Here is a 118,229-nt window from a genome sequence, read left to right on the forward strand (position 1 = left end):
TCATGTTCTACTATGTAGTCGGTGTCATCCCACAATGAAGAGTCATTGAGTGGGGTGAACCAGAGGGAAGCAGCTCAACCATCCAATGTGGCTGGACAGGGACAGGACATCAGCATTGCAGGGGAGGGGTGGGTGTGGCAGTGACATCACAAGGGCCTTTGGCAGGACCTCAGCCTATTGGACAAAGGTGGTGGGGAGGCGATGATCTCACAGAGAGATCTTGACATTTGCCAGGCAGGACAGGGGCAACCTTGGAGATCCCTGTGGCTTTGCTTCAGCACGTCTCCTTCTCGAGGTCTCTCCTTGAGGACAGAGAGAATTCACTTTCACATATGTGAGCACAAGGAGAAGCCTCTTTGGAGTTTTCTCCTTTTCTTTTCTTAATTTTGCTAGAAAACAGATGTCCCTGTATAGAAGGTAAGAGCCTCTGAGAGGTTTGGAACCCGTTCAGTCTGATCCATCAGGTACTGGCTGATTTTTAGGAAAAGAAAACACTAGATTGTGCGGGCAACATTTTATTTCTGACCTAGGATTTTTTCCCTGAGAATGACTGGGGACATTGGGGTTTCTCCTTTTTGTTTTCCCTTTTCCTCTGTCCCTCCTACCTTTCTCTTCTTGCTTCCTTTGTCCTTTTCCTCTGCTCTCCTCCCACCACCATGAGCTCTGTGTGTGCAGCGGGGACCAGGGGGGTTGTGGGAGGCCCTCACAGAGAGGTGAGACTGGAATAGTGCTCTGAGACTGATCCCCTCAGTGGTGACCTGTGCCATTCTTTGGGCTATTTGATGAGAACCCTTAGCCTCCCACCCCTCAAAGTCTCAACCTTGATTGGCTGAGGAGGGGGCTATTGTCAGGGAGGAAACGCTGGTCTTTGTCGCTCTCTTTTATGACCAAGCAAATAAGTCACAACCAGTGATATGTTTGACCAATCTTGATGCTGCTCTCCATTCATTGTCTCAGAGCAGTTCATGAGCCTCTCTAACATTCCAGTTCTTCCAAAATACTTGCTGGACCATTACTATGAACAATTGTTGGTCTGTAGCTCATTTGAGAGCAACTCTGCTACTGACTGGCTGCATCAGCTAAGACAAGTCACTGCTCCTTTCTCAGCCTTAGTTTCTCCTTCTGTCAAGTACGAATAACAATCCTCTCCCACCTACCTCGCGCTGGGTGGGTGATGGGGATCCATTGAAGAGTGTCACTAGTAGCAGTGCAGAATAGGAGGTGTCCTATCACATTGAGCCATATCAGATTATGACATAATATTCTATTTGATTGGTATTTTATTCTTTTGAGATTGTTAAGAGCAGCAACTACTTAGCTCAGACTGAAGCATCTCATCTAACTTTCTAGATCACAGTGTCTCCTCTTTATGTACGACGAGACAGTTTAATGAACTGTGACAAACAGGAAATGCTCTTGTTTTGCAAACAAATATTTGTTTGCAAAACATTTTCATCCTACATGTTATGATTTCAAGAAACAAAGTGGTTTAGTCTCAATGGATTTTCTGACAGAAAAGGGTTTCCATGAAAATTTTCACCCCTTATTTCCTGGGCTCTATCCCTGCCTCCATGGGGGTTGTTGTCTGTTAGTTAGAACAGGAGTCAGGATTGTTGGCTTCTCTTTCTAGCTCTGTCACTGCTTTGCTGTGTGACACCTTGGGTAGGTGCAATGGGAATAGGGTCAATTCTCTAACTCCAGGCAGCAGAGAGCCTGGGTGAGGAGGGAGGCTCAAGCTGTCTGCAAAGGGGAAAGGGATGTTTCCAGGTGTTGAACGTCAAGAATTCTAAACTTTGCTAAAATGGCTGGTGGAGAGAAACAAGAAAGAGTTGGGGCCAAACTTGAACCATTGTCTTTTTTAAAGCCCATTCGGGGATGTGAGTCCCAGAGAGCCATAGAGAGGGGGAGCAACTTGCCCAGTCCCACAGATCAATAGGCAGCAATGGACAGGGGGAATGGACATTAGGGCCTAGTTGCAATTGCCAGCTGTGGGAGGGAGTGTGCAGCAGTGGTTAGTGAAGGGATCCATCCATGGCTCTGACACTCGGCGTGAGCCGGTAGCTGAGGCCCGTTTCCCATTAGTAGGGTTGGGGTCCCATCGCTACAGCCCAGGGGGGCTGGGAGGCTCCAGGAAGGTGTATAAAGTGCTGGGATGTCAGGATCCTGGAGGCGCTGTCACCTCCGCACTAGGGCAGTGTTCTGCACCCTGCTGCTGCTGGCTGACTTTCTCCATCCCCTGGCAATAAGACAGACTCTTGTTTTCACAGCCAGTCGATCGCCCTAGTGTCATCACCCTGCCTGCTGGCTGGGCAGGGTAATTTGTCAGGTCACCACCCTCTCCAGCCTGCCTTGGGCTTGGGGAGTGAGGAGGAGGGCGAGGGACATCTGCTGACCCTGAACATACACCATCCATCATACCATCACCTACAGCAAGTGAGTGGCATTAGGGTTCCTCGGTGGCTTCCCCTGTCTGTCTGGAGAGAGGCAGAAAGAGGGGGAGAGAACATCTCCAAAGGGGGGATTTCATTTGCAAACAGCCCCCAAGAGACCCTCACTCTCAGACTGGGCAGCAGCTTCTCCAGAGCCGTCTCCAGTGTGTTTGGAAAGGTCCCAGCAATGAGTCTCCCAGCCCTTCCCTTGTGGGACACTGTTCCCCAGGCTGAGTCTCTCTGACCTGAGCCAGACCCTGTGAGCTGCTGAGCATGGAAATAAATGGGTAACGAGGAGGGCCCTGGTGTTCCTGTGCCTAGGGTCTTTGTGACTTTGATGTGGGGAATGGTTTCATAGGCGAAGTCCAGACACCTGGGTTCTGTTCCTTCTCTAGCCTGGGCGGGGGAGTGTGGCCTGGGATGGCAGGAGGGGGCTGCTTGTCCAGAGTAACCGATGGTCTTTGGGACTGACCCCATTGCTCTAAAAGGATGAGACTTCCTGGCTATTGCAGCAGCAGCAGGGATTAGGAGGGGGAACATTGGAAGCAGATCATGCAATGAACTCCTGGCAGTGTGTGTAGCTTGCACTCCCTGCACTCCTGTGGGGGGGGGTGGGGAGAAGGGGCTGCTCTGGTTGGAGCAGGGATGAGGAGGGACCGAAAAGGCCCATGAGTGAAAGGCTGCCTTGAGCCCAGACTCACACCTGCTCCCCGCTCGGTTCCAGGCTGGCCAGGCTCCTGAGGATGTTCAGGAAGAAGGCTCTGCAGGTGGCCCCAGAGCCTGAGGGAAGCAGCTGCCATCTTCCCAAGGAGCAGAGCCACCTCTCAGTCTCCGCTGGTGGGGAAGCAGCTCCCATCCAGGCCAGAAGGCGGAAGTGCCCAGCCTTCTGGTGAACAAACCCAGCTCCCGGCGCAGGCTCCGAGCTGGGAGAGGCCCCGGCCAGGCCCAGATGGAGCTGGCTCAGGATGCAGTGTTGCAGACAGGACCCAGCCCAGGAGGGGCGCCGGGCAGGGAGGCTCTGGGGCTTGTTGTGTGGGCAGCAGCAGCCCCAGGAGCCCAGCCCTTATTCCCAGCAGGAGGCATCACCCTGCCCGGTCACTGAGGACCTTCCAGCCCCCTCAGGCCAGGAGGTGGAAGATCCCTGTCCCAGCACCAGCAGCTCAGCCTGGGACAGCAGCATCGCCTGGGACTCTGGCAGCAGCGATGCTGATGGACGCTGCTGCTTTGTTCCAGGTGAGGAGCCAGGCTGGGCTCAGGGAGGGGTGAGGACGGGGATGTGAACACCCTGGGCCCAGACACTCTCCCAATGATATGGTGTGGGGGGGGGGTCCCCAGCCCAGGTGTCTGGCCTGAGCCACGTGAACCCCACTGACACCAGCAGCAGTCACACAGCTGCCCCTGCAGCAAGGGGAACTGGGGGTGGGGGCATCAAGAGCTGCTGCCACTTTGGTCCTTGATGCTCTGGGGCTTTGGGAGTGGGCACCTCCCATGGAGTCCTGCACAGTGGAGTTGTGGGGGGGGCTCTCTGCTATGGGCTTCCGAAGCTGTTGGGGGCTGAAGGCATCCCTGAGAGGGAGGTGTGGGGCCCGATCTGCCCTGGGTGCCTGCGGTGAGAAGGGGGGTCTTTAATCCTGCTCTCCCCACCATGCCCCTGTCCTTCCCCCAAGTGGCAGCAGGCATCACCCTGTTCCCTTCTCTCCCTGGTGCAGGGACCCCCAGGGATTCAGAGGAGGAGGAATGGGTGGACATGGCCACAGATGAAGCTGCTCTCAAGGTCATCAGAGAGCAGCTCCAGTGCAGAGAAAAGGTACAAATGTTCCCCACCTGGGCTGGAACCAAGATTGTCCTGTCCTTTCCAGGGCCAGCTCCAGACCCCAGCGCACCAAGCGCGCGCCTGGGGCGGCATTTTAACGGGAGGGCGGCAGGCGGGTCCGGCGGACCTTCCGCAGTCATGCCTGCGGGAGGTCCAACGGAGCCGCGGGACAACCGGACCTCCCGCAGGCATGACTGCGGCAGGTGCGCTGGTCCCGTGGCTCATGTGGACCTCCCGCAGGTATGCCTGCAGAAGCTCCACCGTAGGCGCGGGACCAGCGGCATGTCTGCGGGTGGTCCCGCGGAGGTGCGGGACCGGTGCCCGGCAGTGCGAGCGGCGTGGCGCGGCGCCCTGCTTGGGGCGGCGGAATTCGTAGAGCCGCCCCTGGTCCCTTCCCAGCATCCCAACCCCCTGCCGAGTGGCTTGTCCCTGATGATCCACCACCCCTAATGGGGCCCTTTTACATCCATGATGTGGGACCCCCCAGATGGGGGTGTTTGTCCCACAACAGCCAAGGTCTCCTACCCCCACAAGCACTGTCCCAGTTCCTGATCCTGCTTGTGTAGGAGTTGTGGGGGGTTTGGACAATAGGTGGGTCCCCACAATCCCCCACTGAGGCCTGAGCCCTGGAGCTGGTGTGGTTGGGGCAGGAAGGTCCCTAGCTAACTGGTTCTCTCTCGCTATCCCCCACTCCTGGTGGGGACAGGATGAGGGGCAGCAGCTCAGGTTCCTGCAGGCCATCTACCCTGCGTGTCTTGCTGCACAGGACAGAGGGCAGGACACTCTGGAGCCGCGCTGCTGCAAGGCGGCTGTGGTGGAGAGGATTGTGGTGAGTGAGACACCTCCTACGGCAGCTGGAGGGAGGAGAGAGACATGGGATTGGCAGGGGTATCACCGGGCTAATGGGTGGGGGCTGGGTGATGTTGGAGGGGGCAGCAGAGGGCAGGGATTGCTGGGGCTGAAGGCTGGAGAGAAGAGAAGGGAGAAATTGTAAGACTTGGCAGTGGGGGAATTGTGGGGCTGGAGGGCAGCTGAGACTGGGGGACGAGGAAGCACATGGTCCCAGCTCAGTAGTCAGGATGGTGCTGAACGGGGGCAGTTTTGACAGGGAGGAGGGAAGAAGGGGATTGGGACTGAGCTGGGCAGGAATCCTGGAAGAAGACAAGTTTGATGGGCAGGAAGAAATGGGAGGAACAGGAGGTAGTGGGGGATCCTGCTGGCCATGTGGGGCACTGGCTGTGTAATCTCCTCTTTGAGAGGGGTCAGTAGGGCACGAATCTCTCACGCTTCTTTGTCTCCTTCGCATCTCACAGGAGCTCATTGAGGAGCTTCCTAAAGACTCTCCACCCAGCGCCATCCTCACCAACTGCCTGGCTGCAGTGGGCAACCTCAGGTACCGAGACCCACCCACCCCCGCTGGCTCCCCTAGCCCCAGTGCTGCTCAGGCCCAAGGCTGGGAGTCACTGTCCCTCCCACTCCCAGGTCACCTCCCAGGAGTGGCTCCTCTGGCAGAGCTGGTGGGGTGGGAAGGTTCACTCTCTCCTGGCTGGGCTGTTCTTTTCACTCCACTAACATTCCAGGGGCCTTGGGGAGGGGCTCACTCCTGGGCTCAGATACAGGAGGGGGCTGTGGTTGGGGCAAGAAGCCTGGGCTGATTGGGGAAAGTAGGCTCAGCTGTGGCCATGCCCCAATCAGGCCCAGCTGGCCCCTATAACAGGCTGTCAGCCAGAATCTCAAACAGTCTCCTTCTGCTTGTAGAGGGAGAAGGGCCTGGCTGCTTAGAAGCTAGGGACAAGGTACCTAGAGTGGAGCAGGGCTGGGGAAAGGCTGGGGAGCTCCTGCCTGGAAAGCCCCAGGCTGCAGCCTAGCATTAGGCTAAAAGGTACTGGGGATTGCAGGGGGCAGCCCAGGGGTAGGCAAAGGCAGCGGGTCCAAACCCCTCCGCCTATGATGAGTGGCAGATACTGCAGTCTGCCCCAGTGAATAGGGGCAAGATGGAGACTGGGCAGTAGCCAATTCTGAGGCAAAGTGGGGATAGTGGGGGGGGAGGGTTCCCCTGGGAGGGGGAGACCCAGTTGAAGGGGCACCAGGGTCCTGGGAGGGACACGGGAGGCCAGTAGCAGACAGGTGGATCACCAGCCTGCAGAGGGCGCTCTGGGTAGTGGACTGAGCTAATTCCTGAGGCGGGACCAGTAGGAGGCACCGCAGGGGTGAGTCACCCCGTCTACAGTCCCCCACATCCCGCTCTGCAGGGAGCAGCTGCTGCAGACTTATCAGATGACATAGGCCACTTGGCAGCTGCATCAAATTTACTTGACCCTGTTCTCCTGTGCACCCCTGTGTGAACCAGGAATAACAGGTTTAATTTCACGTCCTTGTTCCCATGAAAGTGCTGCCCTAACAGCAGCCGGCCATTTCCCTTCTGCCAGCTGCCTCCTGCTGTGGGCTGAGTTGGGAATAGTCATTAGGGACAAAGAGACACGTCACATCCTCATGTCAGCCAGTTCCTGCAGCTTGGACTCTCCTCGGCTCCAGCCAGTCGCTCCATCTTCTCTTGGTGAGGACGCTGTACAGGGAACCATGGTGATATGTGAGCACTGTACATTGCTCTCCCTCAGACTGTGTCTACATTACAGTCTATGCCGGCACAACCCTGTTATGTAGATGCAGCCTGCAGCAACAGGGGTTTTTCCATTGGTGTAGAAACAGCACCTCTCTGAATGGTATTAGCCATGCCTCCAAAAGCCTTCCTCCAGCCTTTACCCTCTAATATCGCCACAGAACTGGGGGGCTGTGGCCCAGATCCACAAAGGGACTTAGATGTTGCAATGCCTAATTTTTAGGTGCTTGGAACAGCAATGGAACAGCCTTGTGGTCCACAAAGCCGGTGTTAGGTGCCTGGGCTCCTTATACAGTGCATGGGGAGAGAGATAGACACCTGAGAAGGGGATCCACAAAAGCCAGCATGTTGGGCCAGGAGCCTCCTGTGACTAAGTGGGAATTTTCTGTAATACTTTTATGAATCCGATGTGTGCCACAGTTTCCCCTATATGCTGCACTGTTACTCAGTGGGTGAGAAAGGACTGTTTGCTCTCAGGACAGGCTAAGAGGCATAGATGTGAATGTGATCTACATGTCTTGAGACTGAATGGGTCATTGGAAAAGGATTGACTGAGAGGCCAACCTCATATTAATGGAGAATCCTAGAAGACCATAGGAAACCATTACCTGGTGTGACAGGGTCCCTGGGGTGCAACCTGGACTGTGGGACCCCTGAGCCCTCCAAACCCACCAACTGGAGCTGCATCTCACACCGTGATACTGATGTGACGCTCCAAGCCTCTAGCAGGCACTGCACTTACACAGCCATGCACAGGCAGGAACACACCCAGCAGTGCTACATGAATGATCTCCCTGCCACTCATGAACCATCAATAGGGAGGCTCCAACCAATTCCCCCCAGGTCTGCAGTCTTGCACACCAGAACTGTACTATCTTGCGCTGGTCAGAAGCCTGGTCACTGCAAATTCATTACCTAGTTCGCCACTTTATCAAAGGAAAGTGGACATGCACCAGCCTTTGTAACCTGAGCAGTTTCCCAAGCACTTTAGACAAACTTACTCAGGGCCGGCTCCAGGCACCAGCCTACCAAGTACGTGCTTGGGGCGGCACCTTGCAAGGGGGAGGCAATCGGGATTTGTTTTTGTTGTTTTTGGTTTGGCCAGGTGGCGCTGGGGAGGGACTTGTACGCGATGCTGGGGCGGGGACTTGGGCGGTGACGCGATGCTCAGGGAGGCGGGAGGCAAAAATGTTAGAGCAGGTGTGGCACGTTGCTCGGAGGGGGAGCGGGGGCTTAGAGCAGCGCATCACTCGGAAGGGGGCGGGGGCTTGGCGCGTCACTCAGAGGGGTGGCGAGGGCTTAGAGCAGCACGACGCTCGGAGGGGGGCGGGGGCTTGGTGCGGCGCTCGGGGGCTTGACACATCACTCGGGGGGGGAGGGGGCTTGGCACGGTGCCCAGGGGTGGGGGCTTAGAGCAGCGCGGCGCTCTGAAAGGGCGGGGGCTTGGCGTGGCGCAGTGCTCTGAGGGGGCGGGGCTTCGGGCGGCGTGATGCTCGGGGGGTGGGGTTTTGGCGGTGCGGTGCTGGCCGGGGGGTACGGCGCGGCAGCGCTCTTCTTTTTTGCTTGGGGTGGCAAAAAAGTTAGAGCCAGCCCTGGTGTCAGTGATGTGGCTCTCGGGCCAATGCACTCGTCTTAATGCGACCCTCGTGGTCATTTGAGTTTGCGACCCCTGTTTTAGAAGGTCTGTAGTCACCTAAAGATGTAGTTAGACTTAGACATCTAGTGGGATTTTCAAAAGCACCTAGGTGCCTAACTCCCATTGGAAGCGAGGTGCCCAGGCCAGCAGAATGACTCGGCCAGCAGAATGACTTTGAAAATTCCAGCAGAATGACTCGGCCAGCTCACCACCGGCTGCTTCCCTCCCACCCCACCCCACCCCACCCCCAACAGGGTCCCACATGGGCACTTACAATTTTTGGCCTCAACTTTTTTAATTATTGTGTCAAATTCAGAAAATTGCAGCAGGATTTCAGAATGTTCTAGGGGAGGAGACCTAGGTCCCCTCATTTTAAAGCCTCCCCCACAGCCCCCCAGAGAGCCCCAGTGGGGTCAGCTCCAGGCCTGGCTTGGGGGGATTCCCAGGATTGTCCCCTCAGGGACAATAACTGCAGGGTCTGACTCCCAAAGAAGAGCCAAGCCCAGGACCCCAGTGAGTGCGATGGGGCCAGTGAGCAAGAGGGAATGTCCCGGCATTTACTTCCCTAGGGACTCATTGCTCATGGCGAGGAATGAAACAGCCACACGGGTTAAGAGTGAGAGTGTCAGGCCCTGCTGTATAAGCTGCTTTGTGCTGCCTACTCAGCTGTGTCAGGGAAACTGGTCCCAGTGTGATGGAGGGAGGGGTGGGGATGGGGAGTGGGGAGAGCTGGGGAAGGGCAGACGGTAGCTGGGCCATGGGAAGGGGAGGGAGAGCCCAGCCCCAAGGCTGTGTGAACGAGGGGTCCAGGATGGGTGAATGGGACCTGGGAGCCCAGGAAGCTCTTCACCCCTCTCCCCATGTGTTAGCTCCACCTCAGCCTCTTGCCTAGCCCACCCCCGTCCCATATCCTTGTATCTTTGCACCTGCCTCCATGCCTGGGACACCCACCCTGACCTACTGCCCAGGGCTTGCAGACTTTTCCTCCCATACTGTTGCAAATAACGAAGCCAAGTCAGTCAATCTGTTCCAGTGGAGCACCCCCACGGGAGTTTTCCACGTCCTTTTATTGTAAATGGTTACATAAATCATCCTATTATGCGCATGTGCAACTTCAGTCCAACTACTTGCTCTTTCTGGTAATTGGTGCTTTGTGCATAGCGTGTTCCAAAGGTTAACATCTGGTCGGTGCTTAATCAGTGTGTCTCCTGACCGAGTGTGGGGGGGTGGGAACCACTTCAGCCGCTCTAAATTCGGGGGCGGTCTTCCTACCCCCTTAGTGCTTAAGAAGTGTAAAGTTCCTACATCCCCTCCTTTTCTGTTTTGTCGACCCGTGCCTGGTCCGCATGCATACATGACGGCTGGGGTGTAGGCAGGGGTTTGCGCCGACAGGGTGTAAAACACATCCTAATTATATTAGGAATACACTGAGCAAAGCAACAAAAACCAATCAAGCAGGCGATAACAATCAAAGCATATTGCAGAACAGTTCGGACCCATCCCATGGATGGCAGCCACGCCCAAAGGTCATCCCACCATGATGGGTTCCTGTCCTGCTGAATGTGTTGTGCTAATTCTTGGAGGTTATCTATGTGTGCTTGAATCCGTTTAGAATTGTCTGTCAGATTAAAACAACACATGCCATATACCTCTTCACAACCCAAATGGCTAAGCAATAGCAAATAATCAATTGCCGCTCGATTATCTAATATGGCATTGCGAAGCTCCTCCTATTCTTGATTCAGCAAGGCCAAGGCAGCAGACGTATAATTGATATTTTTCGCTAGGGCACATGCCAATCGACTAAGCTGTTAATAATCGGCTAGAACCGCAAGTCGAGCCCATATATTATAACGCATGCGGCTATACAATTCGGGTTCGGCCCCAACCGGTAACACACAAAAACAACACAACAATATGGTAAAAGAATTAGCGGTCAAACAAGCAAAAATAGCAGCAGTAAAATTTTCGGGGGTAGGCTCGGCCTTGTTATTCTCCAACGTTTGCTGAGCCTGCTGCGCCAGCCGCTTCACCTGCCCCCAGGTAACCTTTGGTGCCATCTTTGTGGCTCGGCACGCTGGAAAGGTCTCGGTTAGGTTCAGATTGAAGTTGGGTATCGGGTTCTTGAGGCTTTGATGCCACATCATCGTGCCACGGTCGCACGTTTTTGGCAGGGACCCACAACGGACCTGTGGGAGTAAGCACAGCGGCATGCCCCCGTCCCCAGGTTATCAATGGAACGGGGCCATACCAATTAGGGTCCGGGCTCTGCCTATATTTGACAGATGGGCGTGGGAGCGGGGTTTCCGTCTTAAAATGTCATTCAGTGGCTGTAAAATTCTGAAAGACATTTAAAGTATTTAGGGTAAACGATACTATCGCTAATTGGTTTTGCTTGGCGCCCAGGGTTGGCCCATCATCCCCCACTGTTTTGTTTTGCTTTTTCAGGTACTCTTTAAGTGTACGATTGGTTCGTTCCACAATGGCTTGACCAGTGGAATTGTACGGAATACCAAAGACGTGGTTAATTTGCCGCTGCGTGCAAAAATCCGCAAACCTGTGAGAAATGTAGGCGGGGCCATTATCGGTTTTTATCTGTCGGGGGCGGCCCATAACGGCCACCGCAGCAAGAACATGATTAATTACATGTTTGGCTTGTTCGCCCCGTTGGGGGGTGGCCCAAATATAATGAGAGTAGGTATCAATGGTAACATGTAAATATTTCCAAGGAGATAAAGGGGGATAAAGCGTGACATCCATTTGCCAAATTTGGTTGGATTGAAGACCGCGTGGATTAACACCCAGTTCGGGATAATGATGAAGACTTGCACAATGATTACAAGTTTGAACAATACGTTGGGCTTGAATTAGGGGGATCATAAAATGCTTCGCCAAGGATTTAGCATTTTGATGAAAAAATGCATGACTATCAATGGGATCCGAAAAGAACAGAATGAGTTAACTGAAGAAAGCTAAAAATAACACACTGGCCACAGTCAAGGACACCGCGCACAGCTAAGACTTGGCGGACAGCCAAGAAAAAGGGGGGCTTGGTGGACAGCCAAGAAAAAGGGGGCTTGGAAGCGGCAGAACTTGGCCAGGCACTAACAAAATGTGTTAGCTAAAAGGGGAAGGGCAGTAAACTCAGTCATGAATGGTAAGATGTGATCCAAATTTGCTTAACAAGTCTCTTCCCCATAGGGATACAGCAATGTCCATGATATAGGGTTTAAAGAGAATCTCCTTTCCCCCTTGTCGCGGAGTTATAGCAATCCATCGGGTGCTTTGTTGAGCAGCCTGCAATCCGCCCACTCCCCAAATAGCTGGCACTTCGGATTTGTCCCAGGTGGACAGCCACTGCCAGGCGGAGATGACTGTAACGTCAGCTCCAGTATCCACCAGCCCTTCAAGGGGGATACCTTTGCAGTAATAGGTATGCTTAAATTTTGCTTGTCCTATTGCTTGAGTGATCGCCGCCACCTGAGGATGGGCCTTCGCTAAGGTGGACCCGAAACCCCCAGCGTCCCGGGTCACATTTGTTCCCCCTGCGGGCAAACAGAAGGGAAGGATCACCATCTGGGCCCATGAGTCCCCTTGGTGCAGCTGTTTTGGCATATGAGCCCAAATTTGGACATAAATCTTTCCCACATAATCACTATCTATTACCCCGGGGACTATCTGTATGCCATATTTTCCGGCATGGGAACGAGGGAGAATTAGCCCCATAGTGCCCGGGGGCAGGGGTCCAGAAAGTTGGGTAGGAATCGCCACCACCTCCCCGGGGAAAGTGAGCTCCCTATCTTCCTGCAACAACAAATCAATTCCCTCACTTCCTAGGGTGGCCGCCAGGGTATCATAGGCGGTGCGTCCTCCCACCTTTGGGCCGGGGCTGGGGGATCACCCATGGCCCAGTTTCCCGGAGGTTGGGCATTGAGCGGGGGATTGCTATGGCATTGATTTGCCCAGTGGTAACCCTTCTTACATCGGGGACAAATAGACCTTGGTTTATTGGACTGCTGTTGCGTCCCGGTATTGCCCCCCCCCAGGGTCCCGACACTCCCTCTTAAAATGGCCTGGTTTCCCACAATTAAAACACTTTCCCTGGGGTTTGGACCCCTTCTGCATGGCTGCTGCCAGCAAATTCATCTGATGCACTTGGGTGCCAACATCTGTGCACGCTTTTAGCATTTCTGCCAGAGAGTACTCCGGTTTGGTCACAATGGACTGTAACACCTTGCGGCAGTCCGCATTAGCATTCTCATAAGCAAGTTTCCTCATCAATTCCCACTGGGCATCAGGATTATCTACCTGCCTCTGGATAGCCTCCTGTAGTCTGTTAATAAACTCCACATACGACTCTTGAGGGCCCTGGCGGGTGACGGTAAAGGACCGGGAGGGTTTCCCCGTCACCGGTACTTTAAACAGGGCCTTTAAAACACAACGCCCCACAACTTGGAGCGTTACGAGAGGGATATTCGCAGCCTGCTCTCGTATGCTGGCAAACTGTCCTGCTCCATACAGCTGCTCGGGAGTATAGGCCCCCCCCAATGCCCGCCCCTGTTGTAATGCTTCCTGTTGAAATTCACTATCCCAAATAACATACTGCGCGGGGCTTAAAAGCATCCTACAAAGATCCTTCCAATCTTGGGGGAGCATGATATATCCATTTGCAATCCCTTCTAACATGCCTCGGGTAAAGGTGGATTTCAATCCCGATTCAGTAACCGCCCGTCTCGCCTCTCGGAGAACGGAATAGGGGAGGGCTGTGATCTCCACTTCAGCCTCTCCCTCTGCATTGCCAGGGCGATGTGTCACTGGGAACGCAGCCAATAACTCCCCCATCTCCTCCCCGCTCAATTCTCCCTTCTCCTTTTCCCTCTGTATCATTGCCTGAAAAGGGGACAGCCGAATAATCGGCCGTGAAGAGCCATCCGTACCCGGACATGCATCATGGCATTCGGGTACCGCCTCGGGTGGCTTGGGGGGCAAGATCCGAGGGTAAGGAGGGGGGGCCGAAGGCGCGGGAGCGAGAAGGATAGCCCTGGAGGACGCTCCAATCCCGATTGTCTCCAGAGCCTCCTTACATCGCTGCCAAAGCAGGAGCCACTGCACCGCGGCTCGAGGTTCCGCGTGCAGTGTCGCCCCTATCTTTACCCAATCATCTACCGACAGTGACCCGTGATCCGGGTACCAAGGACATTGGCGATTGATTTCAGCAAGTAGCTGTTCTAACTGACCGAGGGAGACTGGCCTGCCAGCCTGTTTTATGATAGCCTGCAGCTCTTTCGCATGAACTTTCTGCTGAGCTGACAGTTCCTCCCCCATACTCACGGAACGGGGCTTCCCAGCGAGGTTCGGTGCACCGAAGGCTATTCCAGCCGGTGAGCAGGGGGAAATCACGTCGGGGTCACCAGATGTTGCAAATAACAAAGCCAAGTCAGTCAATCTGTTCCAGTGGAGCGCCCCCACGGGAGTTTTCCACGTCCTTTTATTGTAAATGGTTACATAAATCATCCTATTATGCGCATGTGCAACCTCAGTCCAACTACTTGCTCTTTCTGGTAATTGGTGCTTTGTGCATAGCGTGTTCCAAAGGTAAACATCTGGTCGGCGCTTAATCTTAGTGTCTCCTGACCGAGTGTGGGGGGGTGGGAACCACTTCAGCCGCTCTAAATTCGGGGGCGGTCTTCCTACCCCCTTAGTGCTTAAGAAGTGTAAAGTTCCTACACCATACACCCATTAGTGAGCCCCTGAGCCCAGCCCTGCTTGGGAGCTCCCAGGGCAGAGACCACACAACATGCCTAGGGCACTGAGGGGGCTACAGAAATAACATGGAATAATAGTAATTCCAGTAATTCTTCAGGCAGAGCAAAGGCATTAATAAAAGGCAGGAGACCGAGATCCAGGGTTGGGGGGAGGAGATGGCAGAGAGAGGACAGAAGGGCTGAAAGCAGAGCTGGGGGAATAATGTGCAGCATGTGATGTGTCCAGCAAGATCAGCTTCTGTTCTAGTTTGTCTGCTGCCCACAAACTGATCACAATTTTCTCAGATTTATTTGTTGTTCAAAAATATTTGCTAAATACATTTGTCAAATACATTGATCTTTGAGGGGTTAGTTATGATTGGACACCCAGGTCACATGGGATTGTTTCTGTTTCTTGATTGGCTGAATGTAACTCTTGGAAACAGGGTTTTGGTGCAAGTATTTGTGATTAAGACTTTGGTGGGGTTGCTTGCATGCTCCAATCATACACATACTTAAGGACCTTGTTGGGTCAGGGCCTAAATGGTCAGACATTGCTTCCTAGGAATATTTTATAACATTCAGTAGAAATCCCTTGTTCGCATGGACATTCCTGCCAGCAAGCGCCTTCGATGGAACGTACACAGGACGAGTACAGAAGGTGCAGGAGCTAAAGGGAATTCATGGTAATCAGGCACCTAACTCACGCAGGCACTTGATCCTAAATAGCTTTTCAAATCTGGCACAGAGATTAAGGGGCAAATTTGTGAAGGTCTGTAGTCACCTAAAGATGTAGTTAGGCGTCTAGTGGGATTTTCAAAAGCACCTACGTGTCTAACGCCCATTGGCAGCTAAGTGCCCAGGCACCTTTAAAAATTCCACTAGGAGCCTATCTGCATCTTTAGACATCAAAACACCTTGGAAATTCTGGGCCTAAGTGACGTGCCTATGGCCACACACAGAGTCTGTAGCAGAGCAGGGAATTATGCACCTTACCCGGGAACTCCCTTCAGAGCTGCACCTGAAGTGTCTAAGATCCCCTGAGCTCTCTCAGCACAGGCAGCGGAGTGTTTAATTATCATTCCCTATCAGTGTGTTCTGGGGCACACAGGTCAGCATTGCTGTTACTCTGTTACCATCTTTCAGATAATAGTCCAATTGTGTGCAATAAAACAGGAGACTCTGCCCCCAGAGGCTCCCACTGGACACGTCTCCCCTCTGCAGCTCAATAAACTGCTGCTTATTGTTACCCTTTGTATCCCTTGCTCACCTCCTGCACCTTCCTGCTGCTGTTATGCAATGTCGTCATCTCAGCAGGATCATAAACGATGAGGGAGGGGAGGTTTCAGAGTGGTAGCTATGTTAGTCTGTATCAGCAAAAACAACAAGGAGTCCTTGTGGCACCTTAACGACTAACAAATTTATTTGGGCATAAGCTTTTGTGGGCTTGAACCCACTTCATCAGATGCATGGAGTGGAAAATACAGGAGTGGGTATAAATACATGAAAAGATCGGAGTTGCCTTACCGAGTGTGAGGTCAGTCTAACGAGACAATTCAATTAACAGCAGGATACCAAGAGAGGAAAAATAACTTTTGTAGTGGTAATGAGAGTGGCCCATTTCAAATAGTTGACAAAAAAGGTGTGAGTAACAGTAAGGGGAAATTAGTAGGGGGGGAAATTAGGTTTAGGTTTTGTAATGACCCAACCAGCCCTAATTCAGCCTTTATTCAGGCCTAATTTGATGGTGTCCAGTTTGCAAACTAATTCCAGTTCTGCAGTTTCACACTGGAGTCCGTTTTTGAAGTTTTTTTGTTGAAGAATTGCCATTTAGGTCTGTTATCGAGTAACCAGGGAGATTGAAGTGTTCTCCTACTGGTTTTTGAATGTTACAATTCTTGATGTTTGATTTGTGTCCATTTATTCTTTTGAACGAGCCCCTGATGGCGTGGCTGATGTGGTTAGGTCCATGATGGTATCCCTTGAATAGATATGTGGACAGAGTTGGCACTGGGGTTTGTTGTAGGGTTTGCTTCCTGGGTTGGTGTTTTTGTTGTGTGGTGTGTAGTTGCTGGTGAGTATTTGCTTCAGGCTGGGTGGGCTGTCTGTAAGCAAGGACTGGCCTATTTCCCAAGGTCTGTGAGAGTGAGGGATCGTCCTTCAGGATAGGTTGAAGATCCTTGATGATGCACTGGAGAGGTTTTCGTTGGGGGCTGAAGGTGGTGGCTAGTGACATTCTGTTACTTTCTTTGTTGGGCCTGTCTTGTAGTAGGTGACTTCTGGGTACCCTTTTGGCTCTGACAGTCTGTTTCTTCACTTCACCAGGTGGGTATTGTAGTTTTAAGAATGCTTGCTAGAGATCCTGTAGGTATTTGTCTCTGTCTGAAGGATTAGAGCAAATGCGGTTGTATCTTAGAGCTTGGCTGTAGACAATGGATCGTGTGATGTGGTCTGGATGGAAGCTGGAGGCATGTAGGTAAGTATAGTGGTCAGTAGGTTTCCGGTATAGGGTGGTGTATATGTTGACCATCGCTTATGAGCACTGTAGTGTCTAGGAAGTGGATCTCTTGTAAGGACTGGTCCAGGCTGAGGCTGATGGTGGGGTGGAAATTGTTGAAATCCCAATGGAATTCTTCAAGGGCCTCCTTCCCGTGGGTCCAGACGATGAAGATGTCATCAGTGTAGCGCAAGTAGAGGAGGGGCGCTAGGGGACAAGAACTGAGGAAGCGTTGTTCTAAGTCAGCCATAAAAATGTTGGCACACAGTGGGGCCTTGCAGGTACCCATAGCAGTGCCGCTGACTTGAAGGTATAAATCATCCCCAAATCTGAAATGGTTGTGGGTGAGGACACAGTCACAAAGCTCAGCCACCAGGTTTGCCGTGACATTATTGGGGATACTGTTCCTGACGGCTTGTAGTCCATCTTTGTGTGGAATGTTGGTGTAGAGAGCTTCTACATCCAGAGTGGCCAGGATGATGTTTTCAGGAAGATTACCAATGGATTGTAGTTTCCTCGGGAAGTCAGTGGTGTCTCAAAGATAGCTAGGAGTGCTGGTAGCGTAGGGCCTGAGGAGAGAGTCCACATAGCCAGACAATCCTGCTGTCAGGGTTCCAATGCCTGAGATGATGGGTTGTCCAGGATTCCCAGGTTTATAGATCTTGGGAAGCAAATAGAATACCCCTGGTTGGGGTTCTAGGGGTGTGTCAGTGTAGATTTGTTCCTGTGCTTCTTTAAGGAGTTTCTTGAGCACATGGTTTAGTTTCTTTTGGTAATCCTCAGTAGGATCAGAGGGTAATGGCCTGTAGAATGTGGTGTCGGAGTGTTGTCTAGCAGCCTCATGTTCATATTTCAACCTATTCACGATGACTACAGCACCTCCTTTGTCAGCCTTTTTTATTATAATGTCAGAATTGTTTCTGAGGCTGTGGATGGCCTTGCGTTCTGCATGGCTGAGGTTAAGGGGCACGTGACGCTGCTTTTCCACAATTTCAGCCCGTGCACGTCGGCGGAAGCACTCTGTGTACAAGTCCAGTCTGTTGTTTTGACCTTCAGAAGGAGTCCACACAGAGTCCTTTTTGTGGTGTTGGTAGGAAGCTTTCTGTGGGTTAGTGTGTGGTTAAAATGCCCTGGGAATGGTGGGTAGAGCTAGACATTAACTAGGGTGTCTTGATAACTTTTCCCCCTAATTTTGAATTGCTATTTTTCTCCCTCGTCCTCACTGGACTGAGCCTATTTTCTTGGAAAAAAATAATGTGGCCACATAAAAGAACAGCCGATAAAATCACATTGTTAGTTTCCCTCTGCTCCTTCCTCTTCAGTTACCTGGGGTTTGCCACATTCAAACTGAAAGCTGCAGCCTGAGGCTTATCTGGCACTTGGTTTGGGCTGGGGTTGCACTTCAGCCTCTGGAGCAATAGAACTCGCGGTGTCTCTGCAGAGTCACTCAGAGCAGTCCCAGGACTGTTGTCACTTTCTGACATTTTCATTCTCAGGGGCAGAATGGTGGGAACCCGGAGGAGATTTAATAGACAAGACAGAACTCTGTGAGCTCAGCTCAGTGCCCCCTGTAACAATAACCCAGGGGATTGCTAGGCCCTTAACAACGCACAGTGCAACACACAGGTGATGAGATGTGCGCTAAGCCAAGGTCCAACGGCCAATAGGAATCTGACCATTGACTGCAATGAGGACTGGCTCATGCTCCAAGGCCCGGAGAGTCTCAGACAGGCCAGAGGTAACTGACACAGAGGTAACTTATCTTTGAAAACTCATGGTGATTGGGGGAGGTCCGAGATGACTAGAAAAAAGCTATTGTAGTGCCCTTCTTTAAAAAAGGGAAGAAGGAAGTTCCAGGGAACTACAGGTCAGTCAGCCTCACCTCAGTCCTGGAAAAATCATGGAGCAGGTCCTCAAGGAATCAATTCTGAAGCACTTAAAGGAGAGGAAAATGATCAGGAACAGTCAGCATGGATTCACCATTGACAAGTCATGACTAACTAACCTAATTGCCTTCTATGATGAGATAACTGGCTCTGTGGATCAGGGGAAAGCAGTGGACATGTTATTCCTTGACTTTAGCAAAGCTTTTGATACAGTCTCCCACAGTATTCTTGCCAGCAAGTTAAAGAAGTATTGCCTGGATGAATGGCCTATAAGGTGGATAGAAATCTGGCTAGATCGTCAGGCTCAACGGGTAGTGATCAACGGCTCCATGTCTAGTTGGCAGCCGGTATCAAGGGGAGTGCCCCAAGGGTTGGTCCGGGGTCTGGTTTTGTTCAATATCTTCATTAATGATCTGGTGGATGGTGTGGACTGCACTCTCAGCAAGTTTGGAGCTGACACTAAACTGGAAGGAGTGGTAGATATCTGGAGGGAAGGGACAGAATACAGAGGGACCTAGACAAATTAGAGGATTGGGCCAAAAGAAATCTGATGAGGTTCAACAAGGACAAGTGCAGAATCCTGCACTTAGGATGGAAGAATCCCATGCACTGCTACAGACTAGGGACCGAATGGCTAGGCAGCAGTTCTGCAGAAAAGGACAGTGGATTAGAATCTGGATATGAGTCAACAATGTGTCCTTGTTGCCAGGAAGGCTAATGGCATTTTGGGCTGTATAAGTAGGGGCATTGCCAGCAGATTGAGGGACATGATCATTCCCCTCTATTCAACATTGGTGAGGCCTCATCTGGAGCATTGTGTCCAGTTTTGGGCCCCACACTACAAGAAGGATGTGGGTAAATTGGAAAGAGTCCAGCAGAGGGCAACAAAAATGATTAGGGAGCTGGAGCACATAAACACCATGGTCAAGTCACCTCTCACTCTTCCTTTTGATACACTGAACAGATCGAGCTCTTTCATTCTGCCCCTAGAGGGCATTTTCTCCAGCCCTCGAATCACATTTGTGGCTCTTTTCTGCACCCTCTGCTCTCATTTCGAACATCTTTTTCAAAATGTGGCCATTAGAACCGGGCGCACTGTTCCAGGGTCTGTCTCACCAGTGCCAAAAACGGAGCTAAAACCCCTCCCTGCCCCTGCTCACTGGCGAGGGGGTGTCCAGCAGAGCTGCTTTCCCACCCTTTCTAACTGTCATTGCTCCTCCTCTCCCAGTCAGTTCCTCATCCCCTTTTTTCTGTTTCCCTTCTCCTCCTTCCCCTCCAGGCCACTCCCTTCTCTTCACCTCCCCCTGCCACCAAGCAGGGCAGAGGCCAGCAGCAGGCACCTCCCAGCAGTGACAGCAGAACACACCTTGCTGGGGAAGGAGAGACAGACAGACTGAGACCCCAGCAGCCATGGGGACACCTGGTCCACCAGGGAAGAGGAAACGTAAGGCTGAGGGTCAGGAACCTCCGACTCCAACGTCTTTAGCTGGTAGAAAGCTAGATGATACCATTTGTCACATCTGTCGGGATTATTTGACAGACCCAGTGACTATACAGTGTGGGCATGAATTCTGCCGGGTCTGCATCAGCCAACGCTGTGCGGGAGTGGAGACAGCCACCTGTCCTCTGTGTGGAGAAACATTCCAGAAAAGGTCCAACATGCAGGTAGGCAGCATAGTACCATTCATCAAACAACTGGGGTTAAAGCCAGGACAAAGGGGGAGGGAAGGGAATGTCTGTGAGGAACATGGCAAAGAGCTCACATAGTTCTGTAGGGAGAATGTCAAAGCCCTTTGTGAGGATTGCAAAGAATCCCTGGCTCACTGCTCTCACACTGGGATTCCCATAGGAAGGGCTGCCCACGAGTCCCAGGTAGGAGTGTTTTTGTTTGCTAATTAAATCCCTTTAGGGCCCTGTGTCATCCTCTCTCTGGACAGTTACCAGTCTGTTGTGACCGGACCTAATCACAGAATCCCATGCGCTTCTAAGACTTCAGCTCTGGGTCTCTCAGCTGCACTCCCAGTTGTAGACCCCATGTCTGCCCCCATTCATTGGGATGTGGTTCTCTGCACCCCACCTGTCTGAAACCCGAGACCCAGAGACACAGCCCTGCCAAGCTCCCACTTGGTTACACATGCTCCGGCAGATTTCCAGCTCACTGTGGGCCCGCTGAGTTTTCAATTGACCCCTGCAGGGACAATGTGTCAGGTGAGCCAGGAACACTGGCTTAACAAAGGGATTTCCTAACCACTGGGACTTGTATTTTTAAGAAAGCACAGAGAGAGTTACAGATCTACACAAAATAACAAACAGTCCTGAGACAAACTGCCCCCATCCTCTGTGTCTGGTCTCACCCCTTCTGTCACTATGGCTACACTACAGCCTATGTTGGCAAAACTTCTGTTGCTCAGGGGTGTGAATATTCCACCCCCATGAGCAACATAAATTATGCCAACATAGGTACCGCAGCTCCCGGGATTGGGTTTTTTATGCTAACAGGAGAGCTTTCTCCCATCGGCATAAAGCGTCTTCACCACATGTGCTGCAGCAGCGCAGCTGTATCGGGAGAGCTGAATGGCCGCAGCCCTTCTAGTGTAGATGTATGACTCTGAGGTCTTGTGAGCATCTCAGGCAAGGCAAAGACGCTCCTGCTTTCTCGATCTCCATCCTTGTCTTCTGGCATATGGTGGTTGATGGCCCCTCTTGCTCTGACAGCATCCCTCCTTCAATATAGTCTCTGTCCCCTTTTGCCACATGGAATTGTCTGAGCTCCACGGACCAATCTTAATTGTCAAATAAATTCTTCACTAAGCTCCATCCCCATGCCAATAGCAGAGTCAGACTCCTTGGCTTAGTTACTAAAAGATGTTTTTTCTGCCTTTTAATTTTCTTAGCCTTGCAGGGGGAAGTCAGGTCTGGGAGAGGTCTCTTTAATCCAGCAGACAAAGGAAGTGAGATCTAATGGCTGGAAGTTAAAGTTGGACAGATTTAGGCTAGAAGTAAGGTGCCCATATGTTACTATGAGGGGGATTTACCACTGGAACAACTTACCAAGGGTTGTGGTGGGTCCCCATGACTTTTGTCTTTAAATCATTACTGGGCATCTCTCAGAGGCCTGCTCTCATTCTCAGCCACAAGCTGATGCTGCAGGAATCTCTGGGGGAGGTTCTTTAGCCTGTGCTCAAAAACAGGAGGTCAGACCAGATGTTCAGAATGGCCCCTTCAGGCCTTATTGGCTGTGAATCTATCACTTATTCTGATTAATGCTGCTCCATACAGAAGCGTAACCCTTTGTGGTTGACAAAGGTGCATGGCGGTGTGTTTAGCAAACTGTAGCCATAGAGGGCTGAATAAGTTAGCTACATTATTTGCTCAGATGAATGAAATTCATAAATACCTAGGGAAGCAGGGATGGCTGGGAATTTACCCTTCTGAAATGGGATTGCTCTGATCAGGAGAAGGTTTTGTGCCTGAAAGTGTGTGGCACACCCATGGGGAATGGTCCCTGGATGTTTCTTCACCTGGTTTTATTAAATTATAGAATATTATTGACAGTTTCCCCATTTCTCCTTTCAGGTGGAGGCAAGAACTTCGAGCAGGTACTGTACATGCATTTGCCTTTGTTATTTTCCCATGCATTCCTGTTCGATGCACTGCAGCATTACTGCACTGAACAGCTGAGCTGAAAGATGACAGAGAATCTCTTCTCTTTAGGAGTGAAAATGTGAATGGTCAGGAACAGGAAGCCATTTCTACTCAAGAGCAGGAGCTCAGAGGTAAATGAACACCACTCTCATATTCAGCAGTGCCTACCCCAAGCGCTCACAACTCGTCATTCAGGTCCCAATACATGACAAGACTGGATAAAAAAAGTCACAAGATTTTGAACAAAACCAATTGTATCACCTCATTTTTGAACATTTAAGAACATTCCGTGCACCCCATTCCCCACCCCGTACCCCTACAGTCTGCGTGTGCTCTTTCAGGGTGCACAGCCAGTCTCAAGAACACACTTACACATGTGAACATCTCCTGATATTGGGGCATTAGTGCCAATGGTGGAGGTGATGGTGGTGTTACTGAAATGTCGGGTCCGCCTAGCTGAGCGCCAATGACAGCCAGACAGGGATAAGGAAAGGTTGCTTTATTCTGCAGAAGAAAGGAGCGCTTTGTACTAAGAAACAAAAACTCTAACTCCATACAAAAAACAAGAATCTTTATACACACTCACACACAGGCTTCGGTCATGTTAGCATTTGATTGGTGGTTAGCAAACCCTGCACTCCTGCAATCTGCTCAGCAAAAACCAGTTCAGGACTAGCTTCAACTGCCTCTAGACTGATAAGGGAAGACAGTTCAAAAGTTCAGGCTACTGTGTCCCTGAGGTGTCCAATTTCCCCTAATGGTTGCCAGCTATTATAAACTGCTTAACTAGCTATGTGGCGGGGGGGGGGGGAACTCTACTGACTGTCACAGTGGCTCTCCAGGTTTGTGTTCAGACTGCACAGGTGGGGGTTGGTCACATACCGTCATGTGCAAATGCTCAGGCTGAGATCATGAGATTAGAGAGGCAGGATGGTCCAGTGGTTACAGAACTAGTCTGCTGTGCCAAAGATGTGCTGTGGGACCTTGGGTGAGTCCCTTAGGGACTGATTATTAAAGCTCTGTAGGTGCCTAAAAATGCAGATTAGCACCTAGTGGGATTTTTGGACATGCCCACTTGTTGAACTCCCACTGATTTCAATAGGAGTTAGGTACCTAGTTGCTTTTGAAAATCCTTCTAGGCGCCTATCAGAATCTTTGGATGCCTCAATCCAGGGGTGAAAGTACTTAAAGGACTTGCCGGTACTCCAGAGTCCTGCAGAGGGGGAGGGGCTCAACTGGAAGAGGCGTGGCCTCTATCGGAAGAGGTGGGGCATTTAAATCCTCGGGCTTTTAAATCAGGATTTAAAGGGCTCAGGGATTCGGCTGAAGCTAGGAGCCGGGCCCTTTAAATCACCCCCGAAGCTACCAGCTGCAGAGGTGGCTGGGAGCCCTGGGGTTTGGGCAAGGATGAAAGTAATTTAAATTTCTTACCCATATGGTCCAATCACAAGCAACCCACCTCTCCTATGTACTTCATTGATTCCTCCCACTGCATGACATAGATAGAGAAAATAAAGCTACTATTACTACTACCAGTACTGTCTGTAATAAAACTTTACTATTGGAATAAGCCTGAAAAAGTGAAAACTCACTGTCACATTTTTCTCCGTGTCTTCCCTCCTCCTCCAGCCAGGCTGTGGACACTAGGCTCTGTGCTTCCTCCCTGCCTGGCATTGAGCAGCAGCTGCAGGGGCTTCCCTCTAGCTTGCAGCAGGGAGCAGGGAGACTGGCTGAGGGAGGGAGAAGCCTGCCTCCTGCATAAGATCAGTTTAAACTCAGCTGTTCCCTGCATGGTTCAGTAACATTTCAAAGAGGATTTGCAAGCACTTTGGACTTCACAACCATGATCCTATGCTGGGGAGGGAATGGGATAGATTTTAACTTGGAAATGGTTCCTGATTTTGATTGTGTTTTTTGTGTAGAAGAGATCCCCTCATCCCAGGGGCAGAAAAGAACTGCCCCTGCCGTGGTCACACACACCCTCCCCACTCCCCCCAGCTACTGTGAGTGAAATTAACAAGGATGCCAGAAACCACTCCTAACCCGGAGAGCTGAACCACTCAGGGAACAGCTGAGTTTAAACTATTCGTATGCAGGGGGCAGGCTTCTCCCTCCCTCAGGCAGTCTCCTTTTCTTACCGGTCCTCTGTACCGGCCCGTACTGGCTTACTTTCACCTCTGCCTCAATCCCTTGAGGAAACCTGTCCCTCCATGACTCTGGTCCCCATCTGTACCATGGGGATAGTAGTCAGGCTCTACCTCCCAGAGGGGTTGTGCAGATAGATACACTAAAGATTGTGAGGAGCCCAGAGGGGATGGTAATGAGGGCCAGATCGGTACCAAAACAGATTATGGCACCAACACCAGAAGAGTTCAGTCTCCTGTCAGAGTATTCTGCTCAGTACCAGAGATGTGTGTTTAATCCTAAAGAGATGTGGGCGACATTTTCAATACTGTTGTGATCAAGTTACATTGGTTTGGGTGACCCAAAATGTGGTTTGCAATAGTTTAACTTCTGAGTGATTTTAGTTAAAGCTGAATCTTAACTTTTACTTTCCATGGTTTTAAAAGTTCCATTTCTTAAAATCTAAAATTGATTTTAATGCTCTTTTGAAAAAAAATGTATGGCACCTCAGCTCCGCCTTCTCTGACACTGAGAGAAATGGTCTGTGTATAATAATAATAAGTAGCTATGCTGGTGTTAGCACTGGTTCTAAACAGGGAGCTATAGAACTGACAGGCACATGGCCACATTTTCTGTGATGAACTAGATAAACCAAAAGTAGACCGGAGAAGCTCCGTGGGAAATGTACATCCATTTGGAAGGCCGGCATGAGACCTAGACCCAACTGAAATCCTGCTTAAGTCCCATTTTTAGGCTCTAAATGGGATGTAAGTGGCTAGGCCTTGTGCTGGTCCCCATGTGAAGAGGAGAATTTCATCCTTCCTGAATGCTTCTGAAATGAAATATAACTGTAGATCCAGTGGGCACTTAGAAAGTTGTTCTTTCTTCCATGACTAAACTTTTTGTGTCCTGCTCTAAACATTGAGTGCTCACCCGCAGCAAATGTCATATGTAAGGATATGATTCTGTCACAGAGACACGGAGCAGCAGCAGTGGCCCCTGCTGGCAGCCAGTCTCTGACAGTGCTCACAGTGTTAGTCCCCCTCCTCCCAGTAAAAGTCACGGACAAGTTGTGGGCTTGCATGAATTTTTGTTTATTGGCGTGACCTGTCCTTAACTTTTACTAAAAATACTAGGGCTTTGATTAATGGCACTTAACTCACGCAATTAACTCAAAAAAATTAATTGCAATTCAAAAAATCATTGTACTTTTAATCACATTGTTAAATAATAATAGAATACCAATTGAAATGTATTAAATATTTATGGATGTTTTTTCTACATTTTCAAATATATTGATTTCAATTACAACACAGAATATAAAGAGTCCAGTGTTTACTTTATATTATTTCTGATTACAAATATTTTGCACTGTAAACATAAGCAAAAGAAATAGTATTTTTCAATTCACCTCATGCAAGTACCAGAGTGCAATCTCTTTATCGTGAAAGTGCAATTTACAAATGTAGATTATTTTTGTTACATACTGTGCTCAAAAACAAAACAATATAAAACTTTATCGCCTACAAGTCCACTCAGTTCTACTTCTTTGCTAAGACAAACAAGTTTGTTTACATTTATGGGAGATAATGCTGCCCGCTTGTTATTTACAATGTCACCTGAAAGTGAGAGCAGGCATTGCAAGGTATTTATGTGTCAGATATGCTAAACATTCATATGTCTCCCAAGTCCCCGCCCCCTCCCCGAGCGCCACGCCGCCCAAGTCCCCGCCCCCTCCCCGAGCGCCGCGGTGCAGCGCCCAAGTCCAAACAATGTAAAACTTTAGCTCCTACAAGTCCACTCAGTCCTGTTTTTTGTCCAGCCAATCATTCACACAAACAAGTTTGTTTACCTTTGTAGGAGATAATGCTGCCCGCTTCTTTTTCACAATGTCACCAGAAAGTGAGAACAGGTGTTCGCATGGCACTATTGTAGCCGGCAACACAAGATCACAAACATCTAAAAATATTTAAATAAATGGTATTCTATTATTGTTTAATGGTGCAATTAACCATACAATTAATCACAAAGCCTACGAAGAGCTAAAAATCATTGAGAGTTGAAATCATTTGAGCTGGGGCAGTGTTTCTACCTAGCCTGCAAAGAGCTTAAAATGACTAAGAGACGGAAGTGCAGAGGTCACAGCAGAGAGGCAGGTGGTAGCGGAAGGTGACTGATAGTCAGTTGGTGAACAAGCGGCTGGAGAGGTGGAGAGGTGCAATGAGTGGCCAGCAGGGCGGCTGGCGGAGAGGAGAGGCTACAGCTGTGAGCAGGCAGCTGGTGGGAGCAATGACTGGCAAGCAGCCAGCAGGGTGGCTGGCAGAGGGGGACAGTGAGCAAGTGCCCGAGCAGTGGAGAGAATAAGGTGCCTCTTTACACCCCCCTCCACCCAGGGCGGGAGGTGAACTCTGTGGATGCACCTCTGAACTCTGGGTCTGCACTGACCATAGGCGCCAACTCTTTGCGTGCTCAGGGACTGGAGCGCCACAGGGAAAAATTAGTGATTGCTCCCCTCCTCCCCTGCTCCACCTCTTCCTCCCCCCCAGAGCACGCCGCGTCCCAGCTCCTCTGCCTATCTCCCAGTGCTTCCCGTCCAGCCACCGCCAAACAGCTTTTTGGCAGTGTAGCAGGGTGGTCCCCTGCTCCTGCCCTGCAGGGCCGGCTCTAACATTTCTGCCACCCCAAGCAAAAAACAAGAGCACTGCCCTGCCCCCCGCAAGCGCCGCGGCACACCACCCAAGTCCCCGCCCCCCCGAGCATCGCGCCGCACCTCCCAAGTCCCCGCCCCCCCGAGCGCCGTGTCACACCACCGAAGTCCACGCCCCCCAGTGCTGCATCGCCTAAGTCCCCGCCCCTCCCCGAGCGCCGCGGTGCAGCGCCCAAGTTCCTGCCCCCCGAGCGCCGCCTGTCCAAACCAAAAACAACAAAACCAAACCCCGATTGCCGCCCCCTCCCAAGGTGCTGCCCCAAGCACATGCTTGGTAGCCTGGTGCCTAGAGCCAGCCCTGTGCCCTGAAGGGCTTAAAACAGCCTAGAAGAGGGCGGTGGCTGGGGCAAGAAGCCTGGGCTGATTGGGGAAAGCAGGCTCAGCTGTGGCCATGCCCCAATCAGGCCCAGCTGGCCCCTATTAGAGGCAGTGAGCCAGGAGCCCAGGAAGTCTCCCTCTGCCTGTAGAGGAAGAAGGGCCCGGCTGCAGGGGGCTGGATACAGGGTAGCTGAGTGGAGCAGGGCTGGGGAAAGGCTGAGGAACTGGGGAGCTCCAGCCTGGAAAGCCCCAGGCTGCGGCCTAGCACAAGGCCAATAGGTACTGGGGGTTTCAGGGGCCAGCCCAGGGATAGGCAAAGGCAGCAGGTCCAAACCCTCCTTGCCAGTGATGAGTAGGTTGATACTGCAGTCTGCCCCAGGGCATGGGGGCTAGATGATGACTGGCAGTAGCCTGATACTGAGGTGAGGTGGGGATAGTGGGTTGGGGGTTCCCCTGGGAGGGGAGATCCTAAGACTGGGGGAGTTCCTGCCGGGGGCAGCACCCCAGATAAAGGGGCACTGGGGTCCTGGGAGGGACACGGGGGCCAAGAGGCAGTGGATCACTGGCCTGCAGAGGGCGCTCCAGGCTGGAAATTGAGCTAATACCCTGAGAGACCAGCAGGAGGTGCTGCAGGGGTGAGTCTGCTCATCTACAGGCAGCTTAAGCACACTCTGGGGGGGAAGAGGAGCAGGAATGTGGTGTGCTATGGGGAGGTGGTGGGGAATAGGCAGGGCCAGGGTGGGGATTTAGGATAAGGAGTCGGAATAGGGGCAGGGACTTTGGGGAAGGGGTTGTAATGGGGGCAGGGCCTCATGGAAGGGGTGGAGTGGGGGTGGGGCTGGGGGCAGAGGCGGGGTCGAGCACCAAGGGGAAAGAGAAGTCAGTGCATATGGCACTGACCAAGGACAGCAACTGTAAGTGGGGTGCAGAGAAGGGTCGGGTATGTGAAAGAGACTTTTTGGTTGCTGGACTTAAGAACCTGAGGGGAAAAGGACACTGCCCAACCTACTTGCGGGGGGGTCTTTTGCTCATGGTTTATGTTTATGATCTCTGTTTGCAGTCTGTCCCCAAATTAACACTGAGTTACTTCCCTCCTTTTATTAAACGTTTCTTTTCTATACTCAGACTCTATGGGTATGGCTACACTTACAAATCTGCAGCGCTGGTAGTTGCAGCGCTGGTCGTCCAGCTGTGCAGGGCCAGCGCTGCAGTGTGGCCACACTGACAGCTACCAGCGCTGCAGTGTGGCTACATTTGCAGAATTTGCAGCGCTGTACTGAGAGGTGCATTGTGGGCAGCTATCCCACAGAGCACCTCGTCCCGTTTTGGCGCCGTTTTGGTGCTGAGTATTTTGGGAAGGGGAAGGAAGTGTGTGGGTCATTCCGCTTCCTGTTCCAACGCCCCGTGGTGCATCGCTTCACTTCCCAGCAGTCACAGTTTCCCCGTCCACATTTCTTGCCATTGTGAGTGCAGCACGCTTTCGTGAAATGGAGCCTGAGCTGCTCAGGACTGTGCTGATGACTGTCGCCAGCACATCACGTTTGGCAGTTGAGCTATTCCTTCAGCTCCAAAGTGACTGTGAGGAGTCCGACGATGATCAGGATTTGCCTAATGCGGGTGACATGAAAATGCTTGTGGCGGTAACGGAAATGCTCAGCACCGTGGAACGCCGCTTTTGGGCTCGGGAAACAAGCACTGAGTGGTGGGATCACATCATCATGGAAGTCTGGGATGATGAGCAGTGGCTGCAGAACTTTCGTATGAGAAAAGCCACTTTCGTGGGACTGTGTGCTGAGCTCGCCCCCACCCTGCGGCGCAAGGACACAAGATTGAGAGCTGCCCTGACGGTGGAAAAGCGGGTGGCTATTGCAATCTGGAAGTTGGCAACTCCAGACAGCTACCGGTCGGTCGGGAACCAGTTTGGAGTGGGAAAGTCAACCGTTGGAATCGTGTTGATGCAAGTTTGCAGGGCCATTAATCACATCCTGCTAAGGAGAACCATCACTGTGGGGAACGTGCAGGACATTGTGGATGGCTTTGCAGAAATGGGTTTCCCTAACTGTGGAGGGGCAATAGATGGGATGCATATTCCTATTCTGGCACCACCCCACCTAGCCTACGAGTACATTAATCGGAAGAAGCCTGGGCTGATTGGGGAAAGCAGGCTCAGCTGTGGCCATGCCCCAATCAGGCCCAGCTGGCCCCTATTAGAGGCAGTGAGCCAGGAGCCCAGGAAGTCTCCCTCTGCCTGTAGAGGAAGAAGGGCCCGGCTGCAGGGGGCTGGATACAGGGTAGCTGAGTGGAGCAGGGCTGGGGAAAGGCTGAGGAACTGGGGAGCTCTATGGTTCTCCAGGCGCTTGTGGATCACCGTGGGCATTTCATTGACATTTACACAGGCTGGCCTGGAAAGGTGCATGATGCACGCATCTTTCGGAACAGTGGCCTGTTCAGGAAGATGCAGGAAGGGACATTTGTCCCAGACTGAAAGATCACAGTAGGGGATGTTGAAATGCCCATTGTGATCCTTAGGGACCCCGCTTACCCATTAATGCCTTGGCTCATGAAACCCTATACAGGGAAGCTGGACAGGAGCCAGGACCGTTTCAACTACAGGCTGAGCCGGTGCCGAATGACTGTGGAGTGTGCTTTCGGGCGTTTAAAAGGACGCTGACGGGCACTTTATGGGAAGCTAGACTTGGGGGAAAGCAGCATCCCTGCGGTTATATCTGTGTGCTGTACCCGCCATAATATTTGTAAAGGGAAGGGTGAAACATTCAGCCAGGCATGGACCAACGAGGTGCAAGTCCTGGAGGCTGAATTTGCACAGCCAGACAGCAGGGCTACTAGAGACGCCCACCACAGGGCAACAAGGATTAGGGATGCCTTGAGGGAGGAATTTGAGTCTGAAAGCCAACAGTAATGTTTTTTGCCTTGACCAGGAATGACGTGCACTGGTTACAGTGCTTTTAAATGCCTGTGTTTTCCTTGCTATTTGTTATCTTTCACTTTATGCAATAATAAAAACTGTTTCATAATCAAATAAATCATTTATTTAAAAAAAAGGAAGTAAACGGGCAGGGGGGTTGGTTGTTGAACTGTACATTCATAGGTTTGCATATGTACTGCCAGGAGTGCTGTGCACCTCAGGATTGTACTGTTGCATGGTGATGGGGGTTGAGTGCAGAGGGTAAGGGTCGTAGTTCTCTGGGCTCATAGGTGACCGTACAGGTGTCGGGGGCAGCTGGTGATGGTGTAGGTAAGAACCTGGATGCTGGGGAACAGGACTTGGAACTGACATTGGTGCACAGGGGAAAGAGGTTTGGGAGGGTGGGGGTTTGGCACGGTAGTGCTCTGCCTGCATGGCTACCAGTGACTGCATACAGTCTGTTTGGCGCGCCATGAGGTTTATAAGCTGCCTCGTGGTTTTCTTCAGCGACAACTCCTTTCTCCTGCTTTCTGTTTCCTTCCAGTGCTGGATTTTTTCTCTCCATTCCTGCGCTGTTTTATTCTCTGTTGCACACTGGTTCATAACTGCCTTCACCAAATCTTCCTTGCTCTTGTTAGGGTTCCTTCTAAGGTTCAGAAGTTTTCTTTCAGTCACTGATAAGGCTGGCCCAGGACTAGTCAAGGACACTATAAAAATACAGCAAATGATACATTTTAAGAGAGCCTGCATTGTGTATAATCTGAAGTTAGTTTCCAGTCTCACACTGTAGCATTCCTCAGACATTTCAAACACAGCTAGAGAATTCACAGCCTCCCAGAAATGGTAAGTGAGGGTAAAGCAGAAGAGTAAAAATCAATAAATCCTGGGAGGGGGCTTATTGCTTCATGGGTGCACTGCTGTTTGGGGGCTTTGGAAAACGCAGGAAGCTGCTGCTTGGACCTGCATTGAAACACTCCCTCACACAGGAATTAATCCTGGGGTTCCTGCCGTGGTTTGCCTGCGCAGGGGGCTTATTGCTTCATGGGTGCACTGCTGTTTGGGGGCTTTGGAAAACGCAGGAAGCTGCTGCTTGGACCTGCATTGAAACACTGTGCCTCCCTCCATTTCAAACAGGAGTTAATACTTGAAGACATCTCCCTGCTGCGGGTTACCTGGGAAGCAAGGGAGGGTCTCCTACAACAATGCGGATTGCCTGTGTGCAGCTTGCCTGTGTGCAGCAATGGTCCCCCCCACCCCTCGCGGCACAGTGGCGCGGACGCGTTAGCCTGACTGGGACAGGGACCACACTGGCTCTACCTTTAAACTTGCTCAAGCGAATTGCCTGTGCTCTTGCAGAAACTTTTGAAGAGATTACAGAGTCAGATTACCGTGACATGATAGACCACATCAATGGGATATTCCAGATCTAGGCATGCAAGCATGCAGCCATACCACCCCCTCCTCTCTCAAAACATTTGCATTGCAATAAAAGCTGCTTACCTGGGACCTGGACCTGCTCCTGCTCCTGTGATTCTTCTGCACCAAGTTCCAGGTGCTGCGACTGGCTAGCTTCCTCCTGGCTTGAGAAGAGCTCCTGACTGCATGCCTCCTGGGACTCCGGGGTGTCTCCCCCCACCACAGTAGCCTCACTGTCTGTTTGGATCTCCCCCTCCACCTCCCTCTCCTCTACCGGCTCTGAACTGTCCATCGTGGTCCTTGGATTTACAGAGGGGTCACCCCCATAAATCACATCCAGCTCCTTGTAAAAACGGCAGGTCGTGGGGGCAGCGCCGGAGCGGCGGTTTCCCTCGAGTGCTTTGCAATAGGCACTCCGCAGCTCCTTTACTTTAACCCTGCACTGCAGCGCATCACGCTCATGGCCCCTTTCCAGCATGGCTCTTGATACCTGGGCAAAGGTATCATAATTCTTACAGCTAGAGCGCAGCTGTGCCTGCACAGATTCCTCCCACCAAATACTGATGAGGTCCATCAGCTCGCCATTGCTCCATGCTGGGGCTCGTTTGCCACGTGGAGGCATGGTCACCTGTAAAGATTCACTGATTGCACTCCACACCTTGCTGAGCAAACAGGAAGGGGATTTTTAAAATTCCCGGGGCATTTAAAGGGCGGGTCACCTGAGGCCAGGGCAGTAGAGTCTGACCTGATGAGCAGAGTGGCTGAACGGGCATTCTGGGATACATCCTTATACCCTGGAGGCCAATCACAGCGCTGGTGTGTGGCCACACTTGATGACCAGCGCTGCAGCACCAGTGCTGCAATCCTTATTCCCCATGCTGAGCAAGGTGTACGGCCAGCGCTGCAGCCAGGGAGTTGCAGCGCTGGAAGTGCCCTGCAGGTGTGGCCACTTACTAATTGCAGTGCTGGAAAACCTCCACCAGCGCTGCAACTCGCCAGTGTAGCCATACCCTGTGTTTGTGAATGAGGAAGTATTGCCTCTTAGGGTATGTCTACACTACAAGAGTAGTTCGATTTAACTTAGGTCGAATTTGTGGATTCGACCTTATGAATTCGAATTTGTGTATCCACACTAAGGACACTAATTCGACTTTGTGAGTCCACACTAACGGGGCAAGCGTCGACATTGGAAGTGGTGTATTCTGGGCAGCTATCCCACAGTTCCCGCAGTCCCCGCTTCCCATTGGAATGCTGGGTAGAGTCCCCAATGCCTCTTGGGGGAAAAATGTGTCGAGGATGGTTTTGGGTAAATGTTGTAATTCAACCGTCACTCCCGCCCTCTCTCCCTGAAAGCGCCGGCGGGAAATCTCTTATCGCACTTTTCTGGTCAGTGACAGCGTGGACGCCACAGCACTGCGAGCATGGAGCCCGCTGCGACCATCGCTGCACTTATGGCCGTTGTCAACTCCTCATACCTTATCGTCCACCTCTTCCACAGTCAGCTGCTGAGAAATCGGGCGAGGAGGCTCCGGCAGCGCAGTGAGGACATGAAGTGTCAGAGTGGCACAGACCTCTCACAAAGCACGGGATCCCGCGCCGCAGAGATCATGGTGGCAATGGGTCACGTTCATGCTGTGGGATGGCGATTCTGGGCCCGGGAAACAAGCACTGACTGGTGGGACCGCATAGTGCTGCAGGTCTGGGATGAATCACAGTGGCTGCGAAACTTCAGGATGCGTAAGGGCACTTTCCTTGAACTGTGTGACTTGCTGGCCCCTGCCCTGAAGCGCCAGGACACCCGGATGCGAACAGCCCTGAGTGTGCAGAAGCGAGTGGCCATAGCCCTCTGGAAACTTGCCACGCCAGACAGCTACCGGTCAGTAGCGAACCACTTTGGCATGGACAAATCTACCGTGGGGGTTGCTGTGATGCAAGTAGCCCACACAATCGTTGACCTACTGCTCTCAAAGGTAGTGACCCTGGGAAACGTCCAGGTCATCATAGATGGCTTCGCCGTGATGGGATTCCCAAACTGCGGTGGGGCTATAGATGGCACTCACATCCCTATCCTGGGACCGGCCCACCAGGCCAGCCAGTATATTAACCGAAAGGGCTACTTTTCAATGGTGCTGCAATCACTGGTGGACCATAGGGGATGTTTTACCAACATCTACGTTGGGTGGCCGGGCAAGGTTCATGACGCGCGTGTTTTCAGGAACTCTGGTCTGTTTAGACGCCTGCAGGAAGGTAGTTTCTTCCCGGACCACAAAATAAGTGTTGGGGATGTGGAGATGCCTACAGTGATCCTCGGGGACCCAGCCTACCCGCTAATGCCCTGGCTCATGAAGCCCTATACAGGCACCCTGGACAGTGACAAGGAGCTCTTCAACTACCGGCTGAGCAAGTGCAGAATGGTGGTGGAGTGTGCTTTCGGACGTCTCAAGGGGAGATGGAGGAGCTTACTGACTCGCTCGGATCTCAGCGAAACCAATATCCCCATTGTTATTGCAGCTTGCTGTGTGCTCCACAATCTCTGTGAGAGCAAGGGGGAGACCTTTATGGCGGGATGGGAGGTTGAGGCAAATCGCCTGGCTGCCGATTACGCTCAGCCAGACACCCGTGCCATTAGAAGAGCCCAGCGGGAAGCGCTGTGCATCCGGGAGGCTTTGAAAGCTAGGTTCCTCAGAGAGCAGGGTAACCTATGACTTTACAGAGAAGCTGAACCTGCCCCTGTTTCAGTTACTATTCACTTTTTTCAGCAGTTACATACCCCGTTCACCAGGTTTCCCCCCTTCCAACAGACGTTTAAAAATAAAGTTATTGGAACATTTTTAATTCACAAAGTTTTCTTTACTAACGAATTCGCGTTCAAAGGTTCAAACAGGGACGCAGACTGTGGTGGGTACGGTGTGCAGTGATGTACAGACCGCTTCTACACTCGAGGACTGACAGGCTCCTGCTCCTACAGCGGTCTCTGGGGGGAGGACGGTTACAGGAGGGTGTGCAGGAAGGGGTGGGTTTGCAGGAAGGGGTGAGGGGTGTGTGGGAAGGGTGAGTAGGTGTAGGGGGATGAGGGCTCTGGCTGGGGCTCAGGGCATCGGAGAGGTTCATGGCTAGGGTGGAAGGGCATGGTACGGGCAGCCTGCCTTGCCATTTGTGGATGCCAGGCGCTCGGACCCTGGGGCAGCATACACCTCCCAGACTGACCTGGGGCAGCAGACACCTCCCAGAGTGACCCGGGTGCCTAGTGACTGCACTCTGTGTGTGACCTGCTGTTGATCCTGCCCCCATGTCTGTACCCTGTTAATGGTGGCTGTCCTATGCAATTAACAAACCCCTCCCCCCCCTTCACACAAAGTCTTCTGCAAAGAAACATGATGGAAACAGTCATCAACAGCAAACTATTTTTAATATTCAACTACACAGTTGGGGGATGAAACTGGGATTTGGGATCGGGTGAGCCAGGAAGGGAAGCAATTCTCATACTTTAGGGAATGAGAGCTGTTTGGTACATGAGCGCTCTGCTGGGGTGGAGTGACAGTTTTCACGGCCCCTAGTGCCCCTCTTTCTTGTGATTTTGGGTGAGGGGGGGACAGGACATTGTGGCGGGGGAGGGCGGTTGCAGATACAGTTCAGGGGGGCTCTGTGCTCCTGCCTGCGGTCCTGCAGAACATCCACAAGGTGCCGGAGCGTGTCCGTTTGCTCCCTCATTAGTCCAAGCAGCGTTTGAGTCGCCTGCTGGTCTTCCTGCCGCCACCTGTCCTCCCGTTTGCTGTGTGAGCGCTGCTGCTGAGAGAGGGTCTCCCTCCACTGGCTCTGCTGGGCCGCCTCGGCTCTGGAGCAGGCCATCAGTTCAGCGAACATTTCGTCCCGAGTCTTTCTCTTTCGCCGCCTAATGTGCGTCAGCCTCTGTGAGGGGGATGCTGGGGCAGTTCAGGAAAGAGCCGCAGCTGTGTGATGGGAAAAAGGAAGTGATTTCCTTGCAAAGATACATGTTTGCGAACACTGAACACAGTCTACTCAGTTTCTGTGAACAAGACCATACAGGGCACCTAATCTCATGTGCTCTCAGGACAAGTTCGAATTTTCGGCATTCGCTTTCATTGCCTGGGGTCTTGCACTGGAGATCAGACAAGCGGGGCAGGACAGCAGAATCCGTGTAGCAGCCAGGCCTGGTAAGCCGTAAACTTTAGGCTGCTTAACAGTTAATGGATAGCAGTGCCCTCCTGCTGCAGGCAATCTGGAAAGCATAAAGCCTGACCCTGTTCCAGCCCCTCGCGGCTGTCCCCGGGAAAGATCCCTGTATGCTTTTCCTCTGCAGCCTCCACCACGTGGCTGTTAAACGACGGTCATTGTTATGCAAAGGAAAAGTCTAGCATTCACAATAGTAACATTAAAGTAATTCCCCTAATTAGATGCAGCAGTCGCCGAGCGAGATCACCCTGAGGCGGGTCACCAGGAGAAACAGAGAGTGCATGCTGCGTGAATCCCTGCACAGACCAGGGCCCTATGCTGCCATGCTGGTCGAGGCAATGCTCCCACTATACCTCAGGATGGCCTGGCGCGGAAGAGTGTGCTTCCACGGAGCACCCAATAAGGCACCTCTCCCCAGGAACCTCCTGCGGAGGCTTTTCGAGTACCTCTACGAGAGCTTCGTGGAACTGTCCCAAGAGGATTTCTGTTCGATCCCTATATGCATTGACCTTCTTTTCATATAGTTTTTATTCCTGTTTTTTTTAAAAAAAATGTTTACATGTTTATAGCACTTACCGACTGATCCTTCCCCTGATTCAGAGTCCGGGTTAATGGCCGGGGAGGGTTGGTAGGGGATCTCTGTGAGGGTGATGAAGAGATCCTGGCTGTCGGGAAAAGCAGTATTGTAAGCGCTGTCGCCTGCCTCGTCCTCCACAAACCCTTCCTCATCTTCCCCATCAGCGAACATCGCCGTGGAACTGCCCGTCGACACTATCCCATCCTCAGAGTCCACAGTCACTGGTGGGGCAGTGGTGGCAGACCCACCAAGAATGGCATGCAGTGCCTCGTAGAAGCGGCATGTCTGGGGCTGGGCTCCGGAGCGTCCGTTTACCGCTTTGATTTTTTGGTAGCCTTGTCTCAGGTCCTTGATTTTCACGTGGCACTGCGTTGCATCCCGGCTGTATCCTCTGAGTGCCATGGCTTTGGAGACCTTCTCGTAGGTCTTTGCATTCCGTTTTTTGGAGCGCAGCTCCGAAAGCACAGACTCATCGCCCCACACAGCAATGAGATCCAAGACTTCCTGGTCAGTCCATGCTGGGGCCCTCTTTCTACTCTGAGATTGCATGGACTTCTCTGCTGGAGAGCTCTGCATCGCTGCCAGTGCTGCTGAGCTCGCCACGATGTCCAACCAGGAATTGAGATTCAAACTGGCCAGACAGGAAAAGGAATTCAAATTTTCCCGGGGCTTTTCCTGTATGGCTGATCAGAACATCTGAGCTCGGACTGCTGTCCAGAGCGTCAACACAGTGGTGCACTGTGGGATAGCTCCCGGAGCTACTAAGTTCGATTTGCATCCACACCTAGCCTAATTCGACATAGCCATGTCGAATTTAACGCTACTCCCCTCGTCGGGGTGGAGTACCGAATTCGAACTAAAGAGCCCTCTAGGTCGAATTAAATGGCTTCCTGGTGTGGACGGGTGCGCGGTTAATTCGAATTAACGCTGCTAAATTCGAATTAAAGTCCTAGTGTAGACCAGGCCTTAGAGGTGCCCAGGAGTGGTGTGTAAATTTCTCAGGTTACTGATTGGGGGCTCAAGTTGGTTCTGTGTTGTATCAATGGAAAGGAACCCCTAGATATTGAACCCGGCCCTAGCTGCTGCTCGCTCCACCTGGCAGAAGGGTTACTGTAGTATTAGTGCTCAACTGTAGATTTTTTTCTCTGCTCACAAAGGGCAGAAATTGGCCTGCAGTGATCTGTGCGTTTATAGGGAGCTGGGGTTTTCAAAGCTGCCATGGGGTCTGAATACTCAATTTTTATTTAAATTAATGGGCACCAAATGTGCAAACATGCAAAGCACCTGCAATGCTGTAAACTTTATGTAGAAAGTTGCAAGTGTCAGAAGAATTGGGAAGGGGAAATGTCTGTTACAATGATTTCCCAGTGGGGCTGGAAACAGGTAATTCAGAGAAGCAGAAAGGAGCTGAACTTTGTATTTGTGAAAGTTGGAACTAAATTCTGTACCTTTAGAACTGTCAGCTACACACTCTGTCACCACCAGGTGTGAACTGGTTTAGTTTGTGGTTTTAACACGTACATTATGTGCGTTGAGTCCATGTTTAGGTGCCGGGGATTAACTCGTTTTGAGTTGTATGGAAAATTTGTGAATGTGCGCAGGGAGAGCTATGTTGGGCTCATTTCCAACCTCTAAAAAATCAAGAACAATTAACTGTCACTGTCTTGTTCCCAGAGCCTTTCAGAGAATTCGCTGCATCAGCTGCACTGGTGAGCTGTGGCTAGGATGCTGTAATAACACAAACACACTCGGGATTTGCATGGCTGCTCTGAGACACTGCTCACACTGGGCACAAGATGCTCTCGCTCAGGCTGTGCTCAGCAGTGACTGGCAGACATGACACAACCTCCATTTCCTGCGGTGTTGGTAACCAGGGCTGACGCACCAAGGGGACGAGCTCCACGTGGGGAAACAGCTGATCTTAGAGGCGATGCCTGTAGTGGCCCATCCATACACCCCTCTCTGGCCCATGCTGACCTGAGCATCTAGCTAAAGAAAGGCCTCTCCACCCCATTCTTAGCTGTGGCACCCCCCATCTACCCAAGCCCTAGGGGGAACTGTTCCCAGGTATCATTTTCCCAGGGGACAGGCACTACCCACAGGTCAGGAGTTGGCCTAGGATGGGGGTGCAGGGACCTCCACAGACAGACCTTTCTGTGTCTCTCCATTTGTTTCCATATTTTGTAACTACCGCAGAGCTGCATTAAGCTTCACCATAAACATGTAAACCCAGTACTGACCTCACTGATTTTAAAATGAGTAAAGGACGGACTTTTCTATTTGATTCTGAATATAATCAGACGCTTTTCCCCCTTGGAGGCCCATGGGAAGTGATGGTTCAGGCTGTAGCCAGGGAAGTGAGTGCTGCAGTGCCTGAAGTGGGGGCACCACAGAGCAATGGGGAGATGGGTGGGAAATGAGCAGAGCCCCACTTTCAGCAGGGGTTGTGGGGGGAAAGTATTTGCACAGAGACAGTTCTGATGGGGTGGGAGGGGGCTACACGTGTCTGATGGAGAAAGTGTAAAAAACACGTGGGATGGAACAATTACAAATAATGTGCTGGTGTTTGAACGAGTGATGGGGAATGTTGCCGTATCAGCATCAGAGCCCAAGCAGTGAGCTCAGGGCTGCTCGCGCTGACACAGACGGGCTCTGAAGGGGAAGGGGCCATTTGTCCTAAAACCCCATGGAAATTACGGATACAGCGCCCTGAGTAGCCCTAGACCAGTTGGGCCAAAGCCATTGTTGGGGACTGAGACTTGTCCAGTGTTTATCAGCATCCCTCATATGGGATCCCCGCCACTCCAATGTCCTGGCCTTTCCACAGCCATGTAAAGAGGGAAGGGGCAGGATTTCACCCTCAGTGACCATGTGCTCTGTGTGTGTGTGTGTGTGTGTGTGTTCTGGTATCCAGGACCAGGAGGCATTTCGTACTTGGAGGAAGGGAGGGAGAATGTATCTCCCCTCTCCCCTCCCTATTTTAGAAGGCACAGAGCTCACACTGTATTTGGATGGAGCAGGGAGAGGCCTGAATTCACTGTTCCTCACCCCGGCAACCTTTGATGACAGGTAGCTGCCCCACTGCGCTCTGCCCTTGCCCCACTGCCACCCTCCCCAGTACCTGTCCTCATCCAGGTATGATAGAGAAGCACACAAGCTAGATGTTTTTGTTAAAATGATCAGCAGTGAGATAATTGCAAATGGTGACAATTAAATTGTCCTCGATCAGGGCTTAGTGTCAGCATCCCAAATCCATGGTGCGAGTGTGAGCAGCAAACAGCGCTGCCTGCAGACTCAGGCAGATCTCCCTGGGCTGGAGCACTGCTTACACCAAGGTCACTTGCTCAATTATATCTTCATACCCATAAAAGCTGGGCACATTTTAATAAATGGAGGGTGAGATTTTCACCCACACTTCAACCCCTTTATGATCAGTAAAAAGACCAGAGCAGCATAAAAGGGTTCCAGAAGGTCTGGATGCAGCTAGGGGAGGATTTCTTCAGTGCAAGCAGTGCAGAGAACACCTGCAGGCTGCCCCCTGAGGACCCACTCACAAGCCCTATTGTAGGGGTGTGGGAGATGGACCTGGGAAAAAGAGGAGGGTGTCAGGAGAGGGGGCCAGGGCACAGTGCAGCAGAGATCCTGGGCCGTGCTGCTGCCCTTCACCCAGGATTTGGCTACACTTGCAGGTGTGCAGCGCTGGGAGTTACAGCGGTCTTCGTACAGCTATGTAGGGAAAGTGCTGCAGTGTGGCCACACTGACAGCTACCAGCGCTGCAGTGTGGCCACATTTGCAGCATTTGCAGCGGTGTTGGGAATGGTTCATTATGGGCAGCTATCCCACAGAGCACCTCTTCCCATTCTGGCGCCGTGGCTTGTGGGAAGGGGGCGGAGGGTGCGGGTCATTCTGCTTCCTGTCCCAACGACCCTTGATGCGTCACTTCACATCCCAGCAATCCCTGTGTTTCCCTCAACGTTTGGCGCCATCTTGCGTCTTTCAACGGTTTCTGTGCAGTACGATTCTGTGTTCCATTTCGGTCTGCGGGAAATGGAACCCAAACTGCTGAGGAATATGCTGATGAGTCTTGCCAGCACATCACGTTTGGCAGTTGAGCTATTCCTTCAGCTCCAAAGTGACAGTGAGGAGTCCGACGATGATAGTGAGTCGCGTAATGCGTACAACATGAAATTGCTTGTGGCATTCACAGACATGCTCAGCACCGTGGAATGCCACTTTTGGGCTCAGGAAACAAGCACTGAGTGGTGGGATCACATCGTCATGGAAGTCTGGGATGACGAGCAGTGGCTGCAGAACTTTCGTATGAGAAAAGCCACTTTCATGGGACTGTGTGAGGAGCTCGCCCCCACCCTGCGGCGCAAGGACATGAGATTGAGAGCTGCCCTGCCGGTGGAGAAGTGGGTGGCTATTGCAATCTGGAAGCTGGCAACTCCAGACAGCTACCGATCGGTCAGGAACCAGTTTGGAGTGGGAAAGTCGACCATTGGAATCATGTTGATGCAAGTTTGCAGGGCCATTAATCGCATCCTGCTAAGAAGAACCATGACTCTGGGGAATGTGCAGGACATTGTGTCTGGCTTTGCACAAATGGGTTTCCCTAACTGTGGAGGGACAATAGATGGGATGCATATTCCTATTCTGACACCACCCCATCTAGCATCCGAGTACGTTAATCGGAAGGGGTATTTCTCTATGGTTCTCCAGGCGCTTGTGGATCACCGTGGGCGTTTCATTGACATTAACACAGGCTGGCCCGGAAAGGTGCATGACGCACACATCTTTCGGAACAGTGGCCTGTTCAGGAAGATGCAGCCCGGGATTTTTTTCCCAGACCGGAACATCGCAGTAGGGGACATCAAAGTGCCCATTGTGATCCTTGGAGACCCTGCTTACCCGTTAATGCCGTGGCTCATGAAACCGTACACAGGGAACCTTGACAGCAGCAAGGACCGGTTCAACTACAGGCTGAGCTGGTGCCGAATGACCGTGGAGTGTGCTTTTGGCCGTTTAAAGGGGCGCTGGTGATCTCTGTATGGGAAGTTGGACTTGGGGGAAAGCAGCATGCCTGCGGTTATATCCGCATGCTGTACCCTCCATAATATTTGTGAAGGGAAGGGTGAAAGATTTAGTCAGGCATGGATCTTCGAGGTTCAATGTCTGGAGGCTGAATTTGCACAGCCAGAGAGCAGGGCTACTAGAGAGGCCCAGCACAGGGCTGCAAGGATTAGGGATGCCTTGAGGGAGGAATTTGAGGCTGAAAACCAACAGTAATGTTTGGTGCCTTGCATGGGAGTGAAGTGCAGTGGTTACAATGTTAGTAGAAATGTGAGTTTCCTAAGCTGATTTGCAGTGCCTGTTTCTTTCCTGGGCTAAGGTATCTTTGACTTTCTGCAATAATAAAGACTCTTTTCAAAGCCAAGAATTCATTTATTGAAAAGAAAATTACTTTATTGACAGACACACAACTTTTTGGGAACCTAAAAGGGCAGCGGGGTGGGGTGGGGAACTGTACAGTCACAGGCTTGAATATGTCCTGTCTGGAGTGCTGTGCAATGACTACTGCACTTCAGGATGGCTATACTGCATGGTGATGGGCGTTGAGTGCAGAGGGTAAGGGTCGTAGTTCTCAGGGCTGGTTGGTGAACGTACAGGTGTTGGAGGCAGCTGATGGTGGTGAGAACCTGGATGCTGGGGAACGGGTTTTGAGCTGACATGGGGGCACAAGGGAAAGAGCTTTGGGACAAGGGAAGAGGGGGCAGGGGGGCGGTAGTGCTCCACCTGCATGGTTACGAGCACCTGGATAGAGTCTGCTTGGCGCTCTAGGATCCTTATCAGCTGCTTCGTGCTTTTCTTCCTCTGCGCTGCGTTTTTCTGGCAGATCCTGCTTTACCTTTCCCTCCAGTCCTGCGCTGTTTAACAAGAGCAGTTTAAGGACTTGTCTACTCTTAAATTTTATAGTGCTCTACTTTCTGGCTCAGGGGTGTGAAAAATCCCCTCTCCAAATCTGTCTGGCAGGGATCTACGCTGCTCTTGGTGGCTGATGGATCTTTAGTTTGTCAGTTTGTTCCAATATCTCCTCTTCATTCCTAAATCCCTGATATTCATTTCCTGAACAGAGCAGCTCCAGGGCAGGTTACTCCCCAGCAACCTCTGTGGTGAAAACTGATGCAAAGAAACCAGTCAGTCTCTCAGCATTGTCCTTACCCTCCCTAGTTGCTCCCTTTCCCTGCTGCTGATCCAGGGGACCCATTGATTCTCTCACAGGCTTCCTGATTCTGATGGACTGAAATATTTCCCTGGCATTTGTTTTATCTCTCTGGCTGTTCACTCTGCTAATTCTATTTAGTCCCCTAATTCCCATCATGCACTTCACCCGATGTACTGCATGCTCCTTTTTGCTGGCTTCACAGGGTTAATATTTTCCATTTGCAGAGGGATCCCTGTTTGGTTCTAACAACACCTTGCACCTGGCCAGGTGGGGTTACTGTATTTCTCCCCTTGCTGATTCCTTTGTTGCTCGGGGGTTCAGGTAGGGTGACCAGATGTCCCAATTTTATAGGGACAGTCCCAATTTTGGGGCCATTTTCTTATATAGGTTCCTATTACCCCTCACCACCATCCTGATTTTTCACATTTGCTGCCTGGTCAGCCTAGGTTCAGGTGTCTGGCTGCTGCTGTAGCCTCCAGGCTGAGTCTAAGGCTATGGCTACACTTGCAGCGCTGGGAGTTACTGCTTTGTTCGTACAGCTGTGTAGGGAAAGCGCTGCAGTGTGGCCACACTGACAGCTACCAGCGCTGCAGTGTGGCCACATTTGCAGCATTTGCAGCGTTGTTGGGAGTGGTGCATTATGAGCAGCTACCGCAGCATTCAAGTGGCTTCAACGTGCTTTTCAAAAGAGGGGGGTGGGGTGGAGTATGACAGGGAGTGGGGGAGAGAGAGAGTGGATTTTTGGAGCTGACACTGTGTGTCAGCTCCCTGCCTTGCAAAGCCTGCCTTGCAAATTCGGTGTCAGCTCCCTGCCTTGCAAAATCTGACCATTTCCTTGACCCCTCATTCACTCTTAAATGCAAATAGCCTGCAGACCAGATAAGCAGCTGCTCCGACGGACTCCCTTTCCCCCCTCCCCCCTCCGCCGGGCTGTTTCTCTCCTCAAGCAAACACTAGCTGTAGACATTCATCCCCCTGCCTGCCTCATTCACAGCAAACAGGAGCTATGTTTGTTTTTTAGATAAGCAGCTCCGGGAGCCCCGAGTTCACAACAAAACAGAGAGAGGCATCATAACAAAATAAAGAGAGTAATTTAGTTAAAAGCATTATGGGAAAATTCCAGAGGTCAGTTACAGCATAGTAAGATTAATCACTGTTTACACTTGCACTCCAGTCACCAGCGCTGCAATAGTTATACCCGAGGCAGAGCAGGAGTACAGCCAGCGCTGCAGCCAGGGAGATGCAGCGCTGTATGTGCCTTGCAAGTGTGGACGGTGACTAAGTTGCAGCACTGTAAAGCCTCCACCAGCGCTGCAACTTTCCACTGTAGCCAAGCCCCAGGATTGTAACTTCCTTGCTTTAAGGTCTTTTTGACTCGCTTCTCTTTTGCAAGATAATGTGGTATTGCCTCATTTCTCTTTGTTTTATTTTTAGACAAACTCCAGGCTGAGCTCAGTAAGTTCCATTCCCCCCAGTATCACCCTGTGTGTCATTGTCTCCTGCTCAGTGTGTCGGTGTTCAGGGGCGTTCTCACCCCTCTGTCTGTGTTTGGTTGCAGGGTGGAGAAGCGCCCAGCTCTACGCAGGTACTGTACATACCACTGGTGTTTTATCCATGGTGACACCCACCTCCTCCTGGGAGCTCTCTGCTCCTTTCCCTGCACGCTATCCTGGTGCCAACCCTTTCCCTCCCTCCCCCTGGCCCACAACACCTGACCCTCCCCTTGTCTCCTTCCTCCCTGATGCCCATCCCCCTCACCACCCTGTGCCCCACTGACCCTGCTCTCCTCTCACCCCTCTGCCACCATCCCCCATGCCACCTTCTCCTTATTTCTCACCCCTGCCCCTCCCCTCCCCCTCTGGCTCTGTGACACCTGTACCCCTCACCACCCCTCCAGTCCCCTGGTGGCAGCTTCTCCTCTGCCCCAAGTCCCAGCTCTACCCTGGCCCCATCTGCCTCCCTGGTGCCTGCTGTTTCCTTTGCCCCCTCTGCCTGCCTGGTGCAAGTCCCTTTCCTCACCCCCCTGGTATTAGCCCTTCCCCTCCCCTCAGCCCTCCTCACCCCTACCCTCACCCTCTCCTAGCCCCTGCCCCCTTGGTGCCCACATCTCCCTGCACACGCCTCTGCAGGCCTGCCCTTCTCCACACCCCTCTCTGCCCCCTTCTGCTCACCTGCTCCCTCACCCCCCTTTGGGACCCCTGGTCTCAGCCCTTCCCCTCACCTCAGCACTGCCCCACCCTCCCCTCACCCTCTCCTAACCTCTGGGCCCCAGCCTCCCTTCATCCTCCCTCTGCCCCCCTGGTGCCCACATCTCCCTGCACACACCTCTGCCCCCCTAGGGCCTGCCCTTCTCCACACCCCTCTCTCTGCCCCCCTTCTGCTCACCTGCTCCCTCACCCCCCATTCTGCCCCTTTGGCACCAATGCCTGTTCATTCGCTCCCCCCCATGGTTCCACCTCACCCCCTGGCAGCTCACCTGCCCCTTGATTTCCCCTGCCCCATTGGAGCTCCCCCATTCCCTTCACCCCCCTCTGCCACCTGGTGCCTGTCCCTTCCGTTATCACCCCCCATAGCCCTTGTGCCTGCCCCTCTCTCTGCCCCTCCCTCCACCCCCGCTCCTGTCACCTCCCCTCCCCTTTCCTCTCCCAGCATCAACTTCTCTCCTCCCCTGTCATCTTCTCACCCCCTTCTCCGCTCCTCCTGCCCTTTCCCCTCATTGTCTCCTCACAGGCAGATGGGTCCTGACTCCCCTCAGGGAACAACCCCTCCCCTCCCAGTGATTAACCGGGGTGCAGATTAATTTCCCTTTGATCCCAGTGACCAGCCCCTGCCCCCGGCCCTGACTCTGTGATTCTCTCCCCAGTGGACATGACTCTGGATACAGACACGGCTCATCCAAGACTCATCCTGTCTGAGGATCAGAAACATGTGAAATTCGGAGACACTTGGCAGGATCTGCCCGACAAACCTGAGAGATTTGTTCTTTGTGTCAGTGTCCTGGGCGCTGAGCAGTTTACAGGCGGGAGGCATTACTGGGAGGTGGAGGTGGGAGACAAGACTGAGTGGACTCTGGGGGTTTGCAGGGAATCTGTGAACAGGAAGGGGAAGATTATATGGACACCTGAGGATGGATACTGGGCCGTGTGGCTGAAGGATGGGGGATACAAGGCCCTCACCTCCCCCTCGATCTTGCTCCCCGTGAGCGTCAGGCCCAGCCAGGTGGGGATTTTCCTGGACTATGAGGCTGGTGAGGTCTCGTTTTACAATGTGACTGACAGGTCCCATCTCTTCACTTTCACTGGCACCTTCTCTGAAATGCTTCGTCCTTATTTCAATCCTGGTGTCAGTTCTGGGGATACAAACGCAGCTCCCCTGATAATCTGCCCGGTCCCAGCTCAGACCGGAGGGAATCTCGGTCCCTGACAGTGACCCCGCGGCACAGACTGGCCCCTCCCAGCCCTGCTGCTCTTCCCACCCAGTGGTGGTGGCCAGTTACTGCAGCAACTGGACTTTCTGTGCTGACCGGATGCTGCCAGTTTCCCTTTTCAGCTGGAGGTTCCAGTCGAAAACCGGACACCTGGGAACCCCCAGCCCCCACCTCCCCCGTCCCTTGCCCCAGGGGTAGCAGATGGTGGGGGATGGGGTCATTCACTCCGGTCAGAATTTTCTACCCCTGTGAAATCTCAGTGTAAAATATGAAAGAAAAAGATTATTTTAATTTAGAAAATCTTATTGTAACAAGGTGTAAATACAAGAATATTTTACTTTACATTTCAACAGTATATAAAAAACAAGCATATAAATATATTTGTAAGAAATAGAGTTATTTACATATTTTTTTCTTTCCGTCAAACTTAATTGTATTAAAGACGCTGGCACTTAATGACACATAACATGAAATTTGGTAAAGCTTTTTGGCAAACCTTTCTTCTTGGCCATAAATCAGTTGAAAGGGTGATATTTTTGTTGTCATGTGAGGTTTAGAGTACAAAGAAAATAAAGTTTCTCCAGGAAATTCATCTCAATTCCTCTGGGTTCTGTCCACCACCTTCTGTAATGCTCTGTAAAAATAGGGACTGATTGATCTGATTCCTTGAAATTAGCAATTGAACCTAGCTGAGCAGAGCCTGAGGGGAGGCACATCACATGGCATTGCTAGGACTCCTTTTTGTTTTAAACTTGATGCGTTATGAACATTTTCAATGTAATAATTCAGTTTTGAAGATTTATTCACAATATGCCATTCATGGCAGAGTGCTCTAAGCGTACCTTGATTATTTGAAAACAAATACCCTAAAATTATCTTTTAATGGATTCATTTGTGCTTTTTATCCAGTCTACTGGTGTTTAGGTGGCACGGGCTCCTGAAGCTTTGTGTTTTTCCTAATTTTTAACACAGGGAAATATTAATCTGAATTCAAACTAGAACGGGTACAAAGAAGGGCCACTAGAATGATCTGAGGAATGGAAGGCCTTTCGTATGAAAGGAGACTTGAGGAGCTCGGTTTGTTTTCCTTAACCAAAAGAAGGATAAGAGGAGATATGATTACACTCTTTAAATATATCAGAGGGATAAATACCAGGGAAGGAGAAGAATTATTTCAGCTCAGTGCTAATGTGGACACGAGGACAAACGGATATAAACTGTCAGTCAGGAAATTCAGGCTTGAAATTAGACGAAGGTTTCTAACCATCAGGGGAGTGCAATACTGGAACAGCCTACCGAGGGAAACAGTGGGGGCGAAGGACCTCCATGACTTTAAGATTAAGCTAGATAAGTTTATGGAGGGGATGGTATGATAGGATAACGGGCTTAGTCAATAGGTCAATTAAGTGCCACACTGGTAAATAGTACAATGGGTCAATGGTATGATATAACCTTTTACAGAGGGTTTGGCTGGAGAGTCTTGCCCGCATGCTCGGGGTTCAGCTGACCGCCATATTTGGGGTCGGGAAGGAATTTTCCTCCAGGGAAGATTGGCAATGGCCCTGGAGGTTTTTCGCCTTCCTCCGAAGCATGGGGCAGGGGTCGCTTGCTAAGGAGTGGGTGGATCGGCTTATGTGGCCTGCATCTTGCAGGAGGTCAGACTAGATGATCATAATGGTCCCTTCTGATCTTGAATTCTATGATTCTATGATTCTATGATTCTAATCTAAAAATATATAATTTTTTCCATAAAATTTCCTTCAGAAATATCTGTGTTCCTTTCCCTATTTCTCACTGAATTATGTGTAATTACTGTGTTCCCTTATCCAATCTTATTGTGTTATTACATGGGAAAATATGTTGGCAAATAGTAAAAACCATGTTGTATATTAACCTATCTGACAAGACACAAAAATGTGTTGTCACTCACAATTTACAGCATGAAGTGTCATGAAGAGATTGCAGACAATGTTCATTTTTAAATTTCTAACTGTGAATGGGCTCCCCCATCAGTTCCTGCAACCCCTGGCAGGCTGACCTCTGTGTGAATGAAGCAGCCTGCAGTCTTCCAGGGAAGCTCCACCAAGCGTCTTTATGACTTTTTATGGTGCATCACAACATAGCAGCAGTTACAAGGAGCCCCCTTCCTGCTCCCTGATTCAGACTTTTATGCTGTTGCTTTCTTCTCAGCGCTGAGCTAGTGACCACATCAGGCTCCCTACAGGTTCAAGTGATCCCCTCTGCCCTTCCAAACCCAAACTGCTCAGTCCCTCCTCCTCTAACTGCACCCGGTGCCCTGGGTGCTCTCAGTGTCCAGGGAGCTGGCTTCCAAAGGGCTCAGTTTGTAGCTGCTAACAGCCCCTGTCACACAGCCATGATTGTGTAATTGACCATATAGTGAAAATGTAAACTGTTACCTCATTATTCAATTCACAACATAGATCTGCCAGTGTCTGCTCTGCACAGCCATGTGGATATATAATTTTACATGTCTTCTTCTGCACCTCATGTGCTGTCATAGTTCTAAGTGGAAATTCTTCGACCTCTTTTGAAAAATCATCTGTAGCTGTCAGTACACACTGGTATCACTTCTGTGGTACTGGACAGAGCCCGATTAAATTTGCTCTCAGCAGTTCCCAGGGTTTAACAACCCGTGTGCAAGAACACAGGCTGGAGTCATCATTTGGTTCTTTCCTATGACATTTTTATTATAATCCCATACATAGTAAGCAAAGTAAACGTTATAATGTGGTTTCTATAATAGCTGATGTCTCCACACAGTCAGAATCTAACTTTTGGTGGTTTTCAGACATAAATAAATACAGGCCAAACTTCTGCAACTGAAAACTTGCATAAATACGCTGTCACTGTGCCAGCACAGCGGGCAATAGAAGTTGTTGCTGCACTGTGTTACAGCTGATTAGAGGCTTTATTGTGCAGCAATAATAAATACAGATAATGATAAACAATTAGCTTGGCTGATGTTTAAAAACACTTCAGATGTATTTAACATGGGGAAAGATGCAAAGTGTTTGATTTAACGGGAAGCCATCCGCTCAGGTCCACTTCATTGCAGGAGTTGTAAAGTTAAGTCCAATCGAAGCAGGATATTTGCCTGGCATGAGATCCTGTATGAACTCCTGCAAAGCATATGACAGAGACAGCAGGGTGACCAGAACTTCTGTAACTCCCTGGGTTCTCTGCTGTCTTTCCAATGAAACCAGAGAACGTTACTCAGAGCACTCAAAGGTCTCCTTGGAGATCTAAGAGAGACTCAAACCAAGCAGTGGAACCACAAACTGCCTGATGGAACCAGCACAGGATAATTGAAAGGGCCTCAAATGCCACAGCTCTGGACAGTTTCTTGTCCCTGAAGAAGTCAACCCTATTTTAATCTACAGTCTGTGCACTGAGAATTTCTGACTTACCCAGCAAGGGAGAAATAGACCCCAGGTCTCCTGATTCTTAGTCCAGTGCCATAATCATTAGACCCTTCTGACTCCCCTGGAACATGGTTTCTTTACACCCTCTGTGCTGGGCCAAGGGACAGTCCCTCCGGACGTGACCCATCTCCCAGCAGAGGTAGCACCAGGCCTCCCCCGTGGAATAATGCACCCGGTAGTGGGCTCCATGGTAGGGAACGAGGAAGAACCCCTCAGCGCCTCTCCATCACACGCCGGCGGCGGCAGTTCAAGTTGCATCTGCCAGCAGAACGAGAGGATGTGATGGAGGGTGGGATCTTTGCAGCCCAATGGAAGAGGGCTGATAACAGATTGGTCGCCCCAGGGTAGAAAGCGCAGGCAGCAGGGTGGCATTGGGCAGGAAGGGAGGGACGGAGGTCAGGACTAACTGGACACCCAGGTCTTCCAATGGCTCCAGGGAGCCGAACACCCCCCCACCGCCAGGCCCTTCTCCACCGCCTCCTGAGCGGTGGCCTCCAATGCTAGGAAGAAGCTGACCTTTCCATACATTTTGGAGGCCACCTTGATGGCAGTGGGCCCCACTACCCTCTCCAACGCCCACCTGTTGGTCTCCACGTGGGGTGAGGTGGGCACCAGGAGGCAACGGACGCCGTGCTTCCTAGTCAAGGTGGGGAATGGATGCCATTGATGGTAGCGGAGCAGTGGTCAGAGAAGATGATGTAGTAGCAGGTGGGGGGGGGGGGGTCGCCGCCACCTGAGCGTATGCCCTGGCGGTTGGGGGAAGGGCATCTGCAGAGCTGGTAGAAGGAGCAGCAGGGAGGGACGGCGCGGCCCTAGAACGTGTGTATAACACAGGATCTAGAATGTCACCGAGTGCTTCCTCCAGAAAACCTACAACATGACTGAGCCATAGCACATCTTCTGGAAAGACATCTACATGCATTAGAGCCAGCCGGTAAGAAAAAAATCTTTCTTCTGCAGTGACGTGAAGTTAAAGAACATGGAGAAGAGGAAAACCTCTACTCGGGTTGTTACTGGAGCTGAAGCAGAGAGGCCAGGATCAACACGGCTAGGGCCCAGGACTGACTCTCAGCAGATCTGCCATTTTCTATTCCTGGCTTTTTGACCATGAGCGAATCTCTTTGCTTCTGTGTGCCTCAGTTTCCACAACTATAACATGAAGCTAATCAAGGTTCTGGTTTTTCTAGCCCCTATTTTGCAAGGCAGAAAACTTATATACATTTGGGGCCTGTCTACGCTACCGGTCTAGAGTGTCTTTGTAAGCTGATGACCCCCACCTGTTGTTCAGAACCTATGGATAACACAAGCTCCTAAGTGTGTTCTGTGCTTAGCCCCTATGGAACAGCTGGGCTGGGCGGCCTTTTCTCGCTGGGCTCTGCGGAGCAGGTTCTGGGCACTCGGGATATGAAGAGTCTCTCAAGGACTCATTCTTGAAAATAAATATCAATTGTGGCAGAGCTCTGACCTTGCTCCCGTGGGTCCTGCGCTTCTAGGCGGTTTATGTTAGCCTCAGTGGCTCACTGTGACCCTCCACGTAGCCCTTCTCTCTCTAGGGCCAGCGTTACAGTCTACTGAGCCCTGTTCATCTTAGGCTGCAAGGAGGTTGGTGAGAGAACTCCCACAGTCTCTGTTTAGCCTCCTGTCCTGACAGGGGCCTGACTTCCCCTCCCTGGAGTTGTTCCTGTAGTGGTGGCTTGGGGGGAACCTGGGCCCACCCTCTACTCCAGGTTCCAGCCCAGGGACCCTAATGGTAGCAGCTGTTGGCAGCCAACCTTTCACTGCCAGAGTTGCTACATTTCCCTGGGCCACTTCCCCACAGCTCTCCTGCTTCTCCCTTCTTCACCCTTACCTTAGGACTCCTTTAACAATGGCTTGAGGGTGTCTTCAGTAACCAGCCCTTCAGCCGCACTTCCTCTCCTCTGGCTTCCTGGCTCTCCTCTGCCTGACTGGAGTGAGCCCTTTTTATAGTATCAGCAGGGCCTTAATTAGAGTCAGGTGGTCACATTAGCCTGAAGCAGCCCCTGCTCTGGTCAATCAGGAAACAGAAAACTGTTAATCCAGTGGCCAATATATCTGCCTTCTGCTATTCTGCTGTACCCAACTGGCCTGGATCTATCACACAATGAACTGCAACACAATATAAAATCACTGCCACTAACATTGGTGGGTGATAAAATACGAGCAGAGTGGTAATTAATGCTGATGACAGGGCAGTGACACAGAGCAATCGGATCCCTTGATAAGCTGCCCCATCATTCAAAGAAAACAAGTTTGAAAAGAACCAAGTGAAAGGTCCTATACCTAGCAGCAAAGCATGCAGGCCTCACCTACAGAATGGGGAAGTGTATCCAGGAAAGCACTAGCTGTGAAGAGGACTAGGGGCCATGCTGGGCAAGCCATTCAACATGATCACCCAGTGTGATGCTGTGGTGAACAGGGCTAACACCATCATTAGATGTAGGAAAAGAGCAGTGAGTAGCATAGGGAGGTGACTCACCATCAGTAAGACTGATCCTGGAATACTGCCTCCAGTTTTGGCGTCCACCTTTGAAAAAGATTTTGAAATATTGGAGATGGGGCAGCAAAAAGCAAAGAAATGTTTTGAGAGCTGGAGACAAATGCCTGCTAGTGAGCTATTGAAAGAGCTCAGCCTGTTTAGATTATCAAAAACATCGGGAGGTGACATCACTGAAGTGTTTAAGTGACTTAATGGAGAGAAAATATCAGGTATTAAAGGGCTCATTAATCTAGCAGAGAAAAGCATAACAAGACCCAGTGGCTGGAAACTCAAAAGAGACCAATTCATATTAGAAATAGGGCACAAATATTCAACAGTGAGGATGAATCGCCAAAGGAACAAACGAGAAAGGGAAGTGGTGGGAAGTGCCCATTTCTTGATGTCTTCTAATGAAGACTAGATGCCTTTCTGGAACGTGTTTAGTCAAAAACTAGCTACTATTATTCTATACGGAAAGCATGTGATATGCAGGGTGTCAGATTTCATGCTCTAATTGTCTCTTCTGTCCATAAAGTCTGATAATTTATGAACAACTGAGCGTAGCCTGGGGAAGAGCGTCTCTTGTTCTACTGTGTAGTCGGTGTCATCCCACAATAAAGAGTTATTGAGTGGGGTGATCCAGGGGAAGCAGCTCAAACATCCAGTGTGGATGGACAGGGGCAGGACACCAGCACTGCAGGGGAGGGGTGGGTGTGGCAGTGAGATCACAAGGACCTTTGGCAGGACCTCAGCCTATTGGACAAAGGTGGTGGGGAGGTGATGATCTTACAGAGAGATCTTGATATCAGCCAGGCAGGACAGGGGTGCAGGACAGGGGCAACCTTGGAGATCCCTGTGGCTTTGCTTCAGCACGTCTCCTTCTCAAGGTCTCTCCTTGAGGACTGAGAGAGAATTCACTTTCACGTATGTGAGCGCAAGGAGGAGCCTCTTTGTAGTTTTGTTTTCTTTTCTTTTCTTTTCTTTTCTTTTCTTTTCTTTTCTTGATTTTTCATCTTTGTCCTTTCCCCCTGTTCTCCTTTCACCACCAGGACCTGTCTGTGCATGTGCAGTGAGGGGTGTGGTGGGGGTTCCACTCCAACTCTCATTGTGGGAGGCCCTCCCAAAGACATGTGGCTGGAATAGTGCTTGAAGAGTGACTCCCTCCTGGGACATCTGGTGAGAACTCTCAGCTTTCTGATTCTCAGAGTCTCAGTGCTTATTGGGCAAGCATGGGGCTATTGTGAGGGAGGAGACTCAGGTCCTTGTTACTCGCTTTTAAGACCAAGGAAATAAGCCATAACCACACACGTGTTCGATTGCTCTTGCTGCTTTTCTCCATTCATTGTCTTTGAGTAATTCATGATTCTCTCTCTAATGGGCTAGTTCTTCTAAAAGATGTACTGAATAATTAGGTTTTAATAAAGCCATATGCAAACCCATGCTTCCAGTCACAAAGGAGTTAGGCACCACCCTACAGAATGGGGGACAGTCTACAGGAAAGCAGTGACCCTGAAAAGGATTTCGGGGCCATAGTGGACGAGCTGCTCAACATAACCTGTCCATGTGAAATTGTGGTAAAAAAGGTTAAAGCCATTCTTGGATGGATAGAGTAGTGAGTATGGAAAGGGAAGTGATCCAGCACTGGTGAGACTGATATTGGAATGTTGAATCCAGTTCTTGTGTCCACATTTTGAAGATTATGTTAAAAAAATTGGAGAGGGTACAGAAAAGATTCATAATTGAGTGATGGGGATGATGCCTTGTAATGAGACATTGAAAAAACTCAATCTGTTTAGTATGTACAAAAGAAGAAGGAGAGGTGAGTTGCTTGACTTCATGGAGAGAAAGTGTTGAGTATAAAAGGGCTTTTATCTAGCAGAGACAGGCATGATAAAACCCCATGGATGGAAGCAGAAATCATAAAAAGTATAATGACAGTAAGACCCAGATTTGTAAGAGGGTGATTCATCATTGGAAATGATGGCTTCTCCATCTCTTGATTTCTTCTAATAAAGACTAGATGCCTTTCTGGAAAATGTTTGAGTAAAAGAAAAACCCAGCTCTTCTGACATACACGAGGCCTTAGGATACACAGAGGAATCAAATGCTCTAATGGTTCCTTCTGGCCATAAAGTCTACTAACTTATGAAAACCTGATTGTGGCCTGGGGAAGAGCATCTCATGTTCTACTGTGTAGTCGGTGTCATCCCACAGTGAAGAGTCATTGAGTAGGGTGATCCAGGGGAAGCAGCTCAAACATCCAATGTGGCTGGACAGGGGCAGGACATCAGCACTGCAGGGGAGGGGTGGGTGTGGCAGTGACATCACAAGGGCCTTTGGCAGGACCTCAGCCTATTGGACAAAGGTGGTGGGGAGGTGATGATCTCACAGAGAGATCTTGACATCAGCCGTGCAGGACAGGGGTGCAGGACAGGGGCAACCTTGGAGATCTCTGTGACTTTGCTTCAGCACGTCTCCTTCTCGAGGTCTCTCCTTGAGGACTGAGAGAGAATTCACTTTCACGTACGTGAGCGCAAGGAGGACTCTCTTCAGATTTTTCTCCTTTTCTTTTCATGATTTTGCTAGAAAACAGACGTCCTTGTATAGAAGGTAAGAGCGTCTGAGAGATTTGGAACCTGATCAGTCTGATCCAGCAGGTGCCGGCTGAATTCTAGGAATGGAAAACACTAAATTGAGGTGGCAGCATTGTATTCCCAACGTAGGACTTGTCCCTTAGAATCACTGGAGACATTGGGGTTTCTCCTTTTTGTTTTCCCTTTTCCTCTGTCCCTCCTACCTTTCTCTTCTGGCTTCCTTTGTCCTTTTCCTCTGTTCTTCTCCCATCACCAGGAGCTCTGTGTGTGCAGTGGGAGCCAGGGAGGTTGTGGGAGGCCCTCACAGAGAGGTGAGATTGGAATAGTGCTCCGAGAGTGATCTCCTTGGTGGTGACCTGTGCCATTCTCTGGGCTATTTGATGAGAACCCTTAGCCTCCCACCCCTCAAAGTCTCAACCTTGATTGGCTGAGGAGGGGGCTATTGACAGGGAGGAAATTCTGGTCTTTGTTGTTCTCTTTTATGACCAAGCAAATAAGTCACAACCAGTGATATGTTTGACCCATGTTGATGCTGCTCTCCATTCATTGTCTGGGAGCAGTTCATGATCCTCTCTAACATTCCAATTCTTCTAAAATACTTGCTGAATAATTACTATGAACAGTTGTTGGTCTGTAGCTCATTTGAGAGCAACTCTGCTACTGACTGGCTGCATCAGCTAAGACAAGTCACTGCTCCTTTCTCAGCCTTAGTTTCTCCTTCTGTCAAGTACGAATAACAATCCTCTCCCATCTGCCTCGTGATGGGTGGATGATGGGGCTCCATTGAAGAGTGTCACTAGTAGCAGTGCAGAATAGGAGGTGTCCTATCACATTGAGCCATATCAGATTATGACATAATATTCTATTTGATTGGTATTTTATTCTTTTGAAATTGTTAAGAGCAGCAACTACTTAGCTCAGACTGAAGCATCTCATCTAATTTTCTAGATCACAGTGTCTCCTCTTTGTGTACGACAAGACAGTTTAATGCACTGTGACAAACAGGAAATGCTTTTGTTTTGCACCCCCTGCTGCTGGCTGACTTTCTTCATCCCCTGGCAATAAGACGGACTCTTGTTTTCACAGCCAGTCGATCGCCCTAGTGTCATCACCCTGCCTGCTGGCTGGGCAGGGTAACTCCTCAGGTCACCACCCTCTCCAGCCTGCCTTGGGCTTGGAGAGTGAGGAGGAGAGCAAGGCACATCTGCTGACCCTGAACATCTGCCATCCATCATACCATCACCTAGAGCAAGTGAGTGGCATTAGGGTTCCTCTGTGGCTTCCCCTGTCTGTCTGGGGAGAGGCAGAAAGAGGGGGAGAGAACATCTCCAAAGGGGGATTTCATTTGCAAACAGCCCCCAAGAGCCCCTCACTCTCAGACTGGGCAGGGGCTTCTCCAGAGCCATCTCCAGTGTCTTTGGAAAAGTCCCAGCAGTGGGGCTCCCAGCCCTTCCCTTGTGGGACACTGTTCCCCAGGCTGAGAGTCTCTGAGCTGGGCCAGACTCTGTGAGCTGCTGAGCATGGAAATCAATGGGGAATGAGGAGGACCCTGGTCTTCCTGTGCCTCGGGTCTTTGTGACTGCGAGAGAAGAGGGAAAGAAGGTGGCTGGTGGCTGTAGGGAGCCAGGGGAGGAGAAATAAATAGTTAATGATGAATCCTAAGGGCTTTGTCTTTTGTGGTGAAGGGTTTAAAATGGGTCTGCATGTCCATTCTGCGTCAGGGGGCTGGTTCGGGGTCTCTGCAGGGAACTGTGACTCTCCGCCACTGTGAGGCGGGCCGGGCATCTCACTATCCTTTGCTGCCTCGTCCCCTCCCCACTGGGCTGCGAGCCTGGGCTGCCATCGGGCAGAGGGGCACCACCAGTTTAATAATACTGCGCAGGGCCCCATAAATCCTAAGGCCGGGCCTGGGTAAAACCCCTGGCTCAGGCTGCCTCTAGAGACACAGCCCAAAGGCACTGACTTCTAGGCCTGATTAGATGTCAGGGGCCAACCAAAGGAAGCCAATCGGGGGTAGCAGAGCCCCCTGAAAGACCACATCAGGGACTGGTGATCTCACCATTATCACCTGACTCTGCACAGACTGGCCTAGTGCCTGTGGGGAGGGTCAGTGAGATGATTATCAGACAAACTGTGTCTGGGCGTGTCCATCCATCTCCTCATCCTCTTCTCCCAGGTTCTGGCTGCAGAGGGAAAGGTTTGCCCCATAGTTAAGGTGCTACGTTAGCCTGCACAGATCCAGGTTTTGTCCTGTGTGAAGTCAGGTAAGTCATTTATTTTGTCTGGGCCTGAATTTCCCCTCTTCTAAATGGGGGTAACAACCTTCCACATCACACAGCAGCAGAGACATTGTGTGGGGAGGAGGAGGACAGATGAACCTATGTGCCTTCTCCCCACCAACTTGCTGCTTGCCTTGTAGTGAGCATGCTCACACAGACTGAGCACGCCCAGTTACCTCAGATGAAGGCACTTCCCTGACTCTGCCCCCACACTACTGGCAGGTACAGGTGTCTCTGCACAGCAGTATGGTGAGTCTAAGCACATGGAAGTTTGTGAGTTGCTCAGACAGTGCAGGGATGGGGGCCAGGTAAGGACCTGCAATAGTTAGACATGCAGATCTTTCCTGTCCACATTAAATCACAAAAACGTCACATTGTGGATGTTGCAAGATTTCCTAATTTCACACTGACTCCTTCACTAGCTGGTGTTTCTCTTAATGCCACAGCTCTTGGAATCCTGTGATTACGTGACAATCTCAGCTCTCACTTTAACAAAAGTAAGTTTCTTGCTCTCTGGGCTGAGTAGAAAAGGTTGAGTATGTGACCAGAGCGAATCCTGCCTGCTCATGAACAAACAGTCCAGAATATAATTTTTTAGAAGAAAAACCCTCATGTTTTCTTCAGCGGCCTCTTGATTTTTGCTTACATGCTGCTGGCAATACTGCCTTGGCAGTGATCAGTTCAGGTTTTCAGGCCTGGCTTCTCCAGCAAAGGCTCTAAGGACCTAAATATAAAAATGAGCATTCTGAGTGATTCCTTTACTTCACCCTTACTCCAGGGGGGGCTGTGCTCATTTGCTGCTTGAGCCCACAGCCCGGCTCTATGCGCATTCCCACACCTCGCCCTCTCTGTTTCCCTATCTGTTAACTCTGCAGTTTTAGATAAATGATGGCAGTAACTTAGGGGGCTTTCCATGGGGGATGGGGATTTAAGGCCTGAGTTCTCAGTGGCACAGCATTGCCAACTCCAAACTTTTGAAAATCATGAGTCAGGACCCCCAGAATGATGTGATGCCTTTTGTGAGACTAAAAAATAAAAATAATAGTAAATGTTGAGTTATTTCTATTTGCCGTCTGATTCTCACACTTTAGGCTGTACTCAGGTCACATTTTAAGTTTTTCTCTGCAACCAAGACAACTAGACACTTCCTTTGTTTAGGTGTCCCTATCTTCTGTTTGCTAGAAGCTGGGAATGGGCCACAAGGGATGGATCACTCGATGATCACCTGTTCTGTTCATTCCCTCTGGGGCACCTGGCATTGGCCACGGTCGGAAGACAGGATACTGGGCTAGATGGACTATTGGTCTGACCCAGTCTGGCCATTCTTATGTTCATGAAATTCATTATAAAATCATCAATGTTGGCAACACTTTTGACACTGTGTCTCCTTTACACTGAGGCAGAGCTGCCTTAGCGTACGTTAGAATCAGGCTTTTGAAACCTTGATTCCAGCTTAAGCAAGTTTTTGGCCTGTGAATTGTATATCCCTAGACTTGAAAGGATTAGATTTTATCGGTAGATGTCAGCAAATGTTGATTTCACTTTGCGCACACAAAGGGATGAAAAAACATTTCCATTGATCAGAACTGAAATTTACAAATAGCTACAGTAAGAAAAATGCTGCTTGAGAACTTACTAGAGTTTAATTTAAGGAGATTTACTTTGCATGTTTTGACATGAGATGTTGACAGTTTGTGTTTTAACAGTTACACCTTTTAACTTTTTGAATCTCTGCGTCTACTGTCATAAAATAATTGTCTGAATAAAATATTGTCTGAATCCCCCCAATTTCCCACAACTGTGAACAATAATATTGATAAAAACTGAAACTGTGAAAGTTTAAATAGACAATACAAAAAAAGTCTTACAAATAAATATTAATCTTATCTGTCAAAATTACATATTAAATCAAATTAATTCTGCCAAGCCTAAATATCACTCCTTAGACAGGCAGTTCTGTCAGCTTATCAGGACAAGGGGAAGCTGATGTCCGTGTGAACCCCAGTGACCAGGGCCGGCTCTAACATTTTTGCCACCCTAAGCAAGAAAAAAAGAGCGCCGCCCTGCCCCTCCCTGAGCATCGCGTCGTGCTGCCCAAGTCCCCGCCTCCCCAGCGCCGCCTGGCCAAACCAAAAACAACAAAAACAAACCCCGATCGCCGTCCCCTCCCAAGGTGCCGCCCCAAGCACGTGCTTGGTAGGCTGGTGCCTGGAGCCGGCCCTGCTCCCCCCCCACACACAAGCAGAGGGGGCTGATTGTAGGATCAGAGCCTTGTTGGGACATTTCTCACCAAAGCCCCCAGGGCTGGAACGTTACCGGTGATCTGGCTCCAGTCAGCAAACAGCCTGAGTCCGTTCCAGGAAGGGAAACACCCAATTGCTGCTGCTGCAGGTGGGGCGTATTTCTGAGCTCAGGAAAGTGAAACTAACCCTGTGACACTGTCCAGAGGGAGCCATGGCCACAGACAACCCCGTGGAAAGTCTCCAGGAGGAAGCTACATGCCCCATCTGTCTGGAGTATTTTCAGGACCCTGTGACTATATACTGTGGGCACAATTTCTGCCGAGCCTGCATCACCCAGTGCTGGGAGAGACCAGATACAGATGTCTCCTGCCCTCAGTGCAGAGAAACTGTGCAACAGGGAAACCTCAGGCCCAACAGGCAGCTGGCAAATGTTGTGGAAATAGCCAAACGGCTGAGTTTACAGGCAGCAAAGGGAGCAGGACAGGAGAGGGTGTGTGGGGAACACCAGGAGACTCTGAAACTGTTCTGTGAAGAGGATCAAACTTCTGTCTGTGTGGTTTGCCATCTGTCCCGGGCTCACAGAGCTCACAGGGTGGTTCCCATAGAGGAGGCTGCCCAGGAGTACCAGGTAGGGAATTGCTGTCAAGTTTAAGGGGTAATAATGTTGGATTTTAAATTACAGGCGGATTTCACTGAAAGTTGCCTGGCACAGGTGTGACTCATCATTCAGCTCTGTGAAGCCTTCATTGTGTGGGAGATGCCATAACAAAATCAATGATCTGGCCAGTGGCGTAGCCAGGTGGAGGGAATAGGGGGAGCAATTTAAAAAAAAAAAAAGGCTCCACCCGCTGTGGTGCTTTTACTCACGCGGCGGCGCTCTGGGTCTTCGGCGGCACTGAAGGTCCCACCGCCGAAATGCTGCCGAAGACCCGTGGAGCGAGTGAAGGTCCCACCCCTGAAGTGCTGCCGAAGACCCGGAGCACTGCTGGGTGAGTAAAAGTGCCACAGCGGGGGCACCTTTTATTTTTTTGATCGCTCCCCCTGTTCCCTCTGGGTGAGTAAAAATTAAAAAGGTGCCAAGAAATTGACAAGGCGCCACTTGTACTCAGTGACAGAGCGGCCGCTGCCCTGCTCCCAGGGCCAGCTCCAGGGTTTTTGCTGCCTCAAGTGGCGGAAAAAAAGAAAAAAAAGAAAAAGCCGCGATCGCGATCGGTGGCAGCTCCACCATGCCGCTTTCTTCTTCGGCGGCAATTCGGCAGCAGGTCCTTAGACAGGCAGTTCTGTCAGCTCATCAGGACAAGGGGAAGCTGATGTCCGTGTGAACCCCAGTGACCAGGGCCGGCTCTAACATTTTTCCCACCCTAAGCAAAAAAAAAAGAGCGCCGCCCTGCCCCTCCCTGAGCATCGCGTCGTGCTGCCCAAGTCCCCGTCCCCCTGCGCCATGTCGTGCTGCCCAAGTCCCCGCCCCCCCAGTGCCACGTTGCGCCCCCTAAGTCCCCCCCCCAGCGCCGCCTGGCCAAACCAAAAACAACAAAAACAAACCCCGATCGCTGCCCCCTCCCAAGGTGCCGCCCCAAGCACGTGCTTGGTAGGCTGGTGCCTGGAGCCGGCCCTGCTCCCCCCACACACACCAGCAGAGGGGGCTGATTGTAGGATCAGAGCCTTGTTGGGACATTTCTCACCAAAGCCTCCAGGGCTGGAACATTACTGGTGATCTGGCTCCAGTCAGCAAAAAGCCTGAGTCCGTTCCAGGAAGGGAAACACACAATTGCTGCTGCTGCAGGCGGGGCATATTTCTGAGCTCAGGAAAGTGAAACTAACCCTGTGACACTGTCCAGAGGGAGCCATGGCCACAGACAACCCCATGGAAAGTCTCCAGGAGGAAGCTACCTGCCCCATCTGTCTGGAGTATTTTAAGGACCCGATGACTATAGACTGTGGGCACAATTTCTGCCGAGCCTGCATCACCCAGTGCTGGGAGAGACCAGATACAGACGTCTCCTGCCCTCAGTGCAGAGAAACTGTGCAACAGGGAAACCTCAGGCCCAACAGGCGAATTGCCGCCAAAGAACCCGACGTGCCGCCTCATCCCCTTGGCCGCCCCAAGCACCTGCTTGCTGGGCTGGTGTCTGGAGCCAGCCCAGCCTGCTCCTACCCTAGCTACACTACTAGGTCTGGCAGTGTGGCAACAGAATCACAATACCAAGTCTTGAAAGATACCTGATGTGGGAAACTTTTATCTGAGATTCTGAATGTTTTTCACACTCAGCTTCCACTGCTGAAATAAGGGGACTCTTTACACAATAGGCAGTGTTAACAATCAGTGAGGTTTAAATCACATGAGCTACAGGCCAGTCTAGGTGAGTGTGTTACCTTCAGACTGGAGAACCGGTCATTTAAATATCAACACTGTTAATTATTTTGTTCCCTGCGGAGAGGGAGAATTGCAGCTCGGCACCATTTATTGGCAGTGACGCCTCCTTCCGGTGCCACAGGAGAGTGATGTTTGGGAGATGCCACTTCTTATTTTTCCCCGGTAAAGAAGGACCAGGCCCAGAGAGCCCAGCAGAGCCCAGGGGTATATTCTAGCCCAGGGGTTCTCAAACTAGGGGTTGGGACCCCTCAAGGGGTCCCAAAGTTATTATCTGGGGGGGTCACGAGCTGTTAGCCTCTATTGCAAGCCCCGCTTTGCCTCCAGTATGTATAATGGTGTTAAATATATTAAAATTGTTTTTAATTTATTAGAGGGGTCGCACTCAGAGGCTTGCTACGTGAAAGGGGTCACTAGTAAGTTTAAGAACCACTTTTCTAGCCCTATGAGGGGAGTCCGGCTTCAGGAGCCCCTTGGAGCCAATCAGCAACCCATCCTGTTCTGAACAATGCACCATGTACTGTGAATAGATCATGGTGTCTCCTTTTGGTGACTCACATGGGAGGAGCTTATTTTGTGGGTGGAGCTTCAAAGAATCCAGCCACCTTTGCCCCTCCCACATTCTGATCCCTGCTCATTTATGAAGCTGTTTTGCTGGATGCAAAGGCTGCTTTTCCACCTCCTGTCTCTCACTAGCCCCTGCTGACTCCCTCCGTCCCTCACTGCTTCCCTGCAGCAGCACCACAGGGGTGTCACCAAGCAGCTTCCCAGGAGCTCTCAGCAGCAGCCTGGCAGAGCGGAGGACAGAACTCAGGGCTCAGAGTAAAGACAGAGTGAAATGGGGAGATCTCTGGAGGGAGCTCTGGGGGGCTGCCAGGGGTGTTTCACAGAGCGGGGCTGACAGGGCAGGAGCACGTTGCTGTCCTGTGTGAATGAATCACACGCTGTCAAAGGGGAAGAGAGCGCTGGGTTATTCCAGCTCTGGAGCAGTTACAATTATGGGTGGCACATTCCCCCAGACCGAGTGTTCCCTGGTCCTCACTGACCTCCAGCCACATCACAGCTTCACCCTGTGCAGTTAATGGGACTGCGCTGGCTCAGGTGCTCGGCTGCTGCCTGAGGGAGGCCCCATGGGCGCCTGGACAGAGGAGAGCACAGTGGGGTCTTGTTCCTGGCCTGGGTCTGGGTACAGTGCAGCGAGGTGCTGCCCCAACCTCTTCACTGGCACCGGCAGGAGGGATCATTCAGAACCTTCCCAGCTGTTTCCCCTCTGGACTGTGCTCAGTGATGTGAAGCTTTAGCTCAGACACAGGCTCTGAGAAGTCCTGAGTGTCTGCAGGGAGCAGAGCCCCTGCTCTGAGACTGGCATCTCTGCGCCCATGAGGCCTTTGGGGCTGGCAGAGCTGAGTCTGCTGCCTCCTTCCAGGGTATTTTACTGCTGGTGTACAGTACTGTCCACCCATCGGACAGGCAGACTAATGGCTGTTTATCGCACACGATGCCCCTGCAGGAGAAACTCCAGGGAGCCCTGGGCCCTCTGAGGAAGGAGCTGGAAGTGGCCCTGGCTTTGATGTCTAAAGAGGAGAAGAAAACCACAGAGTGGCAGGTGGGTGTCCGGGTTTATTCCTCCCTGAGCCCTTCCCCCTGCAGTGTTCCCAGGAATGATGGGGCCGTAAAGCTCCAGGATGAGGTCATGACCCTGCTCTGGTTGGTTGCTCCATTTCACAGGCTTGGTGCCAGTCATGGACAGCACAAGTCTCCGGCACTTGGGGATGCCGGGCATGAGTGCGGGAATCTCCCCGGTGCCCAGATCATTGCCCTGCCCATTGCTCCACCCCCATTTGTCCTCCTCTCCCCGAGGCCCCGCCCATGCGCCGCTCCTGCTCTGCCCCATGCCCGGCTCCCACTCAGCCCCGTCCCCAGAGGCTCCCTGCTCACCGTTCAGTGTTGCAGCTCACTCCTCTCCCCTCCCCCAAGGCCCCCTCGCCTGCCGCTTGCTCCTTTCTGCCCCCTCCTGACTTAAGGGTGACTGACAGGGGAGGGGCGGAGAGGAGCAATTGGCGGGGGCCCCACACACAGCTGACAGGCAACAAGCGGCAGGTGCTGCGGGCTTCAGGGGAAGAGTTGGGGCGAGGCCTCTAAGCGGAGCGCAGGCAGCACTCCAAAGGCAGCAGCTGCATCCTGTTTGGGGAAGCTCAGCCTCCCCTGGCCTATGGTACCTGCCATCCAGGGTGCTGGCAGCACCAGGCTGTGTCTCTGGTGAGGATCTCAGCTCAGCAGCTCCTATAGTACAGTGATGCAGACCCACCCCTGAGATCTCTGATAGGGGAAAATTCTCAGTATTGGGTGCAGTGTTTTCTCTGTTACATGGGTCCTGTTTCCCTCCTGCAGATGGGGATGGTGTGTTGGCGGCTACAGCCATCGGTTTTCAGTGGCCTCCATGACAAAGCTCTGCAGCTTCTCTGCAGCCTGGAGGAAACAGATTGTTCCTTCTCGCTCTGCACCCCCCATCCCTGCAGTGAATCTGCCCAGTGCTTGGGGAGCTGGGAGGATGATTTGCCGCCCCTCCCATGGGTGAGGTTCAGATTCATTGAACTGGCTGGGCTGGGGCCATGCTGGGAGCTGAGCTCTTCTGAACATCAAACCCAGTTGTGGGTGTGGAGCTGTGTGGAAAATCTTCCCCTAGGGTGCATCTACATGGCCCCAACAGCCAGCTGCAGGCTAGTGACTGAATAATACCCAGGGGTCTGGGTGGGCTTGTACAGCCTGTGCTGCTGCGGCTTCATAGCTATGAGTACCCGAGCTAGCCAGATCAGAACTTGCCTGGGTGTGTCTACACATGGGGCTGTCACACCTTCATTGCAGTGCGGACACCCCCTGAGTGAGCAGAGCCAGGGGCAGGTCAGAGTAAAGCCAGGCAGCGCTCAGCCACTTCGCAGCCTCTATTGCCATCAGGTGGCCACTTCATCCCAGGGCTGGTCTACACTAAGGGGGAAAATCGATATAAGATACGCAACTTCAGCTATGTGAATAACGTAGCTGAAGTCGAAGTATCTTATATCGATCACTTACCCGTCCTCACGGCGCGGGATCGATGTCCGGGGCTCTCCATGTCGACTCTGCCACCGCCGTTCGCAGTGGTGGAGTTCCGGAATCGATAGGAGCGCGTTCGGGGATCGATATATCGCGTCTAGATGAGACGCGATATATCGATCCCTGAAAAATCGATCGCTACCCGCCGATACGGCGGGTAGTGAAGACGTAGTCCCAGTCACCTGCTAGTTATTGTGACTTTACCTGTGCTTGTCTGTAGCCAGGTGATGAACCCAGGGGACAAAATGTCTGTTCAGGTTCACCTGCCTCTTACAGTGAAATCCCTGCAGGGAGAGTGGGGGGTGTGAGGAAGACGCCAGCAGCAGGGATGAGAGGAGAAGTAGGTGCCCCACTATTCAGATAAAAATGGCCATTTAGAAGAGCTGAAGTGCTCAGAGCTGGGTGCCTCTGGTTCTGCATCTGAAGCCGTATTTAGAGCCTGGTGGAAGTGGGCTGATTTCCAGAGGACAGAACCGCAGCAGGTCCCACTGCTGCACCGGGTGCAGTTGGTGCTCAGTTCCTCAGACAATAGGGATTTAGGTGGATAACAATTAACAGCCAGGTTTGAATGTGTCCGGCAAAGTGCCCAGAGAGCAGGAGGGACATAGCTGGCATCAGCCAACCCGCTGCTCTGTGAGCCTAGAGGGCTCCCTACAGGCTGTGATCCCAGGGGCACATGGGCATGGGGCACTCGGCCAGGCTGGGTGAAGCCAAAGCCAGTCCTGATAATGGCCTGGGCACCCAACACCCATGTGAGCCCCAAGATTGCACCCAAAGGACTATTAGCACCAGCCTTAGGTCCTGAACTTTGCAGCCCTGGGAGCAAGTTATCAAACAAGGAGCATCAGCCACATCCTGCTGTGATGGCTCCCCTTGGCGTCTGAGTGCCCAGCACTGGGCACCCAAATGCCCCCATGGACACCCTGTGTGGCCCCCTGTAAATCTCTCCTGCTCCATTGATTTCATCCCACTCCACTGTGTCCATCCCGTGCCAACTGCAATAACATACTGCGTCTTTACAAAGCACCCTAGACAACCCCGCTATGGAACTGGCCGTATTAACTCTGAACTAAAACAAACCCTTTATGTTACGTTTCCCAAAAAAGTCAATATCCTTACAAACCTGACACTGATCTAATCCCCTGCTTCATGGACAGAGGCCCAGTCTGTGTAACTCAACATCTGGCTCACGTTTTCTCTGTGCCTTTCCTATTCTTCTATTTCAAGGGGAAAGTAAAGAATAGGAGAGAGATGATTGCGGGTGAATTTAACAAACTGCACACACTGCTGAGAGAGGAGGAGCAGCTGCTTCTGCAGAGCCTGGAGGAGGAGGAGAGGGAGACTCTGCAGAGATTAAGGGAAAATGTAACCAAACTCTCCCAGCAAAGCTCGTCTCTGCAGCAGCTGATCACAGAGCTAGAGGAGAAGTGTCAGCAACCAGTTGTGGAGCTGCTAAAGGTGAGACGGCATCAAAATTCATCTCCACAATCCAGAATTAGAACTCAGATCTCTGGGTCTGGATTCCAACAATTAGAGTAAATGTGTTCTGTGGTTTACTGATAAACAGAACATCCAGCTAAGGGCTCCATCAGATCCAAAATATCCCAGTTCATGTTAGAGGAGAATTTTCCTCATGGAGACCCAGTGAGGCCATGGGAGATTAAATGGATGATACAAGAATGATACTGAGCTGAACCCATCCCTGCTCTGACTCCAGAATACTGGACCCAGCACAGGTGATAAACACAGATACTGATGGGTTGGGTCCCTAGAAGGGAGAATTCTTTAGCTAAATTCCTGTCTCACCTACATAAATGAAACAAGTGTTAATGCAAAATGGTGTATGAGATTTTACCACAAAACAGTGAAGCCTGGGAGGGTTGATCTATTTTCTAGATGAAAGTTTGATGCCCAGAATGAAACTCTCACAGTTTTATGCACATTGTGTTAATACAGAGCATTGATTCTCTTTTTCCTTTCAGGATGTGAAAAGCACATTGAGCAGGTGTGTTTCCTATGTTCATTGCTCTTATATTCTTGGTGGTGGTTCTGGGATTATGCGTGTACAAAGCAGCTGAGTGATGATGGAACGTTTTCTTCACAGGAGTGAGAATGTGAAACTTTGGGAACCAGAAGCTGTTTTTGTTGGCCTGAGTAACGTGTATAAAATTTCCCTGGACATGAGGGAAGCGCTGCAGAGATTCGGAGGTGAGTGGATTCTACTGGGACATTCAGCTGTGTTGTGCCTGGGGATCTGGACAGAGCCTGGGACCCCAGGACACACTTGCACCCAGCTGACAGGCTTGGAGCTGTGATAGCTGGAGGCTGATGCGCTGAGTGCTGGGCAGTTTGCCTGCTACTTACAGCCACCTGCTGGTACTTGCCCAGGTGTCTGACCAGGTCCCATCACTCTGACATCCTGACCCCTCCATGGCTGAGATACTGGGTGTCCCTGAGCCAGGTGCTGTGAGGCCTGGACTGGGCCCATCGTGCTGGGAGCTGCACAGACGGGTAATGGATGACGTGTCTGTGCCTCTCTCCTGGGACATGTGAGGGCTGCATTGTGTGGGCACCGCTCAGCACTGCCCCAGCCCCCATTAGCCAAGGCTGGCCCAGCTTTCTGAGCTGGAGGAGGGGCCGGTCTGGCTGCTGTGGTCTGACCTGAGCCGTGTGTTACTGGGTAACGAGCTGAATCCTACGGGCCCCTCGTCTGCTCTGAGCACAGCCCAGTGTGAGGTTGGGTCAGTGGTTTGCTGCTCAGTGAGTGAGACTCACTCACAAGAGTGTGACCCTGTCACAATGCCTGAGCGTGAGCTGCCCCCATCCAAACCCCTCCCACAACCCCAGCGCGGAGACTGGGGGCAAAGGCAGAAACCTGACAGCGAAGGGGGACAAAGAAGAAGCCAAGGCAGAGGAGAGGAGGGAGGGAAGGTTCAGTGAGCTCGGTCTGTGATAGTTGAACTGGCTCATTCCTTCTACACCCCGCCCCCCAGCTCCTCTCTTCCCACCCACCCCCAGCAGGGGCAGTCGAAGGGGCCAAGCTGGGTGTGTCTGTCCCGGCCGATGGAGGCTGCACAGTCTGTGCCGGCTGCAGGGCCAGGATCTCAGGGCTCCAGGGAGCAGGAACCCCAGGCTGTGGGGGTAGCAGCTTCCTGTCTGTGACTGGCTGGAGCCAGCACATCCCTGCTCCCCTCCCCGCTCACTGCTCCCAGCCCAGCACAGTCTGTGCCCACTGGGCTCTGAACCCGGCTGGGCTCTGGGCCATTCCACACCCCGGCCCCTGAGCCTGTCGGGATCCTGAGCCAGTCACCTCAGTGCCTTGTTCTAGGGGATCACCAGCCCCTGGGGAGCCTCCTGTCAGCCCCCCAGAAGCCCCTTCCTGGGCAGGGTCCCAGGCCCTGAGTCACTCGCTGGCTGCTCCAGGCTGGCCAGGCCCAGGGTCTCCAGCAGGGCTGTTGGTGCTGGCACCGCGCTCGCTGCCGGAGCTCCCAGCCCCTGACCCAGCCCAGCCTGTTGTCCCAGCGCTGACCCCTCCCCTGCGGGTGGGGACGCTGCTGCTCTCAATGGCTGAGCCCCTCTCTCTGCCGCTGCCTCTGCTGCTGCGCTCGCAGGCTCAGCCCGTGCCAAGGCCAATGCAGCCCTGCTGGGGCTGCTCCTTCCCTCGGCACCTGGGGTCTCTGTGTCTGGGGCAAATGGCGGGTGAGTGGGCACGGACCTGCTCAGAGACACACGCCCTGAGCTGCACCCAGAGGGCGGAGACCAGCCAGGGCCGGGCAGCAAAGTGTCACCGTGCTGGGATTAACCCTTTCCTTCCCCCACCCCAGCAGCCCTGGCCGGTCAGTGCCACTCGACTGCCCATGCTCTGACCCCAGGGACCCGGGTCCGGCAGCTCAGGGGAGTCTCTGGGTAAATGTGTGGGGCAGAGTAACCAGGGCTCTGTCATGCAGTCCTTAGGGGCTAGGCAGTGAGTGTTGTTATTGAACCAGCCTCAGCCATTTCAGGGTATCTTGGCAAGCATCTTGCCTCAGTTTACCCTCTTCAGCACTCCTTAAATTATACCTCACAGTCCAAAAGATCTGAGAGAAAAGTCTCCTCCTGGGGTCCGCTCTGAGTCCAAGTAAACCCCAAAATAAAATCTTTTCCTTCACTCTGCTCCAGCCTCCAGCTCTCACTACAGCTCCTCACTGTCCTCAAGTCAGGAGCCCTCAGTCCTTCCCGGAGCTGGGCTTGGATTAGTTTCCATCCTGGAATCAGATGACTCCAGCCCTCCCTCCTGGAGCTGGGTCATTTCAGACTGTGCCTTTATTTCCTGCATCCACTTTCTCCAGCCGGGGGCAGCTCTCCAGGGCTCTGTCCTGCTACAGCTGCTGCTGTCATTGTCATCTCTGGCCGCTCCTCCCCCTTAGGGGAGCTCCTCTGCCTAGGACAGTGATCCCCAAACTTTTTTGGTCATGTCCTTCCTTACCTGGTTTGCACCCCCACCCTGGGAGCTGCTGTCAGGAGCTGGGCTAGGAACGGGGCTCCAATTGGGGCCAGAAGCTGGGCGCCATGGCTGGGAGTGGACCCGCAGTTGGAGCCGGGAGCTGGGGGCTTCGGCCGGGGACAGAACCATGTTTGGGGCTGGGGCTGCAGCTGGGTTCTCAGCCTGGAGCAGGGCCGGGAGTGGGTGGCTGAAGTCGGGGATGGAGATGCAGCTGGGGCTGAGGGTGGGGCCGGAGTGGAGCTGGGGGCAGAGCAGGGCTGGGTGACGTTCCCTTCCCGCCACCATGGGGGCTGGTCCAGGCCCTGTCAGGCCCCCCAAATGTTCCTCCACACCCTTGAGGGGGGCACGACCCACAGTTTGGGGAGCACTGCTCTAGGAGCCCCTTCCAGGCTCCTTGCTCTGTGAGCTCTCCTGGGAGCTCCTCTCCTCAGCAGCTTCCTGTCCCTAGGATCCCTTCTGCTGAGCCCTGGTTACCCTTTATCAGCCTCATTAGCTGTTTCACTGCCGACTAGCCACCTAGGGATTTAATTACTTCCAGGTTGGTCTGGGTTGTCTCATTCTCCCGTACAGGGGCCTGTCACAGGTGGTCTGGTCCCTGAGTCCCCTAAAAGGACCAGCCCTCTTGATACATTTCCCCCCACCCCCAGAGCCAACCTGTATTCAAAGGGAGGCTTGACCATGGCCCCCGCTGTGCCACTGACCAGACTTTTAATGTCTCAGTCGGTGCTGCCAACCGGAGCTGCCAGGGTCCCTTTTCGACCAGGTGTTCCAATAAAAAGCCAGACACCTGGCAACCCTATGGACAGGTGCCAACCCTAGGTCCTGTCCACATGGCCCAGTAACACCCTGCTGAGTCGGGTACAGGCAGCCACATGCCAACCCAGGCCCCTGGCAGGGACGCTGAGCTGCCAGCTGCCATGGTCACTAACAGTGTTAACTCTGTCACATGCCACTCACCAGGCTTAGAGCCCCTTGGACCCAGCCCCAGAACAGCTGTAACCTGGAACCAGAGCAATGCAGGGCTGGAAGGGACCTTGAGAGGTCACCTAGTCCAGCCCCCCACGCTAGGTCAGGGACTAGACTATCCCTGGCAGGGATTTGTCCAACCTGTTCTTACAAACCTCCAGTGATGGGGATCCCACAGCCTCCCCTGGAGCCGGGTCCAGAGCTTCACGGCCCTGAGAATTAGAAAGTGTTTCCTCCTCTCCAGCCTCAACCTCCCTTGCTGCAGATTGTGCCCATTGCTCCTTGGACAGGCCCTTGCACTGCCCGCTGGGGGCACTGGCTGTGTCACCAAGCCTGAGCATCGCTGTTATTGCACTGGGTGGCTGGCGGTGCTGGGCTGGCTCAGGGGGGCAGTGAGGGCAGCTGGGGCCTTTCACTCCCCAGTCACCGATCTCAGCCCAGGCTCAGAGTCCAGTTCCCAGCGGACAGGAGCTCACATTGTAACTCACTTTAACGGCAGCCTCACCAGCTACCTCCGCAGGGAGGCCAAGGCCTGAATGGGCCGCAGGGACGATTCCTCCCCAGGGAGAGGCTCCAGCAGATGTCAGGGCTGAGCCATGTTGGTAGGACAGTGCGGGGCTGACACGGCCTCTGTCTCCTTATACCCTCAATACACAGAGCTCCAGCAGCCGGGGTGTAAAACCCAATTCGTATCCCCAGGACCGAACTCACTGACACTGCCCCAAGGGTCCTCTCCTGCTGGGGTTGGGGAGTGAGTAAGGGGCACTGGAAGAGGGGGGCCAGGGGGCCATGGACCCATCACTTTTACCAATGGGAGGGCTGTTCCCTCCCACTTTTTACCAGCTGTAAGAGTGAGCGACGATGGGGGAGGGGGCCGAGAGGAGAGACCAGGGGATCAGGGTGTGGGGAAGAGGTGGGGTGAAGGCAGGGGCTCAGGAAGAAGGGGCAGTGTGAGAGCGAGGGTTCAGGGGAGCGGGGACAGGAGCTCAGGGAGAAGGGCTGGCACGAGTGGGTAACCCTGTCAAGGTTCCTCCCCCACTCTGAACTTTAGGGTACAGATGTGGGGACCTGCATGGACCCTTCTAAGCTTAATTCCTAGCTTAGATCTGGTAACGCTGCCACCAGCCAGAATTTCAGTGTCTGGCACACTCCCTGTCCCCCCAAAACTTTCCCCTCCCTGGGCTGCCTTGAGGCTTTTCCACCAAGTCCCTGGTGATACCGATCCAACCCCTTGGATCTTAACACAAGGAGAAATTAACCATTCCCCCCTCCTTTCCCCGCACCAACTCCTGGTGAGTCCAGACCCAATTCCCTGGGATCTTAAAACAAGAAAGAAAAAATCAATCAGGTTCTTAAAAAGAAAACTTTTAATTAAAGAAAGAAAGGTAAAAATTATCTCTGTAAAATCAGGATGGAAAATACTTTACAGGGTACTCAGATTCAGATAGCCCAGAGGTACCCCTCTAGCCATAGGTTCAAAGTTACAGCAAACAGAGGTAAAATCCTCTCAGCAAAAAGGAACATTTACAGGTTGAGAAAACAAACATAAGACTAACACGCCTTGCCTGTGCTACTTATTAGTTTGAAACATGAGAGACTGATTCAGAGAGATTTGGAGAGCCTGGATTGACGTCTGGTCCCTCTTAGTCCCAAGAGCGAACAACCCCCAAAACAAAGAGCACAAAACAAAGACTTCCCTCCACCAAGATTTGAAAGTATCTTGTCCCCTTATTGGTCCTCTGGTCAGGTATCAGCCAGGTTTACTGAGCTTCTTAACCCTTTACAGGTAAAAGAGACATTAACCTTTAACTATCTGTTGATGAGAAACCCCTCTACTTTTAGGGAGCTTCTATCACTCCTGGGGAGAGCACCATCCCGGATGCTGATCCACGGGCACATCTGTGTATTTGCTGGGTGCGCAGAGCTCTCTGTGTGGAGCCTGTCGAAGAAAAACTCAGTTCTCGCTTTTTGTTTGGGTGCAGCAAAATCAAATACTTTATTATTTCTCCAGTAATTACAATGGAGGGAGAGAGTGCCATAGGACACAGGGTCGCCCCAGTCCTGGACAGGTCTCTCAACTGGTAAACAATTACATTAAGCCTTTATACCTTTGTTACAAACAATTTCTAGCAATCATGGAGACAGTAAAAAGCAACAAATACATTTTGTTTATACATAGCAGAAGGGCTTATCTTATTTGTCTCACTCCTAAGAAAAAGCAAGCCTGCATTTTGGTTAGTGATTGCAAGGTCGTAATAACTTTGTACACAGTTCACTCTGTCTTACATTATCTTGCTTCTACAAATCTCACGTCATTAGGGTCACAGTATGGCCTGACTCTTGCTAACTGACTAACATGCATTAAAATCCCCTTCAAATCCTTATTAATTCTTTCCTTGCTTCCACAAGCTACTTTCACGCTCACCCAGGAACCTGTGCTGGGAGGCCCCACTGCCCAGGAGGGCGAGGGCTCTCACTCCCCTGCCCTGGGGGTGAAGGGAGGGGCCCTGGGGCTGCTGTTCCCCATCCCAGGAAGGGGGTAAAGGGGACGTGGACACAGACAATGTCCCCTCTTGCACTGTGAGGGGCAGACCTGGCTCCACCCTGGGCTTCAGAGCCTGAGCTCCGGCCTGAGCCTGAAAGTCTATGTGGCTATTTTTAGTGCCAAAGAGGGAGCCCTGTAAGCCTGAATCTGTCCACCCCGTTCCAAGACTCGCGGCTGCAGGCTGTGTAGAAGGACCCAAAGTGTCCCCAGAGTCTGAGTGTGAAAGTTCCCAGCATGTCTGACCCAGGGCTGGTTAATGGGAGCGAGGGGGGTGGCTGGCACAGTCATTAGATGGAGACACCTGAGCTCCTGGGGCTCTGAGACGGGCTCTGTGACCTTTATCCGCTCTGGGAGATGCCCAGGTGCAGCTGCAGAGGGTCTGTGCCGCTAGCATCATCCATGGGACAAATGGCTCTGGGCAGAGAGTTCAGGCTGGAGCCAAGTCTCCATTTTCAGCCTGATTTGTGGGGGTGAGATCAGGGGCCCAGGGGGCATTTGTCTGCAAAGGGCAAATTAAACAGCAGCCCTGGAGTGTTTCATAGCTGATGTCCTGAGCCTGGCCTGCCTGTAACTGCGTTTCTGGGGATGTTGACAGTCTCTCCTTGCGGGTCACTGGGATTGGGGCTCCTAAGTTGCTCAGACAGGTTTGCAGTGGAGCTGGGTGAAATGTTTTGGACAATAGTTTATTTGCTGCAAAATTATATTTTGGGTCAAGAGAAACTATCCGTGAATCCATGTCGGGTTTGCTGACTAGTTTCAGTTAAGAGAAAAAGGTGCCGCCGCTTCCCTTGTAGCCTTTAGCCCAGTGGCTGGGCCCTCAGCTGGGAGCCCCAGGTTCAATCCCCCCCATGTGATGCCATAAGAGCTTGAACCGCTGGGCTCCAGGTCTCTGATGACGCCCCCTGTGTGTAAACACTGCCATGGGCACTGGGCCAGAGCATGGGGGTGAGAATGACTCTGCAGCCCAGTGGGTCAGGCCCCCACCTGGGAGCCCAGAGTCCAGCTCCTCTGCTCCAGTGACCCTGTAATTATTGATCCATAACCCCAGTGAGGGGAGGGGTTACGACCCCTGGCACAGCAGTGTCTCGGCCATGTCTGCTGGGGTTTCCTTGCACTGATGTAGCTGCACCGGTTCAAACCCCTAGTGCAGACGCACTGTGCAACTGTGAACTGGGACTGGTCCCCAGTGCAGCTTCCCCCAGATGGAGGGGGCAGTAAGTGAGGAAATGCCCCCTCCCCTCCCCACTGCCCTGGCCTCATTAGCAACAGCCCATTAGTGAGCATTTATACCCACCCCCGAATCTTCCACTGTAATGCCCCCCAAGTGAGCCCAATCCAAACCACTGCCCCCATGGGGGTGGGGCTCAGCCTGGTGAGGGGAGGGCCTGGCTGTGGGGTTTTCCTGGTTGGAAGATGGGGCCTGTGGGGCCCGCCAGCATGGAGAGTCCCAGTTGCTCCCCTGGGGCAGGGCTGCACCCCCAGTGTGTGTGGGGACAGCACCGACCTGCTCTGAGCGAGAAACCAACCACACATGGCCCCAAAGCAACAGAGATTCCCTGGGGCCTGCCTCTCCCTCCCCCATCTCTGGCTCCCACCCCTCCCTTACCCTTCCCCCACCCGTGAGGGACCCTGGACCCTGCATCTATTCTGACCCCTCAACAACATCCCTCCCTTTCTTCTCACTCCCTTTCTGCTCCCCTCGGCCCCTGCCCCTCTACTCCCACTTTGCCTCCCTGGCACATGCCCCTGCCCTCCACCCATCTCTGCCCCACTGGAACAGCCCATCCCTTCTCCCCCTGCCCTCCTGGGATCTGCCCCTCTCCCCCAAACATCATCTGCACCCTGGAGCCCTCCCATCACTTCACACCCCTGCTATGTCCTGGCATCCACCTCTCCCCTTTCTCTCCTCTGTGCCGTGTCTCCCACCCCTCCCCTCACCCTCCTCTGCTGTCCTGACATTCACCCTTCTTACTCCCCTCAGCCCTCCTGACACCTGCCCCTCTCCCCCCCTCTCTGACCCCTGGCACCCGCCCCTTCCCTCGTCCCCCTGTGCCCATCCCTCCTCTAGCCCCACTCTGACCCCCTGGCACCTGCCTCTCCCCAATCCCCTCTCCTAACACCTCCCTCTGCCCACCTGCCCTGCCTCTAACCCCTCTCTGCCCCCTGGTGCTTCTCCCTCCCCTCCTCTGCCCTCCCTGTGCCTGCCCTTCTGCTCAACCCCCTCAATCCCCTGGCACCTGCCCTCTCCTCCCCGCACCCTCCTGCTGCCCCCAACACCTGACCCTCCCCTTGTCCCCTTCCTTCCTGGTGCCCATCCCCTCACCACCCTCTGCCCCACTGACCCTGCTCTCCTCTCGCCCCTCTGCCACCATCACCCATGCCACCTTCTCTTTATTTGTCACCCCTGCCCCTCCCCTCGCCCTCTGGCTCCGTGAAACCTGCACTCCTCACCACCCCTCCAGTCCCCTGGTGCCAGCTCCTCCTCTGCCCCAACTCCCAGCTCTGCCCTGGCCCCATCTGCCTCCCTGGTGCAAGTCCCTTCCCTCACCCCCCTTTGGGACCCCTGGTCTCAGCCCTTCCCCTCACCTCAGCACTGCCGCACCCCTCCCCTCCCCCTCTCCTAGCTCCTGGGCCCCTGTTGCCCACATCTCCCTGCACACGCCTCTGCCCCCCTAGGGCCTGCCCTTCTCCACACCCCTCTCTCTGCCCCCCTTCTGCTCACCTCCTCCCTCAACCCCCCATTCAGCCCCATTGGCACCAATGCCTGTTCATTCACTCCCCCCCACATGGTTCCACCTCCCCACTCCTCATCATCTCACCCCCTGGCAGCTCACCCGCCCCTTGATTTGCCCTGTCCCATTGGAGCTCCCCCAGTCCCTCACCCCCCTCTGCCCCCTGGTGCGTGCCCCTTCCCTTGCTTCCCTGTGCCCCTGGGGTCCATCCCCTCTTCTCCCATGGAGCCCACCCTCCCCTCTCCCCTGCAGCCCCTGGAACCTGCCCTTCCCTTTTCACTCCATAGCCCTTGTGCCTGCCCCACCCCTATGTCCCTCCCTCCCCTCCCGCTCCTGTCACCTCCCCTCCCGTTTCCTCTCCCAGCATCAGTCTGTCACCTCCTCCCGCCTCCCTTGACACCATCCCACCCCTCCCCCGCTCCTCCTGCCCCTTCCCCTCAATGTCTCCTCGCAGGCAGAGGGGCCCTGACTCCCCTCAGGCAACAACACCCCCTCCCCGCACAGTGATTAATGGGGACGCAGGTTAATTTCCCTTTGATCCCAGTGACCAGCCCCTGCCCCCGGCCCTGACTCTGTGACTCTCTCCCCAGTGGACGGGTCTCTGGATCCAGACACGGCTCATCCCAACCTCGTCCTGTCTGAGGATCGGAAACGTGTGAGACACGGAGACACTCGCCAGGATCTGCCCGACAACCCTGAGAGATTTGATTATTGTTACTGTGTCCTGGGCGCTGAGGGGTTCGCGGGCGGGAGGCGTTACTGGGAGGTGGAGGTGGGAGACAAGACGAAATGGGCTCTGGGGGTTTGTAGGGAGTCTGTGAGCAGGAAGGGGCAGGTCAGACTCTCACCTGGGAATGGATACTGGGTCGTGTGGCTGTGGGATGGGGGATACAAGGCCTGCACCTCCCCCCTGACCCCCCTCCCCGTGAGCGTCAGGCCCAGCCAGGTGGGGATTTTCCTGGACTATGAGGCGGGCGAGGTCTCGTTTTACAATGTGACTGACAGGTCCCATCTCTTCACTTTCACTGACACCTTCTCCGGGAAGCTCCGCCCTTATTTCAGTCCTGGTCTCAGCGCTGGGGGGACAAACGCGGCTCCCCTGATAATCTGCCCATTCCCAGCTCAGGCCGGAGGGAATCTCGGTCCCTGACAGTGACCCCGCGGCACAGACTGGCCCCTCCCAGCCCTGCTGCTCTTCCCGCCCCCATGGTGGGGGCCAGTTACTGCAGCAACTGGACTTTCTGTGCTGACCGGACGCTGCCAGTTTCCCTTTTCAACTGGAGGTTCCAGTCGAAAATCGGACACCTGGGAACCCCCAGCCCCCACCTTTCCCGTCCCCTGCCCCAGGGGTAGCAGATGGTGGGGGATGGGATCATTCACTCCTGTCAGAATTTTCTGCTCCTGTGATATCTCAATGTAAACTATGAAAGAAAAAAGATTATTTTAATTCAGAAAATATTATTGTAACAAGGTGTAAATACAAGAATATTTTAATTTACATTTCAACAGTATCTCAAAAACAAGCATCTAAATATATTTGTAGAAATGGAATTATTTACATTTTTTTTATCTTTCCCTCAAATCTATAGTGAAGTTTAACTTCTCTAAATAACGTCATTTGTATTTCAATTGTGGAATTTCAAGAAATCCAACATATTTATCTTAACAAAATAAACTATTAAATTGTCAGACTGGGTAGTTCAGTGACAATGTACATGTGTCATAAACATCACAGCTGCACACATGTGCTCTCTCTCCCCCCCCCATTGTCTTGACTGGTTCTCTCTGGAAAGCAGGGCACATATACCCACCTCCATCCTGCACTACACCTTTGAAAATTAATAGTTGAAAAAATGATAGAATTAATTAAGCAATATATTTAAGTTAACTCAAACAAGATTATAAAATAATCTTTGAACTTCTGTCAGCATTAATTTATGTAATTTTTAACTTTCTAGCTACATATAATCAGTAATCAACATATGACCGTTCCTTTCTTTTTCTCACATCAGTTAACAAAACACGGTCCCCAACCTCAAATGCTCTCTTCCTATCGATAGAAATCTCTTCTACAATCTCCAGTTTTTAGTTTATTTTTCTTTAGGCATATTATTTGGAGGCAATGTACTGTCACTGTGCACTGTTGATTTCAGTGTACTGCCAGGCTCTTCGTGTTCTTCGTTATAAGGACACAACAAATGTAGTTTGATAAAAGAAATAGAGAAGGGGTTGTGTTCCTTTACTGAATCATCACAATTTAACTAATTGTATTAAAGACGCCAGCACTTAATAGCACAACATGAAATTTGGTGAAGCTTTTTGGCAAACCTTTCTTCTCAGCCATAAATCAGTCAAAAGGGTGATATTTTTGTTGTCATGTGAGGTTTAGAGTACAAAGAAAAGAAAGTTTCTCCAAGAAATTCATCACAATTCCTCTGGGTTCTGTCCACCACTTTCTCTAATGCTCTGTAAAAATAGTGACTGATTGATCTTATTCCTTGAAATTAGCTATTGAACCTAATTTCTTGAAGATCGAGCTGAGCAGAGTCTGAGGGGAGGCACATCACATGGCATTGCTAGGACTCCTTTTTGTTTTAAACTTGATGTGTTATGAACATTTTCAATGTAATAATTCAGTTTGAACATTTATTCACAATATGCCGTTCATGGCTGTGCCCCCTAAACTGTTACCTCATGATTCAATTCAGAACCTAGATATGTCAGTATCTGCTCTGGACAGCCATGTTGATATATTATTTTACATGTCTTCTTCTCCACCTCATGTGCTGTCAGAGTTCTAAGTGGAAATTCTTCTGCCTCTTTTGAAAAATCACCTGTAGCTGTCAGTACATACTGGTATCTCTTCTGTGGTACTGGATATAGTCCAATTAAATTTGCTCTCAGCAGTTCCCAGGGTTTAACAACCTGTGTGCAATAACACAGGCTAGAGTTATCATTTGGATCTTTCCTATATAGTAAGCATAGTAAACATTATAATGTGGTTTCTATAATAGCTGATGTCTCCACACAGTCAGAATCTAACTTTTGGTGTTTTTCAGACATAAATATATACAGGCCAAACTTCCGCAACTGAAAACTTGCATAAATACGCTGTCACTGTGCCAGCACAACGGGCAATAGAAGTGGTTGCTGCACTGTGTTAGAGCTGATTGGAGGCTTTATTGTGCAGCAATAATAAATACAGATCATGATAAACAATTAGGTTGGCTAATGTTTAAAAACACTTCAGATGTATTTAACATGGGGAAAGATGCAGAGTGTTTGATTTAATGGGAAGCCATCTGCTCAGGTCCGCTTCATTGCAGGAGTTATAAAATTAAGTCCAATCCAAGCAGGACATTTGCCTGGCATGATATTCTGTATGAACTCCTGCAAAGCATATGACAGAGACAGCAGGGCGACCAGAACCTTCTGTAACTCCCTGGATTCTCTGCTGTCTTTCCAATGAAACCAGATAATGTTACCCAGAGCACTCAACGGTCTCCTTGGAGATCTAAGAGGGACCCAAACCAAGCAGTGGAAACACAAACTGCCTGATGGAACCAGCACAGAATAATTGAAAGGGCCTCAAATGTCACAGCTCTGGACAGTTTCTTATCCCTGAAGAAGTCAAACCTATTTTAATCTACAGTCTGTGTTCTAAGAATTGCTGACTTATCCTGCAGGGTGGAAAGAGAACCCAGGTCTCCTGATTCTTAGCCCAGTGCCATAACCATTAGACGAGGGGTAGGCAACCTATGGCACGTGTGCCAAATGCGGCACGTGAGCTGATTTTCAGTGGCACTCATACTGCCCAGGTCCTGGCCACCAGTCCCGGGGGCTCCGCTGCTGGCCTGGGGTACCAGCCGCTGGCACCCTGCCAGCTGGGGTTCCATCCACCAGCCCTGCTCAGCCCACTGCCAGCCCCCGGTCCCGGCCACCCGTCCAGGGGACTCCGCTGCCAGCCTGGGGTCCCAGCCGCCGGCCCGGAACTCTGCAGCCTCCCCCACCTGTGGCCCACTGGCAAGAGGGGACACAGCTCAGCACCCCCACCTTAAAAATTGTTCCAGCACCACTGTGCTGGGATATTTTTAAGTCCTGATTTGCTGCTTACATCACTATCACGCCATGTGGAACAGCCCATTGCGTTGGACGTTCAGATTAGAATGTACAGACAATAACTGGAATCAGTCTTTTCTGACCGATTTCAAGATTTCCAGCGATCTGGCCCAATGCTTTCTTTTCTAATTAAACCTGAAAAGTTCAACTAAAGCAACTTGGATTTGTCTGTATTTCGGTGGGTGGGTGCTGAAGATTTCGAAATGTGGCTCATTCAGTTAAAAAGATCAGAATTGTGAGCATCAAAGTCTGGAGATCTGTGGAGTGCACTTGAAGCTACGGAGAGAGCTCATGGGGCCTCTATTCTAACCTGCTGGATGTCCCTGCCAGTGAAATTTAACTCTTTGAAGAAAATTGCGTTTGCAATGCTTTCAGCATTTGCATCCACATACCTGTGTGAACAGGTATTTTCACACATGAAATCTGTCCTCTGTCCCTCTCGGAGCCAGTTAACAACTGATCACTCAGAAGCCTGTGTGCAGCTTAAAGTATCCAAATACGTGCCAGACATTGGAAAAGTCAGCAACGAAAAGCAAGGGCAAGGATCACACTAAACTGATAAGATCTGCATTTTAATTTAATTTTAAATGAAGCTTCTTAAACATTTTAAAAACCTTATTTACTTTACATGCAACAATAGTTTAGTTATATATTATAGACTTCTAGAAAGAGACCTTCTAAAAATGTTAAAATGTATGACTGGCACGCGAAACCTTAAATGAGAGTGAATAAATGAAGACTCGGCACAGCACTCCTGAAAGGTTGCCGACCCCTGCATTAGACCATTCTTACTCTCATGGAACATGGTTTCTTTAAACCCTCTACCATGTCCTTGATGTGTCTGCTACTCTCACCAGATCCCTCCATGCCCCTGGGGCCATCACCCTTCCCACACCACTATCTCCTGTCTTCATGTCTCCGCATACTTATCATAGGGGATAGTGTTCTTGGGCAAAGAGGCCATCACTGCCATTGCTACATCCCCAGGCACGCAGGTGGCTGACTCCCTGCATGCATTGTATTCATAGCTGAAGGCTGAAGGATCATTGCATGGGAAGTGGAGAGGAGATGCACAGACAAATAACTGCTCTGAAGCTGCCTGGCGGCTGTCTTCACACTCCCCAGCAGGAATGGGGGCTTCCTGCAGTCAGGGAAGGTTTTTGAGGTTCCCCAGCCCCTGGTACTCCCAGGGCCGGCTCCAGGCACCAGCCTACCAAGCACGTGCTTGGGGCGGCACCTTGGGAGGGTGGCGCGCGGCGCTGGGCGGGGACTTGGGCGGCGCGACGCGGCGCTGGGCGGCGGGCGGCGACGCGCGCTGGGGCGAGGACTTGGGCGGCGCGACGCGCGCTCGGGGTAGGACTTGGCGCGACGCGCGCTGGGGCGGGACTTGGCGGCGCGACGCGGCGCTGGGGACGGGACTTGGGCGGCGCGACGCGGCGATCGGGGGAGGGGCAGGGGGGTGCTCTTTTTTTTTTTTTTGCTTGGGGCAGCAAAAATTTTAGAGCCAGCCTTGGGTACTCCTCTGCTCTGCCTTCCAGGACAGACAAGGTCTCTCTGGAGGTGGTTCCCACCCCTCACATTTCACATCACCATTTCATCCAAGGGTTTGGCTACACTTGCAGCTGTACAGCGCTGGGAGTTAAACCTGTCTTCGTACAGCTGAGGCCTTGTCTACACTACAAGACTATTTCGAATCTACTTAAGTCGAATTTGTGGATTCGACCTTATGAAGTCGAATTTGAGTATCCACACTAAATACACTAATTCGAACTTCTGAGTCCACATTAACGGGGCCGGCGTCGACTTTCGAAGCGGTGCACTGTGGGAAGCTATCCCACAGTTCCCGCAGTCCCCGCTGCCCATTGGAATGCTGGGTAGAGCTCCCAATGCCTGCTGGGGCAAAAAATGTGTCGAGGGCGGTTTTGGGATACTGTCGTCATTGAACCGTCAATCACGCCCTCCCTCCCTGAAAGCGCCGGTGGGAAATCTGATTGCGCCCTTCTCTGGTCGGTTACAGCGCGGACACCACAGCACTGCGAGCATGGAGCCCGCTGCGATCATCGCTGCACTTATGGCCGTTGTCAACTCCTCGCACCTTATCGTCCACCTCTTCCACAGTCAGCTGCTGAGAAATTGGGCGAGGAGGCTCCGGCAGCGCGGTGAGGAGAGTGGCGGAGGCCTCTCACAAAGCAGGGTACGCCGCGCCGTGGAGATCATGGTGGCAATGGGTCAAGTTCATGGTGTGGAACGGCGATTCTGGGCCCGGGAAACAAGCACGGACTGGTGGGACCGCATAGTGCTGCAGGTCTGGGATGAAACAGAGTGGCTGCGAAACTTCAGGATGCGTAAGGGCACTTTCCTTGAACTGTGTGACTTGCTGTCCCCTGCCCTGAAGCGCCAGGACACACGGATGCGAGCAGCCCTGAGTGTGCAGAAGTGAGTGGCCATAGCCCTCTGGAAACTTGCCACGCCAGACAGCTACCGGTCAGTAGCGAACCACTTTGGCGTGGGCAAATCTACCGTGGGGGTTGCTGTGATTCAAGTAGCCCACACAATCGTTGAGCAACTGCTCTCAAAGGTAGTGACTCGGAAACGTCCAGGTCGTCATAGATGGCTTCGCGCGATGGGATTCCCAAACTGCGGTGGGGCTATAGATGGGACTCACATCCCTATCCTGGCACCAGCCCACCAGGCCAGCGAGTACATTAACCGAAAGGGCTACTTTTCAATGGTGCTGCAAGCACTGGTGGACCATAGGGGACGTTTTACCAACAGCTACGTCGGGTGGGCGGGCAAGGTTCATGACGCGCGTGTGTTCAGGAACTCTGGTCTCTTCAAACGCCTCCAGGCAGGTACTTTCTTCCCGGACCACAAAATAACGGTTGGGGATGTGCAGATGCCTACAGTGATCCTCGGGGACCCGGCCTACCCGCTAATGCCCTGGCTCATGAAGCCCTATACGGGCGCCTTGGACAGTGAGAAGGAACTCTTCAACTACCGGCTGAGCAAGTGCAGAATGGTCGTGGAGTGTGCTTTCGGACGTCTCAAGGGGAGATGGCGGAGCTTACTGACTCGCTCGGACATCAGCGAAAAGAATATCCCCGTAGTTATTGCTGCTTGCTGTGTGCTCCACAATCTCTGTGAGAGCAAGGGCGAGACCTTTTTGGCCGGATGGGAGGTTGAGGCAAATCGCCTGGCTGCTGTTTACGATCAGCCAGACACCCGTGCCGAGAGAATATCCCAGCGGGAAGCGCTGTGCATCCGGGAGGCTTTGAAAGCTAGTTTCCTCGCAGAGCAAGGTAACCTGTGACTGTCCACTTGATTTTAAGAGAGCCTGATTATGGGCCTGTGTCTGTATGTGTCGAGTTAGATCTGAGCTCACAAACCCGGTTCTCCAAGTTTCCCCCACTTCCAAAGCACATTTTAAAACTAATGAAATGTAACAGTAATTAATAATAAATCTTTCGTTGACTTTGCATTTCTGTTCCTGGGTTGAAACATGGAAGCATACTGTGCTGGGTCTGTGCACTGATGTACAGACCGCTTGTCCAATACAGGACGGACAGCCTCCTGCTCCTACATAGGTCTGTGGGGTGGGGGACGGTTTACAGTGGTTGTGCATGTAGGGGTGGGTTTGCAGGATTGGGTGGGTTTGCAGGAAGGGGCGAGGGGTGCCGTCTTTGGATAGGGGTTTGCATGACGGCTGTGGGCTGTGGGTTTGGGCGTTGGAAGGGGTGAGGGGTGTGGGGGAAGGGTGAGTATCTGTCCCTGGATGAGGGCTCTTTTTGGGGCTCAGGGCAGCGGGGAGGCTTGTGGCTACGGTCAAAGCGCATCGTAAGGGAAGCCTGCCTTTACATTCGGGGATGGTAGGCGCCAGGACCCTGGACAAGCATACACATCAACGAATCACCCGGGGCAGCATACACCACACAGACTGACCCTGGTGCCTAGTGACTGCAGTCTGTGTGTGCCCTGCAGTTGACCCTGCCCCCAAGTCTATACCCTGCTAATGTGGGCTATGCACTGCAATTAAATATCCCCCCCCCCCCCACACACAAAGTCTTCTGACACGAGAAACGTGACGGAAACAGAGAGTAACAGCAAACCGCTTTTAATAATGTTATACACAGTGGGGGGTTGAAACTTGGATTTGGGACTGGGTGATCCTGTAAGGGAAGAACTTCTACAAATTTAGAGCGCGAGAGGTGTCTTGTACATTAGCGCTCTGCTGCGGTGCAGTGACAGTTCTCACGGCCCCTACCGCCCCTCCTTCTTGTAACTTTGGGTGAGGGGGGGACAGGACTTCTTGGCGTTGGAGGGCGGTTGCAGATGCAGTGCAGGGGGGCTCTCTCCTCCTGCCTGCGGTCCTGCAGAACATCTACAAGGCGCCGGAGCGTGTCCGTTTGCTCCCTCATTAGACCAAGCAGCGTTTGAGTCGCCTGCTGGTCTTCCTGCCGCCACCTATCCTCCCGTTCGATGTGTGTGCGATGCTGCTGACACAGGGTCTCCCTCCACTGTCTCTGCTCTGCCGCCTCTGCTCTGGAGCAGGCCATCAGTTCCTGGAATATCTCGTCCATAGTCTTTTTCTTTCACCGTCTAATCTGAGCCAGCCTCTGCGAGGGGGATGCCGGGGCAGTCCGGGAAAGAGCCGAAGCTGTGTGATGCGAAAAAGTAAGTGATTTCCTTGAACAAATACAGGTTTGTGGACAGTGAACACAGTCAAGTCAGTTTAAGAGAACAAGACTATACAGGGCACCAAGTCTCGCAAGATCTCAGAACTAGTTCGAGATTTCGGAGTACGCTCTCATTGGCGGCGCCATTGCACAGGAGAGCGGACAATCGTGGAGAGACAGCTGAATCCGTCTTGCAGACAGTCCTGGTAAGCCTTACAGTAGATAATGCTTATCAGTTAGTGGATAGCTGTGCTCTCCTGCTAAAGGCAATGTGGAAAGCAGAAAGGATGAGCCTTTTGCAGCCCCTCCCGCCAGTGCACGGGAAAGATCAATGTATGCTTGTTCTCTGTGGCCTCTAGCACGTAGCTGTTAGGTGAGGGTCATTGTTATGCAACCTAATTTTAAACCATTAACAATAGTAACAATACACTAATTGCCCTACTTAGATGCAGTATTTCCAGAACGAGATCACCCTGAGGCGGGTCATCCGTGCCCAGAAAGAGAGGATGCTAAGGGAAGCGCTGCACCGACCAGGACCATATGCAGCAATGCTCGTGGAGGCGATGATCCCTCTGTATATTCGGATGTCCTGGCAAGGAAGAGTTTGCTTCAACGGAGCGCCCAACAAGGCACCTCTCCCAAGAAACCTCCTGCGGAGGCTTTTCGAGGAACTGTATGACACCTTCATTGAATTGTCGCTAGAGGATTTTTCTTCAATCCCTCTTTGTGTGGACCTACTTTTCATATAGTTTAATATTTACAATTTTTATATAGTGTTTCTATTTTTTCTATACATATTTTATAAAAAATAAATGTTTACACGTCTATAGCACTTACCGCCTGATCCTTCCCCTGATTCTGAGTCCGGGTTAACGGCAGGGGAGGGTTGGTAGGGGATCTCTGTGAGGGTGATGAAGAGATCCTGGCTGTCAGGGAAAGCGGGAGTGGGTTCGCTGTCGCCTGCGCCGTCCTCCAAAGACCATTCCTCATCTTCCCCATCGGCGAACATCGAGGAGGAACTGTCCCGGTACACTATTCCGTCCTCGGAGTCCACCGTCACTGGTGGGGCACTGGTGGCAGACCCACCTAGAATGGCATGCAGTGCCTCGTAGAAGCGGCATGTCTGGGGCTTGGCTCCGGAGCGTCCGCTTGCCGCTCTGACTTTTGATACCCTTGTCTTAGGTCCTGACTTTCACGCGCACTGCATCGCATCCCGGCTGTATCCTTTGTCTTTCATGGCATTCGAGACCTTCTCGAAGGTCTTTGCATTCCGCTTGCTGGAGCGCAGCTCCGAGAGCACAGACTCCTCGCCCCACACAGCGATCAGATCCATGACTTCCCGGTCAGTCCATGCTGGGGCCCTCTTTCTATTCTGGGATTGCCCGGACTCCTCTGCTGGAGAGCTCTGCATCGTTGCAGGTGCTGCGGAGCTCGCCCCGATGTCCAACCAGGACGTCAGATTCAAAGTGCCCAGACAGGAAAATGAATTCAAATTTTCGCGGGTCATTTCCTGTGTGGCTGGCCAGAGAATCCAAGCTCGGACTGCTGTCCAGAGCGTCAACAGAGTGGTGCACTGTGGGATAGCTCCCGGAGCTACTAAGTTCGATTAGCATCCACACCAAGCCTAATTCGAGCTAGCCATGTCGAATTTAGCGCTACTCCACCTGTCGGGGTGGAGTACCAAATTCGAACTAAAGAGCCCTCTAGTTCGAATTAAATGGCTTCCTGGTGTGGACGGTTGAGCGGTTAGTTCGAAATAATGCTGCTAAATTCGACTTAAAGTCCAAGTGTAGACCAGGCCTGAGTAGGGAAAGTGCTGCAGTCTGTCCACACTGACAGCGCACTGTCGTGGCCACATTTGCAGCATCTGCAGTAGCATTGGGAGCAGTGCATTATGGGCAGCTATCCCAGCGTTCAAGTGGCTGCAACGTGCTTTTCGAAAGGGGTGGGGTGGGGTGGGGTGGAGTGTGACAGGGAGCGTGGGGGAGAGAGAGAGTGGGTTTTTGGTGCCGATACTGTGTCAGCAGCTGCCTTGCAAGTTCCGGCCCCCTCCCCCACCCCTCTCTCACCCGCTGAAAGCAAACAGCAGCTTTTTTTTCCCCCTCACAGGCCAGATAAGCAGCCGCTCTGAAATGGACCACCCCCCGCGTGCGCTGCTTCTCTCCTCACACCCTCTCCCTCCCCCTATCTTCAAGCAAACACTAGCCATGGACGTTCCAAAGGGAGCTCCCTGCCTCTGCTCATTCACAGCAAACAGGAGCTGTGTTTGTTTTTTTGATAAGCAGCTCTGGAGCCCAGAGTTCACAACAAAACAAAGAGCGGGACCTTCACTTAAAAGGATTATGGGAAGCTTCCGGAGGTCACGCACTGCATACTAAGATTATTCCCTGTTTACACTGGCACCCCAGCGCTGCAGCAACAGCGCTATACTCTTTATTCCTCTCGTTGAGGTGGAGTACAAGCAGCGCAGTAGCCAGGGAGATACAGCGCTGTAAGTGCCTTGCCAGTGTGGATGGGGAGCGAGTTACAGCGCTGTAAAGCCACCAACAGCTGCAACTCTCAAGTGTAGCCAAGGCCCAAGTCCTGGATCCTGAGCCCTCTTTGCCAAACCATCACATGGCTCCAAGTTCTCTCTGTATTGTCTTCAGTATCCCAGTAACACTTTCCTCTGTGTGACAGGCAGTCGCTGGGGCAGAGTCTGCACCTGGAGTCCCCTGGATGGGGGGACATAAAGTGACTCCCCATCTGGTTTGTTCAGAAGGGTGTTAGGGCCTCTTTTAACTCAACATCATTAACTGTGAATTAACATGTTAATCACCACAACTGTAAATGCTGGGCCCCTGCTGCATATGCATTCACACCTGTTTAACTAACAGTGTCTTTTTAAACCAATGTGATTAAATGCCCCCCTAATGCAGACGGAGTTAAACCTGTCCAAAGGTGTTTATAGCAGTATAGCTGTTCCCTTATGGGGAGGTGAATAAGTTCTACCAGGAGGAGTCACTTTATACTGATCTCAATGCAGCTGCACTATGGTTTGTAGTGCTAGAACTATTTAGGTAGAAAGCTAAACCAGAGCAAATCCCCTTGTGGATGCTCCTCTTATTTCATTTTAAAAGCAGCTTACTGCAGTTTAGATTAACCCGATTCCTAATTGATTTGAGATGAACTAAAATAAGTCTTGTTCAACCCAAACTAAGAGTGTCCACACAGCCTTTCACGCAAGTTAAACTAAATTGGTTGAAAAAAAAACCTTATTTAAGGCGCATCTCTAGGCAGGCCATTTGTCCAATTTCAAGTCAGACAGTGCTGTTTTTTGAAAGGTTTGTCCCTGTGTAAACATCCAGTACCCGGTTTGTGACTAAAGATCCAAACCTCACTGTGAGAATGGCAAATTTGTAATTAATGAATCGCAGTTGACACAACAAAATCCATAGATTTACACAAGAGACAACTGCTATAAAGATGGGCAGGAGCCAGGAGACTTTGGGTTCATTCTGCACCAACAACGGAGGATCAGGTGCATCCGACGAAGGCCCAGCTCCCACTCCTGTTCAGTCTAGCTGGCCACTAGGCTGACTCGAGCAATGATAAGGACTGGTAACTATACCAGCTGCAGAATCTTTTTGGTGTGTGTGTGTGCACATGTGCATATACTGATTTTAATACTTGTTTAGCATTTTAAATAAACACAGCATATTGCCTTGTCCCCTGAAAAAGATTCTGTTAGTTTTCATAAGCATTACAGGGGCAGGGCAGCACACTCTGCAAAATGGTGTCCTCTGTACAGTATGACTTTGCACAAATGGAGCCTGTGAAATCATGATGGCAGGGGCGGGGTTAAGCCAGCAAGGGTGAACCCATCCCGTTCCAGAAATACTGGAATGTCCAGTACTCTGGGGACGTGTCAGTGGTCACCCTACTTGTCTACATGGGGGGTTTAAACTGGATTAAGCTGAGTTAATTTGATTTAAAAACATGCACACACATATCACAGTCCTTCCCAGCACACTAATTATGCATTTATGGTGAACTCTGGAGTCCTCTTGCACAGTGGATCCCCATGCTGCGAATAGAGTTTGATCCGTCTATTGTTTGTGTGCACACAATCCTGCTGCACCCCACTTTGGCAGTCCTCCAATAGCTATCCCACACTGCTTTGCAGGGAACTGTTAATGACCTATTTAGCTGCATGCCCTCCTCTGCTCTGGTGTCTAGTTCCCAGGTTGACCCATCCCCCATTTAAAAGTTGGGATGGAGCCAAATTTTGCTCATTCACTCCTGGGTTCAAGTGTATCACTGCTGCTGCAATATGACCCCAGGAGCCCCACGACACTCCTTGAGCAGCCTCTGGGAGCTGCACTGAGACCTGGATCTCAGCGACACTGGGGCAGAAGCATTGGTTCAGGAAGTTCCTGTAGCCAGTCACTGCACTGGAGATCTGACTTTGGACGTTGCTAAGCTGGTGTCCGTGAGGAGCTGTGACTGGGCTGCTGACCAGGGCCTGATAAAGGAATTTACATCCCTGTTTCTTGCGCTGATCACTGTGTGTGAGACCTTTATCTGCACTGATAGGGCCCCACTCAGCATTATCTGATGGGGCGGTGTCTGCGCAATAGGGGGAGGGGGTAACTTGGGGAAGGGAGCTTTGGTAATTCCCAGGTCCCCTCAGGGCCATTAACTGTATTATCTGACTCAGAGATGGGAACCTCCCGGCATTTCCTGCCCCAGGGGAGTCTCTGCCCATGGAGGGGCATGAAACAGCCACAGGGGGCAGGAGTGAGAGTGCCAGGGCCCTGCTGTAGGGGCCACTCTGTGCTACAGGCTCAGCGATGTGGGGAGCTGGTCTCAGCGTGATGCAGGGGTGGGGTGAGCTGGGGAAGGGGATTCGGTGGCTGGGCCAGGGGAAGGGGAGTGAGAGCCCAGCCCCAGCCTGCATGAGTGATGGGCCCAGGCTGGCTAAATGGGACCCGCCCACAGGAAGGAGCCTGGGCAGTTTGTCTCCCGTTCTCGCCACGTGTTCACCCAACCACACGGCTCCTCCCCAACTCCACGTCCTTCACCTGGGCACCTTCCACAACCAGACCCCTAACCCCTCCTTGACCTGCTCTGTACCCAGCAGCTCCTGCCCTCAGTGGCAAAGGAGCTGGTGAGCCTGAGCTGGGCGAGTGTCGTGCTCGGGTCAGACAGGGGAGGCTGGAAGCAGTTTGGCTTTGCAGTGTTAAAAGGGCTTCATCGCACACACCTAGTGACGCCGCTGATGTCACAGCCCACACGCACTATGGGAGTCACGAGATCCTCACAGACATTCACTTTCCTTTGTGTTTCTCTCTCTGTATCCCCCCTGCTATAACACAACCAGATACCAGCACAGCTCCCTTGTGTGCTGAGATGATGCTGCTGGGTGTGACCTTAATCCCTGTCATTTCACAGACCCAATAGAGATGTCATTGGGATCCATGGTACTTTATTCTTGTTTTCCTGGCTTTAATTCCTGGCCTGTGTCATAGGTCTCACCCCCACTTAGAGCTGTTGGGTTCCAAAATGGGGACCTGCATTGACTCCCCTAAACTAAAATCCTAGTTTAGATCTGGTAAAAGCTGCCACCACCCAATAATGTACGTGTATTGGGACACAGTCCTTCCCCCAAAATCCTTGGGGATCCCAAAAGCCCCAAATCCATGGAGTTCTTACACCTAGGAGAAATAAACCATTCCCCCCTCCCTTTTCCTAGGAGAGATACCAGGATCCAACTACAGAGGGATGCCTCCCTCCTCCCCTTTCCCTGAGAATTCACCCAAGGAAAGATCAACCAAGTCCTTTACAGAAAAGATTTATTAAAGAATAAAAAGAAAGTAACTGTCTCTGTAACCAAGATGGAACAATACACAGGGTCTAAACTTATCAATCTCTGGAGAGAATTCCCCCTCCTTTCTTTCTCAGTAAAAGCAATAACAGTACAGAATTAAAGAAATTCTATAGCAAAACACAGAATTGCAAATACAGAAATAAAAGTATAAGAATACTAGTTCCTTGCTAATACTCACTAGCTTGAATAGAAGAATTTATTGCAGAAACCTGGGAGGACTTGATTAACATGTCTGGACTCCCTCAACTCCCAAGAGAGACTCTCAAAAAAACACAAAGAACAGGAAAAAAAAAACTTCCCTCCACAGGGATTTGAAAATATCTTGTCCTTCATTGGTCCTCTGGTCAGGTGTCCACAGGTACTGCTTGTTAACCCTTTACAGGTAGAAAAAACCTTAACCCTTAACTAACTGTTTATGACAGCCTGGCTGCCTGACAATGAGCAGAATTGGGAACTGGGACCATGCAGAGACAGAGCTGGTTGTGCTGGCTCCTCCCCTGCCATTTCCCATGGCCCCAGGGGGAGGCCAGCAGCAGAAAGGTCAGTGCAGACCAGGGACATGTGCTGGGAAGGTGCTGCTGAGGGGAAGCCCAGGATGGAGTCAAAGCCATGGAGGGGGCACGGGGTCCCTGCACTCACAGAGCTGCTGATCAGCATCTGCCAGGCTGCTGAGGAGCTGCTCCCAGGCTGTAGGACAAACTCCCACAGGAGATGAGAACCCCCATCCCCCAAACATCCCCACACTGGGTTCCCAGAGCCAGGGGACGTGTCAGACCTGCCTCCAGTCACCAACGCACAGAGCATGGCAGGCACCACATCCACCAACGGAGAAACAGAGTGAAAATCCCTGCACTGGGGAGAGAAGGGAGCAGCAGAGAATCTCAGAGGACGAATGCGAGTCGTGTGGCTGGTGCCCGGCTAGATTGCGCTGGGACCCTGTGGGGATGAGGAGCTGTGAGGACCGAACAGAACATGGGGGAGCAGCATCACCTGGCTGCTAACAGGCCAGTGGGCTGGACCCTTAAACTCCCAGCTACTCATTAAATATTGATGTAATAGCCTCTGCAGACTTTGCCCCATTCCCCCAAATTACTTTGATTAACCAAACCCAGCCCTCAACCGTCAATCACCTCCCCTTCCTCTGCTGCTGCCCCTCACCCCCAAGTGCCATGGGATCTGCCGGCTCCATCCCCCACCCTGCCCCTGTTAATGCAGCATCACCCAAGGCTCCCTGCTGCCCATGTCAGTAGCAGGGCTGGGTGTGTGTGTGGGGGGCGGGGATTAAGTTAGATTTGTGACCACTCTGGGTGCTGCCTGGGGGGAGGAAGGATCCAGTCACACACCAAGTGACCTTTCCGTGACTCCTTGTGGTTTTTCCCCACACTTTTGCAGTGAAATTTACTAAAGATTCCCATGGACTAATCACAGCCTTACTGAGAGTTACAGGGATAGGAGGGAAATCGGAGGGAATTCTAGTATTACTATTGGACTATGGAAAAAAGCATCATAATTCAGGAGATTTAATATGACTATTCAATAATTAAAGGGGAAAACTCAATTCTGAGGGAGCAGCAGCTCAGCCTGGGCTCCTGGGTCACAATGGCAGCTGCAGCAGCATCTGCCCAGGAAAAGGAGCGAGCAGCCTCCCCTCCCTGAGCAATAGCCAGAGCCCTCTGGTGGGGGCAGCTGGGGAAACAAACCAGAGAGAGACCCAGAAAAACATGGCCCCTGCTGCCCTACAACACCCTCCCGGAGGCAAACATCCCATCAGCCCTGGTGGGCTTTTATTTTGGCAATTCCCAAAACAATCCCAGGTCCCTCTAGACACCCCCCTCCTGGGGTGTCCTCATTTCTGTCCCCACCAACTGCATCTGAGGAGGTGGGAGGCCAAGGCTAATGGGGCTGCATCCTCCAGACTTTCCAGAGTGCCCCATCCTAACTGGTGGGAAGGCAGGGGAGGGGCTGCATGAGGGGATTTGCCCATCCCAGCTGTGGAGGGACCCATCCAGCCATACAGGACTGTGGTCAGAGCTATGTCTGAGAAAAGGAGGTCTCATGGGCAGTGTGAGATGTGGATGGAGAACTGGTCCTAGGGCCAGTATTTTCTGTGGCCCTGTGAGGATTCGTGCCACTTATTACAAGGTAGCGCAGCCTAGCGGCCAGAGTCCATAGAATTGCCCCTGGTCACAAGGCAGCATGGCCCAGTGGCTGTAGTCCATAGGATTGCCCCTGGTTACTGTGCCATAGGACCTTGACACTGGCTCAGCGGGGAGATCCTACCGAAACACACTGAAACTTACTGGGGGCAAGGTACCAGTCTGTCACCCCCCAAGTAGCTTCCTACCATCCTGAGAGTCGGAATCTCCCACAAATCTCCAGGTTCTCTGAGTCGATCACCTCCTCAGACTCCTCCCATAGCAGGGCTTCATGCTGGCCAGGGGAAGCTTCAGATCCCAGCAAGTCCAAGGGTGCTGGCTGGGTCCTAAAGGAGCTTATCAGGTAGGTCCTTCCCCTGCAGCCACCAGCCCAGACTGAGCTGAATTACCTCCTTTTATACTCCCAGAGCACTTGGAGCATGCCCAGTATGAACGGGGTGGGACTTCTTCCATCAGAGCTACTGTGCGGGGCGGGGTTGCCCTGCCACAGGCCACCATCTGGAGGGTTCTATTGTTTCTGGTTCTGTTTTGAACATAAAGAATTTAGGGGCAAAAGCATCAGGGGGGATGGGGAGAAATTAACAAAGGGCAAGTGAGGCAGAGTCCCAGGGGAAATACCATCCACCGTCCCGGCAGCGTGTGTGGAGGCCTCCTGCAAAACCCCTGCCCTGTTCACCAGAACCAGAGCGATGCACAAACCAGTGGACGATAAGCTGACAAACTTCTAAGGGTCTGGCTGCACCGCAAAAAAAGACCCGAAGCAAAGCTTGAGTCTACAGACTTGGGCTTGTGCTATGGCACTAAAAATAGCCCTGTCATAGGTTCCACTCAGGCTGGAGCTTGGGCTGTGAGACAAACTCCCTGGCTGGGTTTCAGCACCCAAGTGGGAACATCTACAGCGCTATTTGAGTGCCACAGTGTGAGCCCCGTGTGAGCCTGAGTCTGTAGAGCTGGGCTCTGAGACTCGCTGCTGTGGGGGGTGGGGGGGTTGTTTATTTATTTATGTTGCAGGGCTCACATATCCTAAATGATATGCAGGGCCTGAGTTTATAAGCACGATCAGAGGCTGCCTCCTGGATTGGGTCCCATTAAAAATCCAGGAAGAGGAGCCTAGTGGTTAGAGCACTCAGCTGGATGCGGGAGACCCAGGTTCCAGTCCCCCCTTTCTAGAAGAGGGGGAGGAAGGATTTGAAAAGGGGTCTCTCACCCCTCTCAGAAAGTGAGATTCTGATGTAGGGCTCCCTCAATCTCCCCTCCTGACGCTGCCCCACTGTGGATCAATAGTGCCAGGGGGGTTGAAGCAGGGGGACTGGACCCAGTGTCTCCCATCTGGCTGCAGCATCATTCTCTCCCAATCTCTCTCCTGTGCGCTGGCCCTTTAACTGACAGGGGGAGGGATCGATCTAGAAGGTTCAGTGGCAGCTGGGTGGGGGCAGCAGCTGGGATGGGCACATTGGGGCTGGGCAGTTTATTAATATTTGGTATTTTGGGATAAATGGGGCACAGTCTGCAGAGGATTTTCTATCGATAGTTGATGAGTTATTGAGATAGTAGCCGAGTGGTGCCGCTCTCCCAAGCTCTGTTCTATTCAGTCCTTACAGCCCCTCACCCCCGCAGGGTCCCAGCGCCATCTAGCCGGGCACCAGCCTCACGACTCACATTCGTCCCCTGGGATTCTCCCCCGTCTCTCCTCAGTGGGGAACATGTGTGAGATTTATGTGAGTTGGCAACTGTCCCGTCCCCCCCCCCCCCACACACACACACATCTGGACTAAAAACTTGGGGCACCAGTTTCTCTCTCAAATCCAGAGAAGTTGCTGCAGATTGAAATGGTAGGAAACCCCCCACAATCTGCGATTTTGTATTGACATTTGAATATTAGTAGTGAGAAAATGGGACAAAATCTGAGGGGAAAACAAACATCAATCATTTGAGGGAAAAGGGAAAGTTTTATTTAAATAAAAAAATTAAGAATTCTCTTTTTTTCCCCTTTAGCGATATCAGGACAGTTTAGTCACAGCTCCCTTCTTGTTGCTGGGGGCCTGGTTGGGTGATTCCCATGTGTATTGGGAGCTTTGTCAGCTTCTCATTGAAGATGGTCGGTGACTGAATCTTTAACCAGCAGATATTTTCCTTTAAGTCCTAAAGGGAAAAAACAGATGCACCAATATTATTTCCCTCTCAGTCAAGTCGCAGGGGCCCCACAGTATGAGGTATTGAACAGTTGTAATTCACAGTGACCTCAGCTGCAGAGTGTTGGCACCAGGGTTTAGTCTGCAATTTTACAGAGAAATTACAGACCAGCATTAGGAATCCAGAATTCTGACTGGATACCAAAGAACAGTGCTAGCCTAGAACAGTTGGAAATGGTGATATTCACTAAACCACATCACAGTCATAATACCTACAAATAAAGACCACTCAGAAGTTATAATGTGGGGCTATCTCTGGATATGTAAACAGGCAGGACTCTGTAGGGCCACAATCTGGCCCAATATGAGCAAGACAAATGAGTTAGAAGTGGAGACAGAAAGGAGGAAAAGCTATTAGAGCGGTGGATGCAGCAAACTACATTGGTCCTGAATGGTCCAATTCCCTAAAGAAAAGGGAGGGGAAGGTCTGGTACTGACTAAATACCTAGGTTTAGACCCCTAACCCCTCATAAATTACTTTAGGGTGATCCCAGCCAGAATTTGAGTTCCAACTCATCTCTGCAGGGCAAGGACAACTGAAAAGAGAAAGAAATGGCATTAAATATAGTTCACACACTATGGCCTGGTCTAAACTAGGACTTTAATTCGAATTTAGCAGCGTTAATTCGAATTAACCGTGCACCCGTCCACACCAGGAAGCCATTTAATTCGATCTAGAGGGCTCTTTAGTTCGAATTTGGTACTCCACCCCGACGAGGGGAGTAGCGCTAAATTCGACATGGCTATGTCGAATTAGGCTAGGTGTGGATGCAAATCGAACTTACTAGCTCCGGGAGCTATCCCACACTGCACCACTCTGTTGACGCTCTGGACAGCAGTCCGAGCTTGGATGCTCTGACCAGCCACGCAGGAAAAGTCCCGGAAAAATTTGAATTCCTTTTCCTGTCTGGACAGTTAGAATCTCATTTCGTGGTTGGACATCGGGGCGAGCTCAGCAGCACCGGCAGCGATGCAGAGCTCTCCAGCAGAGGAGTTCATGTAATCTCTGAATAGAAAGAGGGACCCAGCATAGACTGACCGGGAACTCTTGGATCTGATCGGTGTGGGGCGATGAGTTCAGTGCCGGAGCTGCGCTCCAAAAAACGGAATGCAAAGACCTATGAGAAGGTCTCTAAAGCCATGAGAGACAGAGGATACAGCCGGGATGCAACGCAGCGCCGCGTGAAAATCAAGGACCCCAGACAAGGCTACCAAAAAATCAAAGCGGCAAACAGACGCTACGGAGCCTGCCACCACTGCCCCACCAGTGACCATGGACTCTGACGATGGGACAGTGTCGACGGCCAGTTCCTCTGCGATGTTCGCGGACGGGGAAGATGAGGAAGAGTTTGTGGAGGACGAGGCACATGACAGCGCCTACAACGCTGGCTTCCCCGACAGCCAGGATCTCTTCAGCACCCTCATGGAGATCCCCCAACAACCCTCCCCGGCCGTTAACCCGGACCCTGAATCAGGGGAAGGAGCAGTCGGTAAGTGCTTTAACCATGTAAACTTTTATTCTTAATATAACAGGAATCTGAAGTATGTGAAAAGGAGGTCTCTCTATATATGGGGATAGAACAGAAATCCTCCTGGGAGATCTCCACGAAGCTCTCCTGGAGGTAATCGAAAAGCCTCCGCAGGAGGTTCCTGGGGAGAGCTGCCTTATTGGGTGCTCCGTGGTAGCACACTTTTCCGTGCCAGGCTATCATGAGGTACTCAGGGAGCATTGCCTCCCCGAGCACGGCTGCATAGGCCCCTGGTTTGTGCTGGCTTTCACGCAGCATGCGCTCTCTATCTCCTTCAGTGACCGTCCTCAGGGTGATCTCGCTCAGAGACTCCTGCATCTAATTAGGGGAATTACTGTAATGTTACGCCTGGTCCAAAGTATTTTTAAAAAATCTCCGGACAGACAGCGTAGCAGAGACTCAGCACGCTGCTGCGTGACAAGCGTAACGGAAAGCCAAAGAATCAAATGGACGCTCATGGAGGGAGGGGGGACAGAGGACGCAAGGTATCCCACAGTTCCTGCTGTCTCCGAAAAGCATTTGCATTCTTGGCTGAGCTCCAAATGCTTCTAGAGTCAAAAACAGTGTCCGCGGTGGGTCAGGGCATAGCTAGGCAATTTACGCAGCCCCCCACCCACCCCCAGAAGTGAAAGGGAAAACAATCCTCTCTTGACTCTTTTACATGTCACCCTATCTTTACTGAATGCTGCAGATAGACGCGATGGTGCAGCACTCAACACCAACATCCTTGCTCCCCCCACGCTATGGATGGCTGATGGTACAATATGGCTGGTATCCGTCCTCATCATCAGTCTATTGGCACATGGGGCAGTGAAAAAGGACTGGTAACCATGCAGACTAGCATCTGTGAGGTCTATCAAGGGTGCCTGGCCCTAATTTTTCCTGGTAGATGGTGCAGTATGGCTGATAACCATCGTTGTCATAGCAACAGGGGGCTGAGCTCTGTCACCCCCACCCTTCATGTGTAAAAAAAAGATTCAATTGCCCCTGGACTAGCAGAGGGATGCTGGGCTCCTCTCCTCCACACTCCTTACTGTCCTGGCTGGACTATCATAGCAGCTGGAGGTTGCCTTCCACTCATTTCTCACTAACAAGTCAGTGTGTCTTATTCCTGCATTCTTTATTACTTCATCACACAAGTGGGAGGACAATGCTATGGTAGCCCAGGAAGGCTGGGGAAGAATGGAATGAACAGGTGGGGTTGTTGCAGGAGCACCCCCTGTGAATAGCATACAGCTCATAATCTATGCAGGATCTGACACAGAGCAGCTGTGCTCTCTGGTTCTCTGATACAGTGCTTCTCTAGTACACTTGCCCATATTCTAGGCAGGACTGATTCTATTTTTAGATACCAAAAAGGAGGGATTGACTCAGCGAGTCATTCCCAATTTTGGCTTTTGCGCCCCTGGCTAAGAGCAGCCAGGGTCACTTATGACAGCAGCAAATGGTGCAGTGCAAAAGGACTGGTAACCATGCCCATCTTATTACCAATTTATGGTATGGTAGATGGTACAGTATGGCTGGTAACCATCTCTGCTGTCATGCAAAAGCAAGAGCATGCTGCTGTGTAGTGCTGCTGGACCGCCTCTGTCAGCGGCATCTAGTACACATACGGTGACAGGCACAAAAGGCAAAACAGGCTCCATTGTTTCCACGCTGTGGCGTCTGCCAGAGCAATCCAGGGAAAACAGGCTTGAAATGATTGTCTGCTGTAGCTTTCCCGGAGGAAGGGATGACTGACGACATTTACCCAGAACCACCCGCGAAAATGGTTTTTGCCCCATCAGGCACTGGGATCTCAACCCAGAATTCACAGAGACAGACTAGACTGTGTTCATTATTCGCAAAAATGTATCTTTGCAAGGAATTCACTCCCTTTTTCCCATCACACAGCTTCGACTGTCTCCAGACCTGCCACAGCATCCCCCTCACAGAGGCTGGCAAAGATTAGGCGGCGAAAGAAAAAGACACGGGACGAGATGTTCGCTGAACTTATGGGGTGCTCCCGAGACGAGGCAGACCAGCAGAGCCAGTGGAGGGAGACCCTCTCTCTGTACCAGCGCTCACACAGCGAACGGGAGGAGAGGTGGCGTGAGGAAGACAAGCAGGCGACTCAAACGCTGCTTGGACTAATGAGGGAGCAAACGGACATGCTCCTGCGCCTTATGCATGTTCTGCAGGACCTCAGGCAGGAGGACAGAGCTCCCCTGCAGTGTATCTGCAACTGCCCTCCCCCGCCACAAAGTCCCATACCCCCCTCACCCAAAATAACCAGAAGGAGGGGCGCCAGAGGCCGTGTAAACTGTCACTGCACCCCAGCAGAGTGCTCAAGTACCCAAAAGCTCTCATACCCTAAATTTTGAGAAGTCCTTTCCTTCCCGCCTCACCCAAGCCCCCATCCCAGTTTCATCCCCTAACTGTCTAGTTGATAATAAAAAATACTTTTCTGTTAATTACTGTTTCCATCATGTTCTTTTAGAGGAGACTGTGTTTGAAGGGGGGGAAGGAGGTTGGTAATTTGACAGGACACTCACCTTTACCAGGGTACAGACATGGGGGCAGGAGCAGCAGCACGTCACACACACACTGCAGTCAGTACGCACCCTGGTCGGTATGGGAGGTGGTTTGCAGGTTCTGTGTGGGTGGGGGGGTACGTGACTTTGTAGCGGGGGAGGGGGGTTACAGATCTCATGCAACGGTCCCTGTCCTGGACCACAGAGCCACGCAGCAGAGGAATCTGTATCCGTCCTCCCCCGCCAAAAGGCCACATAGCCCCCGCACACAGAGTCCCAAAAAGGAGGGATGGTAGGCTCCATTGAAACATCCAGTCCGGCACTGCAGACCGCTCTGGGAGCAGGAGCCTGTCATTCCTCGAGTTTACAGGCGGTCTTTACATCACTGCACACCCTACCCAGCACAGTCCGTGTCCCAGTTTCAACCCTGTAACGCAAAGTCATCAATAAAGAAACCTTTGTAAAGTTACAGTGGAACATGTATTTTATTTTTAAACGTGTGTTGGAAGTTGGGGAAGCGGGGTGGGTGGGGTATGTAACTGCAGATGCTAGTCAACAGTCACTTGGTAAAGAAACAGGGGCAGGTTCAGCTTCTCTGTAAAGAAACTGAACAGTCACAGGTCACGCTGCTCGCTGGTACTTTAAGAGTTCCTTGTCGCTGTGCAAGGCGCCTGCACAGAGCTTCACGAGCCAGGGCATTAGCGGGTAGGCTGGGTCCCCGACGATCACTATAGGCATCTGCACATCCCCAAGACTTATTTTGTGGTCCGGGAAGAAACTACCTTCCTGCAGGCGTCTAAACAGACCAGAGTTCCTGAAAACATGCACGTCATGAACTTTGCCTGGCCACCCGACGTTGATGTTGGTAAAACGTCCCCCATGGTCCACCAGTGCTCACAGCACCATTGAAAAGTAGCCCTATTTCTCAGCAGCTGACTGTGGAAGAGGTGGACGATAAGGTGCGAGGAGTTGACAACGGCCATAACTGCAGCGGGATCCGTGCTCAAAGTGCTGTGGCGCCCGAGCTGTCACTGAGCAGAAAAGTGCATGAACAGATTGCCCGCTGGCGCTTTCAGGGAGGGAGGGAGGGAGGGCGTGATTGACGGTTCAATGATGACAGTTACCCAAAGCCACCCTCGATACATTTTTCCCCCCAGCATGCATTGGGGGGTAATCCCAGAATTCCAATGGGCAGCGGGGACTGCGGGAACTGTGGGATAGCTTCCCACAGTGCACCGCTTCCAAAGTCGACACTGGCCCCGTTACTGTGGATTCACACAGTCGAACTAGTGTATTTAGTGTGGATACACAACTTCGACTTCATAAGGTCGATTCCACAAATTCGAATTAAGTTGATTCGAAATAGTCTTGTAGTGTAGACGTACCCTATGTTATCACAGGACATTGAGGGAAAACAGCTCAAAATGAAGAAGGAGCTTGAGGAAACTGGCTGACAATATTCTGATGATCTGCTCACATTTAAATGATAAAAAGGTAGATAAAATATAACAGATTTCACCCCCCGGGGAGTCCCCCTCCAGCAGCTGGTGCCCCCTTCCTTGTGCTGTAGTTTCACCCTCAAAGGAGGATCTATAAACAGCCCTTAATTGCTTCTCTGAAGCTTAAGAAAGCCTTGGATTAACTCTGAGCATTGGCAAAACAAGAGTTCTCCACCAGCTAGCTCCCAGTCAGTTATCAGACCCATCAAGGAAGATCTACTTTGACAGACAACTGGAAGATGTAGAGTACTTTGCCTGTCTTGGCAGCCATCTCTGAGAGAGAGCAGATATGGACAACAAGATTCAGCACAGAATCATCTGTGCCAGCTTTGCCTTTAGCAGACTGTCTCGCCAGGAGTTCAACAATCACCACATCAGAACACACAGTAGACTTTTAGTTTATAAAGCACTGGTAATCCCAACTCTCCTCTATGGCTGTGAGGCTTGGGAGACCTGTTGAAAACACCTGAAAAACCTGAAATGCCAGCACCAGCACTTTCTTCCAAAGATCCACAACATAAAGTGGGAGGATCATCACACTAATGTCACTGTCCTCACAGAAGCCAACATCTTCAATGTCGAGGCCCTGATTATCCAGCACCAGCTGAGGTGGAGTGGGCACTGTGTGTGCATGCCTGACGTATGGTTATCAAAACAACTGCTATATGGCCAACTCACCAAAGGAGAAGGGAAACGGGGAGGTCAAAAGAAACAAAGACATCCTCAAGAGAAACATCAAGAGATGTGGCATTGACATCACACACTGGGAGACAGTGGCCCAGGATAGGGATAACTGGTGAAGACTTGTCAGAGAAGGAATGTCCACTTTCGAGGAAAATCACCTTGCCCTGGTCACAGAAAAATACCAGAAAAGAAAGCACAGATGACTGTCACACAGCAATCGTGTCCCACCCCTGACTTCCACCACCACCTGCAATGTCTGCCAATGAGCCTGTGACTCAAAGATCAAACTCCTCAGTCACCAAAGGACCCATAAAAATAAACCTTGTGAAAGAGATCATCCTCGACCTCGAGGGAATGCTGATCAGGAGAGGGGAAGACATGGCATTGGAGAAGAGCTACTCCACTTCAGATAGTGGAACACTGGGGGGTGGGGAGGAGGTGCAGATTTAATTTAAAATTCTGTCTGTCAGGTTTTATAATAACATTTTTTTAAATTTCCCACAGAGAAACAAACAAACATTCTAGTACTTGCCTTCCCTCTGTGCCCTCCAGTCTCACAGCCACTCTCCCTAACACACAGCTGTTAGAGCCCAGCTTTGGGTAACCCTAGAGAAGAACGCAAGTTACTGAGGGAGTCAGTCTATGGGAGAGGCAGAAGCTATGTAAGAAGGTCTCTGATTGTTACCCGGGGTTTTCAGAACCCACAGCAGGGGTTTAGAACATCCCAAATATTCACCTAACAGCTGGCATGGTATTGAGTAATTAACAGCGAGTTCGCAGTGGCCAGGTGCTCACCTGCCAGGGAGAAAAGGTGTCAAGAAAAACCTCTCTCAAGAGGGCTACAGAGGACTGATCCAAATACGTTCTATTCGCTAATTTTTTGTAACTAACTTCTACAAAATACATAGGGCATACTGACCCCAACTAAATCATCACTTTTCCTAACTTTCTATAAACTACTTATCAACAAGCATTCCTAACAATCTTAATCATAACAATATTTCTATATCAAAGGTGCCCAAAGTTGAGGTTTTCATCCACCAAGATTTTCAGTCTCAGTTGTTGACTTTTCTTTCCCCTCCTCCCATTCTGATTAGCAGAAACTGCCCGCTAGTTTTGACCTTGACTCTAAAAGCCTGTTTTTCAAATTAACCCTGAACTGTGCAGTGTTCGATTTTATTAATTCATAAAATGGTTGCATGTAGCATGATCAAAATCTGAAGTACACACACCCCTCAAATCCAGAGTAACATTGTGACCCTATAACTGATCCCGCACTGCTCCACAGCCCAGATCACCTCGGCAGGGTTAGGGTTGTTCTGGTCTTCCTCCTCACAGACTCTCTGGTGACCCCACAGCCCAGGATCCCCATCCCCCACCTCCAACTTCCAGTAATGTCTCCCCGAGTTGAATCCCTCACAGCCCAGCACACAGTGATGTGCATCAAATCTCTCTGGATTGTCAGCCAGGTCTTGCTACACATCTTCTCTTTTCATACCTTTCTTATACTCTAACACAGTGAGGCTGGGATGAGCCGTGTCTGGATCCAGCGTCACATTCATGGCAGCACTGCAGGGAAAGCTTTTCCTCAGCCCATGAAGAAGTGAGCAGCATAAAGGGAAATATCAGAAAAAGCCCAGCCCAAGGGAACAGGGGGATGCTGGAGAAGAACCATGGGGCAGGCTCTGTCATATCACTTGTTCCTCTGAATTTAATATGAAACAGACACGTGAAAGCCTCACAGAACCCCAGGGCAGAGTTAAGTCTGGATGGTGGACAGCGAAAATGTTTCTCTTCCTCGTCAAGACCATGAACTGAGCAATGAGGCTGGTTTCAGGATTGTTTGTGTGGCTTCAGCTTGGAATCTTCTTGGCGTATGATGTATTAGAGGGGTATGTTTGACTTGTTACTTTATCTACATGTTCATTACAATGTGTCCCTTTATCTACATGTTCATTACAATGTTTCCATGGGAATTTTCTCTTCCTATAAAGAAAATGTCCCCCTGGAGTCTCACCATATCTGTGTGATCTGATGGGTTCCTCCTTTTTCTCTTCAGTTCAGATGGCTGGACATCTGGGATGTGAGAGGGAGGAGGAGGAAGATGAGATTTCATGCTGTCATGTTTGTAACGACATCCCCACTTTTAATGGACATATGGTCATGGCAAATCCCAAAGGGACATGGCCTCCTTGCAGACTGAACATCCCCCAAATCAATCTCTAGCTAAGTCCTTAATGTGGCCCAGCTGGATATTCAGTTTGTGTCCATCAGTGGTGATTGTATCCCACTGCCAAAGCTTTTGGCAACCATGTGATCGCTGGCCACGCAGCGGCACTCTGTGGTGAAAGCATGCTTGGAAATTCCTTGGTCTTCCAGCCTAATAATATATCCATACTAATGAAGCCACCAAAGCCGAACCAGTGCTGATAGAGGTGATTATTGGATTCAGCTCTAAATATCCTTGAATATTTTCACTGATGTGATGGTGTTTTATTTATGAGAGAGAAAAAGACAGAGAGAGAGGGACAGACAGACAGAGATCTTTAATAAGAATCTGGGACTCATATGGGCTAAGATAAGATGTTTGGGTCCTGGTCGGTGACAATATTTCTGATTATTTAGTGTCTTTGAGTTTTTGTTCATGTTTCTTTAGTGAAGATGTTTCCATGGGAATTTTCTTTTCATTTAAATATAAACACCCGCTGAAACCTCACCCTTTGTGTGAGATGCCAAAGATCTCCCGCTGTTCTTCTCCACTTCACACGGCAGAGCAGAGGGAATAAAAGGATCAATAAGTTTTCATTCTGTGACATTTACAATGGTATCATCACCATTAACTGTTCTATGTTAATGTTCTAATTATTAGACAGGGATACATGCACTCAGATCTTTCTAAAGAGGCCTGATAAAAATTAATCTGAACTTTGCACTTTTATTTCCTCTTTCGTTTTGGCATCTCAAAGCTGCTGAATCAACAGCCACTAAACCTCACAGCCAACTTAAGAAATAGTATCTGTGGGAAAAATTTTCTGTTACCTCCCCACGCCTTGACTATCCACGCCCCACCCCCCATTTGTTTCTCTCAACCTAGACCCAGATCCTGCCAAGACTCCAGTGCAAAGTAGCTTTACCCACATTGGATCCTTTGACATGACAGAAACTTTGACTCTTGGCAAGATCAGGCCCCTAAACTGTGAGCTTTCTAAAGAGGCCAGATACAAATTAATCTGAGCCCTTGCACTTCTATTTACTCTTTCGTTTAGATACCTCAAAGCTGCTGAATCAACAGCCACTAAACCTCACAGCCATCTTATGAAAAGACTCTCTGTAGAGGAGATTTCCTGTTACCTCGTCCTCCCCTGCCCCTCCACCCCCAGTTTGTTTCTCTGATCCTCCCATTGCAGCTTCTCCTAACCTAGACCCAGATCCTGCCAAGACTCCAGTGCAAAGTAGCTTTACACACATTGGATCCTTTGACATGACTGAAACTTTGACTCCTGGCAGGATCAGGGCCCTGCACTGTGAGCTCTTTGGGGCTATTTACTCAGTGTCTGTGCAGAGCTCAGCACAACGGGGCCTCGTCCTCCATAGACTGTAACAGGAACAAAAATAAATGTATTTTATAGATGTGGAAACTGAGGCAGGAGCTGGTTTGCTCAATGGGCCAGATTCACTCCTGTGCTGGCAAAGGGATAGAGGAGAGGAAGTTTGTGACTTCCCTGCTCAGTGGCTGCAGGGGCTGGTGCAGACCTCGGCACGGGCTGTGGAAGTCCTGAGATTGAGCCAAAGTTGCTCCCTTGTTTCAGTGACCCCTGTGGGGCTTTTCATGAGTCAGCCTCTCCCTCGCCCCAAAAGAAATCATGGAATTTGCCCCAACATCATGGTTTGCTTTGTTTTAAGATTATATCGTGTTTTTTGGTCATTTCATGTCCAAACTCCCCCTGCCACCCTCAATGTGTGTGTGTCCTTCGCCCCCATTCCCCAGGCTGGACCCTGGAGGGTTGCAGTGTGGTCTCCTCTCTCTCTTCCCAGGCTGGGAGTTGCAGGCAGGGGATGGAGCAGAGGTGCTGGGCTGCTGCTCACAGGCAAGTGCACTAGATCAGAATCTGCTTCCCATCAGAATTTGCTACTTCGCTGTTATTGAACATGCTCCAGTGTCCTGAACAGGGAACAGCATTTCTTGAAAGGCTCAAACATTCAAGGCTGAGATCCCTCATGTTATAAACAATCCAAAGGTGACGTCTAAAATCTACATCTGTAAGGAAAACTTCTACTGTCTGTAGGATGATTGTGATCTACAAAAAGCTCAAAGAATTCAACAGGTATAAATGCCCCACCTCTGTGGGAGGGGAATTTTTCCTTAACTCGGGCCACTTTTACAGGTCAGCTAAAGTACCAGCTAAAAAAAATAGTGCTCACCAGTTTGGGGGCTCAAGTAGGGGTTTGGGGGAGGGCAGAGAGCAGCAAGCGATGGATGGGTGGGTGGCAGCCTCAGGGAGGGGGCAGAGCATGGCCAGGAAGAGGCAGAGTGAGGGCAAGGCCTTGTGGGAGGGGTGGAGTGGGGCAGGAAGAGGGGAAGCGAGGGTGGGGTCTCAGGGGAGGGGATGTAGTGGGAACAGGGCCTTGGGGCGGAGCAGGGATGGAGCACCCCTGTGAAAAGTAAAAGTCGGCGTCTATGGATTATACACCGTTTCTACCTCTGAAAATAGGAAATATCTCCTGTGTGATGACTCTGGTCATTTGAGGGGTTCCTGGCCACGCACTGCTCACTTACACCCTGTAGTAAGAAGAGATCCTGAGACATAAGCCCTTGCATTAGACACCTGAGATGCAGGCCCGGCTCTAACATTTTTGCCGCCCCAAGCGAAAACAAAGAACGCCGCCCTGCCCCCCGAGAGTCGCGTCGCCCAAGTCCTGCCCCCTCCGAGCATCGCGTCGCATTGCCCAAGTCCCCGCCCCCCAAGCGTCGCGTCGCCCAAGTCCCCACCCCCAAGCGTCGCACCGCCCAAATCCCGCCCCGAGCGTCGCATCCCCACGTCCCCAGCCCCTCCCAAGCACTGCACTATGCTGCCCAAGTCCCTGCCCACCCGAGTGTCGCGTCATGCCGCCCAAGTCCTCGCCCCGAGCGCCGTGCCGCTGGAGCCCGCCCCAGCCGAGCACCGCGCCGCCCAAGTCCCCGCCACCCAGCACAGTGCCCCACCTCCCAAGCCCTGCCTCCCCCTAGCGCTGCCCGGCAAAACCAAAAAAACCCCCAAAACAAACCCCGAGTGCCACCCAGTCCCAAGGTGCCGCCCCAAGCACATGCTTGGTAGACTGGTGTCTGGAGCCAGCCCTGCTGAGATGAGGTAGAAGCTGTCCACAGAATCTGACTAAGAAGTGCTAGTCACAAAGCACTCACGCAAACACATCCCGACATCAAACAGTACCAAAACATTCTGATATCAAGAATGGTACAAAAACATTCCCCAAGGAAAACAGGAACACACTGAGCTCGCCTAACAGATTAGGTCAAGATAACAATATGAAATAAATGTTTCAATTGAACCAAGGTGCACAAGGTGACATCAGGGGGCCGTACTACCTTGTTTGTATCAGAGTATAAAGATGTGTCTCAGAGGGAGCATCTTTGGCCAGCTCAGGAGGCAGAGGAAAGTCCCGCCACTGAATGAGCTACATCCATTGTCATGGGCATACAAGTCTTAGTATCTTCATAGAGTCTTCCAGGTGCTATTACCGTGCTTCGGCAATAATAAGCCTAGCCTGGTGCCTTCATCCCTTAACTGATCTTGTGGTTATTCGGTGGTTCATGCAAGGTCTGCTGTGCTAGCTGTCTGTGCAGGGCTGGGGTGGTACATGGAGGGAACACACACACACACATCAAAACATCTGTCAACATCTTGTCACAAGGGGTTCCTTGTAAGAATATGAGACCCCAGGATAGTGGGGGGGGGGCGGGGCTTGAACATCAAGGCCCCAGCAGGAGACAGAATCTAGCAGTGCAGATACAGGCTCTATCTCCCTCCCTTGCTGTTTGTGGTCTGTCATTGTCCAGGGAGCAGTCCCCACATCCTATGCAAACCCCGAGAGGAATCCTCTGTTATGACTCCATTACTGTTCAAGAGGCTGAGAAGCACCTATGATCACAACCAGGGGCGGCTCCAGGCCCCAGCATGCCAAGCGCGTGCTTGGGGTGGCAAGCCGCGGGGGGCGCTTTGCCGGTCGCCAGGAGGACGGTAGCCAGGCAGCCTTCAGCGGCGTGCCTGCAGAGGGTCCGCTGGTCCCGCGGCTTCAGTGGAAACTGCAGGAGGTCCACCAGAGCCGCAGGACTGGCGACCGGCAGAGCGCCCCTGCAGCATGATGCCGTGCTTGGGGCAACGAAATGTCTAGAGCCGCCTCTGATCACAACTGAACCTTTAAGAATCCAAAGTCTTTTCAAGATTAATGGAATAAGATTCTTTGAAGAATAATAATAAATCATCCCCTGAAACCACTGCCCTCGTTCTGCCCTCATTTGAGACAACAACTTGCTTCCTGCAATACAAGGGAGCTAACACAGGAAAGTGGGAGGGGCAGAATTTTTGCAGGAGCCAAAAGGTGTCCAGAGGAGAGTGAAACGGGGGTTGGGGAGCACTAGGGAGGGGAAGGAGAGGTACTGATGGGTGAAATTGGGGACAGGGTGCAGGCGCTGGGGTTCAGAAAGGGGGAGATGCGCGTCCTGTTTTCAGGGTACAAGTTCCCTTGGCACCTGTTTCTGCCTCTGGCGGTGTGCCTCTCTGCCCCATGCTAGGAGTGTGAGGTGCCTATCTCCACCTAAGCCCCAAAGTGCGTCATGGACCGGGGGAAAATCGGCATTCAGCTACCGATCTTGCATTTGGGGCCTGATCCTCCCAGCATGCCTCCCAGATTGGGTCCCATTCAAACAGCTGTTCAATGGAAGAGGTGGTGCTGCCCACCTTATAACTTCTAGCCCAGTGATTAAAGCACTGAGCTTAGAAATAGTCCATAGGTTACAGTCCAATGTCCATATTCAGGGTGACTCCAGTCAATGACTGGGGAGCTCAATCCTTATGGCTTAAGGTTTCCCCCTCTTGAAACCCAAAGCAGATCTGAGATGAAGCAGGATCATGTTCCAGGGTTTTTATACATTTTCTGCAGCCTTTTGGCCTGAGAAAACAATAGGCTTAACTATCCTTCTTCTAAACCTCCTGGCAATTAGCACAGGGTAATTTATCCACTCAACAGTTCAGATACAGGTTACCACAACCTTCAAAGAGACACATAGACCATAAAACTATTTCATTCCAGTGTCTTCCTAAATGTTAATATTCCTTTTTTGATCTTTGAATCAAAGCTGTAGTGATAGACAAGACTTGTTTGCTTACATCACAAGCCCTGCGCAAACAACTACCCTTCTACCTCTAACAATGCCGACTTGCATTTCAAAGCTCTGTTCATTGACATATCTTCCTAACCAGGTTCTACAGTTCGGCCATGGGTCAGGTCAGTCTGTGAGTTAATTAACTCTTTCTGGACCCGTCACCTTTCAATGAGATATTATATTACACTCATAACGTCACAACCTCCTCTCCTCCCCATACTGTGCTGCCCAGTGGAGTAGTTAGAGGCAAAAAAAGCATTGAATACATTAGCTTTTTCCACAGCTGTCACTGGGTGATGGTGATGGTTGGTGCCAATGGGCTGTCGCTGCCTGGGGGTGGCGCTGCTGTTGCGCAGGGCTGAGTGGGGAGCTGGGCTCTGGGTTGTTGGGTGTCCAGCTCAGAGGGGCTGGGCTCGGAGCTAGGGGTCAGGGCTGTGGGGGGGATGGGGTCAGGGGGGTGCCTGGCTCAGAGGTGCTGGGGTCAGAGCTGGAGGGGTCAGAGCTGTGGGGGGATAGGGTCAGGGGGATGCTCGGCTCAGTGGGGCTGAGCTTGGAGGTGGGGGTCAGGGCTGTCGGGGGGGTGGTCAGGGTGAAGCCCGGCTCAGAGGGGCTTACCATGCCGCTTACCCCTGCCTCTCCCGGAGCCTCAGCGTGCCACATCCAGGAGCGGCCCTGGACAGCGCTGCAGCGCTGTGGCTGCAGTGGGGCCTGAGCTCCTGCCGCTTGGCGGCAGCTTGCAGCCCTGCCCCCTTACCATGAGCGGCGGGAGCTCAGGTTCTGCCTGAGCCATGCCCCTGCAGCGCTGTCCAGGGCCGCTCCTGGACGTGGCACACTGAGGCGCTGGGTGATGGGGGAAGATGGAGGGGGGGAGCCTCCGACATTCTCATGGCCGGGGCCTGGGACAAATTGCTCCACTTCCGTTCCCCCCACACCCCCGGTGGCCCTGAGGACAGCGCATTTGATGCCTTCCAATCAGTGGAGTCTCCTTCTGCTCCCTTCCCTCAGAGATATCATCTAGTCCACTCACCGCATTAGTACCTGTGGAGAGAACATGAAAAGGTTGTTCACCTGTATCTGTATTGCTCGTACATGGATGCTCCTCTTTCTTCTTCTGGAGGTCACATGCTGCCAATTTTCTTCACCATCCTTCTATCCTTGCTGCACAGGCTGTTCTGATTCTTCAGAATGTTGTGCCTGCAGAAGCATATCCTGACATCTGTCCAGGAAATCTTCATTTTCTCTTATGCAATGCAGGGTTGATACTAGGAACAACTGCTGAAGCTTCTGCCCTCACTTGCCATCAGAATCTCCTCCCAGCTGAAGGGCCACAGAGGGGCCCCGTTTGTAGCAGAGGGATGGGATGGGCAGAATCTGTGCAGGGAGAGGGCGCAGGAACCCAAGTTAGGACAGAGGGAGATGTGCTGGGATAGTGAGGGACAGAGGGGATAAAAGTTATCACAATGGGGTGAGCCCTCTGCTGCAGTAGATGCCAAAATAGGACTTGGGTGGCAGAGAGGCTTGTGTTCATTGCTGGGCCATCTTAGCACCTCCTCTCTTGGGTGTGGTGTTAAAGCACATTGTCGTGTACATCTTTGTTACATAAAATAATTCATTGTCACTTTATGTGGGTCTTATCTGCTGTTCCGATTCCCTGAAAATTACTGTTTCCTATAAGCCACTGCAAATGCAATTTCACTCCATTTTACTTATTTATTTTTAATTCACTTTTAAAAGCAGCGTTTTGGTTACTCCTGTTTTCTTTAGCACACCTTGGTCAGCATGGTGCACATGGATGTCATTGTGCTGCTGAGTGTACAGTTTTAATAATAAATAATCACAGAAAATAGTAATTGATGCTAGTATTTAAACAATCACTTACCATATTTGTAGCAGAACATTTCCTATGTTCTTGCCAGGATTTTGTAATTTACATTTGTTATTTCACAATTTCTGTTCCTTTTATGTTTCCTCTAGCACAAGTTTTTTTCTTTATCACATGACTTCTTAGATATCATAGACCCATAGGCCTGGAAGAGACCTCAGGAAGCCATCGAGTTCATCTCCCTGTGCTATGGCAGGTTCAGTAGAGACTATCCTTGGCAGATGTTTTTTTCTAACCTGCTCAGATTCTTTTGAAAATCCTATAGGTATCTATGTGCATGTTGAAGTGCCTAAATGGTTTTGAAAATTAGTCCTAAAGAGTGTAGGCCCTATCCACAGAGTGAGGGACTGTACCCTGGAAAGCCGTGTCTCTGGAAAAGATTTAGGGGGTCCTAATGGACAAGAACTAAGCCTAAGCTCACAGTGTGATGCTGTGGCAAAAAGGGCTAACGTGATCCTTGGATATATAAACAGGGGGGTATTGAGTAGGAGTTGAATTTACAGCACTGAATTTACCTCTCATTGAGCTGTATGTACCTCTGCATATGGCATTGGTGAGACTGTTACTAGAATACTGTGTAGAGTTCAGGTATCAGTGCACAGTTCAGGAAATGGAAAATTACAAGAGGGCCATAGGAGCAGCGAGAGGGATAACAGTGGGAGAATTTATCGTGTCTTTGATGTCTATACACAAATGCAAGGAGCATAGGGAAATGAACTGGAAGTATTAGTACATGAGCCAAACTGTGACTTAATTGGCATCCCAGAGACTTGGTGGGGTAACTCTCATGACTAGTATATTGGTATAGAGGGGCACTGCTTGTTCATGAAGGACAGGCAGAGAAAAAAGGATGAGGTGTTACATGGGTGGTGGGTATAATAGGCCAGGGGAGGCTCTGCCTCCTGTGGTGCTGCCGCAGGACCCACATTGTGAGGTTTGGGGCAAAGTTTTTCCTTTATTATGCCCCATGCAGGTTCCAGGGTGGCTGAGGAGGCAGAATGTGCTATTCAGCTTCCTGGGTTCCTCAGTAATCTCCATGGACTCCAGGGGGATTATTGAGGAACCCAGGAAACTGTGTAGCACATAGCACCTCCTCAGCTGTCCTGGAACCGCATTGGGCATATCAAAAGTGTTTTGGAAAAGACTTTTTCCCTAGGGCAGTTTAGGGAGGCAGGGCCGGCTCTAACATTTTTGCCGCCCCAAGCAAAAAAAAAAAGAGTGCCGCCCTGCCCCTGCGAGCTCTGCATGACCCCTCCCGAGCGCGCGTCGCACCGCCCAAGTCCCCGCCCTCTTGAGCTCCACGTCGGGCCGCCCAAGTTCCCGCCCCCCCCAGTGTTACACCGCCCAAGTTCCCACCCCCACCAGCACCGCATCGTGCCGCCCAAGTCCCTGCCCCCCCCCCAGCACCGCCTGGCCAAACCCAAACAAACAAAACCCCCCCCCGATCCCAGCCCCAAGCCTGGAGCCGGCCCTGTGGGGAGGGGTGGTACAGAGTGCCTGGGGCTCCTCGGGCTGAGGGGGGTGGTGCTCAGGGCTTCCTGGGGGTGGGGCGGGCTTGGGGCTCTGGCCATTGGGGGGCAGGAGGTCTGGGGGCTCGGGCCACTGGGGGGAATGGGCAGAAGGGGTGGGGCTGGGGGCTAGCTTCCCCAAAGGGGGGATCCACCTGCTGCCCACAAGGTGCTATGTAATACATCAAGAATATACCGGTATTCACTTGTTCTGAGGTCTAGAAGGAGGTGAGAGACAGACCAGTTGAAAGTTTGAGTGTAAGGACCCAGGGACTAGAATGTGGGTCTGTAGCACCTGATATTCACACAGTCCCACTGGAAGGCCCTGTAGAGGTACAGCCAGGGAGCACTATGGAGAATAGGCGCTGCAGGAAGTACCACCCAGGAGACCCAGAGTGATAGTACCCTGCAGTCCTCTGATTGGACAAGTGCCCCTACTCAACCCCAGGGGTTGGCCCAGGAAGATGTCTGGGCACCCACATAGATCTTTGCTGGCTACTACTATACTGCAGCTCCTGATCCCAGCTTGACTTTGACCCTGACTCATGATCCTAACCTGGTACTGCCTCTAGTCTCTGACCTGGCCTGACTCTAACCCTGACTCCTGTTTACAGAACCTGGCCTTGGGATTCCTCTAACTGTGACACAGAAACTCCCTTCCCTGGTGGGCAGACCTCAGCCCAGCTGAGACCGCTAGGCAAAACTGCCAGGCAAAACTATGTCCTGGTCCCATACAATGTGTTAAAATAAAAGGGGCGGGGGGAAATAGAGGCTATGTCATGAGAGAGGTCTACTATAGACCACCAAATCAGGAAAGGCAGGTAGGTGTGGCATTTCTAGAACAAACAACAGAAATATCCAAATGCAAGACGTGGTAGTAATGGGAGTCTTTAGCTGCCCAGATACCTGTTGGAAAAGCAACACAGCAAAACACAAAAGGTTCCAGTAAGTTTTTGAAATATATCAGGGACAACCTTTTGTTTCAGAAGGTGGAGGAAGTAACCAGGGGAAAAGCCCTTTTAGACGTGATTCTGACTAATTGGTTGTGAATCTGAAGGTTGAAGGCAATTTGGGTGAAAGTGACCATGAAATGTTAGATTTCATGATTCTAAGGAAAGGAAGGAGTGAGAGCAGCAGAACAAGGAAAATGGATTTTAACAAACTCAGAGAACTGGCAGCTAAGGTCCCCTGGGAAGAAAATCTACAGGAAAAAGGAGTTCAGGGGAGCTGGCAGTTTGTCAAAGAGACACTAATAAATGTGCAACAGCAAGCTGTCCTGATGTGAAGGAAAGATCGGAAGAACGGTAAGAGGCCAATATGGCTCAATCAGGAACTCTTTAATGACCTGAAAATCAAAAGGGAATCCTAGAAAAAGTGGAAATGTGGACAAGTTGCTAAGAATGAGCACAGGAAACCAGCACAAGCACATAGGGACAAAAGGCCAAATCAGAAAATTAGCTACACCTAGCTAGGCACAAAAAAGGCAATCAGAAGAGAGTCTATAAATGTTAGGAGCAAGAGAAAAATGAAGGAAAGTGTAGGCCCTCTACTTAGCAAAGAAGGAAGCTAATAACTGACAACATCAAGAAGGCTGAGCCAGTCTCTGAACAACCTAAAAAGTGCAGCTGGCCTGAACTAGGCTACTTGAGTGGCTACAACACTGGATTGGTTTCCAAATTTAGCAGACCAGGTCTTAAGCCCAGCGGCATGGTGATAGCTCCTGCTTTCTTCTAGCCTTGTCCCTGTTTTGCTTTGTTTTAGCTAACCCAATTCTGACCTCTTGATTCAGATTCCTGATGTCTGACCTCAGCTCTGATGCCAGGCTCTGGCATCAAGCACCAGGCTCATGTTTTGACCCTGGGCTCTGATTATGAGGCATGATTGCCCATGTCCCAGTCACTGACACTGAGGTGTTTAATGCCTATTTTGCTTCAATCTTCACTAAAAAGGTTAATTGTGACCAGATATGCAATACAGTTAATATTAGCAGCAAGGGGGGAGAAACAGCAGCCAAAATAGAGGAAAGAACAGGTTAAAGAATATTTAGATAAGGTAGATGTATTCAAGTTGGTGGTGCCTGATGAAATTCACCTGTGGGCACTTAAGGAATTGGCTGAAGCAACCTCAGAACTATTAATGATTATCTTTGAGAACTCCTGGAGGAGGGATGAGGACCTAGGACTGGAGAAGTGCACATTGTACCTATGGTTAAAAAGGGGAACAAAGAAGACCCAGGGAATTATAGACCAGCCAGCCTAACTTCAGTTACTGGAACATATATTTAGAGCACTCTCCTATGACCCCAGTTCAAGTCCTTCCTCTCCCTCACACAGAGGGGAAGTTAATCTGGGTCCAGAGCCAGCTTTAGGCCTATTCCACCAATTCCTCCGAATCGGGCCCCGCGCCTAAGAGGGCCCTGCACCCGGTGAGAATCCCTTTCCTGGCTAGAGGCGCCTTTTTAATTTTTACTCACCTGGCGGCGCTTTGGGTCTTCAGCGGCACTTCAGTGGTGGGTCCTTCGCTTGCTCTGGGTCTTCAGCGGCACTTTGGCAGTGGGTCATTCAGTGCCACCGAAGACGTGGAGCGAGTGAAGGACCAGCTGCCGAAGTGACGCCGAAGACTTGGAGGTGGAGCGCCGTCCAGTGAGTACAAGCCCCACGTGTTTTTTTACATGTGGTCGGGTTTTTTGTTGTTGTTTTTTTTAAAGTCATCCCTGCCGGGGCCCTGTCAAAACTGTTCGCATTGGGCCCCGCACTTCCTAAAGCCGGCCCTGCCTGGGTCCCCTCATACTGCAGGGGAGGGCTCTAATCACTGGGCTGAATGTAATGAGGCAGGTAGTGCCTCCTCTGGCCGCATTTTGAATGGGACCAGATCTGCTGGTCTGCCTCTGAGCAGATCTCCTGAACTGGGCTCTGAAGGGAAGATAAAAGTGGAGGAGCACCTGTGGCCCCCAGGTTCATGAGTGTTAGGGATTGGGCAGGACACAGGTGTGTGGGTGCCTAGTGTGAGGCAACAGGGCACATGTCTACAGGCAGAAACACAGGCAGTTAGGGGGCTGCTACTGCAAAAAAATAGGCTCCAAATCAAGTGAGTTTAGGTTTTTGCTGCTAGTAGCAAATTCCGATGGGAAGCAGTTCCTGGCACAGTGACCAGCTTCAGCTGCCTGGATCTCAGCCCCTTCCCCTCATGGGCTGGAATTTTCCCCTTCCCACAGACCCCATTCTGGGATCCCTTCTCCTGCTGTGTGGAATATGGAAAAGCAACAATATACGAGTAAGCCAACAAGGGTCTGATCCTGCAAAGCCTCCCGTTTCACACAGCATGTTGGAGTCACAGTCACTGCTGCTGTGACTAAGGGCAGGGGTGGCTCCAGGCACCAGCACGCCAAGCGTGTGCTTGGGGCGGCAAGCCACTGGGGGCGCTCTGCCGGTGGCTGCGAGGGCGGCAGGCAGGCTGCCTTTGGCGGCCTGCCTGCGGAGGGTCCGCTGGTCCCGTGGCTCCAGCGGACCTCCCACAGAGCCGCGGAACCAGCGGACCCTCCGCAGGCATGCCGCCGAAGACAGCCTGCCTGCCATGCTTGGGGCGGCAAAATGCCTAGAGCCGCCCCTGGCAGGCAGCCATGGTAAGCCAAAGGGTACGCAGGGTTGGCTTCTTCCACGTTCATAACATGTGGGAATGGTTTCAAACTGCAGCACCCTCCTTTCCCATAGCAACCAATGCCGGCTGGGTTTGCTATTTAAAAGGAGGAGCTGTGGTTGCCATTTAAAAGGAGGGCCTGCAGTTTTGGGGTGGATGTGCAGCACACCCCTCTTCCCCCCCTCCCCTACATGGCTATTCTCCAGGATGATCCCTTTTAGCCAAGCGCAAACAGCCCAGCATGACCAGGGTTTAATGTGTTGGGGATCACCAAACAGAGGAGATTACTGGTCCCTTACAAAAATTTCCCTATTTCAACCAGGTGACCATGAATGATATCACTTTCCAGAGGCTGATACAGAAAGATAAAGACCGAATGTTGCATGAATGCGACCAAAACCCAGGACCATTTGCTGTCATTCTTTGTGCTGCAATGATACCAGACCACTTGCTACTGGTTTGGCATGGTAAAGTGTCCTACTGTGGAGGACAAAATAAGGCACCCTCCCCAAAAACTTTCTGCAAAAGTTTTCAGAGTACCTCCAGAAGAGCTTCATGGAGATATCCCTGGAGGATTCCCGCTCCATCCCCAGACATGTTAACAGACTTTTACAGTAGCTATACTGGCTGCGAATGCATCCCAATTGTTCAGGATAAATCAAACATTAAACACAATTGCTTTTAACTCCTGTAGTGTCGTTACAAACATGCACTCACCAGAGGTGCCTTCTCTGCCTTCAGGGTCCGGGAACAATAGGCCCTGGGAGGGTATTGGTTCCAGGGTGTGGAAAAAGTCCTGGCTGCCGGGGAGAACGGATTCTCCACTTGCCTGCTGCGCATTTTCCTCCTCCACAAAATCCTCATCCATGTTGCGCGAGGCTGGCACCTTGCAGGTGTCCACGGAGAGTGTTGGGGTAGTGGTAGGGTCCCCTCCCCTAGAAAGGCATGCAGCTAATCATAGAAGCCAGGGCCGGCTCTGGCTTTTTTGCTGCCCCAAGCAAAAAAAAAAGGGGGGGGGGCCCTGCCGGAGCGGCAAAGCAGGGAAAAAAAAAAACACAGCACGACTAGAGCGGGGGGAGGGGGGACAAAAAAACGGCACGGCTGAAACTGCAAAGCGGGGGAAAACAACAACAACAAAAACCACGGTGCGGCCGGAGTGGTAAGCGGGGGGAGGGAACAAAAACAAAAAAAACAGTGTGGCTGGAGCGGCAAAGCAGGTGGAAAAAAAAAACCTGCAGCACAGCCGGAGCGGTAAAGCACGGGGGAGGGAAACAAAAAAAAAAACAGCACAGCCAGAGCGGCAAAGCAGGGTGAGGGGAACAAAAAAACGGCGTGGCTGGAACGGCAAAGCAGGGGGGAAAAAAACCCTGCAGCACAGCCGGAGCGGTAAAGCAGGGGGGAGAAAAAAACAAAACAAAACAAAACACGGCTGGGGCGGCAAAGGGGAGGACGGGTGGGGCGGGGGACAACGGCGCGGCTGGCAAAGCAGGGGAAAAAACAAAACAAAAAACCCTACAGGGTGGCTGGACCCAGGGTGTAGGGGGGCTCCCTGTGCTGCAGAGTGCACGCCTGGTCTAGTGGCGGGGAGGGAGCGGGGCGGCGGGAGGAGAGAGAAGGGGGGCAGCCAGTGCTTCAGCGGGGAGCTCACCCCGCAGCCCCGATTGCCGCGCCCCCTTCCGGGAGAGCTCCGCGCTGCTCCGGTCAGCAGGGAAGGAAGGACGCAGGCTGCCCTGCTGAGTTTGCTGCAGGGCGCTCTCCTCCTCCGCGCCTTACAGGGCGGCCAGAGCAGCAAACAAAACCCAAAAAAAGCATCAGTGCCGCCCTAGGATTGGGCGGAATGCCGCCCCCTAGAATCTGCCGCCCCAAGCACCAGCTTGCTCAGCTGGTGCCTGGAGCCGGCCCTGATAGAAGCGGCATGTCTGGGGCTCTGACCCAGAATGACAATTTGCCTCCTTTGTCTTTTGGTAGGCTTGCCTGAGCTCCTTAATTTTCACACGGCGCTGCTGTGCATCCCTGTTGTAGCCTCTGGCCACCATGCCCTGTGCAATTTTGGCATATATATCAACATTTCTTCTCCTGGATCAGAGCTCTGCTTGCACAGATTCTTCTCCCCATACAGCAGTCAGATCCAGTGTCTCCCGTTAGCTCCATGTTGGAGCTTGTTTGCAATTCTGGGACTGCATGGTCACCTTCTGCTGAGCTCACCACGCTGACCAATCAGGAAATGAAATTCAAAAGTTCCTGGGGCTTTTCCTGTGTAACTGGCTAGTGCATCGGAGTTGAAAGTGCTGTCCAGAGTGGTCACATTGGAGCACTCTGGGATAGCTCCTGGAGGCCAATACCATCCAGTTGCACAGCGCTGCATCTACACTACCCAAATTTGACCCAGGAAGGTCAATTTTAGCACTATTCCCTTTGTCGGGGAGGAGTATAGCAGTTGATCGTAACAGCCCTTTAGGTCGGCGGAAAGGGGTTTGGTTGTGTAGACGCAGTCATTATAAAATTGACCTAACGCAGCTAAATTTGACCTAAACTCATAGGGTAGACCAGGCCTTAGACTCACTGCTGCAGTACCTATTTAAACTGCTGAGCCCCTGCCTGAGGGCCTGAGCCTTGAACTTTTTGCTGCCTGGTCCTTACCCAGGGCCTGGGCTTGTTAACTGCTACCTGTGTTTGCTCAGCCCCTGTCTAAGGGCCTGAGCTGTGACTCTTTGCTATCCAGGGCCTGCTCTTGTTAATTGCTAATTGTTACCCATTCCTGTATATTCAATGTGGAAAAGTAGCATGCAATCATGTAATTAAAAGACTGTCACATAATGCATACACACACTGGGGCAGAATTGCATGGGCATTTCCTAACTTTTCAGTGCTTGACTTTGCAACCTAAGTAACTTTCCATTAACATAGCACCAGGATCACAATTTTGACATTTGCACATTGACTTCAGTAAGGACTATGTGATGTTCCACAGGTAAGAACATGCATCAACTTACTTTTAGGTGCCTAAATATGGACTAGAAGCCTCATTTCACACATCCATTTTTTTTCAAGATGTTGGCCATTGTCCCTGCAGCCACTGCCTGCTACCACTCACAGGACAATTCTGGTTTTAATAGTCCAAACAACAACAAAAGAGCACTTAATTTGCTGTTTGCT

The 118,229-nt window shown here is 51.5% G+C and overlaps 3 protein-coding genes across 4 annotated transcripts; all 3 read left to right on the forward strand.

Annotated features, from left to right (window-relative positions):
* Positions 1-258: 258 nt before the first annotated feature.
* Positions 259-20,040, forward strand: LOC120392973. 2 transcript variants are annotated; one of them, XM_039517626.1, is made up of 8 exons: positions 259-417; positions 2,268-2,433; positions 3,154-3,662; positions 4,139-4,236; positions 4,949-5,071; positions 5,556-5,635; positions 18,236-18,477; positions 19,905-20,040. In XM_039517626.1, exons 3-7 carry the CDS (start codon positions 3,395-3,397, stop codon positions 18,288-18,290), a joined length of 624 nt encoding a protein of 207 aa, XP_039373560.1. In that variant the 5' UTR covers positions 259-417; positions 2,268-2,433; positions 3,154-3,394; the 3' UTR covers positions 18,291-18,477; positions 19,905-20,040. The 2 variants fall into 2 exon arrangements, with proteins under 2 accessions (XP_039373560.1, XP_039373561.1); XM_039517627.1 differs by having other exon boundaries at positions 18,236-18,492; positions 19,905-20,015.
* Positions 20,039-46,455, forward strand: LOC120392972 (erythroid membrane-associated protein-like). Its single transcript, XM_039517624.1, has 7 exons — positions 20,039-20,290; positions 21,520-21,624; positions 22,202-22,224; positions 22,340-22,401; positions 44,194-44,214; positions 44,318-44,344; positions 45,623-46,455. Exons 1-7 carry the CDS (start codon positions 20,285-20,287, stop codon positions 46,180-46,182), a joined length of 804 nt encoding a protein of 267 aa, XP_039373558.1. The 5' UTR covers positions 20,039-20,284; the 3' UTR covers positions 46,183-46,455.
* A 12,788-nt stretch (positions 46,456-59,243) lies between these two features.
* LOC120392967 (E3 ubiquitin-protein ligase TRIM39-like) lies at positions 59,244-76,599 on the forward strand. Its single transcript, XM_039517621.1, has 6 exons — positions 59,244-59,870; positions 63,124-63,219; positions 65,934-66,164; positions 66,689-66,711; positions 66,811-66,914; positions 76,023-76,599. The coding sequence occupies exons 1-6, from the start codon at positions 59,454-59,456 to the stop codon at positions 76,580-76,582; spliced, it is 1,431 nt and encodes a 476-aa protein (XP_039373555.1). The 5' UTR covers positions 59,244-59,453; the 3' UTR covers positions 76,583-76,599.
* Positions 76,600-118,229: the final 41,630 nt, after the last annotated feature.

The sequence above is a fragment of the Mauremys reevesii genome, unplaced genomic scaffold (genome assembly GCF_016161935.1).
Source record: "Mauremys reevesii isolate NIE-2019 unplaced genomic scaffold, ASM1616193v1 Contig13, whole genome shotgun sequence".
In the NCBI taxonomy this organism is placed as follows: Eukaryota; Metazoa; Chordata; order Testudines; family Geoemydidae; genus Mauremys; species Mauremys reevesii.

What these genes read in the sequence shown, in the direction of transcription:
- LOC120392973 (XM_039517626.1), top strand. Translation starts at nt 3,395, where the DNA reads ATGCAGTGTTGCAGACAGGACCCAGCCCAGGAGGGGCGCCGGGCAGGG. An exon ending in AGCTCCAGTGCAGAGAAAAG is followed by an intron (nt 4,237 to 4,948) that starts GTACAAATGTTC and finishes TGGTGGGGACAG; the next exon opens with GATGAGGGGCAGCAGCTCAG. An exon ending in GCTGCAGTGGGCAACCTCAG is followed by an intron (nt 5,636 to 18,235) that starts GTACCGAGACCC and finishes TTTCATTCTCAG; the next exon opens with GGGCAGAATGGTGGGAACCC.
- LOC120392972 (XM_039517624.1), top strand. An exon ending in TCAAGAGCAGGAGCTCAGAG is followed by an intron (nt 22,402 to 44,193) that starts GTAAATGAACAC and finishes TTTTATTTTTAG; the next exon opens with ACAAACTCCAGGCTGAGCTC. An exon ending in CAAACTCCAGGCTGAGCTCA is followed by an intron (nt 44,215 to 44,317) that starts GTAAGTTCCATT and finishes GTTTGGTTGCAG; the next exon opens with GGTGGAGAAGCGCCCAGCTC.
- LOC120392967 (XM_039517621.1), top strand. Translation starts at nt 59,454, where the DNA reads ATGGCCACAGACAACCCCGTGGAAAGTCTCCAGGAGGAAGCTACATGC. An exon ending in CAGTTGTGGAGCTGCTAAAG is followed by an intron (nt 66,165 to 66,688) that starts GTGAGACGGCAT and finishes TTTTCCTTTCAG; the next exon opens with GATGTGAAAAGCACATTGAG. An exon ending in GTGAAAAGCACATTGAGCAG is followed by an intron (nt 66,712 to 66,810) that starts GTGTGTTTCCTA and finishes TTTTCTTCACAG; the next exon opens with GAGTGAGAATGTGAAACTTT.